The 115,029-nt window shown below is 45.8% G+C and overlaps 1 protein-coding gene and 1 pseudogene across 7 annotated transcripts; one reads left to right on the plus strand and one right to left on the minus strand.

Moving 5' to 3' along the window:
* Positions 1-17,631: 17,631 nt before the first annotated feature.
* LOC115409718 (uncharacterized) lies at positions 17,632-30,535 on the minus strand (annotated as a pseudogene).
* Positions 30,536-38,300: 7,765 nt separating this feature from the next.
* Positions 38,301-98,315, plus strand: LOC115409192 (H-2 class I histocompatibility antigen, Q10 alpha chain-like). Of its 7 annotated transcripts, XM_030120249.1 has the most exons (13): positions 74,947-75,044; positions 75,345-75,617; positions 87,905-88,177; positions 88,260-88,547; positions 93,808-94,092; positions 94,491-94,643; positions 95,945-95,965; positions 96,083-96,100; positions 96,293-96,319; positions 96,440-96,569; positions 96,607-96,683; positions 96,881-96,925; positions 97,290-98,315. In XM_030120249.1, exons 2-13 carry the CDS (start codon positions 75,563-75,565, stop codon positions 97,346-97,348), a joined length of 1,431 nt encoding a protein of 476 aa, XP_029976109.1. In that variant the 5' UTR covers positions 74,947-75,044; positions 75,345-75,562; the 3' UTR covers positions 97,349-98,315. The 7 variants fall into 7 exon arrangements, 5 of the variants coding, with proteins under 5 accessions (XP_029976105.1, XP_029976106.1, XP_029976108.1 ...); XM_030120245.1 differs by lacking the exons at positions 74,947-75,044; positions 75,345-75,617; positions 87,905-88,177; positions 88,260-88,547 and adding exons at positions 38,301-38,501; positions 41,164-41,436; positions 41,519-41,809 and having other exon boundaries at positions 97,290-98,309; XM_030120246.1 differs by lacking the exons at positions 74,947-75,044; positions 75,345-75,617; positions 87,905-88,177; positions 88,260-88,547 and adding exons at positions 38,301-38,501; positions 41,164-41,436; positions 41,519-41,809 and having other exon boundaries at positions 96,440-96,475; positions 96,645-96,683; positions 97,290-98,308.
* The last annotated feature ends 16,714 nt before the right edge of the window (positions 98,316-115,029 follow it).

Here is a 115,029-nt window from a genome sequence, read left to right on the forward strand (position 1 = left end):
ATACAAACATTTGCACACACTCAAGTAAATAGATCCAGGTTTGCTCAACAGGCTGACTCCTTTACTTCCTTAGTTTCAATGAAGTTTAATTGAGCCAATCACAGCTGGTCTTCGTTGTGATGTCACGTCTTATGGCCAATGAAAAGAGTCTAGTCAGTAACCACAGCTGCTTTCTGTTACCATGGAAACCTGCACATCAGTGTATAGACCTTTCCGAGCTTACATCACAATCCAAAATGGCAGATCGAGTCGGTGACAAGAAGACTGTCGTCAGTGAGAAAACACAGCGGACTCGGAGCGGTTTTGGCTTTTTTGTGCATTTTTTTTTTCTGTAAAACAGTAGCGGAATGACGTATGAGTATTACAGCAACCTGCCCAGAGAGGCAAAAGTCTGCTACAAACAGAAATTGGACATGATAGGCGTAACTTCAGATGAATGTCCATACAAACTGCCGACAGGTGCTTGGAGTAACGACCCCACGAAATGACCAGATAATGGAAGTATGGGGACCTGCACACCGATCTCATTGACACCAGGTAAGTTCTTTTATAATACACATGCAAGTTAAAACCAAGATCAAGTTCATCTGCCTCATCGGTCAAAGTTTTAATTCCTGGTATGAACAAATTCCCTTGTAAAATTTCACGTTTGCTTTTCATGTGTCCAGTTACACGTTCTATGTGAATTCTAACACTACTTAGTTTTCTCGACTCTTCAACCTCCGTGGCTGAAAGCTGTTTTTTCCCTTTGGTAAATGCAGGTGTTATAATTTATGCACTACACAGAGCTGCAAAGTTGTCTTTCAGAACGTCTTTCACCTTCACACTGGAAGCACGCAGGTCACCTGCATCGTCCAGCCTCCTGCTCAGTGTCTTGTTCTCTTCTAGAAGGCTGGTCTTTTTCATGCGGAGGTTGTCCATCTCCTCATACAGCTGCTTCCGTTCATCCTCAGCAACCGGCTGGGGAAGTCCAACCTGACAAGTGTTACTGCAGCTGGGGATCGGGGCGGCAGTGATATCAGGTGATGAGGGGCAGGGTACTGCTGTCACTGTATGCAGGTTGTCTTGAATCATCAGGAAACACTCCATTAATTTCCACCGTTATGCAGATGATACACAGATCTACCTGTCCCTGAAACCAGATGACTCCGATCAACTGGTCAAACTAGAAGCTTGTCTTAATGACATAAAAACCTGGATGAGTCATAGTTTTCTCCTCCTAAATTCAGATAAAACAGAATTCATTTTATTTGGCCCAAAACACCTGAGAGAAAAATTATGTAAACAAATACTGACCCTAGACGGTGTTGCTTTAACTCCCAGTAACACTGTGAGGAACCTGGGAGTGACCTCTGACCTTTAACTCCCACATTAAACAGGTCTGCAGGACCTCCTTCTTTCACCTGGTAATATTTCTAAAATCAGGAACGTGCTGACTCAAAGCCAGGCTGAGAAATTAATCCATCATCTGTTCCTCCACAGTAGACTACTGGAACTCCTGTTATCAGGAACCAATAACTGCCTAAAAAGTCTCCAACTGGTTCAAAACGCTGCAGCGAGAGTTCTCACAGGAACCAGTAGGGGAGATCATATCAGCCCAATATCAGCTTCCCTTCACTGCTTCCTGTTAAATCTAGAATAGAATTTAAAATCCTCCTCTGAACCTATAAAGCCCTGAACAACCAGGAACCATCAGATCCTAAACAGCTGTTAGTCCCAGACTGTCCCAGGAGAACGCCTCGTTCTCAGAGTGCTGGTCTGCTGGAGGTTCCTGGTTCTCTAACAGTAGAACAGGAGGTGGAACCTTTAGCTATCAGGCTCCTGTTCTGTGGAACCAGCTCCAGAGTCTGGAAGGGAGGCTGACTCAGTCTCTGCTGTAAGACCAGGATGAAGACCTTTCTGTTCAATACAGCTTACAGCTGGGGGTCACGCCTGCTCTCCCTCTCTCTCTCTCTCTCTCTCTCTCTCTCTCTCTCTCTCTCTCTCTCTCTCTCTCTCATGATTGTTCCTCCTGTAGCCTCTGTACCCTGTGTTTATATATGAACTGTATGTAGATACAAGAACCTGTCTGTCCTATCTCCTTCGCTTTCTGTCCCCTCACCCCAACCGGGACAGCAGGAAGACCACCTCTGAGTCTGGTTCTGCAGGGTTCTCCTCTGAGCCTGGTTCTGCAGGGTTCTCCTCCTCTGAGTCTGGTTCTGCAGGGTTCTCCTCTGAGCCTGGTTCTGCAGGGTTCTCCTCCTCTGAGTCTGGTTCTGCAGGGTTCTCCTCTGAGCCTGGTTCTGCAGGGTTCTCCTCTGAGCCTGGTTCTGCAGGGTTCTCCTCCTCTGAGCCTGGTTCTGCAGGGTTCTCCTCTGAGCCTGGTTCTGCAGGGTTCTCCTCCTCTGAGCCTGGTTCTGCAGGGTTCTCCTCTGAGCCTGGTTCTGCAGGGTTCTCCTCTGAGCCTGGTTCTGCAGGGTTCTTCCTGTTAAAAGGGAGTTGTTCCTTTCCACAGTGGCTCATGCTGCTCATGTGGATCTGTTGGGTTTCTCTGTAAAAGTGTCTCGAAACGACCATGTTGTAATTGGCACTTCATAAATAAAGCTGAACTGAATTGAAGTGAAATTGAATTGAACTGTTGGTGGTGAACAGAGGTCGTCTTGGAGTGCCCTCTTTTTGGACAGACTTGGTTGGGATGAGATATTTTCTCTTCTGGCAGCAGCAAATCTCCGTTGTTTTGACTCTGATGACTTGGGGTCAGTTTGGGTTTGCTTGAAGATGGAAGGAATGAAGTGATGTGAAGGATCTTTGCTGGGTCTCCCTGAAAACAGAAAGAAAATGAATAAATGAGGCTAGATGATAATGCATAGTTCCTGCAGTCAGACTGATGTTATTCATACCTTGACATTGAATTGAATTGAATTGAAAGTCCTTTATTTGTCCCGCAGGGGGAAACTGCAAGGTTACAGCAGCACAACATGCAAAAGTTGAAAAGGTGTCAGGAGCTGTATTTAAATACGGTTGATAACGCTAACTATGTGTGACTATGTGTGCAGTTTTGAAGTATTTGCGTCTGAGAATTTGAAGATAAGAGTGATGCGTCTCGTACTCTCTTTAATTTACCCCTTGTGAAGGGGGTTCCCTGATATCAATGTCATAATAAAATGTGTGTTGTAAAACGCAGACGCAAAAATACACCGACCTAAAGTTATGTTTGGAAAAAAAAAACAAAAAAAACACTTGTTCGCCAGTTTTCAGCCCCACTGGCATTTCTCTAAACCGGCAAACTTTGACGGCGTTATGGTATTAAAAACTTAGTAAACCGACAACAGAGTGCTAGCGCTAAGTCAGAAACATGTTGGGAACAAAAGAACAGGTTTTATCTTTTTCAAAAACGAGTCTTACCACTTAAGAAGTGTTCACCACAGAGGGCTGCTGGCGTCCACTCCGAGCCGTCCGGTTCCACTCTCTTCCTCTCTTCGCGGCGTTTACCTACTTTCTCCGACGATCGGGGTCCGTGGGGAAGATGTGGAAAGACAGTGCCTTCTCCTTCATGTTGTGGTTGGAACATCTAACCGCACAACAACTTTTCGGCATGATTTCTGGAAAACGTTTACAGCTGTCACAAAGCTACCGCTAAGGCTTGTTTTCACCGAGGAAAGCGCGTTGCATTGTGGGTAACCTCGGAAATGCCCGGATAGTCGGAAAGGTCTATAAGTCACATATAGACGCAGTTTACTTGAAATAAGTTTATGACATGAAATGAAAAGTTGCTCCAAGTTTGTAAAACGTGAACAGAAAAAAAAGTAAAACGTGTTTTTTGTGTCGTGTTTCTTTCAAGAGTTAAAATCACAACAGCAGTTTGACAGGACTGAAAGCAGGCGGTCTCACATCAGGTCTGAGACACATTCTCTATCTCTCTCTCTCTTATCCCCCCACCCTTTCCTCGCTAGCAAAACTAGCAAACAGTCAGAAGCCTCCTTTCCCACCACCTGCAGACCCGGGTCTGATCTGCTGAGGCGAGCTGCAGGGCTGCGTTTTCCCGCGCTGGTGGTGTCCCACGTTGATGACATCATCAGCGCAACGGAGCACAGCGAGGTAAACCATGGAGAGGAGTCGAGGAATCTCCTCTTCTCCACGGATCAGGAGAAGCTCCCCGGTCTCGCCATCTCGCCAGTGCTGGGTCGTCTTGTAGGACCTCACTGTGTCCACAAAGAACAACTAGCACGCTAACGTAGCCACGCTGACGTAGCCACGCTACGGAGATGTCATCATAGACTTTACTGCATTGACCCGGGCTGGGCTTTTCCCACTTCAGCCAATCGGAGGCCAGCTGATTAAAACCTGGGCCGAGATGCGGGTTAAGCCATTTAGAGACATGTTGCAGCTTGCTGGCTGGGAAGTAATTACTAAAGTTGGGCAAGTCTAGTCCGCCTCTGTCTTTGGTCTGTTGTAAGGTCTTCAAACTGATACCTGATGGTTTATTTTTCCAGAGAAATTTGGATATATAAGAGTCCAGTGATTTGAACCAACCAGAGGATGGTTTAGTTGGAATCATTAGGAATAGATAGTTAACCTTTGGAAAAGTCATTATTTTAATGGTGGCATTTAAAATCAAGAATCTGTTGGGACCTCAGAATTACTCTGATGCACATTTTGGTCAATTCGTCCTGCTTCAGGAAGAAGGGGGGTTTCTTCCCATCCATCCATGCTTAGACAAAGAAATGTCTTCAATTAATGTTCAAACAGACCCCGCTGGCATTCAACCGACTTTAAACATTGAAATTGTGTTGAAATAATGTCAGTTGATGAAACAACATTAATTCAACTAAATAAAATCAACTAAAATAACTCATAAAAATTGAAGACAGGAAAAAATAAATCAATTGATCAATACTTGAAAGGGAGTGGGAAGAAAACCTAAAAATTATAATAAAAAAAATAAAAATAATTAAAAAAAAAACTGCATTTTGAGTATTTTGGTGCTTGGTGGACAACAGCTGTCAGAAAATCTAATGGCGGCTGGACAAGACAACACCTGGACCAATCGTAATTGTTGAATGACATGGAATTAAACCAACTAGCACTGCCAAGACAGAGACACTTGCGTGTGCATGTGTTAGGGATATGTGTTAGGTGAAGTGGATTTGCGTCGGCATAAACAGCAGGCTGTTACTGGTTTTGACTGGTTCCGTTCGACGGTATTATCACAGCGCTGCGATTCTGAAACGGGAAGCAAACTTGATATAATCCCATTTTATAATAATCCCGTGAGGCTTCGGTGAAGGATTTAGGCATGCAGCATTTGTCTGCCGTCTGCCGAGCCGTGGGAACTAACCATCACTACAAGAGCGCTTCCTTTCAAGTTAGCTAGCTCGTGTTAGCATGTGTTAGCGCCTGTAGCTGAGGAGTTGGTGTGAAAAGGTGGAGGATAACTCGACATGGAGCTAAGTTATTTAGTTGTGTTGATGGGAGCACACACCAAAGTTTTATTGATTAGACTTATTTTCCAGACTTATAGGAAATCTGTCAGACGTGTTTGAACTAAGCTGCTTGGAGTTAAAAATCAGACATTATCTGTAATCGTGCTGTCTGTCAGACTGTAGCAGGAGTGGTTTTGGTCCCAGGTAGGGCTTGGCAATATGGCGTATTTCAGGTATCAATGGTAGACTTTTGTGAACTTGATAGTTAGATAAATATAAAATAGGTCATTTAGCATTAAATGCCCCAAAAATACATTGTAGCATTTAAATAAAATGTTAATTGTGTGTTGAAAGCATAATTTTTTATTTAGATATGCTTAGAATTAAAAAAAAAGGGGAAAAAAAACATTGTCATACCCGAGTTACCACTACTTATGTCTGTCAGGATTGTTACAGCATTGTGGAGATGAGAGGCTGCCAGGCCCCGAGCTCCCCGAGCACACTTAAAGGAACACTCCGAAGATTTTGGACTCATGCCCTTTCCCTGTTATTGACAAAGTTAGACAAGCTCATAAATACCTTTTATGGTGTCTGTGCGTCCAGCGGCTGGCTCCCAGCTGTTAGCATCGTAGTTAGCTTAGCTCAGCTGCTGGAGGTGAAAAGGAGACAGAGTCGGACTGACGAAAGTGGACAAAATCCTCCTTCCAGTGGTCCAGGGGACGGCGTATTAACACGTGAAGTAAATCCCAATGGCTATAAAACGTTTTAAAAGACGTGTTTTCTTTTCAATCCGTTAAAATAACGTTTTGATCCACAGACCTGCGCAAGCATAGAGCTCCCTGAAGGATATACCGGAGCACAGCGGCTGAGTCTTTGCTTCTGCTGCTGTGCTCCGGTATATCCTTCAGGGAGCTCTGTCACTTTTAGAATCAGGGTAACGCTTCCTTTTACAGTACGGTAATTACCATGTATTAACATGGTAATTGCAAGGTAAGTACCATGTAATAAGGAGAAGTTACTGTAAAATTACCATGTAATTACAGGGTGACTATGTTGCTAATTACCTAGTACTTTTAGAGTAATTACCAAGCCAATTCCAGGCAAATACCAAGTAACTACCTGATAGTAAGTATTAATTACTGGGTAATTATAATGTATATAGCAACTATGTCGTTAATTGCCAAGTACTTACTAAGTAATTGCTAAGTAATTACCATGTAATCAATGGGAAATGTAGACTTTTTACTAGGTATTACTAGGTACTGCTAGGTGTGTAGGCTATGTATTTCCCTATTAGTCAAGTGTTTTTACTACTTACCCGGTAACTTCTTAGTATTTCCCAGTAACTGCAACATTTACCTGGTAACTACGGTTGAACTGTACTGTAAAAGGAAGTGAGGCCTGTTTCCACACTATTACCTGGTAACTACTTATTCATTACCCAGGAACTGCAAAAATACCTACCTGGAAATTACATAGTTATTAAAGTGGATTTGTACTGTAAAAGGAAGTGAGGTCTGTTTCCATGTTATTACATGGTAATTACTCAGTATTTAGCCTGTTACTCGGAAACTTTCACATTACCACACACACTTGCACCAAAAATGCAGCAAACCCCATCAGTGTCTGTGATCCAGTCTCTGAACAGCACACTGTATCTGTCAGGAGATCAGAGTTTCCATCAAAACCACCATCACCAGCCATCACATTACATTAAGATGAACGCATTATTATTACACTTCCTCACTCCAAACACCTCACTGTGACAGACATGCAAAAAAAAGAGAGCTGCCAAAGATAAACATTTTAATCAAAAGGAGTTCAACTTCTTATAAAACAATTTACAAAACAGTGCACATTTTTAGCAGTCAGGCACCTTTTTGAACTGAAAACATACAAATATACATATTAATAAACAGAAACATACACAATAAACAAATATACACATTGCACAAAACACAAATATCTTTAAACCTTCAAACATACACATGAAACCGACATTTGCTTGGTGTTTTATTGATCATTCTAGAGGTGGTAGTGTGGAGCTCTGCAGCTGGTGCTGGGTGGCTGTGGTTCAGGCTTGGGTGAATGTTTCGGTTGTAATGTCGGTTTCATGTGTATATTTAAAGGTTTAAAGATATTTGTGTTTTGTGCAATGTGTATATTTGTTTATTTTCTACGTTTCTGTTTATTAATATGTATATTTGTATGTTTTCAGCCCTCACGTTTGGGGTTTGGGTGTTACAGTGAATAAACCCTGAGCATTAAGAAGGAACAGTTGTGCTGTCCTCGTTTTCATCACGCCGAGGGAGGTACAAGTCTGGACGTGGACGACGTGACAACACCTGGCGACGGCGGTCCTGGGTATTCGGGATGATGGAGATCAAGGGTTCCTGTAGACCAGACGGGTCTGCAGAAAACACATGATGTGAATTCACAAGACTGGAGCAGTGTACTTATTAATGTTGATTTATAGTGATTGTTTATCACTGTTATTTGTATTTTATTTTTTGAAAAAGAAATCTGTTCTGATTCTTCAAAAAAAAAAGGTGCCTGACTGCTACAAATTTGCACTGTTTTGTAAATTGTTTTATAAGAAGTTGAACTCCATTTGATTAAAATGTTTATCTTTGGCAGCTCTCTTGTGTTTGCATGTCTGTCACAGTGAGGTGTTTGGAGTGAGGAAGTGTAATAATAATGTGTTCATCTTAATGTAATGTGATGGCTGATGATGGTGGTTTTGATGGAAACTCTGATCTCCTGACAGATACAGTGTGCTGTTCAGAGACTGTATCACAGACACTGATGGGGTTTGCTGCATTTTTGGTGCAAGTGTGTGGGGTAATGTGAAAGTTTCCGAGTAACAGGCTAAATACTGAGTAATTACCAGGTAATAACATGGAAATAGACCTCACTTCCTTTTACAGTACAAATCCACTTTAATAACTATGTAATTTCCAGGTAGGTATTTTTGCAGTTCCTGGGTAACGAATAAGTAGTTACCAGGTAATAGTGTGGAAACAGGCCTCACTTCCTTTTGCAGTAGTCTACAGTTCAACCGTAATTACCAGGTAAATGTTGTAGTTACTGGGAAATACTAAGAAGTTACCGGGTAAGTAGTAAAAACACTTGACTAATAGGGAAATACATAGCCTACACACCTAGCAGTACCTAGTAATACCTAGTAAAAAGTCTACATTTCTCATTGATTACATAGTAATTACTTAGCAATTACTTAGTAAGTACTTGGCAATTAACGACATAGTTGCTATATACATTATAATTACCCAGTAATTAATACTTACTATCAGGTAGTTACTTGGTATTTGCCTGGAATTGGTTTGGTAATTACTCTAAAAGTACTAGGTAATTAGCAACATAGTTACCCTGTAATTACATGGTAATTTTACAGTAACTTCTCCTTATTACATGGTACTTATCTTGCAATTACCATGTTAATACATGGTAATTACCGTACTGTAAAAGGAAGCGTTACCAGAATCGGATTCTGATTTCTCGTTGTCATTTCTGGCATGTGAGCTTCTTCCACAGAATCGTGTGGCAAAGACGCTTTGAAATTGGTTTGACAGAGGAGTCGCCTGCAGTGCTGCGTTTTGAGGCGCTTGAAAAATTGTGGCATTTGTTTGTGACGCAGCCCGAGATATAAAATGCTTCAGAACTGCCGTGTGTAGTAATCACATTGTGTCTATGTGAGAATCGAAATCGTGATTTTCTTCATCAATTTATTGTGCTGCCCTGGTACTCACATTTATTTCTATACAATATATGTGTTGCTAGACAGTGATGCTGGACTGTGCTGTTATGACCTTTTGCTGCGCTGTCGGATTGCAGGCAATGAACATGAAAGAAAAGAAAACTGAAACCAACCCAAAACACAGGGCCACAAAACACAGCAAGAGAAAAAGGACCAGTCCGTCAAATTCCCACAAATGTCTTCTGCTGAGATAAAAAAACAAAACAAAAAAGGTTGATCCAGTGAACTCCAGACGGCTCTCCTCTCGGCCTCGGCTCTGTGCCAGACTGCAGCAGGACACCCTCTTCATCCTGCAGCCTCACTCAGCTTCATGACGTCAGCTGTGAGTACAGTGATCACAAAGGGGGAAAAACAGATCTGAAACATCACACCCAATATCACCTCCAAATATATTTTTAAATGAAACCATAAACCGTTGTGAAACATATTCACACTAATACTGACTGAAGGCTAAAGGAATGTGCACCTTCCTCTAGCCCTTCAAAATGGCCAAATAATGTGACAAAATATGACAAATTCCAAGACCTGATGACACCTTCGTCAGTTCAGACGAAGACAGTCAACACAGGAGCACCCAGTTATTAGAAAGATGGCACATGGCACATGGTGGAGCCCAGTGTCTCTCTGCATCTCTCTCCAATCGTCAAAGGTATTTATCTACAGTCTGATCACAATGCTTTGCTTTTCTTCCACAATTTCTTTCAACACCTAGAAAAGATGATGCTGATGTCTCATGTTCCTAATTTTACTTTTATTCCCTGTAGGGATGTGCCAATTTACGATATAATCGCGATTTACGATATTGGACAGCCGAGATTATCATATCACGTCATTTACAAGATATCGTCTGTTTCATCTGGAGACAAGCCCGTTACCGAAACAGCTACTGATCTAACCCAAGGTGTCAAAGCCTCTGCAGCAAAATGTACTGCAAACCACCACAAAAGTCCCAGATCCATAGAAAACCCCGAAAGTAAGTAATTTTATGCCAGGATGATTAAAATGAGGCATTAACGCGTTCGGCCCGACAGACACTGTACCGCCCCCCTCAGCGTACCTCCCGACACAAAACGCAACAGAACCAGAGATCCGTGTGCTCCATCCCAACGTACTGGGCCTCCTATGAAACTAGAAAACCTGCTCTTTAAGAGACACCAGGCAGAATCTTCTCTGAGCCGACCGCCTCCCGTCAGCGGCAAAACAAACCCAAACCGATCTTTACATTTCACAGCCAGCGCCTCAGATTGCACGTTTCTCTCACACTTCTTCACCAAATCTCAAAGCTATTCACACCAAACACAACATGTTTTATTTCCTTACCGTTCTGTGGTCATTTTCCATCTATCCACGCTCTCCTCTGACCAAAATTAACTTCATAATCCTCTGCAGTAGTGACAGCGCGTCACGCGCCTGAATGTTAATGTCGCCATCTTGTGGGCTTGTCGTTAATCTTGGGAGTTTAAATAAAGTTTGTTGACATTCGTTCGCGTCTGGTGAGCGTTCATACGATATGATACACGTGACTGAGGCATCATCCAGCTGGGAGACATCTTTTAGCATAACCGCACGAGCGCCGCCGCCATCTTGGTTCTAAAAGACGCAGCAGTGCGCACCGCAGAGCGAGACACACGCGACACACACAATCAGTGATTGTTTCTGTGATATTTGGCAATTTTTTATTCTGAAACGTGCACATTTATCTTCATTGTGCGTTTCTACAGCTTATTGCTCATTGTTTTTGTTTTTTTCTTCATGTGTTTACATGTTGCAAAGGGGATTTTTTTTGTTTTCCCTGTCATATAATTGGCTATTTTTGTATTGATTTTATTATTATAAATATATTTCAGTTGGAAACTAAATGCTATGGCTCAGTCATTTATTAAAAAAAGTATTTTGTACTGTGCACAATACTGTGCAAAATTACAAGTTTCTGCACAAAAACTGTGCAGAAATGTATGATATAGTGGCTAAATATCAGAGCCAAAGGCTGCATTGCATACAGACTCCTGTAGTGGAAATTAAAAGTATTTTAAAGTCAGATTCCTTTCAAATAACTTATAAACCTACTTATTATAGTTTGGCATAGGTTGGTCTCCAAATGGCCAAATGAAGGGTTCTCCTGGTTCTGTCCAAACTAAACACTATAAAATCTGTGTGCTTTATGCTGATCTCATAAAAACCTGGTCCAGTTGTAGTCCAGGAGCTGCTGAATGCAGTCAGCGGCAGCTTTATGGCTGCTTCATTGTTATCATGGTGTTTTTCAGTATGGAATCTGGAAAAAAAAATAGGCAAGGGTAAAAGTTTAATTTTTTCCCTCTACTTTATCAAAATGTGCTCAGGCGTGTTAAAATGCACAGTGTTGTTGACAGATGTTGATGGATTTCACAGTGTTTTTGAGCATTTTCAATAGTATTAAAAGCAACGCGCCAAATATCGTGATAATATCGTGAATCGTGATATTTTGGGCCACCAATATCGTGATATCAAATTTTCATATCGGCACATGCCTAATTCCCTGGTAGAACTGTACATTTCGACAAAAAAATATTCGTACTAGCTTGAATTATACTTAGTTTGCAATACTGCAGGTATTCAGGTTCTTCATTTTGTTTTTCTTCACTCCATCATTTAGCCCTGCCCATGACAGTCGGTCCAGATCCCACGGTCAGAGACGGCGTTGGGTGTCCTCTGGGTCTTCCGCTCATGGACGGAGGTATTTAATTTCATTATGATCAAAAATACAGTACTGCCGGAAAAAATAAATTGTAAAGCCGCAGAGTCTGAACTACACATCTTCCAGATGGAAGGAAATAAGTTGTACATCAACAAATTGAAATTGACTTTCAATTTGCAAAACTGCTGCAAAAACTTCTTAATCCTATATTTCTACACCGGATCTGTGCCGGCCTCCGCCACAACGCCAAGACGTGACGTCCTTTTTCACAGATGTTTATTGGTTTCATCCACACCAAACAACGTAGAACTGATAACAGAATGCAAAACTCCAAATATAACAAAAGTGATTAACCCCAATACCAGCATATATACTTATTTACCGAGGAAAAATAAAATGTACCGCTTTGGCCTGCTAATGGCGAAGGCAGGGACTTTCTTTCCTTTCACGTCTTGCCTTAACACGACAAACTTCACACATTGAGGCGATCTCCTGCATCAGCTGCTCAGACGTGTAAACCTTCCACTGACAGAGCATCACCCGGAAGCAGAACTCATTCCAACAAATAGTTTTCCCCCAACGTGTCAATGAATAGATAGAGGTATAATTTTTATTCTTAGCAAAATACTTATTTTACAAAAACAAACAATATTTACCTGCTTTTTCAGAAATACAACATACAAATAAATGTAGTATAAAATTACTCACAGTGCAACACTGCCACCTATAGGATTTAAGATGATACTCCGTGTACATATAACACCATCTGTTCCAAGATCACTTAGCCCTGGCCAGTCAGGGCAGGATCTGGATCTGGATCTGGATCAGTCCAGATCCTGTTCTCAGAAACGGCGTTTGGTTTCTTCGGAGTCTTCCTCTCATGGATGGAGGTATTTCCTGTATTTTTCTGGCTGCAAGGCACATTGAAAATCTTTTTATTTTATCAGAAATCAACAGTGCGTCTCAGAATCCGGTGCACTTTATGTATGAATCACACGGCCACCAGTCAGGAGCCTCTCTGACTTTACAGTTAATGGAGCATCAGGGAACGTACCTGCTTGGCGTGTGCGTTGTGAGCCAGTTGTTACGGTTATTTTTACAGACAACTTTATGGGGAATTATGCTGCACTTTGACTTAAACATACAGCAGTGGAGGACTATCTCTATGACGTTGGATCATTTTTGATGTTTTATCACTTTTTAACTGATATTCACAGTAAAGCAACAGCATTTATACAAGTGTATTAATGAGCTACAGTCATCTCTACACACTCAGTTGCAGTGCAATTCTCCCAAATGCATGTGCGTGTTACTCTTTTAAAAACGATGAGGTCGATGGTCGGTGTAACACACTAGTTGTATTTTTCCTGAAACAACAGCGACAACGAGCGTTAGCTACTGTTTGTCGTGTTGCGCTGTCGGCTCACTGTTAGTGATCAGCCGGCGTCTCAAAACACATTTACACTTATCTGAATCAAAAACATTCAAGTTAAGAGCATATAATCATACAATAATGCATCCAGTAAACATTTTCCAGCAAAAAAGGTATTTACAATCAATGAACGTCTTTCTACCCGAACTCATTCCCCCATGAGCTGATTCACCTTCTTAACTTAACCTAGAACTGTCTTTCAATAACCAGTATTTATTATTGTCTCTGTCCTTCTCTGTGTTGTTCACAAATGATGAAATCCACAACTGAGATCATGTCCTCGATTTTAATGGTTTTTCTTACAGTGTAACAGATCGTTTCACATCTTTTTCAGCCTTATTCATCCAGCTCACCAGAAACCACTGTGCTATTGGTGAGACCTGCATTATGGATGTTTTAGTTCGTTCATTCATTCATTCAAGCAAAGCTCCATCTCCTTACAACGCAGTCGCCAGCTGGAGCCTCATCTCACCACTTTTGAAAACAGCTTTATCTTCTCTTTTCAGTATTCTGGCGCCGGGTTGAGTTGTTAACTGTTTACTACAGGCTCACTCATTACTCTCAAAATCACCATCCTCATCAGTTCATATCTCTGTCACAATCAAAGCCTGAAGCATGTTATGTTATGTTACTTTCTTATTTCCTTCTGGTTCCAAATGATCTGACCTGAAACAGCAACAAGCATAATAGTACGAACGTTAATGTCGTCTTGCACTGCTGACACTCTGTTAGTGGCTGCAGTCTGAACACTTGTTCCAGATGGACAGAAGCAAATTTGTTGTTCCGGCTTAAGCTGATGTCACGTTTCCTTTTTTTTTAACATGGTAAAAAATACATTTTTTTCTTACTCGTTGTATTTCTACCTAATTGGCGATATGCTGTAACAATTTCTTCATTTTATATTTCTCCACTAGCTCGTTCAGCCTTGGCCAGGAGAGTCGGTCCAGATCCCAGGTGAGAGGCGGCGTTTGGTTTCCTCGGGGTCTCCCACTCATGGACGGAGGGATTGGCTTTTTCTGTTTGTTTGTTTTTTTTGGTTTGTTTTTTGTGTGTATGTATATTTACATCAATTCATGTTAAAACTAAAAAAAAAATGATAATCTAACTCTAGAATTATACTTAATTTCTCATAACAGTCGTTTCATTTTCATTGATATTTTTTACCATATTTATCTGTAGCTGAAAGAATTCATTCATGTCACTTCTGCAGAAGCGATGGTATCAGGGAAAATATGGAGCTCATTAAATATACTTTTATTTGTCTGGGCTGAATTCTTGTAATGACCATTATTTTCCCGTTTCTCTGTCAGTCACACTCCAAGAACAGCTGCTGGCAGAAGCCCTGGGCAGCCTCCAAGAAGTCTATGAGATCTGAAAACGATCCCCAAACGCAGCCAGGGTGACGTCGGCGCACAACTGGAGGAAAGAGGACTTCCTGATGTCAGAAGAAAGGAAGGTCTTCTTCATTTTGCTGATAACTAAATGTCTTCATTGTCCCGAGCTGTCCCCTGAACTTCAGGTCAGCAGGTCAACGTGACACTCTGCTGATCCTTCAGACTCATCTGGTTTTTGACGCGACCACATGTTAACTCGTGTCAGGTTTTCTACTTACTGCAAGTGACGTTTAGCATGAAACAAGTAAAACGGCCTAAATAAAAGTGACTTCTTTCATGTTTTTAACTGACATTTATTTTGATGGGGAAAAAACACAAATATTCATATTTGAAGTTTTTCAGTGCATTTTTATTGGGCAAATGAAAAATCAATGATTCTGTGACGTAGAGCTCACTCACTACATTATAAAGACAGTAGCTGGTCACTTCTTTCTCAGATAGAATTTCAGAAGAGAGTTCTGAAGCTCCTTGTTGAAATCCAGGATGCGATCCACGTTGCTGCCTCTTCTGCTGAGACGAGCTTCGAACTGAAGCCGTGACCAACGAAGAAGAGCTGGAAGCTCCTGAGAGTCGTCTGGAGGGCGACAGTGAGGCAGCAGAACCGGTGAGTTTGAACCCTCAGGTGGACTTGGGGTCATGTTGGGCGGCTGTGGATCAGCGGGGAGAGCAGTCGTCCGATGATCGGGATGTTTTCGGTTCGATTCCCGTCTCCCCCTGTCTGCATGTCGAAGTGTCCTTGGGCAAAATGCTGAACCCTGAATTGCCCCCGGTGGATGGACTGAGCGTCCTGCATGGCGGCCGCCTCCACCGGCGTGTGAGTGTGTGTGTGAATGTGATAATGCAGTGTAAAGCGCTCTGGGCTCTGCTAATGCAGATGAAAAATCACTATAGAAGTGTAGAACATTTACCATGTTAGGCAATAATAAAACTCTGAGCTGCATAACGGGAGTCCGCCTCATTATTTGTAATCAGGGTTAAATTAACGGACCAATAACCTGTTCAGAGCTCAGCTGGTGTCGTTCATCCAGGCGACGCTCTGGGCAGCGTTTTCTATTCTCCCTTAATTCCAGTTTTTATTCTTCCAAAGAGCTCGTCCTGATTTACTTCCACCTCAGACCTGAGAGGATCCATTTCCAGCTTGGAAAAGTTTATTTTGCCAAAATCGCTCTTTTTCCGTGTTTGACCTGAGTGGGCGGGGCTTCAGAACATACATATTTTAGGGCGTAACATGCTAATGATGATCAGATTCAGCCACCGCTTTTATCATCTCCCAATCTTGAGGTTCATGGCTGAAAAACAGCTGCTGCCCCGGAGTGCTATGAAAAAAATGAAGACAACAAAACAGTGAAATTGTTCATCTTGTAAAGTGCTGGTAGAGTCTCAGTATGACAGGTGGCTGCTTCACCTCCATGAACACTACAAACTTCTCTTCCTCTGTGTGCTGGACGCCACTGACCACGTTTTCTGGTTATAGTTTTAATTTGTTGTTGCTCCTTTTCAGAGGAAACATCTGACGCGGTCGGGAGGCGTCGACGCTGCAAGCAATGGCTGCGTAAGTAACTTCATATAGATTAACACAAACTTCAGGATCCAGTACTTTTGATATGTTTGACAGTCAAAGAAGAGATCCACAGACGCGCCTTTTTGAGGTTCCAGTCCGATACCTGAATTTTGGATTTTGGCCGATTTCAATAACAAATCAGTTCACATGAATATTATTGTGACCATGTTAGCAGCGGTGTCATCGTGTACCCGGACCACTGGAACTACCCAGGTGGGACCGTCACGCAGGATGCAGCATTTTAGCTAGCAGGCTTTTCCAAAGTTATTCTTATCTCTGCTGCCAGAATAACGGACCAGACGAGAGCAACTTGGCAGTTTTCCCCTCGACTGCTGGAAGTTTACCTGGAACGCTTCAGACAGTGTCTGCTTCTCTATTTTCTTTCTTTTTTGTTTCCACTCTAAAATACATCCAAGTGAGTAACATGCTGTTGTAGCAAAGGAAGCTAATTCCCCATGGAGGAGCTGGAGCTGCAGGCATACAACGCTGCGTCTCAACTACAAACCTGGTACAGAAGAAAAAACAACTAAATATACTAAAAATACTTTAAATTTATATGTACACTGGAAGAAATTTCACTGTGAAATTACAGTAAATTATTGGTTAATAATTGCTTTACTTTCACAGCAATTAGATGTAAATATTTTCACAACAATTTCCTGTAATTGTGTCACAGTAATTTACAATAAACCAACAACACTTTACCATAAATTCATGGTTTCCATGTCCAAAGAGTTACCGTGATATAGCAGTAATTCGCTGTGGACTTACTGTAAACTAATGAGGAATAAATACAGTAAATTGCTGTGATAATATTTACGTTGAATTACTGTAAAAGTAATGCAATTATTAACCAATAATTTACTGTAAATGTACCGTTTCATTAACAGTGTAATATATTTTAAAATCCATTTGTTAATTGTAATTTTAATTCACCCTCTCACTCTATGCTCAAAAAAGAAAACAGAACAAAATGATGATTTTTTTTTTTTTTTTTCACTTTTTAATCAAGCTTGCGGTTCAGTGCAAATTTCAATATTACATCCAACAGAAAATGTTCCTGGGCAAAAATGCTGTCAACACATTCAGAACAAGCATACCAAAAAGTGCAACAGAAACTCACAGGAAATCCAGATTTGTTTGGCTCTTGCATGAAATAAAAATGGCTGCAACTGAAATCGAGGGCTCATCACAAAAGGGACACCCTTAAACAGCAGCTTTAGGAAAATGTACGATTTAAAATGTGCAACAACAAAACTGCACAACAGTATAATCACTAAAATGTAGGCATGTTTTAAATAAACAGTTCAACATCTTGGTAAAGAAAATGTCCAACACTGGTTAAAAAAGGACACTCACAAGTTGTGTGAAAAAAGAAAAAGAAAAATTCTTCCTACATTGTCTGCCACTCGAAATCTGCCAGTTTGCGCATCAGAGAGCTTGTATGTGCAGTGACCCTCCACGCTTCCTCTTTGTCTTGGAGCCAGTTTCTGGGTTGATCCCCAGGAAGCATCTGTAAATCAGCAGTAAAGTGTTAACATCAGGTGACCGTTTATGTTAAATTAGCCCTCTGGACATGAGTGAACATTTCTCTTGTTTTTTGGCCATATTTTTTTACTGAATCACTTTCGGCTGGTAAGTTCAATTTTATGGTACTTGTCAAAATATGGTTATAAAATTCTTCCAAGGTCAAAAACATAATGTGTGCACAAAATGCACACACTTAAACCCGTAAAGGACCTCTCACCTGGTGTTTAGATCTGTTTCAGCTGTTCAAAATAACTCAAGATGGCTGATTTTCTATACAATAAATGATCTGGGTGAAGGGATATTTTCATCTGGTATCAGAGTCTTGGAAAAGTCAAAGATTTGTAAAACAAACAAAACCAAAGAAAACCTGATTTTGATGCATAACTGTTCCATCAGTAGATGGCGCTATTTACGTTCTTTTGTGTGTGTGTGTGTGTGTGTGTGTGTGTGTGTGTGTGTGTGTGTATTAAGATATTCCTTTTTGAGTACAAAAGGGTGTCAACTCAGGATCCAATACAATACTAGTTTTGAAATGACTACACCTCTGAATAAATTCCGAAGTGCATGAGCTGTCTGCAGGGTAATGAAGACTGAGATTATAGAAGCTGGCAAAACGCGCAGCCAACCCGCTCAGGGTGTTGTTGTATGGTCCCGTCGCCACTCGTCCTTCAGCTGACAACATCCACGTCTTTGGCTTCATCAGGTCACCTGAAATCAGCAGATGCATGCGGTCATAAAGATGTGGAAGGCTGGATGTGTCATTGAGATGATTAACAACATTCAGTGCTCAAAGAAAAAACTACCTGAAAAGATCAAAATCAGAAGAGATGAAGATCAGATACAAACTCTAGTGAAAAAATGAGTCAAAACATCAGTCGGCCAGTTACAGTAAGTAAACATATGTCATGAATTTAGAAAATATTCACAGTTTCCACATTTTTCCTACAAATTTAAAGTTAAAATCAAAGTAACAACACGTTGCACAATTAAGCAGCGGGTGGTTGGCAGCTTCTGCGTTAATTGTACATCAGCGGCAGAGGCCCGTGGCTGTAAAGTAAGATCCCTGAGTCGTACAGCTGTTGCAGCAACATCTGTGCTTACTTATGCAATCACTACAGGCTTTTTTATCTTGTCAGTAACAGATCAGTCTCCAGCATGATGGAGCTTCGGGGCTCTTTGAGGTTTGCCATCAGCAGTAGAATGACACACACAGCCCTGTCTGATGTCTCTGGCTCGTAATCAGCCAGGATTTCTTCCATTTTGCGACGACGGCTGACTTCCTGGCAGAACCGAATGATGGTAGTGCCTTTGTTGCTCATGGCTTCGTGCATTTTAACAAGGATGGAGACATCTGTCAGGAGGCCAAAGTGGGTGGAAAGGCCTTTCTGTGAAAACGGAAAAGGCCACTCCTTCTGAATGTCTGCAGCCGTCGGTGCAGGACACTGTTGAGGGACTGCCGTTGGAAAACATATGTCTTCTCCATCAGAGCTGCTGCTGTCTCTTCCCCGCCCATTCCTTTCTCCGAGTAGATGTTAGACAGTTGGTTTTTGATTTCATTCAAGCTCTCCGGAGTTTCTCCAGATGGAGGTTCTGTGGGAGTCCACCGAGCACAGCCGTACTGATCCACAGGGCCTCCTGCCGTCAGTCTGCCTCCTCCCACCGCTGCAGTGCGCCGTCGCTTTTCTTGGCGATGCTGCTCGAGGGTATTTTTTCTGCTTTTGTATTCCACTCTCGCTTTAATTTGTTGGAGAAGAGAGTGACTGCCATCTCCAACAATATCACCTTTCTTCCCGACATCAGCAAAACGATTAGGGTGTTCCCGCACAATGCTGTGACATGTTGCTCTTGTTGGGTTGAGATCACGCTCAAACATCGGGTCAATGACTGCCCTCACCATGTCTTTCCTGTCCCCTGGCGATGGTCTTGCTTGATTTGACAATGCTTTTGGAATTGCTGCTGGCATCCTGTCCCATCCGACCTGGCAGTCTGTATACCATGGCCTGCCATCAGTGGAGATGAAGGCCAAGAGGGGCTTGAACTTGAACTTCTTGCCGAACTCGAGGGTGGGGGATCAGGAGTGGTTGTGAGAGGTGAGGAGGAGACAGCAACATATTCGATTTCAACTACTGGAAGTGCTAGAAGTGAGAGGACAAGAAAATATCAGTAAGTACATGGGAGGCATGAGATAAATATATTGCTGAAAAAAGTGTCAATGTCAACATGTTACATTCTGCAATTGTTGCTATTATACTGACATCGTAGGGCAAATATTCATCACGGCCCACTCATGCTCTCAGGACAATAGAACATTTTCAAAAGCTTCAGACTGTTATTTGAAATTGGTGGTGCATTTGGTCAACTTTTGTACAGCAGTATCTAAATGTGTATTTACCTTCATTCTTCAGGCCATTCAGCAGCTTACGGAGCTGGATTGGTCGAAGGCCTCTCACCAGATCATTCTCTTGAAGTAAAACAAGGTCTGCTCTACTCTCAACACCTCCAGCACGGATGTAAGAGCTTCAGCTGCCAGGCCAGGTAGATGTGTTGAGATTGCTTCCTCCATGTCTTCACAATTAACTTCACAATAGGACACAGTGACGGACAAATTGATTACAGCAATGTGCAGTCTTCCATTAATGGTGCTTTCTTTTTTATAACAGTGGGGGCCCGAAGAGTGCCACCACGAAGACGAACAATTCCCATCATCGTTCGTTTCCAGTTGCAATACCTCTGTTCATTAATCAAGGGTAACAGTCATCTCAATACATAAAAAATAAATTTGCCAATTTAACGAGTTTCAGCTGTACTAAGAAAACAGAAATGAAAGCATACATTTCTTCCTCTCCCATAACTTTTTGACGCTAAACACAGTGTGTCACACTGACTTTGGCTCCAGTTGTAAGACAGACACTTTGACCTACAGCTCAACGAAATATACTTCATATTTCTATTTGGATGGTGGGGAAGTGCATTCCAAAAATGTTGTTGTACAAGTCATATTAAAGGGATACTTCAACATTTTGGCGAATTGGCCCATTTAGCACAATTCCTTAGTCATTTCGAACAGCGTACATATTTTTTTTGTGAGGCGAGCTGTTGTTTATCCAGAGGCGAGTCGGGGAAGGTTTTCGGGACGGACACAATGGAAGTGGACGGTATTTTTGGTTCCCCTCGTCAAACTCATCAAATACACAATCCAACAACCCCAAAACACTTTGGTGGACACGTTATAATCCACACACTCACTACGCTGTGGAACATTAATGCAAAATGACCAGATTGAGTTGTTTATGTGAAGATTGCTGAGACGGAACTACTTACTAAACATGGCGTCTGGGCGTAGTGATTTCAAAAGAAAAAGTAGTTCCCAGTATTTGCTCCATTGTCGTAACGCTACAATATTATTTGCTGGTGTTCCACAGCGTAGTGAATGTGCGGATCATAACGTGTCCACCAAAGTGTTTTGGGGTTGTTGGATTGTGTATTTGATGAGTTTGACGAGGGGAACCAAAAATACCGTCCACTTCCATTGTGTCCGTCCTGAAAACCTTCCCCGACTCGCCTCTGAATAAACAACAGCTCGCCCTCACAGAAACAGTAAGTAGGCTGTTCTAATGACTGAGGAATTGCACTAAATGGGCCAATTTGCCAAAATGTTGAAGTATCCCTTTAAATTAACAGCAACTTTGTGGTAAGTTATGAATGTAACAGAATGATGTAGTTTGATACTCCACCATGCCTCATCAAATTATACACCGTACACTTTTTTTCTCGTAACTTAAAGGTATACTGGAGGATCCTTAGAACTAGGGCTGTCACGATATCAAATTTTCTCTTCACGATAATCATGACCAAAAAATATCACGATAACGATATTATCACGATATCAGCAAAAAATTAACTAATAATGGTACATTCAGATTCATCTTTAATTTTATTTTTGTTTTCTCTGTTTTCCCAGATGAATTACATTCAGAATACCTGTCAAATAAGGTGTTGAAACAATATGAGAACAGTAACTGTACAGCTGCAAACCAAAAGTGGAGTTACACTCAACTAATTAAAATCTGATAAACTGATTAACAGAGGATCCACAGCAGAGGCTTAATTTACGTCGGGTTGGTGGGTTATGAAAACCCACGTGGACCCTCTTGGGTTGAAATCCTGTCCCACCACCACACTGCCGAGAATTTTTGTTTGTTTGTTTGTTTAAATCCGAGGCGGAATGAGCAGCAGCTGCTTCTCTCCAGTCAGAGGCGCCGCTACTGGCTCGGGCCCCGAGCTGAAGGGGGCCCCGACAGACGGCGGATATCAGCGACACAACTTGAAACCCACCACATACATTACAATGACACGTCTGGAACCTACCTAATGGGGCCCCACTGCTACCCGGATGGGTGCAAAATCTGCTTATAATTACAAGATTAACGAAATCATTTGCGGATAGCAGAGACAAAGCATTTGTATGTAACTGAAGAATGACAAGTCATATGTCTACTGAACAATCACGGGGATATTTTTCTTTTTCTGTTTCCATTCTCTGCTTATGGCAGATTTTTATGAAGCTCGGCATTTCTTGCAAATTGGCGTGTCGTCAAACTTGTCCGCTTCCACTTTTAGGAACCCAAAAAACTCCCACACCACCGACTTCACTTTTTTCGGGTGAGGATAGAGCGTCCCGCTGTCGTTGTCGGCCACCGCCGACGTGTTTAGTTCACTCGTGACGCTCGCTAACTGGGAGCCGCGCTAGCTAGCAGCCGTGCGGCTACCGCTGCTCCTGCTGTGTTTATATGAGAGGGGAGGGGGAGAGGCTGGGGGGCTGCAGGAGGGAGAGAAGCAGGGCGGAAGAACAGGAGCGGATTTTGAAAATACACTTCAACACGTTTCAAGTGGCTCTACATTCTCTATGCGATATTATCATGTGCGCATTTTGAACACGATATTGAAATTTCATTTTTTAATATCACAATTATCGTCAATACCGGTTTACCGCGACAGCCCTACTTAGAACCAATCAGAATTGTATGGTTCCAACTCGTGATTGGCAGTCATAACGCCAATCAATGTGGGAACACGTTTGCGTGATGACATATAATGTCGAGTCGCTGTCTCTGTGCGCGCGCTTGTTTCGAGCTGCGCATGCGCAGAGCATTGTTTAGGAAGTGACATGCAGCGGGAGCGACATGCAGAAGCTGTAGAAGCGACTTGTTCCTCCCGCGAACACCTCCGAACAGGGGCGGGGGGGCCACCGGGAGGTTCGGGAGGTTTCCCGAACGGCCGGTGTGTTCCGGACCGGCGACAACAAGCGCCCCCACCCCCGCACTCTCACGGCCCGTGTGCGTGTCCGCTCCCGGTCTGCGAGTCAAAGCACAGGTACCCCCCTCCCTCCCTCCCTCCCTCCCTCCCTCGCTCTTCATATTACTGGATAAAAACGGGTCTCCAAACGAAGCTCCGGAGGAGAGAAGAAAGGCCATAGAAAAGAAGGCAAAACGCGTGTTTTACTGGGAGATTCCTTTACGAGGTGGTGGACATTCAAAGTACAAATGGGATTTAGGACTGATCACGACGAGGGGAAGTTTCTGCTGGACAGGTGACATGCTGATTATCCCAATCAGATGTGTTTCTGTTGCATAAACACGTAAGAAACTACTTTACGGACCATATTCTTATGTATGATTGGAAGAAGAGTCCGACATGATTACAAATGTGTTTTAAAATCCTACGCGGAAAGACGATGCTCCAGCTGCGTGGATGTAAACAAACTGACACGCGGCTGACGTGCGCGCTCCCACAGTCCTCATGGGGAGGGAGCTGCGCATGCGCAGCGCTCCAAAAATGGCAAATCGGCCATGTTGTATGAAATCGGCGAAGAATCCTCCAGCATACCTTGAAAGTTATGTTTTACCTCAACAGCCTACTCCAGTATTGAGATGTCCTGTCTGCTTGCGTCACCTGCCTGTTTATACTGCCTCTGAAAAAGAATGGTGAAGAGCAATTAGTGACTGGTCAAACACTTTGTCAGCTGGAAGAGGATAGCAGTCAAGCAAATTAAGCAAAAATTGACACTGACTGCACGTACAGTGAATTAGATTATCCAGGGTTGGTTAATGAAACCTTAATTGGGTAGATACCTACAACCAAATATAATTTGTAATTATTCTTCTATGTTTATGCTCGTTTTCTTTTTTCGTTGGTCTGATTCTTGTAATCATTTTCTGACTTGTGTTTTTTATTATTTTTTCAAAATACATATTTGACATTTTAATTTACACATACTCATAGCTACTTTATCTGCTGTTTATCTACTTTTGTTTGGTATTTTTGCTTGCTTCTATATCCTAAGATTTTTGGGGTTTTTTATTTCTTTTTTTTCTTCATCTATTTTTTTATTTTTATTTTTTTTATTTTTTTTATGTAATTTAGGTGGAATTATTTGTGTGTTGATTCATTAGTTAGTGTATGCTCTTTCACAGTTAGCCATTGACTTCCTATTTATGTTTTATACTGTTGATTTTTTTTTTGTTATTTTTTTTGTTTTTGTTTTCTCTTTCTTTCTTTTCTCGCTCTTTCTTTTGCTTAAAATATATCTGAAACTAGTGGTGCACAAAATGATTTTTAATTATTGGTCTGCATTCCACGGGAGAGTAGAACTATGTTTGTTACTGCTCCCCAAGCCCTAGGTAGGCTTCGTTTTTGTTTTTTTGGGGAGGGTGGTTCTCGCGCGTCTCGTTTGGGGGATGCTTATACGGTTTTTGGTGAGTGTTTTTTTTTTTCTGTTTTGTTTTTGTTTTGTTTTGCCTTTTTGTTTTTTTGTTTTTTTTTTTGCAGGTGCCCAGTGGGATCCACTCATGCTATACAATTGTAGTGTATGGCTTCTTTAAGATCAACATTACCGCTGCCGGACAGGAAATTCGTTTTACAACCTTTAATTGCAAAGGACTCAACAGTCCTCGAAAGCGCAGTAAGGTATTGCATCATCTTCAACAAATGGGAGCTCATGTTATTTTTTTGAAAGAGACACATCTGAAATTCATGGATCATTTGTAATTAAAAAAAAAGTTGGATAGGTCACATTTATCTCTCATCCTTTAATAGTAGATCAAGAGGGGTGGCCATTCTTGTACGAAAGTCCATCCCCTATGTACACTTGCAGACTATCTCTGACTCCAATGGTAGATATTAGGGATGAGCGAGTACACCACTATCTGTATCTGTATCTGTATCTGTTTATCCATCCAAATTATCTGTATCCGTATCTGTACTCGGAGGGGGCGTGGTCTAAACCGGAAGTGGGCGTGGTTTAACTGGAAACGGGCTGGGGCAGAAATTGGTACACTATTTTAAGTCTGAAATTGATAAGGATTGCTCAGAAGTTGCTATGTTGATTCTTCATTTGAAAACTATTTACAGAGCAGTCTCAATGATAAAATGTACAGATTTTTGTTTGTTTTTTTTATTTTAGTCAGAACATGAATATTTTTAAAGTTATATAAATGATTATTTCCCAAACAAAGGTTCTTTTCCAAAGACCAGGGAGGTATTTTGTTATTTACCTGACGGTTTCGGCAGCTGTCAGCTGTCTTCTTCAGAGAGTCACGTGATGTTGTTGTGACGTATCTTGTCAGCTGATTTATACAGGTTTTGGCGCTATTCTCCCACTAGTGGAAGCGGGAGAACAGCGCCATCTGCAGTCCGACTTCTTGAGTACAGCATCCCAGGTGTGTGAAAGCAAAAAGGCCCCCTCATCCCGGTTCACTGTCTCGGGGGCACGTTTCCGAATTTCAATAGCCTCTTTTATCCAGCGTCGGTGTTTGTTCTCTTCTGTCCCGATGACTCTCGCTCCTTTTTGCTCGGGCTGTACTCGGATTCGGAAAAAATGCATTATCCGTAACGAGTACTCGTTTTAAAACGAGTATTCGGCTCATCCCTAGTAGATATATTATTGTTACTGGCAAAATTCTCAGTATTCCTGCAGCTTTGGTTAATATTTATGCACCTAATTTCGATGATGAAGGATTTTTTAAACAGTTGTTTGTAAAACTTCCTGACATGTCTTGTTACCGTTTGGTTTTGGGGGGTGACTTTAATTGTTGGCTTGACCCTCAATTAGATCGTTCATCAAGAAAATCGGCACCTTTAACTCACAAAACTCACTCAGCAAAAGTTGTTAACTCTTTTATGACAGAATTTGCAGTTTCGGATGCATGGCGACTTTTGAATCCACAACAAAAGGTGTATTCCTTCTTTTCTCCCGTTCATCACACTTATACGCGTATTGATTTTTTCCGACTTGATAATAGATTTTTGCCCGCTTTGACAGATTGTAGGTATGAGGCTATAGTTCTCTCTGATCACGCCCCAGTTTCTGTGAATATTAAATTTGAATCACAATCTACTCGTCAGCCATTGTGGAGGTTAAATACTCGTCTTTTATCGAATGAAAATTTCGTTTCTTTCGTAGAACAGCAGATTGACTTTTTTTATCCAATAATAAGGGACCTGATATCTCGGCATCATTGTTGTGGGAAACACTAAAGGCTTACATTAGAGGGGAAATCATCTCCTATTTGAAGTATGAAAACAAAATTAAAAAAGAGAAACTTTTTGAGTTAACATGTCGTATCTCACAATTAGATAGTTTGTATGTTATTTCTCCAAATCCAAATTTATACAAGGAACGTCTTGTGTTACAGTCTGAGTTTGATATTTTAATGACACAACATACGAGTGAGTTACTGCTTCAGTCAGGTGCCCAGTTTTATGAGAATGGAGACAAAGCTGGCAAACTTCTGGCGCATCAAATTCGACAAAAATCTGCATCACGCCAAATTTCTCAAATTAAATTGTCGTAGACCGTTACTTGTGATCCAGTTGAGATTAACTTGGAATTTGAAAACTTTTATTCTTCCTTGTATTCTTCAGAATGTACCCCATCAATGTCTGATCTCGATAAGTTTTCCGCAAAATTGGATATTCCTCTAATTGATCCGGCAGTTGCTGATCATCTTGAGAGGCCTCTCACAATAATGGAACTTACTGATGCTGTTAAATCTCTTCAAGGAGGCAAGTGCCCAGGTCCAGATGGGTACCCTTGTGAGTTTTATAAAAAATTTGGAATAAGATCTCGCCATTGCTTTTGGATGTATATATGGAATCCTTTTTACTTGGCCACTTGCCAAGACACTCAGACACTCAATCAAGCTGTAATTAGTATTCTAGCAAAGAAGGGTAAAGACCCACAACTGTGTTCTTCTTATTGTCCCATTAGTTTATTGAACTTTGATTTTAAACTGTTGTCCAAGGCAGTAGCACTACGGTTAGAATCTGTCCTTCCATCTGTTGTCAGTCCTGACCAAACCGGTTTCATTCAAAACAGACATTCCTTCTCTAATATAAGACGACTCTTTAATGTTGTATACAGCTCTACCCCTACAAATACCCGGGAAGCCCTAATAACGACTGAAGATCTAAGAAGCCACCAACAGAGTGAGATCCCAAGTTATCTCCTGAAATGGCAACCAATGTACCTTTTACAATACTACCGTCACTTGTCACAATACCTCTCTCCTCCAGGACTTTAAAGAAAGAGCCGGACTGACGAAAGTGGACAAAATCCTCCTTCCAGTGGTCCAGGGGACGGCGTATTAGCACAGGAAGTAAATCCGAATGGTTATAAAACATTTTAAAAGATGTGTTTCCTTTTCAATCGTTAAAATAACGTTTTGATACACAGACCTGCACATGGCAGAGCTCCCTGAAGGATATACCGGAGCACAGCAGTAGCAGCCATAGACTCAGCCGCTGTGCTCTGGTATATCCTTCCGCGGAGCACTATGCTTGTGCAGATCTGTGTGTATCAAAATGCTATTTGAACGACTGAAAACAAAACACTTTTTTAAAATGTTTTAAAACCATTCAGATTTATTTCACGCTAATACGCCATCCCCTGGACCACTAGAAGGAGGATTTTGTCCACTTTCATCAGTCCAGCTCTGTTTCCTATTCACCTCCAGGAGTTGAGCTAAGCTAACTATGATGCTAACAGCTGGGAGCCAGCGGCTGGACGAACGGACACAAATAAAGGTATTTATGAGCTTCTCTCACCTTGTAAATGATAGGGATACGGCGTGGCTCCAAAATCTTCGGAGTATTATTTTAAGGTCCTTGATAATGGGTTCCAAAACTTTGTTCAACCCAAAGTATTTGAAGTCCTGCTCCCTACATAGGAGGACGAGTTGCATTTGATTTAAAATGGATCTGTTGTGAGGCAAAAAGTCAATCAGAGTAGAGTACACAGCCAACACTTTGTGTTTTTTTTTCCCTGAGCCAAGCGGATTGACCTCTTCAAATGCATCTTGGTACAGTATCACACCGACTGGAGATGGCTCAGTTTTCAACAGAAGATTACTTTGAACTACCTCTCCGTCCCTAACATCCTGATAGACATTGACTGTGGAGGGTTGAATGCGCGTTGCGGCATACCCTTCTCGCACAGACTCATATTTGAACAGGGCAGCCAATGTCTCCTGTACAGGTACATATTGAGCAAAACATTCTTTTCCATTTTCATCATTTCCAAGAATACAGGCACAGGTTCAACATAGTGGAAACTCTTTTTAAAAGCATTCTTCCTCTTAAAATCTGTGCTCAGAACTCCTTTAGAATAGAATAGAATAGATTTTATTGTCATTGCACAGGGGGGTACAACGAAATTACATGGGAGCTCATATAAAGCTACAATTCACCTCGATTAAAATGTCAAGGACAAGAAAACTTAGGAAAAACATCAGGGACAAAACAGAAAACAACACAGACATTAGGTAACAACAGAAAAAATACAAGGGCAAGTATAATTTGCATAATCGCATCCACAAGATGCAAGAGTAATAAATAAGTGTGACAGAGTGGTGATCATGCTACATGAGGCACAAACTCTTAAAGTGCGAGGAGATAGTTGGGTGATTTAGTCCATGGGGGGGGGGGGGGGGGGGGGGGGTTATGGGAAACTGTTCATAAGTGAGTGTGTGTTTCTGTATCCGTGGGTGTTTGCAATGCGTATGGCCCAGGGGAAGAAGCTGTTTGTCAGTCTGCTGGTGTGTGATTTTATTGACCTGTAGCGTCTGCCAGAGGGCAGCAGGTCAAACAGGGAGTGGGCAGGGTGTGAGGGGTCTCCGGTGATGGCTTTGGTCCTCCTGAGGCAGCAGGATGTGGAGATGTGCTCCAGACTGGGCAGGGTGCAGCCGATGATCTTCTGGGCAGTGTTTATGACCCTCTGCACCGCCTTGCTGTCCTCAACTGTGGAGCCTGCATACCACACACTCAGACAGGACGTTAGTACGCTCTCCACAGAGGAGTGATAGAAGGCCAGCAGCAGCTTTGTGCTCAGGTTGTTCTTCCTGAGCACATGGAGGAAATGTAGCCGCTGCTGTGCCTTTTTGACCAAGGCTCTGATGTTGTCAGACCAGGAGGGTCTGCGGAGATGTGGAGCCCAGAAACCTGAAGGTGGTGACAGTCTCCACCTGTTCTCCATTTATGAGGAGGGGTGTGTGGACCTGTCTCGTCCTCCTGAAGTCCATGATCAGTTCTTTAGTTTTTTGGACATTCAGGGTCAGGTTATTTACTGAGCACCAGCGTGAGAGCTCCTCCACCTCAGCCCTGGACGCTGTCTCGTCCTCGCCTCGGATGAGTCCGACCACAGTGGTGTCATCCGCATACTTGATGATGGTTGGTTGGGTGGGTGGGAGAGCAGTCGTGGGTGTACAGGGCGTACAGAGGAGGGCTCAGAACACAGCCTGGGGGGGAGCCAGTGCTGAGTGTGATTGTGGATGAGTGGTGGGGACCGAGTCTCACAGACTGTGGGCATCCAGTCAGGAAGTTTTTAATCCAGTGACAGGTGAGGAGGGGGATTTGTAGTTTGAGCAGTTTGGTGGTGAGGATGTCTGGGATGATGGTGTTAAATGCTGAGCTATAGTCCACGAAGAGCATCCTCACGTAGCTGTTCTTGTTCTCCAGGTGGCTCAGCGCTGTGTGGAGTGTGATGGCGATGGCATCCTCTGTAGACCTGTTTGGCCTGTAGGCAAACTGGTGAGGGTTGAGCGAGGGAGGGAGGCAGTCTCTGATATGCTGGGAGACCGATCGCTCGAAGCACTTCATGACTACAGACGTCAGAGCGATGGGTCTGTAATCATTTAGGTTGGCTATGACCGTTTTTTTGGGGATGGGGACGATAGTGGAGGCCTTCAGACATGTGGGGACAGTGGCATGTGTCAGAGAGAGATGAAAAGTCTGGTGAGTACCTCTGTCAGTTGGTCTGCGCATGCCTTGATCACTGCCCCAGGGATCCCATCAGGACCAGCAGCTTTTCTGGGGTTCACCGCTCTCAAGTTATTCCTCACCTCATGCTCCTGGAGAGAGAGAGGAGGATTGCTGGAGCCGGGGGGGAGAGGGGTCAGTGACTGCTGATGGGAGGAGTTGGTGGTCTCGAACCGAGCAAAGAAACTGTTAAGCTCCTCTGCCAGTGTGCTGCTGTTGCTGCTGGAGGATGTGGAAGGGGGGTTACCTTTGTAGTTGGTTAGGGCCTGGATGCCCCTCCACATCTGACGCGGGTTGTTGTCCGTCAGATAACCCTCCATTTTCCTCCTGTAGGACTCCTTGGCCTGTTTGATGCCCCTCCTCAGATCGGCTCTTGCGATGCTGTAGAGAGCTCTGTCCCCCGCCCTGTAGGCTGAGTCACGAGCTCTGATCAGGGTCTGGACTTCCGTTGTCATCCAGGGTTTTCTGTTTTGAAAAACCCGGATGCGTCTGTCCTCTGTGACGTTCTCTACACAACACCTGATGTAGAAGAGAACAGACTCGGTATATGTGTCCAAGTCCTGATCTTCAAAAATATTCCAGTCTGTGTGTTCAAAGCAGTCCTTCAGTTGGTCTAGAGCATTTCCAGGCCAGGCTTTAATGGTCACCGTGGACGGTTTAGTTTGCCTTCTGAGGGGGGTGTAGGCAGGGAAGAGAAGCAGAGAGAGGTGGTCAGATTGTCCGAGGTGGGGGAGGGGGGTCGCCCTGTATGCATGCTTAATGTTCGAATAAACATGATCCAGAGTGTTTTCTCCTCTAGTTGCACACTTGACGTGCTGGTGGAATTTGGGGAGAACAGTCTTGAGCTGTGCTTTATTGAAATCCCCAGCAACGATATGTACACCATCTGGATGAGCCCTCTGTTGTTCGGAGATCATGAGCTGAAGCTGGCCGAGTGCCGTGCTAACGTTAGCATCGGGGGGTATATATACCGCGGTGATGGTGGCTACCGTTATCTCCCGTGGCAACTGGAAGGGACGACACTGCACGGACATGGCCTCTAGATCCGGTGAGCAGTAGGTGTCCATCACTCTGCTGTCCGAGCACCAGTCCTCAAGTGCATAAACACAGAGCCCCCCTCCCATGCTCCTACCGGAGGCTTTGGTCCGGTCTTGGCGGTGGATGGTGCGGCCTTCTAGCTGGACTGTAGCATCAGGGATGTGCGGGCGCAGCCAGGATTTGCTGACAATCAGAAGACAGCACTCACGGATGTAGCAGTTGTAGGCGATCTGTGATTGTAGTTCATCCATCTTATTTACGAGGGATCTGGCGTTTGTCAGGAATATGGAAGGAAGCAGTGGTCTGTGCGGTGGTCTCCTGAGCTGGGCTTGCAGGCCTGCCCGGCGTCCGTGTTTCTGCTTCCTCTCCCTGCGCCGTCTCCGACGCCTGCTGGTCCCGACAACAATCCACGGGGTGCCCGGTGGTCTTGCTGTCTCCAGTGGGATGTTGTGTGTCCGTGAGAAGTCACTTGTAATATCCGTTTTAGCCCAAAGGCCGATGTCTATCAGGTCTTGGCGGCTGTATAAGTGGTCGCTGTGACACGGCTGTGTCCCAAAAAGAGTTAACAAAAAACACGATATAAAAAGGTGCAAGAGTAGCTTGGAGCCTCGAGCCGCTGCGACTGTGCGCGCCGCCATCTTGACGTGACGTCAACCCCCGAATGCAGGAAGACCTCCTTTGTTATAGATCTTCAGTAGACCCTCTCTGTTTTTAGCTTCGTCAATAATGTTGCATATTGTGGTCTCAGGAATTCCAAGAACATTCAGTTTTTCCCTAAGAATGTTAAACATGTGTGACAGGCCAATTTCATGGGCATTTTGAAAGTCCTCAATGATAGTTTGAATAGTACTTACTGGAAACAATAACTTAGCCTGTAATTTTAAGTAGAGAAGTGTTAGGTTGTGTAGGAATTGGGCTTCATGCCTTCATCCACAGCAAATGGGACTTCTGGTTCATCAGAAACATCTGAACATGAGGGCCCCAGTTCAGGCTCACTCAAAGGCTCTGTAGGAGCAGACATGTGGAGAACCAAATCAATTAAATCATCTACACGTCTACTTCTATGCTTCCTGGAAATGTGCGAGTCGAAACTGGATGAAACTGTGAAGCTGCATCACAGTCTCTGAATGGACATTTGATTTCCAATCCATCTTTTGTGTGTGTCTTCAAATGCTGTAAAAGAGAGGTTACAGTATCACACCTGAATGCACAAGACTGAGCCACACACTTTAAGGCTGTGTCCACTTGCTTGCAATGCAATCCTGCTGATTTGTGCTCTCTACTCTCTAAACTTCTAAATTACAGTGTCATACTGTGAACATTAAAGTGAAATCCTGTAAAGTGATAATACTGCAATGTAGAGTGACATTTTACAGTTGACTATTGTGAATTCTTGGTCATTTTTTACAGTGTTCGAGTTCTCATGGAAATACTTCGTGTATGGATTCTGCTTCAACAGATTTTGTTAGGCTTAAAGGTGCATAACACTTTGTAAACACAGATTGGAGACTTCAGACCGGTATCTGATCTGGGAATCCAGTTGATATTGGGGCCCAATGCAGATATTGGAACGGATCGGATCAGTCCCATCTTTACAAAACATGTTCCCTGTCGTGCATTCCCCCCACACACCCACTTATTTATCTGCTATCACATGTTTTCATTGAACTTGATTGCACTGTTATTTTCTAATATAAATCTGTTGACCTTGACAGGACTAAGACAAATGAAATGAGGCTAAAAAGAGTCTCAGAGGAAGAAGTGGGAAGATCGCCTTCATGAAGACTCAACTGTACAAGAGGATCTGTGGTAAGTTTTGGTTTTATTACAAAGTTTCAAATTATTGACTATAGTAAGTATAAGAGTTAAAGCTCGTCCATGCTTCACATGTCCGTGTTTCCACGTCCGCTTTGCAGCCTCCGTCCACCGATGTGGACGAGCTTCCTGCTACGTTCTGGGCTCAGCTGAGCGTTCCATGCAGGCCGCTGATCCACGCATCCTGGAGAAGCTTTTCCGGCTCTACAGACTGTTTCTCTGCTCCTGTGTTACAGATTATTTATAGGAAATGAAGCACATTGTCAGTACATTATCATATAGTGCTAAAGTTTATTTAGACTTTTTATTTTCTGTTTCTGAATGGCGGGGCGGCACCTGAGCGATATTTCACTTCTGTCTGCAGAGCTCCTCCTCCCTCCAGACAGTCTGCTCTCTGTCTGAGTTTTTCACTCTGGTGTCTCTGTGTGGAGCCACTATCGTCACTTTTTCCCTCATGTTTTGTTTGCTGTGGCGCTCTGGCGCATGCATATAGCGGCGCGACCTGCGCAGCGCGGTCACAGAGTCTGGCTGCTGCGCAGACGTCCGCGGATCGGTCAGCGCGGACCCCAGCGGACAGGAAGTCATGACGATTTTTATGTCACGCGAACCAACGCGGACCAACGCACACCCACACGGACACGTGGAGCCTGGACGGGCCTTTAGTTCATAACTAAAAAAGACGGGCCTAGAACCCTAGAACCCTAGAACCCTAGAACCCTGCCCCGTCACCTTTTGTGCCACTTTGATAAATAAAAAGCAGATTTGTGTGTCGAGTTTGTTATAACTTGGGAGTGTTTGCTAATACTGATCATCTGTTTCCCCCCCCTTCAGACACTGTCCTCCGCTCATTCAGCACAACTGGAACCAAAGTCAATGAATATATGGCCAAATATTTCAAGTATGCCCCAGAGCGGATGGGTGGTGGAGGCAGACAGAAGTCGGGGAGATTTCCCTGTCTTGCTGCTCATGGCAGCTTAACACTAATAATAGTAGACTTAATAAAAATAATAATGAATTTCATTTATCATGCACTTTACATTTGTAAAACAAATGTCAAAGTGCTAAAACTTGAACTGGTTAAATAAATACCTTCAGATATGTTGGGGTGTAGGAGTCAAATCTGTGTTGTAAAAAGTCCATGCTGATCCCCACGGATCACTTCCTGTATGGACATGTTGCTCAGTTCGTTTGGGCTGTTCATATTTCCATTTGTTTTTCATTGTTTCAAATAAATTTGTTGGATCACTTTATCAGAATGTTTGTGTCAGTCTTCCTGGTCTTGCCCTGACCGATTGGCTTCTTCCTCGGTGACTGTCCATGTTGTCACATTCAAATGACGGCTTGGCGGTTTGAGTAAAGCAGATGAGACGTTTTCTCCAAGATGATTATTAATTAAACTGAGATTTAATACATCAGTTGGTGGAGCCACTTAGCTGAAATGCAAACAGATTTTACAGATAACCACTTCATGATTTTTTTTTTTTTTTTTTGCACTGTGTTTTCAGGAGTTTGTAACAAACTGTCCGTCTATTTAAAGGTGTTTGCCATGACTGGAGCTTTACTCTTGAACTCATCAATATTTGGCAAAAACAGTCGATCCAATATATATATATATATATATATATATATATATATATATATATATATATATATATATATATATATATACATACATATGTATGTGTATATATATATATATATATATATATATATATATATATATATATATATATATATATATTACTGCGTCAAATTATGTGAAAAAGTAGGACTTTATAATGACGATGAAATATCAATGTTGATTAGATTTGCAAAATCTAAACAAAATCCAGCATTCAACACTGGCAAATTCACCTATGCTGAGAAATGTGATGTTAAAATGACGGTGTGGTTTCAACATTGACCAGATTTGCAAAATCTAAACGAAATCCAACAGTTATTCACCGCTGGCACGCGACGTTGATTCAACAGTGACTCAGCGTTAAAATGCCAGCTGGCGAGGTTCAGTATTTGGGAATTATGATGTGATAAGAAGAGAAGATAACAATATTGTTAAACGGACAGGAGAAATGAAAGAATCACTGAGTCGCTGGCTGTGCAGAGATCCGACTGGTCTAGGAAGAGAACTTTTATCAGAAACAGATGGTCTTTCTCAACTGATCTACCCATGTCATTCACTCCATATCTCAAACCATTTTCTTCAAAACACAATAAAGTGTATATATAATATAATATAATATAATATAATATAATATAATATAATATAATATAATATACACAATTTATGATGAATATGATTACATACTATATAATCATTCACATTATTTGACAGCATGGTTAACAACATTTCTTGTTCACCTCCGTATGGAATACAGAATCCTCCTGCACCCCCACCACCGTCTCCACGGTGACGCCCCGCCTCCTCACACACCTGCTCACACCTCACACCTCTTTTAACTGATGTATTTTTATCTTGTTTTATCTGTAGCACTTTGAGATTTGGAGTCAAAGCTAAAGTGCATTACGAATGAAATCTATTATTATTACCTCCGCCAAGGAGGTTATGGAATCACGTTGGTTTGTTGGTTAGTTGGTTTGTTAGCAAGATCACGGAAAAAGTAATGGACGGATTGCAATGAAACTTTGTGGAAAGGTGGGTCTTGGGCTAACTTAGAATCCATTAAATTTTGGTGATGATCCAGATCACTGTCTGGATCCAGGAATTTTTTAAAGGATTCTTTATCAATGAGCGATAGGGCGGTCTTTGACATGGTTGGGCAGGCCCGCCAATAGGGGGCCTGTGCGGCGTGCGCGTGCACGCCGCATGCAGAATGTTATTTATGTGCTTCGACGTGCGCCTCGCCGGGCCAGTGTTGATTGTTGCTTGAGCGTTGCAGCACGTAGTGGGGTAAGAAACCTGGGAGTTGTGGGCGTTCACCGGCGTTAGCATTTGGCTAGCGGCGTTAGCATTCGGCCGAACCTGTTGTTGCTGTTGCTCGGTGACTTACAGCATTGGCAGCGGCGTGGTGCATGGTGTCCATCTATTTTCAAGTGTTGTGCTTCAAAGATGAGAGTTCATGTTCACTTCATGAGCACGTGACGCTTTGTTTACGTTTGAGAAGACTTGTGGATGTGGGGCTCATACTGCAGGCCCAGTAGGCGCAAAGCATTCTGGGAAATGTAGTTTTTGATTGATTTCAGCTGTCTGTTATTTAGATAGGTGTTGCAAGCTTTCTTTGCTTGAATAATGATTACATTCATGTAATTGTATTGTGATGGTTTATTTTTTTTTATTGTATTTCAGGTTTATGACCTGTGGTCATTTTGGCTGAATAAACAAAAACAAATGACAAACACGAGTCATAATACAGTGTGTGTTAGAGCTATTTACTAGTCTTTGAGTATTTTTTGAATATTTTCTAATTTATTTTTTGTTTGTGTTATTTCATAGTGTTTATTTTGTTTAGATTTATTGTTTGTTTATTTTGCATGTTTGGTTTGGGTAATTGGCACATTATTTTCTGTTAGGCTTGCTTTTGTAGAGTTAATTGGTACCACCTGCACTTGGAGGTTATTTAGGGAGGTTGCAGGCAGAGGATCAGCGTGCACCTGGGGGGGGGCTATGGTTTTTTACCAGCGCGAGAGAAGCAGCAGGAAGTGATCGCTCCAGTTGTTTGCTTGCCTTGGAGAATAAACCATGACAAACCTCACTGGAATTTTGTTAGACTATGCTTTCTTTGGCCTGCGTAAACCACGACCCGGTGCATCAGTGGCAGTTTGAAGTTTGAGTTTTGGTTTTTGATTTTTGTTGCATTTTAGACAGATAGCCACTACAGTGTGCATCCTGTTACATATGGTGTTTTTATTGTTGTTGGTCACTGATTTGACCTGTGGCGGAGGTCTGCGCTCTCTGAGTGCCAAATTCTATTATTATTATTATCTAGTTATGTTATTATTATTATTATTATTATTGTTGTTGTTGTTATTTCTGTGGTATGACAAGCTGAGAGCACATATTTAGCTCTGCCAGTGGAGGTAATGTAATTGTCGTGGTTTGTTTGTCTGTCAACAACATAACTCCAGAACTAAGACACGGATTACGACCAAATTTCCACCAAATGTCTGTGGTATTTATACACTGTGTAAAGTTTGCATTCCGTTAAGTTATGTTACTAATTATTTCATTTTGTTATTTAATAAAGTAATTCTTTGCTGATCCGTCATCCTGCCCTTCATTCATCATAAATCTGGGCCCCAGAGCTCCTCTTGCCTGGAGCCCCAGGGGTCTAGAAACGCCCCTGTGCGCCGGTGGGGCGTCACTTTTCAAAATAAATGTCGTGTTTTCAGATCAGAAGTCTCATTAAACACTCCTCCGTCCACGTTCTTCAACTTGTCCGCTTCGATGGAGAAACAGTCAATCACAGAAGTGAAATGGCTCGAAGCACTGCAGTCTGGAAAGGTAGAAAACGGTCTGAGAGAGTTTGTAAAGTGTTGTTTTTGCTGGATTTCACAAATTCCTGTGCTAAAGACAGTGTGTGTGAGGAGTTGGTGATTAAAGGCAGCAGCTGCTACTGTGAGGTGTTTCATCCTTCAGTTTAGTAATGTGGGCTTTTGGTTTGGTTTGTTTGTCAGTAGGTGAAGCACTTTTTTAAACCAGCAAATTTCTTAAATCATTCTTTTTTTGTTGAAGGTTATTTTCGATCAGAATAGAAACATTTTTTGGGTCAGTTATTCAAGATTTCATGATTTGGCCGCTCTGCTCCAACTCTGCTCTGCCAACACAACAGAAGTTCAGGCTCACAACCTGCTCTGATGAGATCTGCCTAGCAACAGGCAGCTCGCCCTCTGATTGGCCGATGAGCGCCAAAACACTTTTTCAGCGTTTTCCGTCTTTTGAGATTTTAGTTTCTTTGATGAATATTCCTACACTCTCAAATCATTGTGCCATTGTGGTTTATGTTTTGACTTTTATTTTATGATTTTTCATTTTTGTTTGTGAGTATTTTTTCCATTGTTATTTGGAAATTTCAGTTTTTGATTTCAATTTTCATGCTTTTCTTGGAATGTGGGGATTTAATTTCTATCTTATATATTTCATTGCTATTTTTAAAGCTTTACATTTCCATTGTGATTTACTGTATGCATTAATTTGTTGTTTTTTTTTTGTAGCTTTTATAAGTTTTCATTTCTTTTTTTTAATGTTTTGTATTTACATACAATAAAAATACTTTATCAAGCCAGAGGGAAGTTCTTTTGAATAAAAATGAATAATTTAGTGGCGCTGCGTTCACAGACGGCAGCAGTAGATCTGAGTGCGTAGCCGCCGCGGTCCTTGAACGCAGCGCCGCCCCGTTTGTCCCAGGGACCGTGAAGGCATCTGGCAGCGGGCAGAAGCAGGAAGCGGAGACCGAGCAGCAGACGCTTCGAGCGGAGTCACTCCGGAGGGAGAGTCGGTCCTGAAGGCGAATAAAGCTGGTCCGGGGAGCGGGACGGGGTCCGCCTGGACGGTCAACATGTCCCCCCTCTTTCTGCTCGTCCTCTTGGGGACAGCTGTGGCGGTAAACTGCGGTAAGTTCCTCCTTTATTCTCAAACCCGGGAAAGCGAAAGTAAAAACACCGATGACGTCTTTAAAATTCAACCTTGTTTTCGAAGTTTTTCCTAAAGTTTATTTTCACAAATCGTTTCTGTTTCCAGAATGTTATCATTAATTAACACATTATTCAGAATTCCTGTTGAAATCCATGTAAATGTCCAGATGTGACTCAGGGTGAGATTAAAATATAGATTTCCTGTTTTAGAAACAACATAAAGTCTTTATTTCTCTTCCTCTCAGTGTTGTTCTCTCAGATTTTACTGTTTAAACAGAGTGTTTGTGAAGCCAGCCTCGGGAAGGTGTGGATTCTGTCCAGGTGTTTTTATTGCAGGTGTTGTCAAAGTTATCAACCCCTGCCGCGGGAGCGCGCGTCCCTTCCGCGTTCACAGATCAGTTTATCTTGATTAACACGCCTGGATAGAGAAAACTATAAAAACAGTAAATAAACTTGTGAAATCCAAATTTCTCCTCAAATCTTCGTCTTCTTCGAGCCTGTTTCTCAGCTTTTCCAGAGGCGAAGTCGTTCATCAAACCACTGAGTTAAACCCGACGGCCAGAGTCGTCAGAGGAAAGTCAACATTTACTACTCAGTCAGTTAATTATTAGTTCCAATCTACACCCGAGCAGGAGGCTAATACAGGTGTGTTCCAGGTGTTTTCCTGGCTCCTTTTCACTGTGGAGCCATATCAACCCTCGTGGTGATTTTTGGTGTGCGTTTACGTCTGTGGAGCCGTCAGTCGCCGTGACGCTGTGGACCAACCACATTTTTCAAACACTTTTCACAACAAGCTCCGGCTGTTGTTTGTTTCCTCTCTCATGCTGGAGCTCAGAACTACAGCGTCTCCTTCTCGGTTCAGGTGTTGTCTCCGTCTCGGTGTGATTTGTTTGACGGTGTTCAGATGTATTGACGCTAGGTAACAAGTCCGTCATGCCTCGCCATACTTTTACATACAGACACCATTAAAATATGAAAATTTTTCCGTTTTTGTCCTCTGTCCAGATGTGAAAACCTCATTTAAATATCTTTAACCACATTTAAACTGTGAGCTTCAAAGTGAGGTGAGAATTTCAGCCGTTTCTGCAGTTTAGAATGGGAGTGTACTGGAGAGGCTCTATTCAAACCGAATAATCCTCTTTCATCTCTGAGGCCACATTTCTGGCTCAGTTTTCCCAAATTATACATCAAAACGTAGGTATTTTCCTTGTGATTCTCCCAAAATGTAAATTTTCTCTCTATCTCAAACAGTTCCCTCTCCAGATGCATCTGTTTGAGGAGAGTGCAGAATTTTCTGATGCTCACAGTCAAAGCATTTAAATTTAAACATACAGACACCATTAAAATATGAAAATTTTTCCGTTTTTGTCCTCTGTCCAGATGTGAAAACCTCATTTAAATATCTTTAACCACATTTAAACTGTGAGCTTCAAAGTGAGGTGAGAATTTCAGCCGTTTCTGCAGTTTAGAATGGGAGTGTACTGGAGAGGCTCTATTCAAACCGAATAATCCTCTTTCATCTCTGAGGCCACATTTCTGGCTCAGTTTTCCCAAATTATACATCAAACGTAGGTATTTTCCTTGTGATTCTCCCAAAATGTAAATTTTCTCTCATCTCAAACAGTTCCCTCTCCAGATGCATCTGTTTGAGGAGAGTGCAGAATTTTCTGATGCTCACAGTCAAAGCATTTAAATTTAAACATACAGACACCATTAAAATATGAAAATTTTTCCGTTTTTGTCCTCTGTCCAGATGTGAAAACCTCATTTAAATATCTTTAACCACATTTAAACTGTGAGCTTCAAAGTGAGGTGAGAATTTCAGCCGTTTCTGCAGTTTAGAATGGGAGTGTGCTGGAGAGGCTCTATTCAAACCGAATAATCCTCTTTCATCTCTGAGGCCACATTTCTGGCTCAGTTTTCCCAAATTATACATCAAAACGTAGGTATTTTCCTTGTGATTCTCCCAAAATGTAAATTTTCTCTCTATCTCAAACAGTTCCCTCTCCAGATGCATCTGTTTGAGGAGAGTGCAGAATTTTCTGATGCTCACAGTCAAAGCATTTAAATTTGACCTCTCAGTTCTGGAGAAACGCCTTTTGTTCAACCATGCAAACTGGGTGAAAAACTGCTGATTCACTGTCATGGCTGCTGAGAGCAGCTGGTCTCCATGGCAACAGACACACCTGCTGAGTGCAGCTGGTCTCCATGGCAACAGACACACCTGCTGAGTGCAGCTGGTCTCCATGGCAACAGACACACCTGCTGAGTCTCTGTCATGGCTGATCTCAGCTCAGAGCTCACAGTGAATATGGCGGGGTTACACACACACACACACACACACACACACACACACACACACACACACACACACCACACACACACACACACACACAGATTACTGTTGGTAAAAAGTAATATTTCCTCTGGAACCTTCCAGTTTTCCAGAACAGTTTCTGTTTTATCGTCTAATGACTGAATTGTTGGTGCAGAAACTGCTTCTGGTGTAAAATATAGATCTCAGGATGGTTTTAGTGCGGCGCAGTGTGACGCGTTGCCAGGTTGATGACCTCTGACCCTTCAGTCCTGTCGTCTGGACGAGGCTTCAGGCGTCTAACAGAAACGACTGTGTGGTTTCCAGAGATTCAGAAGCTGACCTACATCTACACGGCTCTGTCCAAACCGGTGGCGCTGCCGGGCATCCACGAGTTCACGGCCATGGGTCGACTGAACGACAAGATGATCGACTACTTTGACAGCAGCAACCAGCAGAAGGTCCCCAAGCAGGACTGGATGAAGGACAGGCTCCCGCCCGACTACTGGGATAAGGGGACGCAGTCCCGGAAGAGCAAGCAGCAGTGGTTCAAGGTCAACATCGACATCCTGATGAAGAGAATGAACCAGAGCGAGAACGGTAAGCTCCGTCTCGTCTCCGTCTCGCTGTCCTCAAAACGAGAAACCAAACCTACGCTCACTTGCTTGCCGTCTTCCCTCAGACGTCCACGTCCTGCAGTGGTTACACGGCTGCGAAGGCGAGCCGCAGGACGACGGCTCGCTGAAGTTCGTCCGCGGCGTTGACATGTACAACTACGACGGGGACGACTTCCTGTCCTTCGATGACGAGCACCAGGTGTGGGTGGCCCCCATCGCGGCGGCCGAGCCCACCAAGAGGAAGTGGGACAACGTGCCGGTGCTGAAGGAGTACACCAAGGGCTACCTGGAGAAGGAGTGCATGGACTGGCTGTCCAAGTTCGTCACGTACGGAGAGAAACAGCTGAAAGAAGCCAGTAAGTGACGTCCAGGTCGTCTGTTCTTCAGCCAGGCAGGGAACGTACCGCAAAGACTCTTATTTAATAACCCGACAGGTTTACGCTAAGAATCTGCTACAGTGACGCCAAAATCCTCCAGAGTCCAAACCAGACCTCACCACTGGTGTGCATTGATCACAGGGTCTTAAGTCCTTTGTATGCTTCTGCGTCGCAGCAACGCAGAACCTGCGCCATCGACGCATACCCTACGCTAGGGCTTAACGCGCACCTTCCAAAAATCCTAACCACGCGTCGTGTCGACACGTGGTGACGTGAACGTCGAGGGCTGTGATTGGTCCACTCAGAATGTAGTTTCCGGGTCTTTACGTCATACCCGTTCTCGTCGTCGACTGGTTTAATGGTCGGACAGACCACCTCCGCAAACGTCTCCTGCATCGCCTGCGCAACAATTGGAGTAACATTATCTGTTGTTCCACATTGATGAGCTCCAGCTCCAAACACAGCTGCTCTGTTGCCATTGTTGCCTCTGACTGACCGGGAGAGGAACAGCAGACCCGCGAAGAGCCACCCACAAATAAACAAACACCGCCACGCCCGCCTAGCGGCTTGGCGGTGAAATTGCAGAGGAGGGTGTTTCCTTGACGCAGAAGCAAGATATGTTCTGTGATGGCGTAGGGTATCTGGCGTAGGTGCGGCGTCGTAGTGACGGAGAACCGTAAATCAGGCTTAAGTTGTACCTGCCTTACAGGTGTGTCTCGGAAACTAGGGTTGCACCGATACCATTTTTTGGTAACCGATACCTAGGCCTGTCACGATAGTAAATAAATCAATTAATCGCACGATAAAAAAAAAAATTAGGTCGGTAAGTTTTCCAGGCTCGATAAATGTACATTTTCCAAAGACACTCGAAACGTCTCATACAGACTCCTTTCGGCTCTGTAGTGTAATGAGGATGATGCACCAAAATTCGGCCACCGAAATTTTTCGGCCGAAAATGACTCAAAAGTGTATTTTCGGCTTTCAGCTGAAAGAAAAAAACCGAAACAACACGGCCGAAAATAATTGGTGATGACGTGGCGGTAATGCTAAGGCAAACCTTTTAATGCCTCATGTCTGCTGTATTAATGCCTCAAATCAGGTTTTAAAATTTATTTAACTTTTTACAGCTCATTTGCGCAGCGTCACCTCTCACACTCCGCGCACTCGTTTCCCTGATAAACACGCACACACACACCAACACACACAAAATAGTTGTGTTATTAACCGTCAATAATAATCAAGAACATATTAAAATTTGTAAAATAAGCCCCCCCCCCCCCCCCCACCGTCCAGTCCTCACCCTGCTCATTTGATTCTGGGACTGCAGGCTCCACAGGACAAAGGTATTTATTTAGAAATATGTCTGTTCTAAAATTAATTTTTGGAAACAAAAACACTTGGTTTGCTGTTCTTTGATGGAGGATATGATATTTTACCTGAATCTGTAACTGGCCCTCTGGAGATCTGCAGTGCTCTGCTGTCAACTACCGTGTTCACTGTTGTGTTGAGATTTATTGCATTAGTTTATTTATTTTTTACACCATTTTATGTTGTTATTATTTAGTTGTAAACTGACAGCAGCCTGCAGTAATTCTCTATAACCGGAGGTGACGCGTGAGCGCTTCCATGCAGGTTCTGCTGGACTGTAAAGCAGCTGGAGGTTGATCCGGCATTTTTGGGGCAGGATTACATTTGTTTCGCTGTTTGTCCCGCGGCTGTTCTGACTCTGATTCAGAACTTTCCTCCTCTTCACTCCAGTCAAGATCGCTGATGTCCGACACGTCTCCGCCATCCGACTCCCCCTTACTGACCTCCTGTATCTTTGCTAAAGCTTCTTCCACCTTATATCTCTTATTTATGCCTCTTTTTATTGTCTTTCTTTTGGGATTTGGTTGATATTTTTGGCCGTCTGTCTGATCGTCTGCTGTCAGAGCTAGCTCCCTGTTCAGATGCGGCATATGAACCAAAACAAAGCAATCGCAGAAAAAAAGCCCCGCGAAGTGTGTCTTTTTTTATCAGCTGTCTGTGAGACCGCTGTTGGCCTTTGGAGGTATAAATGCTTTGTAATATTATGTGTGTCATTGTTAGGGCCTTATTTGCTTCAGAAAAACAGTTTCCTCATTTTTCGGTTTCGGTTTTGCCAATAATTTTCATTTCGGTGCATCCCTAATTGTTGCATTAATTAAAAAATTGCAAAAACAAAAAAAAAGGCAATATTATCGTTTATCGCAATAAATTCTGGGACAATTAATCGTCCAGCAAAATTTGTTATCGTGACAGGCCTACCGATACCCTGCCGATACCACGCTGATTGAAAAAGAACTGAATAGAAGAGCAGTTTTTCTTCTAATTGTGAAGAACGGTCACGTCCTCTGCCTCAGCCACCATGTGGAGGCAGTGTTGCTGTTTTTAAACACTGTTGCTGCACAGCCAGCTGATTTTCTCCCCATTTACTACATACTGTATTTTTTGGGCCACAAGATGCACCAGAATATGATAATGTAACGTCCAGCAGCATGAAGGGAAGATGAGTTGGATTCTTAATGCTAGTTTATTAAGCTTCAGAACTTACTGTGGTTGTAACCACGGCAACACAGCAAAACATCCATCCATCCATCCATCCATCCATCCATCCATCCATCCACCACTTATCCAGACTGGGTCTCAACAACAGAAAAAACAGCTGAGAGACAGCTCTCTAGTTTTACCAACATGTGAACACATGCTGGCTTCCTGGCCCCGCCCCCTGCTCCCTCCCAGCCACTCAGGCACAGCGGTTGCATTCAGGTTACTTGAAACATAGGAATCACAGAACTCAATATACCGGTTAAAAAAGAAAGAACTACATCAAAGATGCTACAAAAGTAAGTCCGTAATTAATAATGAGGCGAATTAAGCAACGCCAGTGTGGGATCCGCCTCCTCTGTTGTTTTTTTCTGCAGCTTGTGTTCCAGTGGCTGCACTACGGCCTCTTAATGTTACCATCGACCACACTGCAGGCTCCTGACTGCCGCGGCTGAGCGGTTCATACAGAAAGCGTAGCGAAGAGGATGTGGAACGATAGGGGTGGGCGATATGGCAAAAATGTCATATCACAGATTTTTTTCAATTAATATCACGATCACGATTTTATCACAATTCTTTTTTATATTGATTTTTCCAGACTAATTTTGCAAGTTTGACCATTTTTTCCCCCCATGTTAAACATATAAAACGTATAAAATGTATTTAAACATGTAAAACCCTAAAAGAAAAAGAAACACAATTTAAGCTAAAGAAACTGGCTTTATGGCTCATCATCCCATTAAATCAAGACGTTCCACTAGTTATCAGACTACAGGGTCGTTTCAGCTGTTAACTTGATGGTAGGTTCACTAAGTGTCTTTTCACATTCTGTGACTTGTTGTATATAAATCCCTCATGCTAGCTTGTGAACTGCTGGCGGTAGCTCGCTAGCTAGCATTAGCATCGGTGCTAGCTTGAGCGTCTCTCCCCTCCAGCTTGTTGGGGTGTTTCTATGGCGGCTGATCTCTGCCTCCCTACTGCTGCTGTAAACCAGCTCTGCCTGACCCAGCCTCCTCCCAGCCTCCACCCAGCCTCCACCCAGCCTCCTCCCAGCCTCCACCCAGCTCCACCCAGCCTCCACCCAGCCTCCACCCAGCCTCCTCCCGCCTCCTCCCAGCCTCCTCCCAGCCTCCACCCAGCCTCCACCCAGCCTCCTCCCAGCCTCCTCCCAGCCTCCACCAGCCTCCACCCAGCCCACCCAGCCTCCTCCCAGCCTCCACCCAGCCTCCTCCCAGCCTCCACCCCAGCCTCCACCCAGCCTCCACCCAGCCTCCTCCCAGCCTCCACCCAGCCTCCTCCCAGCCTCCACCCAGCCTCCACCCAGCCTCCACCCAGCCTCCACCCAGCCTCCTCCCAGCCTCCACCCAGCCACCCAGCCTCCACCCAGCCTCCTCCCAGCCTCCCCCCAGCCTCCTCCCAGCCTCCACCCAGCCTCCTCCCAGCCTCCACCCAGCCTCCCCCCAGCCTCCTCCCAGCCTCCACCCAGCCTCCCCCCAGCCTCCTCCCAGCCTCCACCCAGCCTCCTCCCAGCCTCCACCCAGCCTCCACCCAGCCTCCTCCCAGCCTCCACCCAGCCTCCACCAGCCTCCACCCAGCCTCCACCCAGCCTCCTCCCAGCCTCCTCCCAGCCTCCTCCCAGCCTCCACCAGCCTCCACCCAGCCTCCTCCCAGCCTCCTCCCAGCCTCCACCCTGCCTCCACCCAGCCTCCACCCAGCCTCCTCCCAGCCTCCACCCAGCCTCCTCCCAGCCTCCACCCAGCCTCCACCCAGCAGCAGCTCCAGGCAGAGAAGCTCCACAGCGCTCCGCTCCTTGTTAGCTGCCTTCACGGCCCCGAACACAGCGCTGGCTGTGGCTGCGGTTTTTTTGGGGGGTTTTTAATCATCGTTAATGTTGCTCCGCACGTATTTATTATGTATGTGGATAACTGCACTAGAGAGAACATTTAGTTGATATTATCTGAAGCTTTCAGGTAACATCATCACTCCAAAAAATATTATAGGTGAAAAAACGAGAACGTGCCGACAGTTCAACGATCTCTCTGATTTATGAGATCGTCCCGACATTATAATCCTTAACGATCTTATATCGTCATATCGCACACCCCTATGTAACGATGCTGATTGATTAAAATAGCAACGTATTTACTGCGGACGGCAGAGCGGAACGACACACATTATGTGGAATGTCGTAGTCAGCCTGGACCTGTACCTCCAGTCAGCTCCTGTTACCCGCCTCAGCTGCTCGCCGCTCCGCTGGACCTGCTCCTGGAGCCCGGCGGCTTTCCTCACTTCACCGGGAAACTCGGTTAAACTCCAGACTCAGTCTGCTCCTGCTGGAGACCAGCTTCATCTCGCAAAGACTCATGATGCTAATAAAACTCCTGTTCTGCTCTTCAGACTCAGATCCAGGCTCTGTAACAAGACCTGATCCTCACTGGGATGTAAAATCACTGCTATCATTCACTGAAAAACAGATCACACAGCGTGAATGTTGAAGAATGAATTCACACGGCGGTGCGTTCAAGTGCAATATGAAAGTCAGTCAATGGCATCGGCGTGTTATTTGTGAGTACTCACCGATACCAATACCAGCGTTTTAGTGCGGTATCGGTGCAACCCTATCGGAAACGACCTCACAGTGTGATCCACATCACGATGTTTCATATAGTTCAGAGAGAAAGTCCAGGTAGAGACGATACAAGCTGCAGTAGACCTTCAACAGATGGTATGGACCATTCAGAGTAATAGAGTACTGTTTGATTGTAAATGTCCCAAAATCACTGTTCTTCTTTTCCCTGAAGAACTTAGTGAAGCTTTATTTCCTGCAGTGGAAAAACAAACTCACAGTGACTGAAACACGAGGGATGTAGTTCCCTGAATCCACTGGAACATGAGGGATGTAGTTCCCTGAATCCACTGGAACATGAGGGATCTAGTTCTCTGAATCCACTGGAACATGAGGGATCTAGTTCCCTGAATCCACTGGAACATGAGGGATCTAGTTCCCTGAATCCACTGGAACATGAGGGATCTAGTTCCCTGAATCCACTGGAACATGAGGGATCTAGTTCCCTGAATCCACTGGAACATGAGGGATCTAGTTCCCTGAATCCACTGGAACATGAGGGATCTAGTTCCCCGAGTCGTCGATGGTCAGATTGCGTCACTCTGAAACGTTTCCGTCCCCAGAACCTCCCCAGGTGTTCGTGTACGCCACCCCGTCAAGAAGCGGACAACTGGTTCTGAGGTGCATGGCCACCGGGTTCTATCCCAAAGACATCTTCCTGCAGATCAAGAGGAACGGACGCGTCCTGGAACCGGCCGACGGCTTGGAGACCACCGGCGTCCGTCCCAACGAAGACGACACCTTCCAGAGGAGGGACTGGGTGGAGATTCTAAAGTCCGACCAGTCTGATTACACCTGTCAAGTCTTCCATGAAGCATCGAGTTTCTACATCGAGGAGTCTTGGGGTAGGAGCCATTAGTCTGAGTCCAGAAACAGGAAGTGAATTCAAAACCTGCTGACGTTAGTATGATGAAATTTCACAGACATCCAAAATTCCAAGCCGTCTTTGAACGCCTCAAGACTGCTAGCTGATAGCACAACAGCTAACGCTGTCGTTCCTATCGTAGCAGGCGGGGCTAAGAAGGTCACACATTTCTATTGGCTGTGGAGTGAAGACACGCCCCCTCGTGCTCTGAAAGGAGTTTATTAATGATCCCTTCCGTCAGTTTACTGTATTTTGAAGATTATTGGAGTTTTCTGAGGCCAATCAACAGCTAGCTCGTAGACGAGATGAAGAACTGGAAATGTGTTTTTGTTTGGAGTTCTCAGGAGAGAATTCATGAGGATGTTCTGTGTTCCAGATCGCAAGATTGACGAGTCGAATGAAACGCCTGATGATTCCTCCACCGGGGTGATTGTCGGGGCCGTGGTCGGGATCCTGGTCGTGGTCGGGTTCATCGCTGTTCTTCTGGGGGTTCTTTGCAAGAAAGGAATTCTCACTCCACCATGCGGAGTAAAGAGGGGCACGGTTGCTAGCGTAGCATGCTATCTCTAGCCAAGTCTTGCTAATGCTACCAGGCTGAGACAAAGGAACTGAGTTTGAATGTAGCATGCTGTCAGCGGCTAACGTGTGCTAATGCTAGCTTTTCATTTAAAAGATTGAACACGGCATAAACTCATAAACTGGATCAAAGTTTAAAACTAGAAAAATTTGCAGTTCCTGAAGAAACTGCAAGTGTGAATGCTGAGCTGAAAATGCTGAACTGTAATGCAGAAAAACGACTAAGAAAAGGTGAAAACCCCTGAAATAAAGTAGAAAAAGGTAGAAAAACACTGAAAAAGTTGAAAAGGTTTGAAAACACTGAAAAAAGTTGAAAAGGGTTTGAAAAAAGTTGAAAAAGGTTGAAAAAGTTTGAAAACACTGCAAAAAGTTGAAAAAGTTGTAAAAGGTTGAAAACACTGCAAAAAGTTGAGAAATGTTGACAAGGTTGAAAACACTGCAGAAAGTTGAAAAGTTTTAAACACTGCAAAAAGTTGAAAAGGGTTGAAAAAAGTTGAAAAGGTTTAAAAACACGGCAAAAAGTTGAAAAAGCTTGAAAACACTGCAAAAAGGTTGAAAACAGTTGAAAACAGTTGAAAAAGGTTGAAAACGCTTGCAAAAGTTGGAAAAACATTGAAAAGTTTGAAAAAACGCTGCATAAAGTTGAAAATCGTTGAAAAGTTGAAAAACGCTGCAAAAGTTAAAAAGGTTGAAAACGTTTTGAAAACGCTGCAAAAAGTTGAAATCATTGAAAAAGTTGAAAACACTGCAAAAAGTTGAAAAGGGTTGAAACACTGCAAAAAGTTGAAAAAGTTTGAAAACACTGCAAAAGTTGAAAAATCGTTGAATAAGTTGAAAACACTGCAAAAAGTTGACAAAGTTTTGAAAAAGGTTGAAAACACTGTAAAATGTTGGAAAAGTTTGAAACACTGCAAAAGTTGAAAACAGTTTGAAAAAGGTTGAAAAAGTTTGAAAACGCTGTAAAAGTTGAAAACAGTGAAAAAGGTTGAAAAAGTTTGAAAACGCTGTAAAAAGTTGAAAATCATTTGAAAAAGTTGAGAAACGCTGCATAAAGTTGAAAAAGTTTGAAAAAGGTTGAAAAAGTTTGAAAACGCTGCAAAAAGTTGAAAAGTTGAAAAGGTTGAAAAAGTTTGAAACACTGTAAAAATGCGTGAAAAAGTTTGAAACCACTGCAAAAGTTGAAAATAGTTGAAAAAGGTTGAAAATGTTGAAACACTGCAAAAGTTGAAAAAGGTTGAAAAGATTGAAAAAGTTTGAAACCGCTGTAAAAAGTTGAAAATCATTGAAAAAGTTGAAAAACGCTGCATAAAGTTGAAAAGTTGAAAAGGTTTGAAAAAGTTTGAAACCGCTGCAAAAGTTGAAAAGTTGAAAAATGGTGAAAAAGTTTGAAAACACTGCAAAAAGTTGAAACAGTTGAGAAAGGTTTGAAAATGTTGAAAACACTGCAAAAAGTTTGAAAAAGGTTGAAAAAGGTTGAAAAAGTTTGAAAACGTTGCAAAAAGTTGGGAAAAACTTTAAGAAAGTTGAAGAAACAGCAGAGTCAGTGTCAGAGTAACAGAGGATCAATAGAGCTCCAGTCTTAATGGAAAGTCCAGACTCATCAAGCAGCAGCCAGCACAACAGGTGTGTCTGTTGCAATGGAGACCAGCTGCACAGCAGCCAAGACAGTGAACCAGCAGTTCTTATGGAGTGGCCATGGTTGAGAAAAATGTCATTCCTCAAGGACCCGAGGTGACATTGAAAAAGATGTTTCACAATCAGATTCAGAAGTCTTTCATGAATGTAATGGTGCAGGAATCATGTCTGTGGGATCATCCATTCAGCCACGTGATGGTACGAACATGAGCGAAGTTTTGGATTTGAGTGAGAAAATCCTCTCCAAAATGCATTGGAGCGGATGGGAGAAAATCCTGCGCTCTCCTCACAGAAATGCAGCTGGAGAGAGAACCGTTTGAGATAGAGACAAAGTGACTCAATTGTACGGGTCACAACAAAATGGCTACGTTTAGAGAGGTAATTGTGTAGATTGAGCCAGAAATGTGCCGTACGGACGAGAAAAGAATGTTTTTTTTGGTTTAAATCCAGAGCCTCCTGCACTCTAAATTCGAATCTCCCACTCTAGCTTTTCCATACCACCCATTGTAAACTCCAAAAACGGCTGAATGCTCTCCGTACTTGAAGGCTCACAGTTTAATTTGGTAAAGATCTGAGCATGATATAACATACCTCATAGAGGACAAAATGCCTACATTTTTGCAAGTAAAATGACGTGTCTACGTCAAAGTATGACAAAGTTGTAAGGGGTCAAAGTTGAAGGAGTTGAAAGGTCAGTTGAAGGGTTTTCCCATTGACTTCAATGTTAAAAATAATTTTAAAAAGTTGAAATATTTCAAAAAGTTGAAAAAGTTGAAAAAGTTGAAAAAGGTTGAAGAAAGGGTTTATAAAGTTGAATATTTTAAAAGTTGAATGGTTAAAATCGGTTAAGATTTGAAGAAGTTATAAGGTTCCAAAGTTTGAAAAAATCTCCATCCGTTAACATGGGGCAAAAAGTTGCACAAAAGTTGAAATATTTCAAAAAGTTTAAAAGCTATGAAAAAGTTGAACATGTGCCAGAAGTCCTTAAAAGCTGCACCATTTGTATATGAATGGTTCAAATCGGACAAGATTTGCAGGAGGAGAAGCGTGTCGAAAAAACGGCGGAAGACGTCAGAATAATATAATAATAATAAAGAAACAGGAAAATAAACGTTTGAATGCCTCAGGCATTCACACAATAAACGTCTAAAAGGAATCAAAGTCAATCATGACCTGAAGCGAGCTTTCTGCCTCCCGGGGTCCGAGTTCAGATGGCTGGTGGTTTTTAAGACGTCATGATGGGTAAAATCGTCTCGGTTCTCTGGTTTACAGGAAGAGAAGGAACCGACTCAGGTAAGATGATGAGTTCTATCGACCGTCGCTGCTCTGCTCATGTTCCTGTGATGTCCTGACGATGATGAGACGACCTGTGACCCCGGATGGAAACCGTTTGTTTTGTGTCTGTCACAGCTGCGGTAGCTCGAACGGTAAGTTCCTCCTCTGGAGATCAGTCCAAATGAAACCATGCTAACGCTAATGCTAACTGACGTTAGCATGGTCAAACAAAGGAAGGTGCATGTGGTGAGTGAGAAACGGCCCTGTGTAGTGTTTCAGTGTGTGTGGTGTGTGTGGTGTGTGTGTGTGTGTGTGTGTGTGTGTGTGTGTGTGTTTTCAGGAAGCGTGGGTCACCCCTCTCATGAATGGTAAGTTAGTTTTTTCTCTCTGGACAGAGACCAGTAGAGACGAGCAGGTTGTTGTGGTGCAGCTCTCTGATGTGTGTGTGTGGTGTGTGTGTGTGTGTCAGTGTCAAGCTGGTGTACCGACGACTGAGATCCCCAACGGTCAGGGTTTTCCTCCACTCACAGTCACAACATGAGATACAGTGTCACTGAACAACCAAGTCCTAATGTGTGTGTGTGTGTTGTGTGTGTGTGTGTGTGTTATAGGCACCATGGAGCCACTCTGTCCGTCCCTCTGATGACTGGTGAGTGTTTCCGGACACAGGAACACCGTGATGATCCACAGGCTCCGTTGGAGCATCTTCCTCCTCGAGCCGGTTCTGTCGGGTTCCACGCTGGAAACTTCTCCCCGTTGGTCTTCAGATAGAATCCATTGGGGGTGTCAACGTTGACAATGGGAACCGGGACTTCTAACCGATGTGTAACCGGTTACACGTGACGTCAGATTTATCTTTGTTCTGTTGCAGTAGCGCTCTATGACCACTAGAGGCTCTGTCTCATTGAATACTCTGCCTCACGTCCCATTTAAATCAGAGCCGTTAGCAGTTCTCAGACTGAAGGGCCGATTCAGCTGTTGATATGTTCACTCAGGTTTTCTCACATTCTTTGATTTGTTGTGTATAAAATCCCTCATGCTCGTTTGTGAACCTGTAGCGGTAGCTTTCTATCAAGCTACCTAGCGTTAGCACTGATGCTAGCAGCAGCGTCTCTCCCTCCAGCTTGTTGGGGTGTTTCCATGGCGACTGCTCTCTCGTAGACCCCGTGCTGCTGTTATTAACCAGCTTTGCCTGACAGCCTCCACCCAGCCTCCACCCAGCAGCAGTTCCAGTTAGAACAGCTCCACTCCGCTCCGCTCGCCGTTAGCTGCCATCGCGTTCCCGAGTCAACTTGAAGGGAAACACTGACTGTGGCTGCGTCAGGAAACATCGTCACTCCTAAGAATATGACATGCATTGGTGAAAAAGAACAGAGTGGGAACGTTACGTGAACATGTTTCCTGATGTTCCTGAACGGTTGTGATTTATTTTCTGTGTTCACGTTTCCACGTTGACGCCCCCAGAATCCATCGAGTGACAGAAGGGGGAGCTGAGGGGGATCAGTACTCCAGAACTTCAGAAGAACCGAGCAGATCAGACCGATGTGTCCAGTGGTTCCAACCGTTGTTTGCTTTGTTCTCAGCAGGTTCTCAAGGTTCTATGGGAACTGGATCAGACTCTGGTGTCACCTGTGAGTATGAGACCTTCACAGTTCTTCAAATACCCAGAACCTTAAGATGACATGTTGTAGAACCCTGTCATGCTCTAGATCTGTCCTGTTACGGACTCGATCATCTTCTAGAACCCTGTCATGCTCTAGAACGCTGACTTGTTCTAGATCTGACATGTTCCAGACCTCCTCCATGTTCCAGATCTGTGACAGGTTCTAGAAGTGCCTTGAATTCCAGATTTCTGTTGTGTCTGATCTTTTGGTTTTACGGTTCCATTTGAGAAACTAAAGAACCGTCTGTGAGAACGAGTGACGATCCGTTGATCTCTGCAGCCGATCACTCGAGCAACAGCAGTCGAGACAACGACAACCAATCGGGGAGTTCCCAGTGACGAGATGCCGGCCTGCGGGGAACACGGACAGAACCGAAGAACCTCCAGAAGAAACCCTGACCCTGCAGCTCGTTCGTGTTTTGGAGCCAAAATGAACCTGAAGACATTTAAAAAGCTTAGAGTTCTGCTGTGGAACGAGTCCACTTACCAAAAATAAATCCTCCAGTGATTCAGTCGCTCAGCTGAGCCTCGTTAGAATCCAGAACAGCAGAACCACCTCTGGTCTTTCAGTGTTCCTTCAGCTGTCAGTCAGATCAGCCCGTGTTCTCAGCTCTGCTGACTTTATTAAAATTACACAATGAAACCTGATCTGGACTCTCTAAACCCTGATCTGGACTCTCTAAACCCTGATCTGGACTCTCTAAACCCTGATCTGGACTCTCTAAACCCTGATCTGGACTCTCTAAACCCTGATCTGGACTCTGAAACCACCTGGTCTGGAGCTGTTTGATGTGTTTTCCCGATAGCAGAAGGTGTTTTGTGTTTTTATCAAGTTGCCAAAAATGTTTTTTGCAGCTGACTTTGGTCAGTTTTCTTTCTGCCAGCTGGTCTCTCGTTCAGCGTCTTCCTGACGGGAACGAGCAGCGTTTTCATCTCTTTTCAACTGAACTAGAGCACTGTCCACTGGAGAGCTAGCTAGCCGAGTCACCTGTTACCTTAGCCACTCATGTTAGTCAGCTGTACCTTATTAGCTTAGCCGCTCTGTTACTCTTTGACTGCTTGAGTCTGATAAAGGATGAATTTTCTCATATTTCATTGAAATCACTTGTGAAGTTGATCTGTTTTCTTTAACATAGCCACTTTTGATGAAGCCTCTGGTGAATTGAGCATCATGCATTTGTGGGATGAGCAGTGTTGAATTTTTCATAATTAAAAAAACAATAAAACGATTTAGTCTCGTTTTGTTCATGTCGTCCTCCATTGAGCTTCACACACCGAAGTCTGTAGGTGCGTTCAACATGAGAAAGCCAGAGGCAGACCTTTAAAGGACCTGTATCCTGCTTCTTTAGCTCGTCCAAACCCTAGAAATGGAATTAACATGGTCATAGTTTATTTTTGGCGCTAAGAAAAAGTAATTTTGTGTGAAATAAAAGATTTTCTGGGGCTGATTCTGAAACCCGGAAGAGAAAATGCTCCGTTTCACTGAAATCCCGCCTCTCCCCCTGTGGACTTTGACTGACAGCTACTTCAACCAATCAGAGCTTCAAAACAAATACGCTGGCTCTCGCTTCTCCAGACGCAAAAACGTCTTTTCCTGTGAGAAACTCACCAAGCGCAGACCCTCCAGACCCTCCAGACCCTCCAGACCCTCCAGACCCTTCCAGACCCTTCCAGACCCTCCAGACCCTTCAGACCCTCCAGACCCTCCAGACCCTCCAGACCCTTCAGACCCTCCAGACCCTCCAGAACCTTCAGACCCTCCAGACCCTCCAGACCCTCCAGACCCTCCAGACCCTCCAGACCCTCCAGACCCTTCAGACCCTCCAGACCCTTCAGACCCTCCAGACCCTCCAGACCCTCCAGACCCTTCAGACCCTCCAGACCCTCCAGACCCTCCAGACCCTTCAGACCCTCCAGACCCTCCAGACCCTCCAGACCCTCCAGACCCTTCAGACTCTTGCTCTTGCTTGATTGTTGCTTTCAGACGATGGTTAAAGTTTATCTCCGTAATCGGAGATACAAAAAGCAGCAACGCTGATTGCCGAGGGCCTGGGGGGGGGGGGGGGGGGGCCGGGGGGGGGGGGGGGGCCCAGGGGAGCCATCTTCACCGTGTGACGTGAATGAGGGAAAACAGAGCGTTTTCACGGTGGAGGGGCTGCCTCTCTGAGCAGCACAAACACCAGGAAAGCTCAAACACACAGGCACGAAGGAAAAAAAAACACTTTGGGGTGTTTTAGGTGAGAACAGAACTATATAACAAGGTTAAACATACAAAAAGTGAATTTTGCATGATACATCCCCTTTAAGACCTCTGAGCCGCCCCGCCAGATGTGGCCCGGCGTCACTGATACGTAGGACCTACGTAGGGCATCGAAAACTGGCGAGACCCCAAACCAGATCGGTCCCAGAGGAGCCGCTGTGAGCTGCTGGAGAGGCGACTCACCGCCGCCTGGCCCAGCGCTCTGGTTTCAGACCGGCCGGGGACTGGACCCCAGCCCACTCCTCATCAGTTTGATGACAACAGGCTTCATTTGCATAAATAAACACCCACGGTTTTTACTATTTGTGCTAAAAAGCACAAATAGTAAAAAAAACAAATGATAAAATCAGCAGCTCTCACCTTCAGCAGAGCTGCAGTCTCCTCTATTCTTTTGGAATTTTGAACAGCACAACACTTCATATTGATTTGGCCCAACCAGCCAAGTTTGCTGTTGTTTTTTAAGGACAATAGACTGAAAACTTTATTAATTTTTTTTGGACTGAGGGGGCGAGGCAGTCTGCCCCCCCTTGACGCCTGGTCCGCACTTGCAGCAGCAGCAGCGTCACATGACAGAAGCCAAAATGTAACTTAAAATGATTTTGTTTTTTAAATTTTATTTCAGTTAACTGAATATGAATTAACACAATGTGACACACAAAAGAAATTATGAATTCTTTTGTTTTTAATAATAATAAAAAAAATACCCCTCTGACAGCCAGGGGGGGCAAGGAGGCACAGGCATTGCCCCCCTAACTGACCCCCGGACGACGGGCCTGTAAACACCCCCCACGGTGGGAGTCATGAGAAACACTAACATGGAGAACACAGGGCTGTCCGAGTTGGAGGCAGACTGATAACTCCGCCCCACGGCTGCGTCGTCTGCTTCGTCTGCCTCCGGCTTTGCCATCGTGAACACACCTAGTCTTCTAAAATGGTTTGTCAACTGCAGCCTGCCAGGCAGTGCTCAGGGAAAAGACACCTGTGGCCTCAGGAGGACGCATACACACATTTACAGGTACTGTGCACACACACACCTTTACATACATTCAAGTAAAAAGATCCAGGTTTGCTCGACAGGCTGACTCCTTCACTTTCTTACTTTCAATGAGGTTTAATTGAGCCAATCACAGCTTGTCTTTGTTGTGATGTCACGGTCTGATGACCAATGAAAAGAGTCCAGTCAGTAACCGCAGCTGCTTTCTGTTACCATGGAAACCAGCAGTCAGTGTAGAAGCCAGATGACACAGAGACGCAGTTTACTTTGAAATAACTTTATTACATGAAATGAAAAGTTGCTCCAAGTTTGTCAGGAAAAAAAAGTAAAACGTGCTTTTTGTGTCGTGTTTCTTTCAAGAGTTAAAATCACCAACAGCAGTTCGACAGGAGGACTGAAAGCAGACGGTCTCACTTCACTTTCAGTCTGTCGTCCCTTCACCCCCAATTTCCACCAGGCGCCACAGCGCCGCGCCTCGGTCCGGAAGGCGCGAGCAGTGGCGCTGGTGATTCGCTCCAGTTCTATTTTCTCCGCTTCAAAACCTCGTAAATTCACTGTCGTTGAGAAAGCACCAGACAGGAAGTTACACCGGAAGTTTCAAAAATAAAACACAACGCACGACCTCACACTGCGGTCAAGCCCGCCCTCATTTCAGAAAGCACGGTCAACCGAGCACTCAACTGACTCTGTGGTGCGCGCACACTCTGTGCATTACGGGAACAGCGTTTTCACAGGGACTTCACAATAAAAGTTGGGTTAAGTTGAATGAGATCTTCCTTTTCATTTGGTTAACCCAGGGGCGGACTTACCATTAGGCGAAACTAGGCAGTTTCCTAGGGCCCCAAGTTCCTGGGGGCCCCATAAAACTCCTCATACACTTATGGTTAATACAGTTATTGCTTATTTGTACACATTATTTATGTTTTGATTGAAATCCTGTCGCTAAAATGCCAGCAGAATGCTTATTGTATTATGTGTGTCTCGGCCCCCCCTTCAGTCTCCACATTGGATCAGTCCATCTCACTGCGCATGTGCAGAGAGGATCCAGGAAGACAGCAGCAAAACATACGAAAACAAACGGCGCGAAGACAAGAGAAGAGCAGAGAAGAGAAAAGAACAGAAAAGAAAAAGATGATGAAAAGAAGCTACCCCAGCAGTGCTGAAAAAAGGAGGAAAAAGGAGGAAAGCAGAAAGCTGCTCTCAAAATGCCTCAAAGTGACGACATACTTCACCGCGGCAGCGGCTCCAGCAGCAGCAGCCCACCACGGCCCCAAGCCAAGTCGCCCCCGACCAACTCCACCCCAGCCCCCGACCAACTCGGTCCCAAGTAACTGTTCCAATGGAACAGAGCACATTTAGAGCAGCTGCACGTTGTTTTTATTTTTTAATTCTAGTGAACGTCTGTGTGCGTCTCTGCGATCAGCGGATGGTGCGTTCAGGAGCGTCGGAATGTTAATTACTACTGAAATAACGGGGTTACAATGGCTAAATGTGAAGGATTTGTGTGAGTCCCCCCGTCCCCCCCTAAACTGACCCCTATGTGCAGATTTTTTTAATGAGACAGATGTTGCAACTGAGGCTTTACTGTTCATTGTATTTATCATGTTCAAACTTAGTATGAATCAAAATAAAATACAATATTCACAACAACCAGCAAGTGTAACGGCGACGTCAACACCTGTTTGGGAGGGTCAGTCGTCGACGTGTGGAGATGAGCAGCTAGTGAGTATCAAAATGGTGAGTGTGTTGTCTTCTCATTTCAGAGGGCCTCATTCCTGCCTTTGCCTTGGGCCCCAAATTTGTTAAATCCGCCACTGGGTTAACCAAGTTAGTTTTCTTAGGATTTCACGACCTGAAGTGGCCGGCACAGTGAAACAGATATTCTCCTGCTCCAACGTCAGAACAAACTATCAAATTAAACACGAACACACACCAAACACGAACAGACGCCAAAAAAAAAAAACCCTGTTGGCAACAACCCAGTCCACTTCTGACTTATAGTAGCCCCCCACCAGGGTCCCTTCTCCAAGTGTCATCCTGATCTGATGTGTAGTTTCAAAATAAGAGCCCTCTGAAATAGCGCATTTTTGACTCATCCAACCAAATTCAAAGTGAGATTGCTCCAAAATGCATTGTTGCCGAGCAACCATTCTGACTGATCGTAGGCCCCGGAGGCTGCTGCATGTGATTTTGCCTGCCGCCGCAAGGCATGATGGGATGCGGGACTGGGTTTTGGGCCATTTCTTGCCGGTTTGCGTGTTCTGTGTGGTTTATTTGTGTTTCATTTATCATGCATGTGTTTTGTTCATTGTTGTTCTGTGCTGTTGCCGTGTTTTCCTTCATTTTGTGTTCCTGTTTGTGTGCACCGTGGCTCAGGGGGACCTTTGGGGGAGGGATGCGGCCTACGCGCCGCTGGGGAGGGCCTGTTGCTCGTGAACCTAAAGGTCAGACTCAGTCTCCTTCGCTGTCTCCGCCGCTCGAAATCGCCATTGGTGTCAGAAGTTGGATGGAGCCACGGCAAGCTTCAGAGAGAAGACGCCCGGAGAACGCAGGAAGGATCGCCGCACAGTGGAGGACTCCGAGCCGGCCCGACGGGTCCAGCGATCGGCCGAGGCACCGTCCAGAAGCGGCGAGGACGGCTGTGGACGATCTCGATCGCGTGGATGCGGGAGCTCGCCCGCCCACCGCTCCAGCGAGAGCCGCCGTCAAGCTGCCGAAGTATGACGGCGCCGGCTCACTGGAGCTCTTCATCAAGCAGACACGAGTCGCCGCAACGCACAACAGCTGGAGTGACCAAGACACCGCCGCACATCTAGCCCTGGCCTTGGAAGGCAAGGCCCAGCAAGTTCTCTTCGACTTCGTGCCCGGACAAGAGCGGATCCTGACTGCATTAATCACCGCACTCGGGCGGCGCTTCGGGCGGCGCACCATAGAGGCCGCTGAAAGGGAAAAGCTGAATAACCGCCGCCGCCGCCAAGGAGAAGGGTGTCTTCTTCGGCGACGTTAGCCAGGTGAACACGGGGCGGTGATTTGGCGCTGACCCGCGGTGTGGTGAGGATTGTCTCGGTGAGTTCTGCTTCCCAGAGGGCCTCCTCCAGGGTCTGTGGGGTAGCGAGCTGCACATGCTGATGCAGCCGCCTGGGGCGTGAGTCCTTGCAGGAATGCATGGAGGAGTTACTCCAGTTACTCCAACACGCTTACGGGGAAGGTGGGGAAGCCCTGCCGTGCGAATAACTGGACGTCAGCGGCGAAGGAGCCCAGGTTTTCTCCTGCTTGCCGTGGCTCCATCCAACTTCTGACACCAACGTGGCGATTTCGAGCGGCGGAGACAACGAAGGAGACTGAGTCTGACCTTTAGGTTCACGAGCAACAGGCCCTCCCCAGTGGCGCGTAGGCCGCATCCCTCCCCCAAAGGTCCCCCTGAGCCACGGTGCACACAAACAGGAACACAAAATGAAGGAAAACACGGCAACAGCACAGAACAACAATGAACAAAACACATGCATGATAAATGAAACACAAATAAACCACACAGAACACGCAAACCAGCAAGAAATGGCCCAAAACCCAGTCCCGCGTCCCATCATGCCTTGCGGCGGCAGGCAAAATCACACGCAGCAGCCCCCGGGGCCTACTATCAGTCAGAATGGTTGCTCGGCAACAATGCATTTTGGAGCAATGCAACTTTGAATTTGGTTGGATGAGTCAAAAATGCGCTATTTCAGAGGGCTCTTATTTGAAACTACACATCAGATCTGGATGACACTTGGTGAATGGGACCGTGGGGGGGCCTACTGTCAGTCAGAAGTGGAATGGTTGCTCGGCAACAGGGCGTTTTGTAGCAATGCAACTTTGGATTGTTGTTGGATTAGTCAAAAATGTGAGTTTTCAGAGGGCTCTTATTTTGAAACTACACATCAGATCAGGATGACACTTGGAGAAGAGGACCCTGGAGCGGCCTACTATCAGTCAGAAGTGGACTGGGTTGTTGCCAACAGGGTTTTTTTTTTTTTTTGGCGTCTGTTCGTGTTTGGTGTGTGTTCGTGTTTAATTTGATAGTTTGTTCTGACATTGGAGCAGGAGAATATCTGTTTCACTGTGCCGGCCACTTCAGGTCGTGAAATCCTAAGAAAACTAACTTGGTTAACCAAATGAAAAGGAAGATCTCATTCAACTTAACCCAACTTTTATTGTGAAGTCCCTGTGAAAACGCTGTTCCAGTAATGCACAGAGTGTGCGCGCACCACAGAGTCAATTGAGCGCTCGGTTGACCGTGCTTTCTGAAATGAGGGCGGGCTTGACCGCAGTGACCTCACGGACGTAACTTTTTTCCTATATGTTGTTATTAAGCCGCCTCGGGAGGCACGATAATCAGCTCAACAGGGTCCCAGACAGTAGCGAACGTGGAAATTACTGTTTTCATATAGAATAAACCATACAAAAGAAAGTATTGGATAAAGACAAGCACTCATTTGAGATCAAAACATAAACCATGTACTCACCCTTGCTGGAAGTAATATGGAGAGCCACAGAGCAATGTGGCTGGACGAGCAGAGCGACCTTGCAGAAGCGAAATGAGGTGTGTGTTGTTTTTTTTTTTTTTTCTGTTAATAGCATGTGTTGCTCGTGTGATACCGAGCGCACGAGAGCCTCTCCGAGGACCAGCCCTCCCCATCCGGACGGCGCGGCGCGGCGCTCCCGGTGTGCGCTGACTTTGACAGCAAGACGCTGGCGCTCCGCAGCGCGGCGCTGTCGCGTCCAGTGGAAATTGGGGGTTAGAGCTGCTGCAGGTTCAGCTTCTCCACATCCAGCAGGCCAGACCCCCTCCTCTCTCTCTCTCTCTCTCTCTCTCTCTCTCTAACCCCTTTCCCTCTAAAGACTCGCGGGTAGACCCGAGGTTTTTTAAACACTTGTGACACTTTTTAAAACGTTTCTAAACATGGGTCGACCCGCTAACAGTCAGAACTGCCTCCTTTCTCACTGCCTGCTGCGTTTTCCCGCGCTGATGGTGTCCCACGTTGATGACATCATCAGCGCGACGGAGCACAACAACAGTAAACAATGCAGCGGAACACAGGCCGTGTTCGAAACCGCATACTGCCTACTACATCCTTACATACTCATACTATCCATCCTGCATCCTGCTTACTCAGTCCATCAGACAGTATGCAAAGCGTTTACACTACAGCATACTACATAATAACCCACAATGCATTGCACTCCTCCCCGAGCCGAAATCGACCTGCTAAAGCTGATTTCACTTTAGCTCTAAACTCTTCAAATGTACAACTTCATCGAGATTTTTTTTTAAATTAGGTGACAGAGTGGTGGTTTTGAGGCTGACTATGTCGTTTATTTGTCCAAATTCCAGCCGTTTATGATTTTGTTCAGACGAATTCGGCGAAATGTGAGCCGGCCGCGGTGAGCGGCTCCAGCAGGAGGAGTCAGAGAAGCAGAGAAGCAGAACACACACAAACCCTGGACCCACCACGGGGGCCCCCCGCCCAGCACGGCGCCTAGCGCCGTGGCCGTGGCAGTCGGGTCCCCCGACCCAGCGGCCCAGCCTCCAGGCCCGGTTGGGCTTTGGTGGCGGGCGACCATGGATCACGCCGCCGGCCGCTCCCGCCACTCCGACCGGCTCCCCGCCGACCCGCTCGGCAGCGGGACCGAGACGCGCCGTCTCACCCAGCGGTCCTACGGAGCGGGCCCGCCCCGGGAGTCGCACCGAGTCGGTTCCGGAGGTCCGGTGGCGGACCCCCCGGCCCCCCGGTGCGGCGCGGCACCCCAGCAGCGGCCCGCCGGCGAGCTCAGAGTTTCTCACACCCTCCGGGGCCGGACCCAGATCGCGGGGCCAGCCCCCCCACCACACCCGCCGGCCGCCAGGCGGCGCAAGCTCTGTCTGGCGCAACCGCTGTCTGCCGCGTTGCATCTTGGGTAATTTCAGTATGAGTAGTGAACACACGATGTCTACTCAACATTTCTGGCGAATGCAGTATGCATCCGGGAACTTCTCGCATACTCAAAATCGCATACTGCCAGTGTAAACACACTGCATACTCAATCAGTTAGTATGAGTAGTAGGTAAGTATGCAGTTTGAACACAGCCCCAGTCCCCGTTACCTGTAGACGAGTCTCCTCTCCCCCACGGATCAGGAGAAGCTCTCTGGTCTCGCTATCTTGCCACTGCTGGGTCATCTTGACGAAGGAAATCTCACACTGTGTCCAGAAACAACAGCTAGCACGCTAACGTAGCCGCGCTGCGTCAACGTCATCAGGCAAGTTCCCGGATGTGTCCCTGCCACTAAAAGCCGATAGACCCTTGAAACAAAAGGCTTGATTCATCTATTAAAAGGATCCAAATTCAACCCACAAACTCAGAAAATTGAAAATCAGATATTAATAAATGGAATGGATATAAATAAATGTTCAAACAAATTGATCAGAAACAATAGAGGGTTTTCTCGACGAGTCATCAGGCGCGTCATCGACCCGGAAGTCACCATCTTGGAGGTACTCTGTATCACAACAAAGCACGAGTCCTAAGGAAGATCCAGAGTGTTTTCAAGAAAAATGGTAAATTATTGCCGTGTCATTGGTTGTACCAATAGGTCAGACCGAGAAAAGCATTTGGAATTATAAAGACCTCGCCCTGCGACAGACTGGCGACCTGTCCAGGGCGTACCCCGCCTTCGCCCACAGCAGCTGGGATCGGCTCCAGACACCCGCGACTCCGATAAGCGGTTGAAAATGAATGAATGAATGAATAGACTTCCAAAAGTTATAAAAAACCAGGGTGAGGAATGCCAAAAACTGTCAGAGGAACGGAGGCGCTTGTGGTTAGCAAAGCTTAACCAAGATCTACAAGGGAAAAATCTGGACAACATTTGTCAGGTTTCTTGTCAGGTAAGTGAAACAGAGCAACAGTCTAAGCTTATTAATGACTTCATGTTACTTTGATCATTCATAAACGTTTAGCTTCTACAGAAACTTGAATTTTTCTGTCCCTAGCCTTAAGAGATGTATTACTCCTGAATAAAAACAGTTTGTGCTAGATTTTTAAAGTATTTTATGTAAAAAAAAAAAAAAAAAAACATATTTCAGCTATCACACTATTTGTAGCCATCAGCTTGGTAATATTTGCATTTTCATCAATTATTTAGAACCCCAACCCCTACCAAAGTGCTGGTCCCCAGTGAGGGTCCAGGAGGTGGGAGCCAACTCGTACGGATCGTTACCACCAAGAAACCGTAGCTTCTTGAAATATCGGGCTTTCTTTTGTAACCCAAGGCCTTCCCGATATTCCTTTGCTTCTACAGTCTGTTTTTACGAGCTTTCAACATGGTTGAACGCACTCAAATTGTTCCATAACACACAATCACGACTATTGTGAGTATGATTGTTTACACTGAGTATCTCCAATAAGGCGGCGCAGCGAGGGTACCGCCCAAGTCGTGATGTTGGTGAAAACCCTCTATATTCGACCCACAGGTCGACCGGCAGCAGTATCCTACTGGAACTCCATATATGGTGAAATAGAGTGGAATCAGGCGTGGCTGGTGGGAGAGAAGTTCTGAATCAATAATAAAATCAAAGAAAAAACCTTTAAATCCTCCATAACAGGGCTGTCGCGGTAAACCGGTATTGACGATAATCGTGGTATTAAAAAGTGAAATTTCAATATCGTGTTCAAAATGCGCACATGATAATATCGCAGAGGATCTAGTGCCACTTCAAACGTGTTGAAGTGTATTTTCAAAATCCGCTCCTGTTCTTCCGCCCTGCTTCGTCTCCCTCCTGCAGCACCCCCCCGACCCCCCCCCCCACCCCCCCGGCTCCCAGCTAGCGTGGCTCCCAGTTAGCGAGCGTCACGAGTGAACTAAGCATGTCGGCGGTGGCCGACAACGACAGTGAGACGCTCTATCTGAACCCGAAAACAGTGTGTTTAGCAGCACTGACTGCACGTCGATTCAAGCCGGGTAGCAGTGGGGCCCCATTAGGTGGGTTCCAGACGTGTCATTGTAATGTGTCCGGGGGGTTTCAAGTTGTGTCGCTGATATCCGCCGTCTTCTCCGCCGGCCCCCTTCTAGCAACTAACCGGTGAGTACTCGGAAAAGGGCCCCATGTGGGGGATTTTTGACACGTTGTCGTTGCAGCGTCTAGTGTAGCGCCTTAAATTTGTCATTGAAATTGACTGATGTCAGCCGTCCCTCGGGGCCCCCTTCAGCTCGGGGCCCTAGCCAGTAGCGGCGCCTCTGCTGGAGAGAAGCAGCTGCTGCTCATTCCGCCTCGGAGTTAAACAAACAAACAACAATCCTGGGCAGTGTGGGGGTGGGACAGGATTTCACCCCAACAGGACCCGAGGGTTTTCAGAACCCACCAACCCGACGGAAGTGACGCCTCTGCTGTGGATCCTCTGTTCATCAGTTCATCAGATTTTAATTAGTGGAGTGTAACTACACTTTTGGTATGCAGCTGTACAGTTACTGTTCTCATGTTGTTTCAACACCTCATTTGACAGGTATTCTGAATGTAATTCATCTGGGAAAAGAGAGAAAACAAACAAATATAAAATTAAAGATGAATCTGAATGTTTGTGCCATTATTAGTTAAATTTTTGCTGATATCGTGATAATATCGTTATCGTGATATTTTTTGCCCATGATAATCCTGAAGAGAAAATGTGATATTGTGACAGCCCTGCTTCATAATATTTATCCAGCTAAAAAAACATTGCAAAGATTTACGTTAAACATAGACTACAACTGCTGTTTCTGTGCAACGGAGATGGAAACAATACAACACCTTTTCTATCAGTGCAGTTTCAGTAAAACTTTCTGGATTAAAGGGCAACTCCGATTTGTTGACACCTGGATAGGGGTGTCACGATACACAAAAACCTCGGTTCAATACGTACCTCGGTTCTGGGGTCACGGTTCGGTTCGGTGTCGATAAAGTACAGGAACAAAATGCAAAACCTAAATTTTCTTGTTTTCCATGCTTCCCGTGTCCGTGTGTCTGTATCTCTTTGCGGCACATCACCGATGGCATCGCTCTTCTCTCCTGCTGCATTTGGGCTCAGCTGTGCACGTTGTACTGATCCACGCATCCTCGAGAAGCTTTTCCAGCTCTCTAGACTGTTTATCTGCTCCTTTATTTCAGATTATTTATAGGAATTGAGGCACACACATTGTCAGTACGTTATCATTTAGTATCAGAGTTTATTTAGCCTTTTTTTTCTGTTTCTGAATCTCGGGGCTGCGCCCGAGCGATTAGACCTTCTCCTCCTCCTGACAGAGTCTGCTCTCTCCGTCCTCCAGCTTTTCTCTGAGTTTCTTCATACGGAGTTGCAGCCTGTTCGCTTCACAGACTCACTTTTCAAAGTTAGCATCCGTCATGGTTTGTTTGCTGCGGCGCTCTGGCGCATGCGTGTACCGGCGCGACGGGGCCCCGCTGGAGGCCCGCCTTCCGCACGGAGGTGTCAGAGAAGAGCAGAGCGGAGCTTTGAACATCCAACCCCGGACCGAAAGGCAACCCAGGGCCGCCACGGGGGGGGCCCCCGCCCGGCATGGTGCCCAGCGCCGCCGCCGTGGCGGACGGTTCCCCCGACCCAGCGGCCCAGCCTCCAGGCCCGGTCGGGCTCCGCAGGCGGGCGACCGGACACACACGCCGGCCGCCCCTTGCCGTCCGACCGTCTTCAGGTGGGTCGGCTGACAGCGCCGTGACAGCCGAGGCCAAGCCAGAGTGCCTCTCTGCTGGGGAGAGGAGCTCCGCAACGTTCCCATCCGAGCTAATTGTGACTAAGTTAGCGAAAACTGTCAGCTGACCCACCTGAAGACGGTGGACGAGCTGACTTTATGATAACACTGGCGATGGATGAAAAAATATAGCCGAAATGAGCGATTTTGCAGAAATTATGTGCCGTGCTGAAGCTCCCCTGCCGTGGCCCCCGCTAAGTCGGTTGGATCTAAATAACTTCTGAAGGACTCCAAGCTGCACCGTGTTTGTCTGAGTGAATATATGAGCATGAGACACCTAGAAATAAGGTCCAGGTGTCAAAAAACGGAGTTGCCCTTTAAAGCTGCAGTTTTTTTTGTCAAATAGAACCAAAGGAACCGTCCGCCTCCAGGAGATCCACATTCTGTTCAACACCAACTTCCACCAAAATAAGGAAACAACCCTGCTAAGGCAGCTAATAATAATGCTGGGGAGATTCTATGGAGTGAAATTAATGCCAAAACCTCTCCAACACAAAAAACGTGTTTTATTCACAGCCGATGATTCACACACAAACACAGTGTGTTTTGCAAAAGCAAAATGTCATTCACAACTAATGCACTTAGGTTTGTCCATCAAAAAAACGTTCCACAAATTAAAAAAATATATATCTGCACTTACATTAAAATATTCTTTAAGTGCAAAATAAAATCTTTCAAGATTAATTTTTTTTTTCCGAGTACAAAAAACAATTCTGCGGGTTGGAGAAAAAAATCTGCAGGTTGGAGAAAAAATTCCGCGGGTTGGAGAAACTTTTCTGCGGGTTGGAGAAACTTTTCTGCGGGTTGGAGAAACTATTGGCTCCCCAGCGTCACGTGACTTTTGGCAGCGATTTTGCACCTTCCTGATTCGCATCCGCAGGACTTGGGATTTATTCACAACTGCCAGTGTTGTGTAATTTGCATGCCACAACAGGAGGTGGCGCTGTGCGCGTTCACGTTTACAGTGTTTACAGTAAATGATCATGTACTGTGCTGCAACAAGACAGAATTAAACACAAGGAGAAATGGACCAAAACAGAAAGGCGACGGACTGTATGGAGACAAGCTGGACCCTGTTCAGACCCGGTTGGGCTCACTTACCGCTCCTGTTGTGGAAAAGGCTGCCTGGAAGTGAAATGTCCATCAAAGCATCGCAGCAGTTGGTTGTCAGGGCACAAACTTTTGTCTTGAAGACAGTAATACTACAGCCAGACACAGAAACACTACAGCCAGACAGACTCACATCTCTGTGACAGCTGCTAAGTTTTGTGACTGAGTTGTGTGGACGCCGGTGGACTGCAAGGTGCACAATGTTTTCCTTCATTTTATTTGCAGTGTTATTTGTTTATGCACAATCTAATCGTACTTTATACAGTTGCAGTGATATTTGTGTGCACAGACTTTTGCACCTTATTTGAACTGTAACTGTAACTTTAACAGTGTTGCTGCTACACAAGAAGGTTGGTAATAAACAGAAAAGACTTTGAAACCAGAAATGGTGACATTATTGCAGCATGGGTAAATGGCGCAGTCTCACAGAGGATTTCCCATTAAAATGAAGTTTCATAAATAGCTACTGAGCTACAATATTTAATTTCACCATAGTCTTATTAACTTATTAAAGCAGAGGCTGGTTTTTGTCACCATATGAGCAGTAACAGCTGAGGAGATTTACCTGTCCTGACAGAATGAAATGTTCAGGATAAATATTAGAATTAAGCAGAGGAAGACTGTTAGCCATCAGTTTTATTTACAGAAAAACAGAAGTTGGTCACATATAATCAAGATAAACAAAACAAGCGGTTCATCTCGGCACACATGGACTTAATTTCACCATTCATAAGTTTACAACTGACACACTGCTCATTCTCCACCATGTCGCTCTGTTGTGGAGCTTGATAACCATCAGGTGTGTGAGGTTCAGGTGCAGCAGGTGCAGTAACTGCCGTCACACTCTCCTGTCTCCTTTCTCTCCGTTGGAATCTTTCCGCAGCTTTCTCCTCCGTGTGTTGAGATGTGATGACAGGTTCAGTCTGGATGAGGTTCATTCACTTCATCAGCAGCTCTCCTGAAAAACACACACACGCCCATTATGACTTTTAACATGAGGTCAGTTACAATGTACTCTCAAAGTCAATCTCCTATGACTGAGGACAATTATGATATAAATTCAACAGTAATCTATAAGGAAGTGGAGGAAAGAGTGTTTGCTTTGCCACTACTGCCCTGAGCTAGCGTGGCTAACGCTAGCAACCAGCTAACACCACAACATGGGTTAGCTCCGGCAGTGACAAAAATGACATGTACCCACGAAGATAATTTAATTTTTCATCAACAATGACCACAAACTCACCTGTTGGCTGCTCAGGGCGCGTTGTTTTGGGGCGACTGACTCACTCGGTTGTGGTCCTGGCTGGTTGTGGATGGTGCTATGCGTTAAACGGCATCAACAGCGCCACCTCCTGTTGTGGCATGCAAATTACACAACACTGGCAGTTGTGAATAAATCCCAAGTCCTGCGGATGCGAATCAGGAAGGTGCAAAATCGCTGCCAAAAGTCACGTGACGCTGGGGAGCCAATAGTTTCTCCAACCCGCAGAAAAGTTTCTCCAACCCGCGGAATTTTTTCTCCAACCTGCAGATTTTTTTCTCCAACCCGCAGAATTGTTTTTTGTACTCGGAAAAAAAAAATTAATCTTGAAAGATTTTATTTTGCACTTAAAGAATATTTTAATGTAAGTGCAGATATATATTTTTTTAATTTGTGGAACGTTTTTTTGATGGACAAACCTAAGTGCATTAGTTGTGAATGACATTTTGCTTTTGCAAAACACACTGTGTTTGTGTGTGAATCATCGGCTGTGAATAAAACACGTTTTTTGTGTTGGAGAGGTTTTGGCATTAATTTCACTCCATAAGATTCCACATCCACAAAATGAAACCGAACTGGAACCACTTTTTAGTAGAGCTAAAACTTTACATAAAATGCATTGCAAACATTGAAAACTTAAAGGCTGTAAAGACTTTGGCTTTAATAGAAATTCTGCACCGATCTGATGGATCAGTAAATCCCTGGTCAGCGTGGAGGGCGTGGCCCTGGCTGTGGGGGAGAAAGTGGGCTACGATAACGTCAAGTCGGTCGCGAGGATGAACAGCGCCGTGGTGGTCTTCCTGGACCAGGTGGAGCAGGCTAACGCTGTAGTGGAGTCGGGCATTACCGTCGCGGACAGGTTGGTCCCGGTCCAGCCGCTGTCTCAGCCTGCTGTCCGGGTCGTCCTGTCCAACGTCCCTCCGTTCTGCCAGACGAGCTTCTGATCCGCGAGCTGTCCAGATCTGGAAAGGTGGTGTCCTCGGTGAAGGACATCCTGTCTGGATGTAAGTCTCAGCTGCTGAAGAACGCCGTGTGTCCCAGAAGACACGGATTTATGATCCTCAATAACCGGAGCGAGGAGCTGAACCTCAGGTTCCGTGTGAGAGTAAATGATTATGATCACGTGGTTTTTGCGAGCTCAGCTGGCAGGAAGTGTTTCAGCTGTGGACAGGAGGGACACACCATCAGGGCCTGTCCAGCTGTGGACAGGAGGGACACCATCAGGGCCTGTCCAGCTGTGGACAGGAGGGACACCATCAGGGCCTGCCCAGCACGGTTTGGGTTGGTTCCATCTGGTTTAGCGGAGTCCGGCTCAGAGGAGTCGGGCTCGGCGGTGTCAGGTTCCGCGGGACCCGGTGCTGCTGCCGCAGCCGCCCCAGCCCCGGAACCGCGGGCCAACGCCTGGGCCCCCCCGCCCCCCCCCCCAAAAAAAAAAACCAGCACAGGGTGAAGGTGGGGATCATTTGCCTGACTTGAATGGTTTTATTTTATCGGCCAGGCTCCATATGAGCAACAGACAGGAGTCCGGCCTCACTGAGCAAGAATTCTATCGTTTAAAAAAACTGGTGCCAAAAGCCAAAAAACAATTAAATGATGAAGGTGGCAGCCAAGTGTTTTTTAATGAATGTATTTGTTCTTATCCTGGTTTTAGACATCTCATTTATCATGGATGTTTTTAAGCTGGGTGTTTTAAACATAAATGGAGCAGAGATCTGAGAAAGAGACAGTCAGTTTATGAGACAGCCACACTGAAGAAGATCGACGTCCTGTTCCTTCAGGAAACTCATAGTGATTTTAGCATTGAGGCTGAATGGAGGAGGGAATGGAGGGGGGAGGCCATCTTAAGCCACCTTACTCCTCTCAGTGGAGGAGTGGGCCTCCTCTTCTCCAGGGCTTTTAGCCCCGCCTCCCTGGAGGTCCAGCATTGTGTACAGGGGAGGCTGCTTTTAGTCAAAGCTCAGTTCCACCATTTTAAACTTGTATTTATTAACATTTATGCTCCAACAGCCGGTGCAGAGAGGAAGCAGTTTTTCCTCAAACTGTCTGAGGTGGTCAGTGGGTGTGGGTCGGAGGACTATTTGTTTGTGGGGGGGGATTTTAACTGCACGGAAGACGCAACTTTAGATCTGGACCATGCAGAGCCTCATCCAGCCTCTCAGCACGTCTTGAAGCAGCTGGTCCATCTCAGGGCGTTGTGGACGTTTGGAGAAGGATGCATCCTGACTGTCGGCAGGACACCTGGTCCCACTGTAGAGAGAGCAGGGTCTCCTCAGCCAGGCTGGATCCTATTTATTGTCTTAAGCATCATTTTAATGTTTTTAGGAGGTGTGATATTTTACCTGTTGGTTTTACTGATCATTGTCTACTTTTAAGCAGTATTTTTATCAGGGATGTCACCAGGGAGGCTTACTGGCATTTTAACTCTGTTTTAACCTTTGATAGAAGTTTTAGGGAGGCTTTAGTGTTTCTTTGGGAGGGTTTTAGACAGAGGAAGGGAGATTTTAGCAGTCTGAGGCAGTGGTGGGACCACGGTAAGACGCAGATCAAACTCCTGTGTCAGCAGCACAGCCTCAATGTCACCAGTGATCTCACCAGATCTATGAAGGATCTAGAGACCCAGATAGTGGAACTGGAGCATTTAAGTGAGTCCACAGGAAATTCAGGTGGCTTTGAAAACCTCAAAAGGAAAAAAATGGCTTTAGCCGACCTGCTGAACGTTAAAGTGCAGGGCGCACTGGTTCGGTCCCGGTACCAGACCATCACAGGGATGGATGCTCCCTCTAGCTTCTTCTTTAGCCTGGAGAAAAAGGCCGGACAGGGGAGAGTGATCCACTGCTCTCAGTGATCCACTGCTCTCAGACACGGGGGAGGAGATCACCGAACCAGGCCAGATACGGAGGACGGCGGTGGGCTTCTACTCCTCCCTGTATGGGAGTGAGTTCACGGAGGAGCAGGAGCTCCTGGAGGGGTTCCTGAGGGGACTGGAGTCCTGGAGGGGTTCCTGAGGGGACTGGAGCTCCTGGAGGGGTTCCTGAGGGGACTGGAGTCCTGGAGGGGTTCCTGAGGGGACTGGAGCTCCTGGAGGGGTTCCTGAGGGGACTGCCTCGGGTCTCTGAGGAGACCAATACAGAACTGGAGGCCTGCCTGGACATGCAGGAGCTGTGGGCGATGCCAACGGGCAGGTCTCCTGGGATCGACGGGCTCACCGCCGAGTTCTACAAGGCGTTCTGGGACATCCTGGGTAGGGATGTCCTGGACGTCCACAACGAGTGCCTGGCCTCTGGTTCCTTGTCAGTGTCCTGCAGGAGAGCAGTCCTCACTCTGCTCCCCAAGAAGGGGAACCTGCAGGACATCAAGAACTGGCGCCCCGTGTCCTCCTGTCCAAGGTCTTGGCCTCCAGGCTGGGGGGGGCTATGGAGCAGGTCATCCACCGGGATCAGACCTACTGTGTCCCCGGCAGGTCCATGGTGGACAACGTCCACCTGATTCCGGACGTTTTTGAAGTCTCTAGTTCTTTGGACATCGATGCTGGTCTGGTTTCAGTAGACCAGGAAAAGGCTTTTGACCCAGTTTAACACAGCTTCCTGTGGAGGGTCATGGAAAGTTTTGGGTTCGGCGCTGATTCCACAGCCCAGTTCCAGGTCCTGTACAGGGACATTGAGAGTGTGCTGCAGACCAGCGGCAGTGTGTGTGCTCCTTTCAGGGTGTGCAGAGGTGTCAGCAGGGCTGAGCTCTGTCTGGGATGCTCTATGTTCTCTCCCTGGAGAACCTCCTCTCTAAGCTACGTTCCAGTCTGCAGGGTCTGCTTTTACCAGGTCTTAGTGAAAGCAGGATTTTATCGGCCTATGCAGACGATCTTATTGTTTTTATACGGAATCAAGGGGACGTAGATATTTTAGTTAATATTATTAAAGATTTTAATGTGGCATCCGCAGCAAGGGTCAACTGGGGGAAGAGCGAGGCCCTTGCTGTCGGCAGGTGGCATGGCGGTCTCCCAGTTCTTCCCGAAAATTTAACATGGAGGAGGGAGGGCCTCAAATATCTGGGCATTTATGTTGGCAAGGAACATTTTGTTCAGAAGAACTGGGAGACCGTCATGGAAAAGGTGGAGGCTAAGCTCTCCAGGTGGAGGTGGCTCCTCCCAAAAATGTCACTTCGGGGCAGAGTCCTGGTTTTAAAGAACCTGGTTCCTCCCAGCTGTGGCCTCGGCTCACCAGCAGACCCTCCTCCAGGCCTCCTGGCTCAGATTCAAAAGAACATGATCGATTTCTTCTGGGATGGTCTGCACTGGGTGCCACAGGGGGGAGGGGGGCCAGGGCCTGGTCCACTTGGCCAGCCGGACCGCCACTTTTAGACTCCAATTCCTGCAGAGGTACCTGGCAGGACCGGCGGATCTGGTGTGGAGAGGCGTGGCCAGCTGCATCCTGAGGCGGGCCAATAAGTTGGGGTTGGATCATGGTCTGTTTTTAACTGATCCCAAATTTCTAAATCTCAAGGGGGGCCTCTGTTCTACCAGAGTTTATTTAAATGCTGGGCCTTGTTTTCACGCAGAAGGTGCCTGAAAGCCGACTCTCTGCACTGGCTGTTGAAAGAACCCCTGACACACACTGTATCACTGTAAACTGTGCAAATAAAAGTGTTTTAAACATAAAAAATCTCTCTCTCTCTCTCTCTCTCTCTCTCTCTCTCTCTAATGAATCTTTCAAACATTTTTTTCCCTCCTGTCCTCTCTCAGAAACATGTTGGGCTGATGTTAGAGACGGGATTTCCCTCAAGATCAGTGATGTTCAGAGTGTGGACCTCTCTGATATTTTATATTACAGAACGTATCCAGACAGCTTCATCTGTGGTTATCAAAGTAACCCTTCTGCTGGGAAAATATAATTCACACTGGAATAAATGGAAGAACAAAAAAACCATCCTTTAATTATCGTACTGGTCCGACGATTGGACGATATTTTTTTCCAGAAACGGTTTTCTCCAAAATGGGGTGGTACTGTAATCCAGGACTAGATTGTCGTTACACATCTGCGCTCCATCCACTAGATGGAGCCAGAGTATCGGCAAGGCCGGATTAACCATTAGGGCAACTGGGCAATTGCCCAGGGGCCGAGACCTACAGGGGCACACGGCAGTAGCCATAACCAGAGCAGAGGCGTAACTTACAGAGGGTTGGTGGGTTATGAAAACCCACGGGCCCTCTTTTGGTGAAATCCACTGCCGAGGATTTTTGTTTGTTTGTTTGTTTAAATCCGAGGCAGAATGAGCAGCAGCTGCTTTTCTCCGGCCAGAGGCGCCGCTACTGGCTGACAACTGAGCAGGCTGATCTCTGTTCGCTCTAAAAGAAGAATCACACCACAGATAAGTACACATGCACAAACCGCGTGCAGCACGTTAGCAGCTAATACCTAGCGGCAACGTTCTTATACTCATATCGTATCTCACAGAGAAAACAGAACTCGAACTGACACACCTTTCTGTAATCCAGCATAAGGCGATGGATTAAAGAACTTTTATCTATTTCAGTCATCAACATAATGCTCTTTATAAAGGCCGCGTGGTGGAGTGAAGCAGAGATAAACTTACCCAGTTCAGACACCGGAAAAACTGCGCAGATAAGCTGCGCAGCGTTACAGTCATACAGTTCCGGTGAGACTTTCAAAATAAAATACAAAAAGAGCAAAGTGTCTGTATCCCAAATTTAACATGAATTTAAACATATTTACACTGTTACACCAGCACCAGCAGCTGGCATGGTTACATATAGACTGTGTGTAATTCTGTTAAGTTATGTTATTAATTATTTTATTTGTTATTTAATAAAGTATTTCTTTGCTGATCCGTCGTCCTGCACTTCATTCATCATAAATCTGGGCCTGAGAGGCCCCGTAGTCCCTCTTGCCTCGGGCCCCCAGGGGGTCTAGAAACGCCCCTGTGCGCCGGTGGGGCGTCACTTTTCTAAATAAATGTCATGTTTTCAGATCAGAAGTCTCATTAAACACTCCTCCGTCCACGTTCTTCAACTTGTCCACTTCGATGGAGAAACAGTCAATCACAGAAGTGAAATGGCTCGAAGCACTGCAGTCTGGAAAGGTAGAAAACGGTCTGAGAGAGTTTGTAAAGTGTTGTTTTCACTGAATTTCACAAATTCCTGTGCTAAAGACAGTGTGTGTGAGGAGTTGGTGATTAAAGGCAGCAGCTGCTACTGTGAGGTGTTTCATCCTTCAGTTTAGTAATGTGAGCTTTTGTTATGGTTTGTTTGTCAGTAGGTGAAGCACTTTTTTAAACCAGTAAATTTCTTAAATCATTCTTTTGTTGTTGAAGGTTATTTTCGATCAGAATAGAAACATTTTTTGGGTCAGTTATTCAAGGTTTCATGATTTGGCCGCTTTGCTCCAACTCTGCTCTGCCAACACAACAGAAGTTCAGGCTCACAACCTGCTCTGATGAGATCTGCCTAGCAACAGGCAGCTCGTCCTCTGATTGGCTGCCGAGCGCCAAAACACTTTTTCAACGTTTTCCGTCTTTTGAGATTTTAGTTTCTTTGCTGAATATTCCTGCACTCTCAGACCATTGCACCATTGTGGTTTATGTTTTGACTTTTATTTTATGATTTTTCATTTTTGTTTGTGAGTATTTTTTCCATCGTTATTTGGAAATTTCAGTTTTTGATTTCAGTTTTCATGCTTTTCTTGGAATTTGGGGATTTAATTTCTGTCTTATATATTTCATTGCTATTTTTAAAGCTTTATATTTCCATTGTGATTTACTGTATGCTTTCATTTGTTTTTATTTGTAGCTTTTATAAGTTTTCATTTCTGTTTTTTTTTTAATGTTTTGTATTTACATACAAAAAAAAAATACTTTATCAAGCCAGAGGGAAGTTCTTTTAAATGAAAATGAATAATTTAGTGGCGCTGTGTTCACAGACGGCAGCAGCAGATCTGAGCGCGTAGCCGCCGCTGTCCTTGAACGCAGCACCGCCCCGTTTGTCCCAGGGACCCTGAAGGCATCTCGCAGCGGGCAGAAGCAGGAAGCGGAGACCGAGCAGCAGACGCTTCGAGCGGAGTCACTCCGGCGGGAGAGTCGGTCCTGAAGGCGAATAGCTGGTCCGGGGAGCGGGACGGGGTCCGCCTGGACGGTCAACATGTCCCCCCTCTTTCTGCTCGTCCTCTTGGGGACAGCTGTGGCGGTAAACTGCGGTAAGTTCCTCTTTTATTCTCAAACCCGGAAAAGCGACAATCGAAACTACAGGTTGTGGGTCAAATTGACCCGTTTCAGAGTTTGAAGATCTAGGAAAAGTATTTAAAATTATTTTTTCAGGATGAAACTTCTTCTGCTTGCCTTAATTACTGTGATCAACATGTAAAATGAAAATGGGTCATTTCACATATTTGCAACCACCCACTACATGTTTATATGACAGAGATACTGTTCGGGTCAATTTGACCCAGCAGTCAAACTGGATGTAAAAGAGTCTCAGAAATGTCAGATTATTTCTTTATTTGCATTGAAACTGTGAGACATATTTAACCACACACACACACACACACACACACACAGGTGTTTTGACTTTTGACAAGAACTATTTATGTTCTCGCAGAAAAACTATCTTGAGTTAAATTCTGATTGAAATGATTCTGATTTTGAACCACATGAGGGGATTTATATTTCTATTTCCCCAAGCAAGACGTTCATGTCAAAAAATGGTGCAATACAGTGGTGCTCATTCCCAAATATGCATCAGGCAGACCTGTCTGCAGGAATCATAGTGGCAGGGCCCACTGCCATGGCAGTGACTGGTGTGACAGACATCAGATCAGCTTTTGAGCTGGTCATGCCTAATTCAGTACAGAAAATCATTCTGGATCTGGACTAATGTAGGACTGAGGTGTGTTTTTGGGGAGAAGTGGAGGGAGTTGGACAAAACACATTCAGGAGTGTATTTGCGGCTCCTCATCCAGGCTGGGGTCTATAGGTCAAAGGATGAATCGACAGCCAGTCTGAGGGATGCAGAGACAGGCAGGGCCAGATTTTGAGCCACAATGTCTCTGGAGACTTTTCACATTTTCTCCAGAGTAATCAGATTTGATAATTGAAAGACAAGGGCTGGTAGACAGGAGAGACAACCTGGGAGCTCTGAGGACAGTGTGTGACAAGTGGGTAGAACCACCTCCACCACTCTATAACCCAGACCCTCATATCACAGTGGATGAAAGGCTGGAGGCATTCAGAGCTCACTGTCCATTTAGGCAATACATGCCTTCCAAAACAGCTAAATATGGGATAAAAAACTGGGCAGCATGTAATGCAAACGCCATTGAACATGCAGGTTTACACTGGAAATCCAGTTGAAGGAGCCCCAGAGTAGGGGTGTGCGATATGACGATATAAGATCGTTAAGGATTATAACGTCGGGACATCTCATAACATCTCTGCAACATCGCGTGGCGGTCGGGGACGGTGCCTCTGGATTGGCAGACCGGGTGGTCCCCCTGTTTAAAAAGGGGGACCGGAGGGTGTGCTTCACCTATAGGGGGATCACACTCCTCAGCCTCCCTGGGAAAGTCTATTCCAGGGTACTGGAGAGGAGGATCCGACCGACAGTCGAACCTCGGATCCAGGAGGAACAATGCGGTTTTCGTCCTGGTCGTGGAACAGTGGACCAGTTCTATACCCTCCATAGGGGCTCGAGGGCTCATGGGAGTTTGCCCAACCAGTCCACATGTGTTTTGTGGATTTGGAGAAGGCGTTAGACCATGTCCCTCGTGGTGTCTTGTGGGGGGGGTGCTCCGGGAATACGGAGTCCGGGGCCCCTTGTTAAGGGCCGTCCGGTCTTTGTATGACGGGAGTAGGAGTCTGGTCCGCATTGCCAGCAGTAAGTCGGACCTGTTCCCGGTGCATGTTGGACTCTGGCAGGGCTGCCCTTTGTCACCGGTTCTGTTCAGAATCTTCATGGACAGAATTTCTAGGTGCAGCCAGGGGCCGGAGGGGGTCCGGTTCGGGAACCACAGGATTTCATCTCTGCCTTTTGCAGATGATGTTGTCCTGTTGGCTTCATCGAACCCGGACCTACAGCATGCACTGGGGCGGTTCGCAGCCGAGTGTGAAGCGGCAGGGATGAGGATCAGCACCTCCAAATCCGAGGCCATGGTCCTCGACCGGAGGAAGGTGGCTTGCCCCCTCCAGGTTGGTGGAGAGACCCTAGCCCAAGTGGAGGAGTTCAAGTATCTTGGGGTCTTGTTCACGAGTGGGGGACGGATGGAGCGTGAGATTGACAGGCGGATCGGTGCAGCGGCTGCAGTGATGCAGTCGTTGTATCGGTCCGTTGTGGTGAAGAAGGAGCTGAGCCGAAAGGCGAAGCTCTCGATTTACCGGTCAATCTACGTTCCCACCCTCACCTATGGTCATGAGCTTTGGGTCATGACCGAAAGGACAAGATCCTGGATACAAGCGGCCGAAATGAGCTTCCTCCGTAGGGTGGCTGGGCGCTCCCTTAGAGACAGGGTGAGGAGCTCAGTCACCAGGGAGGAGCTCGGAGTAGAGCCGCTACTCCTCCACATCGAGAGGAACCAGCTGAGGTGGCTCGGACATCTGTTTAGGATGCCTCCTGGACGCCTCCCTGGGGAGGTGTTCCGGGCATGTCCCACTGGGAGGAGACCCCGGGGAAGACCCAGGACACGCTGGAGAGACTATGTCTCTCGGCTGGCCTGGGAACGCCTTGGGATCCTCCCAGAGGAGCTGGAGGAAGTGTCTGGCTACAGGGAAGTCTGGGCATCCCTGCTGAGACTGCTGCCCCCGCGACCCGGCCCCGGATAAGCGGTAGAAAATGGATGGATGGATGGACATCTCATAAATCAGAAAGATCCTTAAATTGTCCACAGGGCACGTTCTCCTCGTTCTTTTTTCACCTATATATAATATTTTTAGGAGTGATGATGTTACCTGAAAGCTTCAGATAATATCAACTAAATGTTCTCTCTAGTGCAGTTATCCACATACATAATAAATACATGCGGAGCAACATTAACGATGATTAAAAAAAACCCAAAAAACCGCAGCCACAGCCAGCGCTGTGTTCGGGGACGTGAAGGCAGCTAACAAGGAGCGGAGCGCTGTGGAGCTTCTCTGACTGGAGCTGCTGCTGGGTGGAGGCTGGGTGGAGGCTGGGTGGAGGCTGGGTGGAGGCTGGGAGGAGGCTGGGAGGAGGCTGGGTGGAGGCTGGGAGGAGGCTGGGAGGAGGCTGGGTGGAGGCTGGGAGGAGGCTGGGAGGAGGCTGGGTGGAGGCTGGGAGGAGGCTGGGAGGAGGCTGGGTGGAGGCTGGGAGGAGGCTGGGTGGAGGCTGGGAGGAGACTGGGAGGAGGCTGGGTCAGGCAGAGCTGGTTTACAGCAGCAGTACGGGAGAGCAAGAGATCAGCCGCCATAGAAACACCCCAACAAGTTGGAGGGAGAGACGCTGAAGCTAGCACCGATGCTAATGCTAGCTAGTGAGCTACCGCTAGCAGTTCACAAGCTAGCATGAGGGATTTTATATACAACAAGTCACAGAAATGTGAAAAGACACTTAGTGAACATACCGTCAAGCTAACAGCTGAAACGAACCTTTAGTCTGATAACTAGTGGAACGTCTTTGATTTAATGGGATTATGAGGGGCTGCATTTCAATGGAGACAGAGCCCTCTAGTGGTCATACAGCTAACTGCTAAAAGCAATTTGATATGTTTAGATTTTTGTGTGACAAAAGTGTACTTTATTGTTCATTATCTTTTACCTCATTTTAAAAGGAGATAAAAGCTTAGATCTCTGAACAAAAAATTGTTCTCAAGCAGCTGTATTATTCACTCAGGTTATAGATAGAGGTAAATGAAATCCGTTTTATTTTTTCCCCAATTCCGTTTTTTCCGTTTTAATATTTCTGAATTTGGTATTTTGCATTTTATGCTCATTTTTACCATAAAAAAAGGTGTCTGGTAAGTGGAAATGAATAAATGTCCACAATTTAATAGGATATAACAGTCCATTTAATGTTAAAAGTCCTGCAACAAAGAAATACTTTTCAATTAGTCGCATGCGTCTTTGCGAGTCCAGTCCACAGTACGTTGACAGTATTTACAAAAAAGCTTTTCCTCTGAGGCATAAAAGTCCGTGTACTGTTCTGCTCCGTATTTAGCGCTTAGCGTGGAGTTTTATAACTTTTTTGAATGTGTGAGAGGGGAGGGAGCAGCTCGCTTGGACATCGTGTTGTTGCGTCGCGTCTCGTCGCGGCTGGAACGCGCGTTCACGTTTGTTTTCAGTTGTATTTTGACGCAAAATCGCGGAAAGCATTTGGCGTTGTGAACGCAGCTTTAGCATGTTAGCAGCGCTGTGGAAGTGACGTACACGTTGCAGCAGCTCGGGCGGTCCCCCCGGCATGTCTGCTTTGCACTATAAGGTTCCATTTTCTCCCGAAAACTGAATTTCAGACCAGATTAGGACGAATTCCGCAATATTCCGCGTTTTATTCCAATTCTGTTTTTATTGGTCATTTCCGCGATTCCGTCCGCGATTCCGTTAACACGGATTTCATATGGCTCTAGTTATAGATATTCAAGTTTAATTGTTTTTGTTCTAAATTGTTGCCCTTCAAGAGGTAACCAGATAAGTTTGCATTTTTATTGACCCTTTTAATAGTCTATTTGGTGTTTTTAGTTTTTGTTTTACAAAAGTGCACTGTATTGCTGTAAATTACTTTTAATGTTTGTGTTCATTGCACATTTTGATTAGAAAAAAACCTGTACTATTTAAATTAAAGCCAGTTTCTTTAGCTTAAATTGTCTTTTTTGTCTTTTAGGGTTTTACATGTATAAATACATTTTATACGTTTTATATGTTTATCATTAAGGAAAATTGTTCAAACTTGCAAATTAGTCTCGAAAAATCCATATAAAAAAAGAATCGTGATAAAATCGTGATCGTGATATTAATTTAAAAAAATCGTGATATGACATTTTTGCCATATCGCCCACCCCTACCCCAGAGAAGAACCAGGGAACAATTCAAATGTTACGTTTCAATGTCATCTAAAACTATTATTGTATTTGTTCGTCTTTCAAAAGTAATGAAGTGGTGAAACTACTAAAAAAAATGTTTGAACGTGTATTTTTTCAGAAAAAAACGAGTGAATTATCCTAATTGAACCACTACTTGTGAGAGGCAAAGAACACCATTTCACTAAATATTGAGAGAATACCGTATTGGCCCGAATATAAGACGACTACGATTATAACACGACCCCTATTTTTCAAAGATCATTTTGTGGAAAAAAAAAAAAAATGCTGAAGACAGTAAGGTCACTCATAAAACAACTTTTTATTATACAATTATTATAAACTCAAAAACTCACAACTGAGATAACATTTCACGAGATATAAAATGAAAAAATATTGCTACAGTACTGAATAAAAAATATATTCTCTTTCTCAAAATAAGAAACAATAAGCAACAAATAAGAACCTCAAGGGGTCAAAACTGTGTAAATGATGTAAATAACTGTCCAGGTCCTTCAGCTGAATCAGGCTCTGGTGGTGGACATTCCGTCTTTCCGTCTTTCAGAGACGTTTCACTCTCCCTTCTATCAGTCTCTCTGAAGCGTCTCTCAGGACCACGGAAAGCTTTTCTCATAGCGTTAGCATCTGTAGTGTTTTTTCTGTGCTCTCCAATAAGAACGAGGCTCTGCTCCACCAGACCTCCTGGCGGCTTGGCAGTAGTTTGATGACTCTGCTGCGTTGATCACCATCAGTTTAAAGTTGGTATCATAACTTCTCCTCTGTTGTTGCTCAGTTGTCCAGCGTTCAGCCCCTTTGTTCCAGATGATCCGCCATTTTTCATCGGATCATTTGATCTCATTTCATCGCTCCACTCGCTCTCTGCTCAGTGATACTTTGGCTCCATCTAGCGGCGCAGATGGGTATTGACCATCTACCGTAAGTCCGCGATTATAACACGACCCCACTTTTGAGGATGCAAGTTCTGGAAAAAAACATTCTTATATTCGGGCCAATACGGTAATTAAAATGAAACTATACAATAGGGCTGTCGCGGTCATTGCAAAAATGAAATATCGCGATGTCACGAAGCCCACCGCGGTGCATGATGGGCCATCGCCAACACTGCATTGCCACAACCACGTTGAGCAGGGAACAATGGCGCTTACACTGGTAGCAAAAAAAAAAAAAAACGTTACTTCGCCCATTTGGGAGCATTAACAAATTTAAGGGCTCACCTAGCTTGCTACAGGCCCGGTCACACCGCCCGAACTGTGCTGGAGCGGTGAAAAAAATTAATCACTGCTCATCACTGCTCACCACCGTTTAACAGAAGTTGGCCTCCGTTAAAGCAACGCTGTAAACGCTCGGCCACTGCTGATGTTACCGGAGGGGCCCTCCTACCGCTCCCAAAGTTTTGAGCATATCTGCTTTATTAATGCCTCAAATCAGGTTTTAAAATGTATTTAACTTTTTACAGTGTGCATTTGCGCAGCGTCACCTCTCACACTCCGCGCACTCGTTTCCCTGATAAACACGCACACACACACCAACACACACAAAATAGTTGTATTATTAACTGTCAATAATAATTAAGAACATATTAAAATTGGTAAAACAAGTCTCCCCGGCTGCGCACCAGGACGGACACCCCCCCACACAGTCCGTCCTCACCCTGCTCATTTGATTCTGGGACTGCAGGCTCCACAGGACAAAGGTATTTATTCAGAAAATATGTTCGTTCTAAAATTAATTTTTGGAAACAAAAAACACTTGGTTTGCTGTACTTTGATGAAGGATATAATATGGGGGGGGGTTTGGTTGATATTTTTGGCCATCTGTCTGATTGTCTGCTGTCAGAGCGAGCTCCCTGTTCAGATGCGCATATGAACCAAAACAAATCAATCGCAGAAACAAGCAAGGCGAAGTGCGTCTTCTTTATCTTTTGGAGGTATAAATGCTTTGTAATATTATGTGTGTCATTGTTAGGACCTTATTTGCTTCAGAAAAAACATACAAGACACATATTTAGGAAAAGTCAAAGAATTAGAGGACAGGGGAATTATTTTAACAGATTTATTAGAATTATAAAAACTCAAACGGTCTGTCAGACCGTCTTGGTTGTTCTAGTGTTAACAACTGTGAAAAAATACTGTTATACTTTTTCATTTATATTTATTTATATTTATATTTATATTTATATTTATATTTATATTTAGTTCAGGACTGCGTTGGCCTGGCGGACCCGAGCGTCCACGAACTTGCGTCTAGCGGTGCCAAACTTGGACTGGACGTTGGTGGAGCGGGGGTGAACGTTGCCGGGGCGGAAAATTCAACGCTCCTCACCGCTCGGAATATTTTGTACAGCTCAAAACTTTGGGAGCGGTAGGAGGGCCCCTCCGGTAACATCAGCGGTGGCCGAGCGTACACGGCGTTGCTTTAACGGAGGCCAACTTCTGTTAAACGGTGGTGAACGGTTACGAGCGGTGATGGATTTTTTTCACCGCTCCAGCGACGCTCCAGCAAAGTTCGGGCGGTGTGACCGGGCCCTAAGATCCGGCTGTGAAGCTGCAGCTGCCGCCACCTCCTGCCACGCAGAGCCACGGGGCTCATTTCAACAAAAGTTGAAAAAAAACCAACGTTGACAGGCTCTGTACTGCAGCAGCTACGTCACGGGAATTTAATCATGAGATTTTGACAGGTTCAACAAACGAATTTGCTAAATAGAGAGGGAAAAAAAAGAGAAAAGATGGTGCGTTTATATTGCAAATCGCGATGTTGAGCCACCCTGACATATCGCAGGGGAAATTTCTCAATCGCGACAGCCCTACTATACAAAAGTAGACAATAAAAACACAAATCAATGCCAGAACAATTATTTAGATGAAGACGTGTGACTAAAACAACAGACACGGCGTAAATCTCATGTAAAGTAGAATAATTATAGCTGAAAACTATAAAAACAGTAAATAAATTTGTGAAATCCAAACTTTCTCCTCAAATCTTCGTCTTCTTCGAGCCTGTTTCTCAGCTTTTCCAGAGGCGAAGTCGTTCATCAAACCACTGAGTTAAACCCGACGGCCAGAGTCTTCAGAGCAAAGTCAACAATTACTACTCAGTCAGTATTAATTGCAATCTGCACCCGAGCAGGAGGTTATTACAGGTGTGTTCCAGGTGTTTTCCTGGCTCCTTTCGCTGTGAAACCATTTCAACCCTCTTGGTGATTGTTGGTGTCTGTTTACCACGAAGTCGTTATGAACGCAGCTTCTGGCTCCGCCTGTCTGTGGAGCCGTCAGTCGCCATGACGCTGTGGACCAACCACATTTTTCAAACACTTTTCACAACAAACTCCGGCTGTTGTTTGTTTCCTCTCTCATGCTGGAGCTCAGAACTACAGCGTCTCCTTCTCGGTTCAGGTGTTGTCTCCGTCTCGTTGTGATTTGTTTGATAATGTTCAGATGTATTGACGTTAGGTAACAAGTCCATAATGCCTCGCCATTCTTTCACGTACAGACGCCATTAAGATATGAAACTGTTGCCATTTTTGTCCTCTGTCCAGATGTGAAAACCTCATTTAAATATCTTTCACCAAATTTAAACTGTGAGCTTCAAAGTGAGGTGAGAATTTCAGCCGTTTCTGGAGTTTAGAATGTGTGGTGTGCATTAGAGAGGCTCGCCATTTAAACCAAAAAAAGGTTTTTCTCTTGTTCTGGAGGCCACATTTCTGGCTCAATCTTCCCAAATTATACATCAAAACGTAGGTATTTTCCTTGTGATTCTGTCAATGCTTTCATTTTAACTTTACCTCAAACGGTTCTCTCTGCAGATACATTTGTTTGAGGAGAGTGCAGAATTTTCTCCCATCTGCTCCAATGCATTGAGAGGTTTTCTCGCCTGAATCCACACATCTTTCCAAACTGGCTGTGGCTTTATGGATGATCCCTGTACTGTTACACCCAGTGTGACTCCGGTCCTATACTGGGCTTCACAGCCAGCTAAACTCTCCTTTGCATTGCATCCTCCAAGGAACATGCCGGTTGTTGTGATGGACGGATTTAATACAAAAAAGTGTGAAACTGAAATGTACAAACAAAAACAGAAACACATTAATCAGACTGGTACAGTTATAAAGTTGCATCAACATTAACACAACTCACTCTTAGGAAGCCCCAAAGTCCCAAATCCACCAGGATAACACAAATATAAAAACAGAACGTAAGTCAGAGACACTGCACACAGACTGCAACATTCCAATACAGATTCTAACATCAATAACATATTTACTTACTTATTTTGCCACTCAAAGGGCTTGAAACAAGCGGCAGTCTGAGGGGAAGGATTAGCTTTCTGCTGCTAATATCAGAACTTCCTGTCAGAACACCACAGCTGAAACAATGCTGCCCCCTAGAGGCCTGGCGGCTCAGTCAAATAAATGACAGGTTACAATACAATCCCACGGACATGAGAACTTCAGGATAAATCCATGAAAGGCTTCTGACTCCCACAGTCAAAAAGAAAAAAAGATCCATTTCACCTCTCTGTTCTGGAGAAACGCCAGTTCTTCATCCATTCAAACTGGATGGAAAAAAACTGCTGATTCACTGTCATGGCTGCTGAGAGAAGCTGGTCTCCACGGCAACAGACACACCTGCTGAAGGCAGCTGGTCTCCACGGCAACAGACACACCTGCTGAAGGCAGCTGGTCTCCACGGCAACAGACACACCTGCTGACTCTGTCATCGCTGATCTCGGCTCACAGTGAATATAGAGGATTTCTTTTTATTTGAATTCAGAGAATGAAGGAATGAATGGGCCATTCCGTTCTCTCTCACACACACACACACACACACACACACACACACACACACACACACACACACACACACACACACAGATTACTGTTGGTAAAAAGTAATATTTCCTCTGGAACCTTCCAGTTTTCCAGAACAGTTTCTGTTTTATCGTCTAATGACTGAATTGTTGGTGCAGAAACTGCTTCTGGTGTAAAACATAGATCTCAGGATGGTTTTAGTGCGGCGCAGTGTGACGCGTTGACAGGGTTGGGAGGGTTACTTTTAAATTGTAATCCAGTACAATTACAAGTTACTTGTCAAAAATGTAATCAGTAAGTTACTCTAATTACTTCAATTAAAAAGTAACGTACCAGATTACTTTTAGTTACTTTTAGATTACTTCACCAACAAACATAAAAGATAAAGACAAATACACTGTGTCATCCTCACAGTGTGTTGACAACTCTACACACTAATAAATGCTCTGAGTGTTCTGAGCTCTGCTGAACTCTGTGTTCAGCCCCAATTAATACCAACAACATGACCTTTGACCTCTAAACCTACTGAGAATCTGACTTCCTTTCTTTCTGACTCAGGATCAGCTCCATCAGTCCAGACTGTGTTCCTCTAGTAGTTCTACAGTCCAGCAGCAGAACCAGGACCATTGACAGTGTTAACACACATTTCTATTACTCAGTCTGCTGTGTAGCTGCACTGCTGCAGGAGGAGCAGGTTTGTCTTCAGGTCGGCCATGCAAAGTATTTTTTCAAGAGTTCAGAGTTGATTCATTCCTCAGTGACAGAAGGAAACATGCAGTCTCCAGTAAATCCTCCATCCAGGCTGAAGAGATTACTGCCTCCATCAGATTCTTCTGAGTTCAGCCTGGTGAGGCTGGTTAGCAGGTTACTGACAGGTTAGCAGGTTAATGATAACTTACTGACAGGCTAGCAGGTTACTGACAGGTTAGCAGGTTACTGACAGGTTAGCAGGTTACTGACAGATTAGCAGGTTACTGACAGGTCACTGACAGGTTAGCAGGTTACTGACAGGTTAGCAGGCTAAGAACACTTTAACTTCACTGTGAGTTCAGGTGTGTTTCATACTGTAGATGTTTCTTCAGGTTTGATGAGTTCCTGGATGTTGAGAGCATTTTCACAGCTGGAGGCAGAGTTTACAGTACAGAGAAGTTCTGGTCTCATCTGACTGAAATACTAAATGTCTCCGTTTCCATCCAGAGAATGAGTTTCTCTCTCTGGAGCAGCCATGACTCCAGCAGCAGGGGGTAAAATCCAGGGCATTGTGGGTTGTTTATTCACGGTTAAACATATCAGTGGAGCGGGAGGCTGCTCCAAGACAGCGGTGGATGCGGCGTCTGTCATTTATATATCTATGGTGTCTGTTGTTTATAGATCTACAATGTGCCGGTTTGTGCCGTAAAGGGCTGTAAGGTGCTGTAAAGTGTCACAATGTCTGCATGCGGCGCGGATGTGTGTTGTTGCTGCTATATTCCGTCTGATTTTCAAGAGTAATCCTGCTCAGTAATCCGTGTTTTTATCAGAAGTACCTGTAACGAGATTACATATTTTTTGCGTGTACTGTAACGGATTACAGTTACAATTTTTTTGTATCCTGATAACGTAACGCCGTTACATGCAATCCGTTACTCCCCAACCCTGCAGGTTGATGACCTCTGACCCTTCAGTCCTGTCGTCTGGACGAGGCTTCAGGCGTCTAATACTGCGTTCACACCGGACGCGTTGCAAGCGTCACGGGCGTCACTGACGCCTCAAAGTTGACGCGTGTAAAGTGTGGAATTCGACGCGTGTTCAAATTACACAAGACGCTTGCAACGCGCGCGATGCGCGGCAGCTCACTGGCGGGAGTGGGAGGAGCTTCTGTGTCCTGTCTTCATGTTGACAATAGCGGATCCCATCGAGACACTGGTTTGGCTTTATTTATAAGAAAGCCGTAAAACGGCGTCGTCAGGCACCTATGCGATCTTTTTGGGTTCATTCCATCCTGCAGCGGCGTTCGCAATTTGGCGAATTTCACGATTTGCTCCAGGAGCTGCATGAGGATGAGGTTCGCTTTCAGCGGTACTTCCACCTCTCCCGGGCCGGTTTGATGACCTTCTGGCCCGCATCAGCGCTCTAGAGATGCGCGGATTGCGGTTGCGCCCGCGGATATCCGTGGATCGGGCGGATGACGTGTCGAAAAATTAAGATTTTAATTACAATCGGGCGGGTTGCGGTTTAAGCACTCAAATAAAAAAAAAAAAGCACCTTCAATACACCTAAACACTATTCTGCGGATGCCAGGCGGGTTCGGTTTTGAAAATTGATTAAAAAAAAAATCGTTCATTTGGGCGGATAGCGGGCGGATGGAAAAATGAGCCATCCGCGCATCTCTCCAGCGTTTAGAGTGCTCGTCTGTGATTGCATGACGCTCGGCGTTGACGCTTCCAAAGTTCAATTTTCCCAACTTCAGGCATTGACGCCTGCAACGCGTGAACACGTGTGACGCGCGGAAAGCGCAGCTCAAAAAGCGCCTGACGCGCGTTAGGTCCGTTGAAGCTCGTCTACCATAGACTTTGAATGTAAAAGCAACGCCCGTGACGCTTGCAACGCGTCCGGTGGGAACGCACCTTAACAGAAACGACTGTGTGGTTTCCAGATACTCAGAAGCTGACCTACATCTACACGGCTCTGTCCAAACCGGTGGACCTGCCGGGCATCCACGAGTTCACGGCCATGGGTCGACTGAACCACAGGATGATCGACTACTTTGACAGCACCAACCAGGAGAAGGTCCCCAGGCAGGACTGGATGAAGGACAGGCTCCCGGAAGACTACTGGAAGAAGGGGACGCAGTCCATGAAGGACAAGCAGCAGTGGTTCAAGGACAGAATCGACGACCTGATGAAGAGAATGAACCAGAGTGACGACGGTAAGCTCCATCTCGTCTCCGTCTCGCTGTCCTCAAAACGAGAGACCAAACCTACGCTCACTTGCTTGCCGTCTTCCCTCAGACGTCCACGTCCTGCAGTGGTTACAAGGCTGCGAAGGCAAACACCAGGACGACGGCTCGCTGAAGTTCGTCCGCGGCATGGACATGTACAACTACGACGGGGACGACTTCCTGTCCTACGACAACGAGCACCAGGTGTGGGTGGCCGCTGTCTCGGCGGCCGAGCCCTTCAAGAGGCAGAGGGACAACGTGCGAGTGCTAGAGTACACCAAGAACTACCTGGAGAGGGAGTGCATGGACTGGCTGTCCAAGTTCTCTGCGTACGGAGAGAAACAGCTGAGAGACGCCAGTAAGTGACGTCCAGGTCATCTGTTCTTCAGCCAGGCAGGGAACGTACCGCAAAGACACTTATTTAATAACCCGACAGGTTTACCATAAGAATCTGCTACAGTGACGCCAAAGACCTCCAGAGTCCAAACCAGACCTCACCACTGGTGTGTATTGATCACAGGGTCTTAGTTGTACCTGCCTGACAGGTGTGTGTCGGAAACGACCTCACAGTGTGATCCCCATCACGATGTTTCATATAGTTCAGAGAGAAAGTCCAGGTAGAGACGATACAAGCTGCAGTAGACCTTCAGCAGATGGTACACTCAAAAAAAAAAACAATGTTGTTTTTTAGGGATGGGACGAGATCTCGTGTCATGAGATCTCACAGGATCGAAATGCCGCGAGATCTCGCGAGATTGAATGTGGCGAGATTGAGTGCGTTTATATAAAAGCAAAAACTCTTTATTAACTGGAATATTGACGGAATGATACATTACACGGCACACAGCCATATAAACACGTGCAAAACCCTGAATATGCTCATATTCATATTTAAAAACCCGGTCGAAAAGGACATGAAATACTGTTCTGCGCATGTTCTATCTGCAAGGAATCTTGGTCTTTTGAGTCCACAAACTACTTGTCATACAGTTTAATTGATACGACGTAAAGAAAATGTGCGGAAACGATCGTTCAGTTCTTCTCTTTTATTGAAAAAACGGTGCATCGCATCAACGAACATTTTGCCACGTCTTGCCGGCTCACACTCTCTTTCTAACAACATGCAGAGAGAGCCTGCAGGCGGCCGCCTAGGGTGCAGTGTACAGGGGAGGGCGCTGTGGCCGGACAAGGGGCGCCCCGACCCGACACCCCGTGCTCCGACGCTGCATCTGAGTACCGCGCCGCTCCCCACAGCTCAGCACCAACCCCCCCACCCCGCCCCCCCCGGTCTCGTCTCGTCTCGATCTCGTGGATTCAATCTCGTGAGACATCTCGTCTCGTGGAATTTGTGTCTCGTCCCACCCCTATTGTATTTACTTAAAAATGCTGCTTCAAGTGGTTGCACACAACTGTGTTGAGTAGCAGCTAACACAAAACTAACATTTTCTCCAAGCAGCACTTTATTAACCACTCCAAGCAGTGTGTTGTATAAAAACAGCAGAAAATTGCTTGTAACTTGCACAAATATGAAGATTACATGTTGGATTTTAACGAAGTGCCATTAAAAATTTGACAAACTCTGAAATATCATAGCATAAACAGTCTGTGAGCCAAACCAACAATATCACTACTGAGCATTTGGCCCATGGATAACAGTTGGAAACCACTACTTGAGAGTCATTTAGAACTTCTCCCTTTCAGGCACATTGACAGTAAAGTACAAAAATATATCAAGTCAAAATTGCAGTTGAAGTAGTAAAATAACAAAAAAAAACTCCAGAACACTTTATTGCCTCGAGGTCACAAAACTAACATTTTCTCCAAACAACTTTTTACCACTCAAAGCAGTGTGTTATATAAAAACAGCTTAAAACTGCTTGTAAGAGGCACACGTATGAAGATTACATGTTCGATTTTAACAAAGTGCCATTAGAAATTTGACATAATCACTGAAATATCATGACAACATGAACAGACCATGAGCCAAACCAACATAATTATGACGGAACATTTGATCACTGCTTTAAAGTCATTTAGAACTTCTCCCTCTCAGGCACATTAACTGTGAAAAAAATGACAAAAAAATATTAACAGTCAAAACTGCTGTTCACGTCGTCCAGCAACAAAAAACATTTCAGCACACTGAATAGTCTCCAGGTCACAGAACTGTTAGAGCGGCATGCGTTCATTCCAGCAGTTGGTTTTTGAGAACCTGGATTTTGGCTGAAAGCCTGTGTGTATCCAGTTCCATCAGGATCTTTTGAAGAAATTCAAACATGTACCTGAGGGCAGGTGGATGTTTCAGGTTGAGGTCGTAGATGATACCGAACAGTAAGGCACAAGCAGCGGCGACATCTTTGAGTCCGGACAGCAGCTGCACACCTTCAGCTGTGATGCCCACATCTTCTGGAAGATCATCAACGCTGCACCCGGATGATGTATCACATCGATGCCGATGGCTGTCTGATCCAGATCTGTCTGGGTGTCAAAAGGGCTCTCACTCTTAAAAACAGACAAAAAAGGACAACATTTAATAAAAACTCTTCCACTAAAAGCACATAATTCACATGAAACTGGCACCACTTTAATACTGACTTTAATAATTGAAAAACTGAATAAAACAAATCAAAACACTGATGACAGCATAACCATTCAATGAGGAATGAAAATATCACTTTAAAACAACTGATAGGACTAGGGATGTTTTCAACTAAGGATTTTCATAGCAGCAGCAGCAGCAGATGTCCGCAGTTGAATCAGACCGCTGCGAATCAGTTGTCGAATATTCAACTAGAACTTGTCCCTCAGAGAGGCAGAGCTCCGCCACCGCTCAAATCAGTCACCAACAGCAATAAGAACACCGCATGTAATAAAACCACATTGTGATCGGGGGTGTGATCGGAGCGGAGCGCCGCGGCGTGCGGCGCCTCTCTCTGTCGCCCTGTCGCCCTCTCTCCCTCTGTGTGTGTGTGTGTGTGTGTGTGTGTGTGTGTGTGTGTGTGTGTGTGTGTGTGTGTGTGTGTGTGTGTGTATCTCAAAAAGAAAACTGAAAAGCAACATAATTTATGTTATTTTACTTCATGTTAAATTGAAAATGGACCGGATTCTCTCATATTTTCCGTTCCCGACTTCCTGTGTGGTGCGATCTGCTCTGTCCAGCTTTACAGCTGGCGGTCCACGGCGCGGCTCGCGGAGAAAATAGAGAGGAGCGGAGCGCCGCGGTCCACGCCGCCAGCCGCTACGCCTCCTGTACGAACCGTCAGATCGGTTAACAGGGGCGCCGATCTGACAGTCGGTGCGCGGCGCTTCCACTTCCGCGTCGGAAGCGGCGCGTCCTGTGAACCAGGCGTTCGTCCCCCCTGTCGGCGGGCCTGCCCAACCATGTGAAAGACTCCCTATCTCTCAATGATAAAGAATCCTTTAAGAAATTCCTGGATCCAGACAGTGATCCGGATCATCACCAAAATTTAATCAGTTCTAAGTTAGCCCAAGACCCACCTTTCCACTAAGTTTCATTGCAATCCGTCCAGAACTTTTTCTGGGATCTTGCTAACAAACCAACCGACAAACCAACGTGATTCCATCACCTCCTTGGCGGAGGTAACTACTGAAAGTCAGACCTAGACAACACTTACTGTGTATTCCTTCACTAGCTTCTCAGGGTCTTCATTGAGATACAAAGCGAGTGCTTTGAGGCAGCAGGCTCTCCTTGTTTCAGTGGAGTCATTCTGAAAAACACAACAGGAAATATATTGTATAAACAAGTCCCTGGCATTTAGAAGATGAAGAAAGAAGAAAACTTTCCAGAGAGTAATCCCTGACACAGATATCAGTTGGCCTGGCAGTCTTTATGCAGATTTCATACAGACATTCATAAAATCAGTTAGCTAGCTCTTGCCAATTAGCAATGAGGGCAGAGCACACAAGAGTGAAAGGCAACAGTTGGCCACTAGTGTTACGTGAATTGTGTATAAGTGGGGTTGGGGACAAATTTATCATGCAAAGCATCCACAGCAACCGACTTATCCATTATTATTCAGGTAATTACACAAACCTGGTCAATAACAGCCATAATGGTTTTGATTTTGCGTCCTGCTGCTCCTCCTTTCTTTGCAGCACTCGAGCCAGCTTGTCAGAGTAGTGGTCCAGCTGCGACATAACCTCTGGGATGAGCGGGATGGCGGTTATTCATCTGAACTCCGCACATACCTAGGGACAAGACCCAACAAGACAAAAACAAAAGCACCAAGTACAAAAGAAGGTCAACATACAACTTAAAATTTACAAATGAGTAGAGCTTTAGGTAAATATGCTAATTATCTCTGGATCCAGCAACAAAAAATGTATTTTCAACCAAAAAAAATTCTATCAAAGAAAAAACGTGTTTATATGCAGTTTTTTGGGGCATCCAATTCTTTTTTGGGTTTGAACAAGTTTTTTCTTTGATTGAAAACGTTTTTTTGATTGAAGTGAAGTTTTTTCTGATTGAAAACCTGTTTTGCGATTGGAGCAACTTTTTTTTCGATTGAAAAATAAAGAAACAAATTTACTTCCATAATTTTGCACTATTGCACCCAGTATTGTTGCAAGTGAAAATGTTCTTAATCCCAACTTTTCCAGATTTATAAACAGTATTGTCCTCTGTTCTGTGTACACTGGACATTTCATCATGACGTGACTCACTGACTCTGAGGATTCACAGTGGTGACGTTTCCCTGTGAGCACCTGCGAAGTTTTCATGACCCAACCTGATCCCTCCTGCGCATGTGCGAACCGCGTCGAGCACACCGTACAACATTCGTTTTGAAAAAACAAGTGAAAATAAAAACAAGTGAAACTTAGCGAACAGAGGGGTACACAACACGATAAGAAGAAGAGGAAACGGCAGCGTGACTGCCTCCAGCATTCACACAATAAAGACAGATTCAGGACTTAAAGTTTTCAAAGGTTTTTGTAGCTTTTTTGTTTTTCAAACCTTGTAAAGTTTTAAAATAAAGATCCATTACAATTTTAAATTCCTGTATGATACAGGCTGAATAAAATATTTTCCAAATAAGTTATTCAAAATAAATTAAAAATTAAATTTCAAAATAAATTCAAAATAAAAATTCAATAAAAACCAATAGTTGGGGAGGTAATATAAACTTCCCTGATTGTGAACGAGATTAGAGGAGACGTGTGGTGTCCTTTAAGGGACAAACATGTCTACTGAGTTGCTTTTTGGTTTTGCATGATTTTTACATGACAGATTTGAGTCGGGGTAACTAATACAGCCAAGTAAACCTAACATTGCATATTTTTGCTTTCAACCAACACAACCAACTTAAGTTGAAAAAAAAACTTGTAGATTTTGAGTAATTAAAAAGAATTACTACACTTTACAGCCAACTATAGTAACATTTCCTTTGTGGAGTGTGTGGACCGTTCAGAGTAATAGAGTAATCTTTGATTGTAAATGTCCCAAAGTGACTGTTCTTCTCTTTTCCCTGAAGAACTCAGTGAAGCTTTATTTCCTGCAGTAGAAAAACAAACTCATACAGTGACTGAAACATGAGGGATCCAGTTTCCCGAGTCATTGATGGTCAAATTGCGTCTTTCTGAAACGTTTCCCTCCTCAGACCCTCCCGATGTGTTCATCTACGCCACCCCGTCCAGGAAGCCGGAGATCTTGGTTCTGAGGTGCATGGCCACCGGGTTCTATTCCAAAGACATCGTCCTGCAGATCAGGAGGAACGGACGCGTCCTGGAACCGGCCGACGGCTTGGAGACCACCGGCGTCCGTCCCAACGAAGACGAGACCTTCCAGAGGAGGGACTGGGTGGAGATTCTAAAGTCCGACCCGTCTAATTACACCTGTCGAGTCTTCCATGAAGCATTGGGTTTCTACATCGAGGAGTCTTGGGGTAGGAGCCATTAGTCTGAGTCCCAGAAACAGGAAGTGAATTCAAAACCTGCTGACGTTAGTAGATGAAAATTTCACAAACTTCTAAAATTCCTAGTCGTCTTTGAACGCCTCGAGACTGCTCGCTGATAGCACAACAGCTAACGCTGTCGTTCCTATCGTAGCGGGCGGGGCTAAGAAGGTCACACATTTCTATTGGCTGTGGAGTGAAGACACGCCCCCTCGTGCTCTGAAAGGAGTTTATTTAATGATCCCTTCTCCAGTTTACTGTATTTTGGAGATTATTGGACTTTTCTGAGGCGAATCAACAGCTAGCTCGTAGACGAGATGAAGAACTGGGAATGTGTTTTGGTTTTGGAGTTCTCAGGAGAGAATTCATGAGGATGTTCTGTGTTCCAGATCGCACGATTGACGAGTCGAATGAAACGCCTGATGATTCCTCCACCGGGGTGATGGTCGGGACCGTGGTCGGGATCGTGGTCGGGGCTGGGCTCATCGCTGTTCTTCTGGGGGTTCTTTGCAAGAAAGGAATTCTAACTCCACCATGCGGAGGTAAAGAGGGGCACGGTGTGCTAGCGTAGCATGCTATCTCTAGCCAAGTCTTGCTAATGCTACCAGGCTGAGACAAAGGAACTGAGTTTGAATGTAGCATCATCAGCGGCTAACGTGTGCTAATGCTAGCTTTTCATTTAAAAGATTGAACACGGCATAAACTCATAAACTGGATCAAAGTTTAAAATAAACGTCTAAAAGGAATCAAAAGTCAATCATTGACCTGAAGCAGCTTTCCTGCCTCCACGGGGTCAAAGGTTAGATGGCTGGTGGCTTTTAAGACGTCATGATGGGTAAAATCTAGGGATGTGCGATACCACTTTTTTTCAGACCGATACCAAGTACGAGTACTTCATCTTCAGTACTCACCGATACCGATACTTGCATACCGATACTTTATACACATAAAATTTAAAATAATGCAATGAGATTATTTTTGAAAATGAATTTTATTTCCAATAAAAAGGCAGCCCAGCCACTATGTTTAAGTCCAAAATAATAGTCTGAAAAATAAAACAAGCAACTGAATTTGCACTTATTTAAATGAAATTAAGTGCAAGATAAAACAATTTCTCTGAGTTTTACACTTTACATAAACTAAGGTTTTTAAATGTACTAATTCTAATGATTTTTTTATGAACTAAAGTCAAAGATAGAAAACCCCTGAGTTTAAAGAGTTGCTGGTGTTCTCTGTGCTGCTCTCGGATCTCTGCTCTTCAGTTTCTCGGTCTTCTGCAGAGTTTGCCGTCGAGTTGCTGCTGGAGTTTTCTTTTTTCCAGCTCAACAGCGTCAGACTCTCGTCCACAAGCTTCACCCTGAGGTGTTTAAACAAATTACTAGTGGTAAATGAACAACATCGCGCACCTCCTTTAGCAATTTTAGCATTGCAGCTCGGCTCGTTTTCACTGATATAACAGAATTTCCACACCGGCGGAGTTCTGGTGAGACGAGCAGCCGTTCTGGATTCATCCTGTTGTCTCTGCTCTGGATGAGACTCATGGAGAATCAACCCGCTGCAGTGTCGCCCTGCGCCTGTCAGCGCCCCCTCCTGGAGAGGAGCTTCTTCCTCCTTCATGTTTGTCGGCAGCTTGCATCCCATTCGGTTGCACTACCGCCAACTGCTGGTGAGGAGGGCTTACTACGCGTGGGGTTTTCTTGCCGTGAGTATCGGCGGCTGGTATCGGTAGCCTTCACGAGTACCCGATACCTTGAAATAAGGCCAGTATCGGCCCGATACCGATACCTGGTATCGGTACTCGCACATCCCTAGTAAAATCTGTCTCGGTTCTCTGTGTTTACAGGAGATGAAGGAACCGACTCAGGTAAGATGATGAGTTCTATCGACCGTCGCTGCTCTGCTCGTGTTCCTGTGATGTCCTGATGATGATGAGACGACCTCTGACCCCGGATGAAACCGTTTGTTTTGTGTCTGTTCACAGCTGCGAGGATCCCTCCGGGTAAGTTCCTCCTCTGGAGATCAGTCCAAATGAAACCATGCTAACGCTAATGCTAACTGACGTTAGCATGGTCAAACAAAGGAAGGTGCATGTGGTGAGTGAGAAACGGCCCTGTGTAGAGTTTCAGTGTGTGTGTGTGTGTGTGTGTGTGTGTGTGTGTGTGTGTGTGTGTGTGTGTGTGTGTGTTTTCAGGAAGCGTGGGTCAGCCTCTCATGAATGGTAAGTTAGTTTTTTCTCTCTGGACAGAAAACAGTCGAGACGAGCAGGTTGTTGTGGTGCAGCTCTCTGATGTGTGTGTGTGTGTGTGTGTGTGTGTGTGTGTGTGTGTGTGTGTCTCAGTTTCAGCTGGTGTACCGAAGACTGAGGTCCCCAACGGTCAGTGTTTCCCTCCACTCAGTCACAACATGAGATACAGTGTCACTGAACAAGCAGGTCCTAATGTGTGTGTGTGTGTGTGTGTGTGTGTGTGTGTGTGTGTGTGTGTGTGTGTGTGTGTGTGTGTGTGTGTGTGTGTGTGTGTGTGTGTGTGTGTGTGTGTGTGTAGGTACCAATGGAGCCACTGTGTCCGTCCCTCTGATGACTGGTGAGTGTTTCCATGACAACAGGAACACCGTTCAGGCTCCGTCGGAGCATCTTCCTCCTCTCAGTCGGTTCTCTGTAGATCCTCCAGCAGCTGAAGTCGGTTCCACGCTGGAAGTTCTCACCGAGGGGGAAGCTGAGATGGAGAATCAGACCGATGTGTCCAGTGGTTCCAACCGTTGTTTGCTTTGTTCCTCACAGGTTCTCAAGGTTCTGTGGGAGGTGGATCAGACTCTGGTGTCACCTGTGAGTATGAGACCTTCACAGTTCTTCAAATACCCAGAACCTTAAGATGACATGTTGTAGAACCCTGTCATGTTCCAGATCTGTCCTGTTCTGTAACTCGATCATCTTCTAGAACCCTGTCATGCTCTAGATCTGTCCTGTTACGGACTCGATCATCTTCTAGAACCCTGTCATGCTCTAGAACGCTGACTTGTTCTAGATCTGACATGTTCCAGACCTCCTCCATGTTCCAGATCTGTGACAGGTTCTAGAAGTGCCTTGAATTCCAGATTTCTGTTGTGTCTGATCTTTTGGTTTTACGGTTCCATTTGAGAAACTAAAGAACCGTCTGTGAGAACGAGTGACGATCCGTTGATCTCTGCAGCCAATCACTCGAGCAACAGCAGTCGAGACAACGACAACCAATCAGGGAGGTCCCAGTGACGAGATGCCGGCCTGCGGGGAACACGGACAGAACCGAAGAACCTCCAGAAGAAACCCTGACCCTGCAGCTCGTGTGTGTAGGGAAAAAAAATGTTCTTGAGAAGGTGGTTTTTTTTCATAATATTTGTATTTGTTCAAAACATTTCAAACTGCAGTGCAAAAATATGTAGAACGTTACTTTTTAATGTAAACAACAAATGTGCATGACAGACTTTACAAAGTTCTGACTGCAGCAGATATCTTGTCATCTTCTGCTTCCCGAAAAAATAAGCGGAGGGAGGAGGCACCTGCAGCCCGTCCGTTTCATTGGTGCTTCTGTGTGCTCGCAAATGACAACATCGACAAAGTGCAGCACGCATGTAAATCACCTTAGCTGCTCTTGCTGATGAATGCTGCTCTTTTCACCGCTCTGAGTTGAATGACGTCTTTTCGCCATGTTGACGTTGGAGATGCTGCAGCCAGCACACGGAACAGAGGCGGCTTGTTTACATTTTTTCAACCAATGAGAAACCAGAGAATTGAGTGACACAGCTGTTAGCCAATCATTTTAACCGTGTTTCTTTTTTTTTTAACCAAAAGTCTTACACCATTGGACGATAGGGTGTGTTGCATTCAGGTGCAACTCTAAAAAGGAGGACAAATGAGTGTCCAGCTTGAGGCTGCACCAGACAAGGCGTTTAAAATCTGGACTGTCCGGCCTAAATCCCGACGTATGGCCACCCTGTCCTCCACCTGTCAGTCAGACCAGCCCCGTCTTCTCAGCTCTGCTGACCTGTGGTTAAAACGACCTGGTCTGGACTCTCTAAACCCTGATCTGGACTCTGAAACCACCTGGTCTGGAGCTGTTTGATGTGTTTTCCGATAGCAGAAGGTGTTTGTGTTTTTATCCATCCATCCATCCATTTTCTACCGCTTATCCGGGGCCGGGTCGCGGGGGCAGCAGTCTCAGCAGGGATGCCCAGACTTCCCTGTAGCCAGACACTTCCTCCAGCTCCTCTGGGAGGATCCCGAGGCGTTCCCAGGCCAGCCGAGAGACATAGTCTCTCCAGCGTGTCCTGGGTCTTCCCCGGGGTCTCCTCCCAGTGGGACATGCCCGGAACACCTCCCTAGGGAGGCGTCCAGGAGGCATCCTAAACAGATGTCCGAGCCACCTCAGCTGGTTCCTCTCGATGTGGAGGAGTAGCGGCTCTACTCCGAGCTCCTCCCTGGTGACTGAGCTCCTCACCCTATCTCTAAGGGAGCGCCCAGCCACCCTACGGAGGAAGCTCATTTCGGCCGCTTGTATCCGGGATCTTGTCCTTTCGGTCATGACCCAAAGCTCATGACCATAGGTGAGGGTGGGAACGTAGATTGACCGGTAAATCGAGAGCTTCGCCTTTCGGCTCAGCTCCTTCTTCACCACGACGGACCGATACAACGACCGCATCACTGCAGCCGCTGCACCGATCCGCCTGTCAATCTCACGCTCCATCCGTCCCCCACTCGTGAACAAGACCCCAAGATACTTGAACTCCTCCACTTGGGCTAGGGTCTCTCCACCAACCTGGAGGGAGCAAGCCACCTTCCTCCGGTCGAGGACCATGGCCTCGGATTTGGAGGTGCTAATCCTCATCCCTGCCGCTTCACACTCGGCTGCGAACCGCCCCAGTGCATGCTGTAGGTCCGGGTTCGATGAAGCCAACAGGACAACATCATCTGCAAAAAGCAGAGATGAAATCCTGTGGTTCCCGAACCGGAACCCCTCCGGCCCCTGGCTGCACCTAGAAATTCTGTCCATGAAGATTATGAACAGAACCGGTGACAAAGGGCAGCCCTGCCGGAGTCCAACATGCACCGGGAACAGGTCCGACTTACTGCCGGCAATGCGGACCAGACTCCTACTCCGGTCATACAAAGACCGGACGGCCCTTAACAAGGGGCCCCGGACTCCGTATTCCCGGAGCACCCCCCACAAGACACCACGAGGGACACGGTCGAATGCCTTCTCCAAATCCACAAAACACATGTGGACTGGTTGGGCAAACTCCCACGAACCCTCGAGCACCCTATGGAGGGTATAGAGCTGGTCCACTGTTCCACGGCCAGGACGAAAACCGCATTGTTCCTCCTGGATCCGAGGTTCGACTATCGGTCGGATCCTCCTCTCCAGTACCCTGGAATAGACTTTCCCGGGGAGGCTGAGGAGTGTAATCCCCCTATAGTTGGAGCACACCCTCCGGTCCCCCTTTTTAAACAGGGGGACCACCACCCCGGTCTGCCAATCCAGAGGCACTGTCCCCGACAGCCACGCGATGTTGCAGAGACGTGTCAACCAAGACAGTCCCTGCACATCCAGAGACTTAAGGTACTCAGGCCGAATCTCGTCCACCCCCGGTGCCTTGCCACCGAGGAGCTTGCCAACCACCTCAGTGACTTCAGCTTGGGTGATGGACGAGTCCACCTCTGAGACCTCAGCCTCTGCTTCCTCCACGGAAGACGTGGCGACGGGATTGAGGAGGTCCTCGAAGTATTCCTTCCACCGTCCAACAATATCCCCAGTTGAGGTCAGCAGTTCCCCACCTCCACTGTGTTTTTATCAAGTTGCCAAAATGTTTTTGCAGCTTGACTTTGGTCAGTTTTCTTTCTGCCAGCTGGTCTCTCGTTCAGCGTCTTCCTGACGGGAACGCGCAGCGTTTTCATCTCTTTTCAACTGAACTAGAGCACTGTCCACTGGAGAGCTAGCTAGCTGAGTCACCTGTTACCTTAGCCACTCATGTTAGTCAGCTGTTACCTTACTAGCTTAGCCGCTCTGTTACTCTTTGACTGCTTGAGTCTGATAAAGGATGAATTTTCTCATATTTCTTGAAATCACTTGTGAAGTTGATCTGTTTTCTTTAACATAGCCACTTTTGATGAAGCCTCTGGTTGAATTGAGCATCATGCATTTGTGGGATGAGCAGTGTTTGAATTTTTCATAATTAAAAAAAACAATAAAACGGTTTAGTCTCTGTTTTGTTCATGTTCGTCCTCCATTGAGCTTCACACACCGAAGTCTGTAGGTGCATTCAACATGAGAAAGCCAGAGGCAGACCTTTAAAGGACCTGTGTCCTGCTTTTTTAGCTCGTCCAAACCCTAGAAATGGCATTAACATGGTCATAGTTTATTTTTGGCGCTAAGAAAAAGTAATTTTGTGTGAAATAAAAGATTTTCTGGGGCTAATTCTGAAACCCCGAAGAGAAAACGCTCCGTTTCACTGAAGTCCCGCCTCTCCCCCTGTGGACTTTGACTGACAGCTACTTCAACCAATCAGAGCTTCAAAACAAATACGCTAGCTAGCTTTAGCTCTTTAGCTCTCGCTTCTCCAGACGCAAAAACGTCTTTTCCTGTGAGAAACTCACCAAGCGCAGACCCTCCAGACCCTCCAGACCCTCCAGACCCTCCAGACCCTTCAGACCCTCCAGACCCTCCAGACCCTCCAGACCCTTCAGACCCTCCAGACCCTCCAGACCCTCCAGACCCTCCAGACCCTCCAGACCCTCCAGACCCTCCAGACCCTTCAGACCCTCCAGACCCTTCAGACCCTCCAGACCCTTCAGACCCTTCAGACCCTCCAGACCCTCCAGACCCTCCAGACCCTTCAGACCCTCCAGACCCTCCAGACCCTCCAGACCCTTCAGACCCTCCAGACCCTCCAGACCCTCCAGACTCTTGCTCTTGCTTGATTGTTGCTTTCAGACGATGGTGAAAGTTTATCTCCGTAATCGGAGATACAAAAAGCAGCAACGCTGATTGCCGAGGGCCTGCAGGGGGGGGGGGCTCAGGGGAGCCATCTTCACCGTGTGACGTGAATGAGGGAAAACAGAGCGTTTTCACGGTGGGAGGGGCTGCCTCTCTGAGCAGCACAAACACCAGGAAAGCTCAAACACACAGGCACGAAGGAAAAAAAAACACTTTGGGGTGTTTTAGGTGAGAACATAACTATATAACAAGGTTAAAACATACAAAAAGTGAATTTTGCATGATACATCCCCTTTAAGACTTCTGAGCCGCCCCGCCCAGATGTGGCCCGGCGTCACTGATACGTAGGACCTACGTAGGGCATCGAGAACTCGCGAGACCCAAACCAGATCGGTCCCAGAGGAGCCGCTGTGAGCTGCTGGAGAGCGACTCACCGCCGCCTGGCCCAGCGCTCTGGTTCAGTCAGGCAGGGGACTGGACCCCAGCCCACTCCTCATCAGTTTGATGACAACAGGCTTCATTTGCATAAATAAACACCCACGGTTTTTACTATTTGTGCTAAAAAGCACAAATAGTAAAAAAACAAATGATAAAATCAGCAGCTCTCACCTTCAGCAGAGCTGCAGTCTCCTCTATTGTTTTGGAATTTTGAATAGCACAACACTTCATATTGATTTGGCCCAACCAGCCGAGTTTGCTGTTGTTTTTTAAGGACAATAGACTGAAAACTTTATTAATTTTTTTTGGACTGAGGGGGCGAGGCAGTCTGCCCCCCCTTGACGCCTGGTCTGCACTTGCAGCAGCAGCAGCGTCACATGACAGAAGCCAAAATGTAACTTAAAATGATTTTGTTTTTTAAATTCTATTTCAGGTAACTGAATATGAATTAACACAATGTGACACACAAAAGAAATGATGAATTCTTTTGTTTTTAATAAGAAAAAAAAATACCCCTCTGACAGCCAGGGGGGGCAAGGAGGCACAGGCATTGCCCCCCTAACTGACCCCCGGACGACGGGCCTGTAAACGCCCCCCACGGTGGGAGTCATGAGAAACACCAACATGGAGAACACAGGGCTGTCGAGTTGGAGGCAGACTGATAACTCCGCCCCACGGCTGCTTCGTCTGCTTCGTCTAGCTCTGGCTTTGCCATCGTGAACGCACCTCGTCTTCTAAAATGGTTTGTCAACTGCAGCCTGCCAGGCAGTGCTCAGGGAAAAGACACCTGTGGCCTCAGGAGGACGCATACACACATTTACAGGTACTGTGCACACACACACCTTTACATACATTCAAGTAAAAAGATCCAGGTTTGCTCGACAGGCTGACTCCTTCACTTTCTTACTTTCAATGAGGTTTAATTGAGCCAATCACAGCTTGTCTTTGTTGTGATGTCACGGTCTGATGACCAATGAAAAGAGTCCAGTCAGTAACCGCAGCTGCTTTCTGTTACCATGGAAACCAGCAGTCAGTGTAGAAGCCAGATGACACAGAGACGCAGTTTACTTTGAAATAACTTTATTACATGAAATGAAAAGTTGCTCCAAGTTTGTCAGGAAAATAAAGTAAAATGTGCTTTTTGTGTCGTGTTTCTTTCAAGAGTTAAAATCACCAACAGCAGTTCGACAGGAGGACTGAAAGCAGACGGTCTCACTTCACTTTCAGTCTGTCGTCCCTTCACCCCCAATTTCCACCAGGCGCCACAGCGCCGCGCCTCGGTCCGGAAGGCGCGAGCAGTGGCGCTGGTGATTCGCTCCAGTTCTATTTTCTCCGCTTCAAAACCTCGTAAATTCACTGTCGTTGAGAAAGCACCAGACAGGAAGTTACACCGGAAGTTTCAAAAATAAAACACAACGCACGACCTCACACTGCGGTCAAGCCCGCCCTCATTTCAGAGAGCACGGTCAACCGAGCACTCAACTGACTCTGTGGTGCGCGCACACTCTGTGCATTACAGGAACAGCGTTTTCACAGGGACTTCACAATAAAAGTTGGGTTAAGTTGAATGAGATCTTCCTTTTCATTTGGTTAACCCAGGGGCGGACTTACCATTAGGCGAAACTAGGCAGTTGCCTAGGGCCCCAAGTTCCTGGGGGCCCCATAAAACTCCTCATACACTTATGGTTAATACAGTTATTGCTTATTTGTACACATTATTTATGTTTTGATTGAAATCCTGTCGCTAAAATGCCAGCAGAATGCTTATTGTATTATGTGTGTCTCGGGCCCCCCCTTCAGTCTCCACTACATTGGATCAGTCCATCTCACTGCGCATGTGCAGAGAGGATCCAGGAAGACAGCAGCAAAACATACGAAAACAAACGGCGCGAAGACAAGAGAAGAGCAGAGAAGAGAAAAGAACAGAAAAGAAAAAGATGATGAAAAGAAGCTACCCCAGCGGTGCTGAAAAAAGGAGGAAAAAGGAGGAAAGCAGAAAGCTGCTCTCAAAATGCCCCAAAGTGACGACATACTTCACCGCGGCAGCGGCTCCAGCAGCAGCAGCCCACCACGGCCCCAAGCCAAGTCGCCCCCGACCAACTCCACCCCAGCCCCCGACCAACTCGGTCCCAAGTAACTGTTCCAATGGAACAGAGCACATTTAGAGCAGCTGCACGTTGTTTTTATTTTTTTAATTCTAGTGAACGTCTGTGTGCGTCTCTGCGATCAGCGGATGGTGCGTTCAGGAGCGTCGGAATGTTAATTACTACTGAAAATAACGGGGTTACAATGGCTAAATGTGAAGGATTTGTGTGAGTCCCCCCGTCCCCCCCTAAACTGACCCCTATGTGCAGATTTTTTTAATGAGACAGATGTTGCAACTGAGGCTTTACTGTTCATTGTATTTATCATGTTCAAACTTAGTATGAATCAAAATAAAATACAATATTCACAACAACCAGCAAGTGTAACGGCGACGTCAACACCTGTTTGGGAGGGTAAGTCGTCGACGTGTGGAGATGAGCAGCTAGTGAGTATCAAAATGGTGAGTGTGTTGTCTTCTCATTTCAGAGGGCCTCATTCCTGCCTTTGCCTTGGGCCCCAAATTTGTTAAATCCGCCACTGGGTTAACCAAGTTAGTTTTCTTAGGATTTCACGACCTGAAGTGGCCGGCACAGTGAAACAGATATTCTCCTGCTCCAACGTCAGAACAAACTATCAAATTAAACACGAACACACACCAAACACGAACAGACGCCAAAAAAAAAAAACCCTGTTGGCAACAACCCAGTCCACTTCTGACTGATAGTAGCCCCCCACCAGGGTCCCCTTCTCCAAGTGTCATCCTGATCTGATGTGTAGTTTCAAAATAAGAGCCCTCTGAAATAGCGCATTTTTGACTCATCCAACCAAATTCAAAGTGAGATTGCTCCAAAATGCATTGTTGCCGAGCAACCATTCTGACTGATCGTAGGCCCCGGAGGCTGCTGCATGTGATTTTGCCTGCCGCCGCAAGGCATGATGGGATGCGGGACTGGGTTTTGGGCCATTTCTTGCCGGTTTGCGTGTTCTGTGTGGTTTATTTGTGTTTCATTTATCATGCATGTGTTTTGTTCATTGTTGTTCTGTGCTGTTGCCGTGTTTTCCTTCATTTTGTGTTCCTGTTTGTGTGCACCGTGGCTCAGGGGGACCTTTAGGGGGAGGGACGTGGCCTACGCGCCGCTGGGGAGGGCCTGTTGCTCGTGAACCTAAAGGTCAGACTCAGTCTCCTTCGCTGTCTCCGCCGCTCGAAATCGCCATTGGTGTCAGAAGTTGGATGGAGCCACGGCAAGCTTCAGAGAGAAGACGCCCGGAGAACGCAGGAAGGATCGCCGCGCAGTGGAGGACTCCGAGCCGGCCCGACGGGTCCAGCGATCGGCCGAGGCACCGTCCAGAAGCGGCGAGGACGGCTGTGGACGATCTCGATCGCGTGGATGCGGGAGCTCGCCCGCCCACCGCTCCAGCGAGAGCCGCCGTCAAGCTGCCGAAGTATGACGGCGCCGGCTCACTGGAGCTCTTCATCAAGCAGACACGAGTCGCCGCAACGCACAACAGCTGGAGTGACCAAGACACCGCCGCACATCTAGCCCTGGCCTTGGAAGGCAAGGCCCAGCAAGTTCTCTTCGACTTCGTGCCCGGACAAGAGCGGATCCTGGCTGCATTAATCACCGCACTCGGGCGGCGCTTCGGGCGGCGCACCATAGAGGCCGCTGAAAGGGAAAAGCTGAATAACCGCCGCCGCCGCCAAGGAGAAGGGTGTCTTCTTCGGCGACGTTAGCCAGGTGAACACGGGGCGGTGATTTGGCGCTGACCCGCGGTGTGGTGAGGATTGTCTCGGTGAGTTCTGCTTCCCAGAGGGCCTCCTCCAGGGTCTGTGGGGTAGCGAGCTGCACATGCTGATGCAGCCGCCTGGGGCGTGAGTCCTTGCAGGAATGCATGGAGGAGTTACTCCAGTTACTCCAACACGCTTACGGGGAAGGTGGGGAAGCCCTGCCGTGCGAATAACTGGACGTCAGCGGCGAAGGAGCCCAGGTTTTCTCCTGCTTGCCGTGGCTCCATCCAACTTCTGACACCAACGTGGCGATTTCGAGCGGCGGAGACAACGAAGGAGACTGAGTCTGACCTTTAGGTTCACGAGCAACAGGCCCTCCCCAGTGGCGCGTAGGCCGCATCCCTCCCCCAAAGGTCCCCCTGAGCCACGGTGCACACAAACAGGAACACAAAATGAAGGAAAACACGGCAACAGCACAGAACAACAATGAACAAAACACATGCATGATAAATGAAACACAAATAAACCACACAGAACACGCAAACCAGCAAGAAATGGCCCAAAACCCAGTCCCGCGTCCCATCATGCCTTGCGGCGGCAGGCAAAATCACACGCAGCAGCCCCCGGGGCCTACGATCAGTCAGAATGGTTGCTCGGCAACAATGCATTTTGGAGCAATGCAACTTTGAATTTGGTTGGATGAGTCAAAAATGCGCTATTTCAGAGGGCTCTTATTTTGAAACTACACATCAGATCTGGATGACACTTGGTGAATGGGACCGTGGGGGGGCCTACTGTCAGTCAGAAGTGGAATGGTTGCTCGGCAACAGGGCGTTTTGTAGCAATGCAACTTTGGATTGTTGTTGGATTAGTCAAAAATGTGAGTTTTCAGAGGGCTCTTATTTTGAAACTACACATCAGATCAGGATGACACTTGGAGAAGAGGATCCTGGAGCGGCCTACTATCAGTCAGAAGTGGACTGGGTTGTTGCCAACAGGGTTTTTTTTTTTTTTTTGGCGTCTGTTCGTGTTTGGTGTGTGTTCGTGTTTAATTTGATAGTTTGTTCTGACGTTGGAGCAGGAGAATATCTGTTTCACTGTGCCGGCCACTTCAGGTCGTGAAATCCTAAGAAAACTAACTTGGTTAACCAAATGAAAAGGAAGATCTCGTTCAACTTAACCCAACTTTTATTGTGAAGTCCCTGTGAAAACGCTGTTCCAGTAATGCACAGAGTGTGCGCGCACCACAGAGTCAATTGAGCGCTCGGTTGACCGTGCTTTCTGAAATGAGGGCGGGCTTGACCGCAGTGACCTCACGGACGTAACTTTTTTCCTATATGTTGTTATTAAGCCGCCTCGGGAGGTACGATAATCAGCTCAACAGGGTCCCAGACAGTAGCGAACGTGGAAATTACTGTTTTCATATAGAATAAACCATACAAAAGAAAGTATTGGATAAAGACAAGCACTCATTTGAGATCAAAACATAAACCATGTACTCACCCTTGCTGGAAGTAATATAAATCACAGAGCAATGTGGCTGGACGAGCAGAGCGACCTTGCAGAAGCAAAATGAGGTGTGTGTTGTTGTTTTTTTTTTTTTCTGTTAATAGCATGTGTTGCTCGTGTGATACCGAGCGCACGAGAGCCTCTCCGAGGACCAGCCCTCCCCATCCGGACGGCGCGGCGCGGCGCTCCCGGTGTGCGCTGACTTTGAGAGCAACACGCTGGCGCTCCGCAGCGCGGCGCTGTCGCGTCCAGTGGAAATTGGGGGTTAGAGCTGCTGCAGGTTCAGCTTCTCCACATCCAGCAGGCCAGACCCCCTCCTCTCTCTCTCTCTCTCTCTCTCTCTCTCTCTCTCTCTCTAACCCCTTTCCCTCTAAAGACTCGCGGGTAGACCCGAGGTTTTTTAAACACTTGTGACACTTTTTAAAACGTTTCTAAACATGGGTCGACCCGCTAACAGTCAGAACTGCCTCCTTTCTCACTGCCTGCTGGCGAGCCGCGCCGCTGCGTTTTCCCGCGCTGATGGTGTCCCACGTTGATGACATCATCAGCGCAACAGAGCACAACAACAGTAAACAATGCAGCGGAACACAGGCCGTGTTCGAAACAGCATACTGCCTACTACATCCTTACATACTCATACTATCCATCCTGCATCCTGCTTACTCAGTCCATCAGACAGTATGCAAAGCGTTTACACTACAGCATACTACATAATAACCCACAATGCATTGCACTCCTCCCCGAGCCGAAATCGACCTGCTAAAGCTGATTTCACTTTAGCTCTAAACTCTTCAAATGTACAACTTCATCCAGATTTTTTTTTTAAATTAGGCGACAGAGTGGTGGTTTAGAGGCTGACTATGTCGTTTATTTGTCCGAATTCCAGCCGTTTATGATTTTGTTCGGACGAATTCGGCGAAATGTGAGCCGGCCGCGGTGAGCGGCTCCAGCAGGAGGAGTCAGAGAAGCAGAGAAGCAGAACACACACAAACCCTGGACCCACCACGGGGGCCCCCCGCCCGGCACGGCGCTCAGCGCCGTGGCCGTGGCAGTGGCAGTCGGGTCACCCGACCCGGCGGCCCGGCCTCCAGGCCCGGTCGGGCACCGGGAACTTCTCGCATACTCAAAATCGCATACTGCCAGTGTAAACACACTGCATACTCAATCAGTTAGTATGAGTAGTAGGTAAGTATGCAGTTTGAACACAGCCCCAGTCCCTGTTACCTGTAGACGAGTCTCCTCTCCCCCACGGATCAGGAGAAGCTCTCTGGTCTCGCTATCTTGCCACTGCTGGGTCATCTTGACGAAGGAAATCTCATACTGTGTCCAGAAACAACAGCTAGCACGCTAACGTAGCCGCGCTGCGTCAACGTCATCAGGCAAGTTCCCGGATGTGTCCCTGCCACTAAAAGCCGATAGACCCTTGAAACAAAAGGCTTGATTCATCTATTAAAAGGATCCAAATTCAACCCACAAACTCAGAAAATTGAAAATCAGATATTAATAAATGGAATGGATATAAATAAATGTTCAAACAAATTGATCAGAAACAATAGAGGGTTTTCTCGACGAGTCATCAGGCGCGTCATCGACCCGGAAGTCGCCATCTTGGAGGTACTCTGTATCACAACAAAGCACGAGTCCTAAGGAAGATCCAGAGTGTTTTCAAGAAAAATGGTAAATTATTGCCGTGTCATTGGTTGTACCAATAGGTCAGACCGAGAAAAGCATTTGGAATTATAAAGACCTCGCCCTGCGACAGACTGGCGACCTGTCCAGGGCATACCCCGCCTTCGCCCACAGCAGCTGGGATCGGCTCCAGACACCCGCGACTCCGATAAGCGGTTGAAAATGAATGAATGAATGAATAGACTTCCAAAAGTTATAAAAAACCAGGGTGAGGAATGCCAAAAACTGTCAGAGGAACAGAGGCGCTTGTGGTTAGCAAAGCTTAACCAAGATCTACAAGGGAAAAATCTGGACAACATTTGTCAGGTTTCTTGTCAGGTAAGTGAAACAGAGCAACAGTTTAAGCTTATTAATGACTTCATGTTACTTTGATCATTCATAAACATTTAGCTTCTACAGAAACTTGAATTTTTCTGTCCCTAGCCTTAAGAGATGTATTACTCCTGAAAAAAAAACAGTTTGTGCTAGATTTTTAAAGTATTTTATGTAAAAAAAAAAAAAAAAAAAAAACATATTTCAGCTATCACACTATTTGTAGCCATCAGCTTGGTAATATTAGCATTTTCATCAATTATTTAGAACCCCAACCCCTACCAAAGTGCTGGTCCCCAGTGAGGGTCCAGGAGGTGGGAGCCAACTCGTACGGATCGTTACCACCAAGAAACCGTAGCTTCTTGAAATATCGGGCTTTCTCTTGTAACCCAAGGCCTTCCCGATATTCCTTTGCTTCTACAGTCTGTTTTTACGAGCTTTCAACATGGTTGAACGCACTCAAATTGTTCCATAACACACAATCACGACTATTGTGAGTATGATTGTTTACACTGAGTATCTCCAATAAGGCGGCGCAGCGAGGGTACCGCCCAAGTCGTGATGTTGGTGAAAACCTTCTATATTCGACCCACAGGTCGACCGGCAGCAGTATCCTACTGGAACTCCATATATGGTGAAATAGAGTGGAATCAGGCGTGGCTGGTGGGAGAGAAGTTCTGCATCAATAATAAAATCAAAGAAAAAACCTTTAAATCCTCCATAACAGGGCTGTCGCGGTAAACCGGTATTGACGATAATCGTGGTATTAAAAAGTGAAATTTCAATATCGTGTTCAAAATGCGCACATGATAATATCGCAGAGGATCTAGAGCCACTTCAAACGTGTTGAAGTGTATTTTCAAAATCCGCTCCTGTTCTTCCGCCCTGCTTCGTCTCCCTCCTGCAGCACCCTCCCCCCCCCCCCTCCCCCCCCCACACGGCTCCCAGTTAGCGTGGCTCCCAGTTAGCGAGCGTCACGAGTGAACTAAGCATGTCGGCGGTGGCCGACAGCGACAGCGAGACGCTCTATCCGAACCCGAAAACAGTGTGTTTAGCAGCACTGACTGCACGTCGATTCAAGCCGGGTAGTAGTGGGGCCCCATTAGGTGGGTTCCAGACGTGTCATTGTAATATGTCCGGGGGGTTTCAAGTTGTGTCGCTGATATCCGCCGTCTTCTCTGCCGGCCCCCTTCTAGCAACTAACCGGTGAGTACTCGGAAAAGGGCCCCATGCGGGGGATTTTTGACACGTTGTCGTTGCAGCATCTAGTGTCGCGCCTTAAATTTGTCACTGAAATTGACTGATGTCAGCCGTCCCTCGGGACCCCCTTCAGCTCGGGGCCCTAGCCAGTAGCGGCGCCTCTGCTGGAGAGAAGCAGCTGCTGCTCATTCCGCCTCGGAGTTAAACAAACAAACAACAATCCTGGGCAGTGTGGTGGTGGGACAGGATTTCACCCCAACAGGACCCGAGGGTTTTCAGAACCCACCAACCCGACGGAAGTGACGCCTCTGCTGTGGATCCTCTGTTCATCAGTTCATCAGATTTTAATTAGTGGAGTGTAACTCCACTTTTGGTATGCAGCTGTACAGTTACTGTTCTCATGTTGTTTCAACACCTCATTTGACAGGTATTCTCAATTTAATTCATCTGGGAAAAGAGAGAAAACAAACAAATATAAAATTAAAGATGAATCTGAATGTTTGTGCCATTATTAGTTAAATTTTTGCTGATATCGTGATAATATCGTTACCGTGATATTTTTTTGCCCACGATAATCGTGAAGAGAAAATGTGATATTGTGACAGCCCTGCTTCATAATATTTATCCAGCTAAAAAAACATTGCAAAGATTTACGTTAAACATAGACTACAACTGCTGTTTCTGTGCAACGGAGATGGAAACAATACAACACCTTTTCTATCAGTGCAGTTTCAGTAAAACTTTCTGGATTAAAGGGCAACTCCGATTTGTTGACACCTGGATAGGGGTGTCACGATACACAAAAACCTCGGTTCAATACGTACCTCGGTTCTGGGGTCACGGTTCGGTTCGGTGTCGATAAAGTACGGGAACAAAATGCAAAACCTAAATTTTCTTGTTTTCCATGCTTCCCGTGTCCGTGTGTCTGTATCTCTTTGCGGCACATCACCGATGGCATCGCTCTTCTCTCCTGCTGCATTTGGGCTCAGCTGTGCGCGTTGTACTGATCCACGCATCCTCGAGAAGCTTTTCCAGCTCTCTAGACTGTTTATCTGCTCCTTTATTTCAGATTATTTATAGGAATTGAGGCACACACATTGTCAGTACGTTATCATTTAGTATCAGAGTTTATTTAGCCTTTTTTTTCTGTTTCTGAATCTCGGGGCTGTGCCCGAGCGATTAGACCTTCTCCTCCTCCTGACAGAGTCTGCTCTCTCCGTCCTCCAGCTTTTCTCTGAGTTTCTTCATACGGAGTTGCAGCCTGTTCGCTTCACAGACTCACTTTTCAAAGTTAGCATCTGTCATGGTTTGTTTGCTGTGGCGCTCTGGCGCATGCGTGTACCGGGGCGACGGGGCCCCGCTGGAGGCCCGCCTTCCGCACGGAGGTGTCAGAGAAGAGCAGAGCGGAGCTTTGAACATCCAACCCCGGACCGAAAGGCAACCCAGGGCCGCCACGGGGGGGGCCCCCGCCCGGCATGGTGCCCAGCGCCGCCGCCGTGGCGGACGGTTCCCCCGACCCAGCGGCCCAGCCTCCAGGCCCGGTCGGGCTCCGCAGGCGGGCGACCGGACACACACGCCGGCCGCCCCTTGCCGTCCGACCGTCTTCAGGTGGGTCGGCTGACAGCGCCGTGACAGCCGAGGCCAAGCCAGAGTGCCTCTCTGCTGGGGAGAGGAGCTCCGCAACGTTCCCATCCGAGCTAATTGTGACTAAGTTAGCGAAAACTGTCAGCTGACCCACCTGAAGACGGTGGACGAGCTGACTTTATGATAACACTGGCGATGGATGAAAAAATATAGCCGAAATGAGCGATTTTGCAGAAATTATGTGCCGTGCTGAAGCTCCCCTGCCGTGGCCCCCGCTAAGTCGGTTGGATCTAAATAACTTCTGAAGGACTCCAAGCTGCACCGTGTTTGTCTGAGTGAATATATGAGCATGAGACACCTAGAAATAAGGTCCAGGTGTCAAAAAACGGAGTTGCCCTTTAAAGCTGCAGTTTTTTTTGTCAAATAGAACCAAAGGAACCGTCCGCCTCCAGGAGATCCACATTCTGTTCAACACCAACTTCCACCAAAATAAGGAAACAACCCTGCTAACGCAGCTAATAATAATGCTGGGGCGATTCCACATCCACAAAATGAAACCGAACTGGAACCACTTTTTAGTAGAGCTAAAACTTTACATAAAATGCATTGCAAACATTGAAAACTTAAAGGCTGTAAAGACTTTGGCTTTAATAGAGAAATTCTGCACCGATCTGATGGATCAGTAAATCCCTGGTCAGCGTGGAGGGCGTGGCCCTGGCTGTGGGGGAGAAAGTGGGCTACGATAACGTCAAGTCGGTCGCGAGGATGAACAGCGCCGTGGTGGTCTTCCTGGACCAGGTGGAGCAGGCTAACGCCGTGGTGATCCTCCTGGACCAGGTGGAGCAGGCTAACGCTGTAGTGGAGTCGGGCATTACCGTCGCGGACAGGTTGGTCCCGGTCCAGCCGCTGTCTCAGCCTGCTGTCTGGGTCCTCCTGTCCAACGTCCCTCCGTTCTGCCAGACGAGCTTCTGATCCGCGAGCTGTCCAGATCTGGAAAGGTGGTGTCCTCGGTGAAGGACATCCTGTCTGGATGTAAGTCTCAGCTGCTGAAGAACGCCGTGTGCCACCGAAGACACGGATTTATGATCCTCAATAACCGGAGCGAGGAGCTGAACCTCAGGTTCCGTGTGAGAGTAAATGATTATGATCACGTGGTTTTTGCGAGCTCAGCTGGCAGGAAGTGTTTCAGCTGTGGACAGGAGGGACACACCATCAGGGCCTGCCCAGCACGGTTTGGGTTGGTTCCATCTGGTTTAGCGAAGTCCGGCTCAGAGGAGTCGGGCTCGGCGGAGTCGGGTTCCGTGGGACCCGGTGCTGCCGCCGCGGCCGCCCCGGCCCCGGCGCCGCGAGCCAACGCCTGGGGGTCTGAGGACTGAGCCCCGGCCGGGGCGGCTCCTCGGACCTTCCCGAGGAGGAGATCTGTCGTGGCCCCACAGGAGAGCACCGAGCACGGGGGGAGGAGTGGAAACACACCGGGTGAAGCAGCGGGTGGAGGGAGGGGGGAGGAGAGCGAGTCTGGCGGGTGGAGAGACACCGACAGTAATGTAAACAACACTGCGGAGGTGGAGGGAAAAAAAGAGAAAAAAACAGAAAAAAAAAGTGGGTGAGGGAGGGGAGGAGAGGCAAGGTGAGATGGAGGGACAGGTGGAGGAGGGACAGGTGGAGAAAGTAGTGGAGGAGGGACAGGTGGGGGAGGTGCAGGTGGAAAGGGAGAAGGGAGGAGAAGCAGGCAGGAGCTCCTCCTGGGCTGAACAGGTGGAGGAGGCAGAGATGGAGGAGGACAGAGTGGACGGGGGAAACCAGGTAAAAGAAAGAAAAAAGGCAACAATGCAGACACAAAGAAAAGCTGTGTGGAGGGGCGGGGTCAGAGGTCAGTGTGGAGGGGCGGGGTCAGACAGTGACCGTGAGTGTGTGTCAGACAGCAGTGATGTTTCCTTTAGCAGCTCACAGAAAAACAGGTCACCATACAGCGCAGACAAAATAAAAACGTTCTTACACCAGACCAAAAACCAGCACAGGGTGAAGGTGGGGGATCATTTCCCTGATCTGAATGGTTTTATTTTCTCGGCCAGGCTCCATATGAGCAACAGACAGAAGTCTGGCCTCACTGACCAGGAATGTTATCGTTTAAAAAAACTGGTGCCAAAAGCCAAAAAACAATTAAATGATGAAGGTGGCAGCCAAGTGTTTTTAAATGAATTTATTTGTTCTTATCCTGGTTTTAGACATCTCATTCACCATGGATGTTTTTAAGCTGGGTGTTTTAAACATAAATGGAGCAGAGATCTGAGGAAGAGACAGTCAGTTTATGAGACAGCCACACTTAAGAAGATCGACGTCCTGTTCCTTCAGGAAACTCACAGTGATTTTAGCATTGAAGCTGAATGGAGGAGGGAATGGAGGGGGGAGGCCATCTTCAGCCACCTTACTCCATAGATATATATAGAAACACTAGATGGCTCATGCGCGCTGTAACCCAATGGGGACTAACGTCGTCACATGGCGGCCATCTTGGTACAGGGCCGCTCACTCACTCATCACATTAATGTCAATTGAGCGTCAACTTTGAAATAGCTATAGATTGCTCAATTTTCAATCGATTTTCAAACAACTTGGTTTGTTATAAACGTCAGACATGTAGGCATTTAACTGCATGCAAAAAGAAAAGTTGTGATATTAAAATTTAGTCTGCATCATAGCAACGTAACGTTAGTAATGAATCAAACTGTCTGTAAATCCATGAAGAATTCAGTGAGTTGAGTATTTTAATTAGTGTAAATCACTCACCTTCCCTTAGATTACCCAGAGCGCCCCAGAGTGGTCCACTGTCCTAAGATGGCCGCCAGTGAACGACGTTGCTGACTCCGCCTTAAGGCATCTAGTTTTTATATGATATCTATGCCTTACTCCTCTCAGTGGAGGAGGGGCCTCCTCCTCTCCAGGGCTTTTAGCCCCGCCTCCCTGGAGGTCCAGCATTGTGTACAGGGGAGGCTGCAGAGGACTATCTGTTTGTGGGGGGGGGGGGGAATTTAACTTTAGATCTGGACCATGCAGAGCCTCATCCAACCTCTCAGCACATCTTAAAGCAGCTGGTCCATCTCAGGGCGTTGTGGACGTCTGGAGAAGGATCATCCTGACTGTCGGCAGTACACCTGGTCCCACTGTAGAGAGAGCAGGGTCTCCTCAGCCAGGCTGGATCCTATTTATTGTCTTAAGCATCATTTTAATGTTTTTAGGAGGTGTTATATTTTACCGGTTGGTTTTACTGATCGTCTACTTTTAAGCAGTATTTTTATCAGGGATGTCACCAGGGAGGCTTACTGGCATTTTAACTCTGTTTTAACATTTGATAGAAGTTTTAGGGAGGCTTTAGTGTTTCTTTGGGAGGGTTTTAGACAGAGGAAGGGAGATTTTAGCAGT

This window comes from Salarias fasciatus, chromosome 22 (assembly GCF_902148845.1).
Source record: "Salarias fasciatus chromosome 22, fSalaFa1.1, whole genome shotgun sequence".
NCBI lineage: Eukaryota > Metazoa > Chordata > Actinopteri > Blenniiformes > Blenniidae > Salarias > Salarias fasciatus.

What these genes read in the sequence shown, in the direction of transcription:
- LOC115409192 (XM_030120245.1), top strand. Translation starts at nt 38,447, where the DNA reads ATGTCCCCCCTCTTTCTGCTCGTCCTCTTGGGGACAGCTGTGGCGGTA. An exon ending in AATGAACCAGAGCGAGAACG is followed by an intron (nt 41,437 to 41,518) that starts GTAAGCTCCGTC and finishes GTCTTCCCTCAG; the next exon opens with ACGTCCACGTCCTGCAGTGG. An exon ending in ATCAGACTCTGGTGTCACCT is followed by an intron (nt 96,926 to 97,289) that starts GTGAGTATGAGA and finishes TGATCTCTGCAG; the next exon opens with CCAATCACTCGAGCAACAGC.